Source organism: Antedon bifida, chromosome 3 (assembly GCF_963402885.1).
Source record: "Antedon bifida chromosome 3, ecAntBifi1.1, whole genome shotgun sequence".
NCBI lineage: Eukaryota > Metazoa > Echinodermata > Crinoidea > Comatulida > Antedonidae > Antedon > Antedon bifida.
Window position 1 is genome coordinate 10833091 of NC_136228.1, and position 129506 is coordinate 10962596.

General features: G+C 32.9%; 6 protein-coding genes, 1 non-coding gene and 1 pseudogene across 9 annotated transcripts; 2 read left to right on the top strand and 6 right to left on the bottom strand.

Moving 5' to 3' along the window:
- Positions 1-3174: 3174 nt before the first annotated feature.
- Positions 3175-4044, bottom strand: LOC144838136 (adenosine receptor A1-like). The gene has a single exon (XM_078693497.1). It carries the CDS (start codon positions 4042-4044, stop codon positions 3175-3177), a length of 870 nt encoding a protein of 289 aa, XP_078549623.1.
- A 7711-nt stretch (positions 4045-11755) lies between these two features.
- On the top strand, positions 11756-11830 carry Trnat-agu (transfer RNA threonine (anticodon AGU)). The gene has a single exon. It is a non-coding gene; the product is annotated as a tRNA-Thr (tRNA).
- A 6333-nt stretch (positions 11831-18163) lies between these two features.
- On the bottom strand, positions 18164-19096 carry LOC144838137 (adenosine receptor A3-like). The gene has a single exon (XM_078693498.1). The coding sequence runs from the start codon at positions 19094-19096 to the stop codon at positions 18164-18166; it is 933 nt and encodes a 310-aa protein (XP_078549624.1).
- Positions 19097-25737: 6641 nt separating this feature from the next.
- On the bottom strand, positions 25738-29159 carry LOC144838138 (F-box/LRR-repeat protein 6-like). Its single transcript, XM_078693499.1, has 4 exons — positions 29001-29159; positions 28465-28551; positions 27877-28031; positions 25738-27109 (listed from the first exon to the last, which is right to left on the bottom strand). The coding sequence occupies exons 1-4, from the start codon at positions 29157-29159 to the stop codon at positions 26947-26949; spliced, it is 564 nt and encodes a 187-aa protein (XP_078549625.1). The 3' UTR covers positions 25738-26946.
- Positions 29160-32119: 2960 nt separating this feature from the next.
- LOC144836763 (F-box/LRR-repeat protein 6-like) lies at positions 32120-48307 on the bottom strand. Of its 2 annotated transcripts, none has more exons than XM_078691610.1 (11): positions 48190-48307; positions 47673-47862; positions 47096-47368; positions 38898-39087; positions 38304-38435; positions 37485-37607; positions 36220-36378; positions 35811-35990; positions 35143-35229; positions 34537-34691; positions 32120-33759 (listed from the first exon to the last, which is right to left on the bottom strand). In XM_078691610.1, the coding sequence occupies exons 2-11, from the start codon at positions 47834-47836 to the stop codon at positions 33597-33599; spliced, it is 1626 nt and encodes a 541-aa protein (XP_078547736.1). In that variant the 5' UTR covers positions 47837-47862; positions 48190-48307; the 3' UTR covers positions 32120-33596. The 2 variants fall into 2 exon arrangements, with proteins under 2 accessions (XP_078547736.1, XP_078547735.1); XM_078691609.1 differs by having other exon boundaries at positions 32122-33759; positions 36214-36378.
- A 71-nt stretch (positions 48308-48378) lies between these two features.
- Positions 48379-94151, top strand: LOC144837467 (carboxyl-terminal PDZ ligand of neuronal nitric oxide synthase protein-like). 2 transcript variants are annotated; one of them, XM_078692598.1, is made up of 10 exons: positions 48379-48578; positions 49393-49589; positions 50801-50872; positions 81687-81779; positions 82637-82695; positions 84630-84738; positions 86567-86705; positions 89281-89390; positions 90262-90483; positions 90852-94151. In XM_078692598.1, the coding sequence occupies exons 2-10, from the start codon at positions 49485-49487 to the stop codon at positions 91845-91847; spliced, it is 1905 nt and encodes a 634-aa protein (XP_078548724.1). In that variant the 5' UTR covers positions 48379-48578; positions 49393-49484; the 3' UTR covers positions 91848-94151. The 2 variants fall into 2 exon arrangements, with proteins under 2 accessions (XP_078548724.1, XP_078548725.1); XM_078692599.1 differs by lacking the exons at positions 48379-48578; positions 49393-49589; positions 50801-50872 and adding an exon at positions 71450-71518.
- On the bottom strand, positions 63181-63298 carry LOC144838883 (5S ribosomal RNA; annotated as a pseudogene).
- Positions 94152-95421: 1270 nt separating the features above from the next.
- LOC144837025 (mitochondrial adenyl nucleotide antiporter SLC25A24-like) lies at positions 95422-114506 on the bottom strand. The gene is made up of 9 exons (XM_078692004.1): positions 114219-114506; positions 113536-113750; positions 111228-111339; positions 103496-103654; positions 103143-103295; positions 102784-102891; positions 102017-102184; positions 101494-101641; positions 95422-100063 (listed from the first exon to the last, which is right to left on the bottom strand). The coding sequence occupies exons 1-9, from the start codon at positions 114414-114416 to the stop codon at positions 99888-99890; spliced, it is 1437 nt and encodes a 478-aa protein (XP_078548130.1). The 5' UTR covers positions 114417-114506; the 3' UTR covers positions 95422-99887.
- Between the last annotated feature and the right edge of the window lie 15000 nt (positions 114507-129506).

The window sequence follows — 129506 nt, forward strand, 5'->3', positions numbered from 1 at the left end:
ACCATTTAACAATGATTGCATTGGCTATGGGATGTTTCAGCGTCAAATTATTGTTTAGATTCAGAACAAAACCTTTTTGGAGGAGGTGGGTGCGACGACCATGTATATCTATGTGGTTATAGCATGGTTCTTTTTGGTTTCTTCCAAAACTCACACTAGACCTAATTAGGTGGTTATGTATAATCTAATAACACAAAAGCAGGCGATTGCATGGTTACGTTTGTTGGGCAGTATACCTTTGCGTAACGAATTGTCACAGTCCGAGTCATACGTCACGTGTATAACAGGTGACGATGATGATTTGCGTAATATGTTCCATCAGGTGCAAGCTACGTTATAGAATTTAACGAGTAGGCCTACGCCTCGCATCTCGATAAAAAGAGATGTCGCTTCTCCGCCATTGTGACCATTGTAAGTACGATTATTCTTTTTACTTATACTAATACTATTAACAAACATTATATTGCTAGTATATTATATTATGCAGTGCTATGGTTGTGGTTGTACACCGAAGACTATTGCAATTTAAACCAGCATGTTGTAGAAGCCGGGCTGTATTCACCATTGCCTATATTCTGATGCGAAGGTGTTGGGACAGCCATATTAATTAGAAATATAAACATCCATTGATTAGAATATACATGCGTGTGCGGTGAATTTTGTATTCTTATCTCACCATCTCTGTTAACTTTTTTAGTGAAATATATAAACCATCAGATAACAGGCCTTCATAGCTCATTTAATAATTTGACATAAATCTCAGGTTTAAACGCCATGAATATTTTACTCCACATATAATTTCCATTTATTCAACAATATATATAATATTTATAATAATGCACTAACGTCAGAATTACGTAAATTAGTTTATTCACAATTTACAATTACAATTTCATTTTTTTTTACAATTTAACATCCAACAGTACACCAAAAAGAAGCGAGTGCTTGTCCGTTTGGTGACTATTATTTAAATGCATGTCATACATACATACAACATACAATAATAATGTCAATAAAAAAAGTGAAAAAAAAACATTGGTCGCTCACGACCGGTCAGCACCTCCGGTGTGGCACTCCCCTGTGGTGTTACGGGGAAAATTTCCCTCTACTTTCAAAGTGACCACCACAGGTGAGGTATACAATGACAAACAAGGCCAACAGCCATAAGTCGCGTGCTGAAACGCATAGTGATACCAGACCGACCGACATAGTGAACTATAGAGTCGCGTCCACGCGACTAAAAACAGGATGAACCCTGTTTGTCCCCCGGAAGCACTATGCCGATCGTGAGCGACTCAGTAGGCATACATTTTTTTAGTATGTACTCAAATATCATTGTAATTACATAAACAACATGTGCCGTATTCACTGAATTCGGAATTCACATCACATGGATTGCTTGCTAATTTGCATATAATTGCATTGTGTTCCTTAACATATTTATTTTCTGTTGTACTTAAATTTCGAACGAAAAGCCACTTAACACTATCATTTGAATTTCGTTTTATACACATTTTCATTTTTATATTTACGACAACCCATCTGCTCCATTTTTCCAAAATATCTAGGCCCATTCCTGATTACATATCTTCATTTCCATTGATAACAAAATGTAACTAAAATCCTCTATTACTAGGGTGAGTAATCGGCAAGCGTTTGACATCGTATCTGCTATCTCAGAATTAAGCATGATTTTTATTTAGTTTTACGTGCTGCCTCACACAAAGCTCTCTTTTTTTTGTTCTCTTTTTTTGGAATTTGCCCGTCTTAGTTTAATCAAATTATTGTTAATTTATTATTATGAACTTATAAGAGAAATAAATGTTACTTTAAATTAATTGATTGATTTAGATCTTGAAATAATAATTATTTGTGAACCTGTTGAGTGATTCGGCGAGGCTAATAATAATAATATATAATAGTAGTACAGTGATAGTGACACTTGCATTCATTCATACACTCGTATTATTCATTCAATACTTAACTACATTGTGGATCAGATTACAAAATATACAAATATTATTTTTATCGGAGACCATTTTCATATTATTACCATGATCCAGTCGAATAAGCACCATGATATATACTGAATAGATTAATTGTAGGCCTAAATTGTTTGTTTTTTAATATAAGAAAATATGAATCCCATGCATGGGCAATGAACTTAAGTATAGGTCTATATTCCCTAAAAAATGAAGCATTAAAACATTGTTTTTATTGACCGTGACTAAAAATTGGATCGGAAAAAATATGGTCTACTTAAAGCACATTGACTCAGACAACATGTTTTTGGTTAACCGTTGAAATATTTATTATTGACTAAGGCTATAAAATGGTATATTCAAAGTTTGATTTTATTCATTTTATTAGTGGTGGAGGAGTGGTGGTAATATATTTGTTGTCAATAACGCCAGTTTAAAACCTTCTATGCACCGAATAGAAGGACTTGTTTTTTTTTTTAACTCCACAAGCTTTGTACCAGTTACGATATTGCTGAAATGTTGCCAATAAGAAGAATACGTACAATTCAATTGAAGAAAAGAAAGAAAAGCTGCAGCACATACTTCTCATGTAGCATGACATACTTCTAAAACTACATTGTAAGAGAAGGTTACAGTCCGAGAAAGTATGTACTGCAGAAAACTAGTTTACAGGCCACACTAGTTTGTAATCATGGGTTTCTGCAGGTGGCATCCAGTAACGTAATCTTCTTCAAATTGTGGAAAACTGGAGTTTGCAAATAAATGTTTGGCAAAGTTTGCCAATTGTAGACTACGATTAAAAAACGACATTCTCAACATTACATTTAATTCGTGTTTTGGAATCACTTTGTGTACCACAAACCTTACTTTAATAGTGTTATTTGCATACATTTAGATAATTATTATGTGTATTGTGTTAAATCCATCATTGACAGAGGTTCAAAACAACATATGCATACTGTTTCTTTTACAACAAACTGGGAATCACACGTGGAAATAAGATTTGGACTTCGGCCACTTCATATCAGTGTGCCAATAAATATTACCAATATATATAATATACCAATGTAAGCCTACATTATTATCAATATAGTGGCTAATCCATAATGCCCCTGTTGTGAAGGGTTAACTTAAACTTGATTGAAATCAACTGGTGACAGCATTTAGATAAATTTAGTTGAATATTTTATTGTTACTTTATCTTCAAAATTGATAGAAAATGTTTCCTATAATCTTTATTACCAAAACCAAAGATGAACGGACTAACAGCCGAGGTACTGTATGCAAAAAAATGCGATATTATATACGCCATAACACTTTCAGAAGGATCTGTAACAGCAACGACGAGAATGAAGGGAATTCTAACTACAAAGATATATGCAACCACAAATAACAACAAAAGAGCAGTCTTCGCTTCTCGTTTTAGTTTGAACCCAGTATTCTGCGCACCCAAGTGAGATGCTGCCTCGGATGCCTGTATCTGCTTAGCATGTCGTTTCACAAGTATGAATACCCGGATGTACAGGAATATTATTGCTGGAAGGGGCATAACCCAATTTGCTAAAACCCATGCATAATAGCCGTTGATTAATACGGTTGCTAATCGGCAGTCGTTTTCAAGAGAGCCTGTGTTTCCAAATAGCGGCATCATAACCGGAAGAACACCAATCGTGACAGAGTATCCAGTAATTATGACAATGGCAATGTAGCATCTTCTCTCTGTTAAGATGGTAAAGCATTTCAATGGTCTACTGATGGTGATGTACCTCTCAATTGATAGTGCTAATGTAAAGTATACATGAGCTACAGATAATATCGAGATGATACACATGAAGGCTATGCATTCTGGATTATCGGATAGTTTTTTGAGGTCCACTAAACATTGTATGGGATATGCAGAAGCGATACCGAAATCAATAAAGGCTACACATGTCACTAACGTATTCGAAACAGTCTGTAATGTACGAACTTTGAAGAATAATGCTATGATTGAGATATTTCCGACGAAAGCGAATAAACACAATAAGACCGTAAACACCGTTGCAACAACTTCCATTGCCATCTTGATTTAAAAATCTATATAAAATAAAAACATATAAAATAATACTATTATTCAAAATTGTACATAATGAAGTTATATATACAATGTCCGACAGACACCCGATCAAAGATTTGAACTTGAAACCTCCGTCTTGAAGTCAAAACGAAATCATGTGTACGAAAACCGAGCTGGATCGAAGCTGAATTCTTCCCTGGGAAGTCCGATCTACTCAAGTCGGGAAAAATATTGTAAACAATCGGAAAGGAGTTATAAGCTACGAATTTTATTTTAAACATCGATAAGTCAACTTATACCGTAACTATTAACTATTTCTACTACTATTTTGTTAATTCAGTCAGATTGTATAACAACCTGTTGAAATGCAATATGTACTTTAAATGACTAGAAGTTACAAGCACTCGACCATAATGAACATAGTTAACATAATTTTAATAAATTAATTCGCAACGTACATGGATTTATCAAAGCCATTTGACGTCATCGATCATAACAAATTATGGAATTGTCATTATGTAAATGATGTAATGCAAGCGCACAGATCGATTTTATTAGCTTGGCCGATGAGGCCTAAAAATGTGTCAAATGACCTAAATACGTTGGCAAATATAATAAATGGCAAATTAGGTAAAACCAGTGCGTGTGGTTGTTCAAAGCTAATATACTCTTATTAAACACAATCAACATATTTTAGACTGCCCAATGACGTGTAGTTGGTAAAAACCAATCTAGATTTGTCCTCAATTAATGTTTAAACAAACTGCTACTGTGCTAAACTACTAATCACCGATCCTCAGTACGGAAGAAGTCAACGCAGGAGTAATATAATATCGCTAAAATTGGAATGTATGATAAAGGTATAAAAAAACCTTTTGGAATTAAAATAACAACAATGAAAACATTGATGTTTGTCTATTTAATAATATTGTTATTCAAACTCTGATTTCATATATCATCGTATTTGTTTAACTCAAGTACCCATCTCTAGTTGTAAATGTTGTTATTTGTAACAATATTTGTGTTTTTGCATTAATTTTCTGCATTACAACTCGTTGCACCGAATGGACTATAATTAAACCGAAATACAATAGTTAAAACAGAAATAGATGAATTGTTGATTTATACGAATTAAGAACTTGGCGTGACAGTGGATTTATCATTCTTTTGTAACCAATTTTCTTAGTGTATAGTCAAATAACAATATTATCTATAGCATTTATTGACTGCAGATAATCTGAAATTTACAAAGCATTTTGATACAATTTGTACTTTGTTTTATCACTATTGTGTTTTTTGTAAGGGGCGTTTATTTTATTATTATAGATGTTACGATTTTACGCCAAAAAATTAAATAAAGACAAATAAACGAAACATTATTAATATTTCTTATACCTCATACTAAATTAAAAGATATTGTCCCCCGCCTAACATTTTTTATTCATTTTTTTTTTAATATGCCATTACCATGTCACGTAGTAGTTATTCACTTTGACCAAAAATATATGCAGTACCAATACAGCCTTCAAAAATATATTTACACAGTACAGTTGTAATCCAGATAAACAGCAATAAAGAACAACAACTGGATCGAAAAAAAAGAAGATTTACCTAAATTTACTAGATTTACTTACTCTGTCAGACAATGGTTCTTGGTTAAAATTTAGTTGTTTCGTTTGTCTTTTTAAGTGAAATAATATTTTGAATAACTTTATTGATATTAAAACTGCAAAATAGCCTAAAAAAAAAAGCCTTAAAGTCTGATTTTATTAATCTTCATTTTTCATATTTTTGGGGGACATCTTTAACATGTATATTGTGTAATTTTTACCTAATAGGCCTAAAACAACATTGGGAATTGTAAAATGTTACACGTAGTTTGACAACATAATTATTGTCCCGGACAACGTTAGGGTTTGCTCCGGTCGGAGTGGTCCACGAGCTCAATTTCAAAAGTTTGACAGCTTGGATATACGCGACCATATAACTAGGAAATGTCGACGTCAGATTAAACTTGTTTTTCACTTGAAAGCAAGTACACCGCAACGACCAATCACAAGCGACAGTTCGGATAATCTATCGCGTCGTGATTGGTCAGTTTCAACTTGTTTACGCTCTCGCTGCGTCCAAGCGGGTTAAGCGTGATTCCCACTAGAGTCGCAACGAAAGCACGTACGGACAACGCAGACGAATTGACCAATGACAAGCCACTGTTCGAATAATCCATCGCATATGATTGGTAAAATCATTTACGTCCTTGCGTTGCGTCTCTGGTTGGAACCAAACTTTAGTACTGAAAAATGCAGTGTCGCGCTCCTGGTTTTGATATAGTTATTTTTAATTTTCCGTTTTATAGATTAATTAATATACAGTCATTGGTCGTTTTTTTAGTTTCTGATTTCAAGACACATTACAAACCACTAAATAACTGAGTGATGTTTAGAAAATGTTCATTAGATTACACAATTGGCCCAATGGATGTCATTATAAATTTGTCACAATAAGGCCAGAAATGTAAAGGCATAACCCATTTTTTATAATCAATATTAAGTGCTGTGCTGAATTTAATAGCTGCATGCTAACTTCCTTTGTTAATAATTGATTTTAACAAATGTTCTCTATCATTTTTGTTGTACTTGGAAGTATCAGTTCTTGCCCAGACTTATAATTTTTATATTGTAATAGTAAATTGTACCCCTTTAAATTATACTGGTCAAACACCCTGGTGTCCGGGGATGTGTGTCGTCCGCTAACAAGAAGTTCGGCCGCCGATAGTGCGTCTTGTGACCGGATTTTTTATTTTGTCGCGTTTTACTACCTCTTAGTGTTGACTATAGGAAAACTATTTGAGTATCCGATTAAACCGGATGAAATTGCTCAGGCCTACAATTTGCCTACAACAGATTAATGTACCGCTGCATGGTAATAAACAGAACATAAAGAATGAGGTAGACAGGCCTAATGCGTCATTAAACATTGTATGACATTTACGCAATAAATCATTTCATTTCATCAAATGTTGTAGTAGATCACCCAAAATCGTAATTAAAACTTGGTTTCCACTAGCGACGCAACGTAAGTACGTAACGCAAAGTTTTGTCATTAGTCAACTCGCTTGCGTTGCGCGTACGTCATTGCGTTACGTCTCTAGTGGGAACCACGCTTAAGAAAGCATTGGCCTACATTTAAAGATATATTGTCCCCTATTTTTTATTATTATTATTTTTTGTTGAATATGCCATTTTAATGTCACATAATAATTATTCACTTTGACCAAAAACTGATTTAACTGAAAAAAATTTAATTTAAAGTAAAATATGTTGCGTTAAAATTAACCGTTTCTTTTGTCTTTAAAAGTAAAATCATTATTTTTGTTTTTATTTTACAGAAGTGGATAACTTAATCTTCATTTTTTATGTTTTTGGGGGACAATACATCTTTAAGATTCATGCGATATAAATCAAATTGATATAAATATATTACAATCTCACACTCTTCCCTGGTTTGATCAATGAACAGTCTGTATCAATAACTTTTACCATTTAAGTTTTCCATCTAATTGGTTTGTTAAAAGAAAAGGACCCGTTATTTACCCGAGAAAGTAAGTTGGTTCCTACCCACACAAAAGTTAGCGATATCTGGGTAAGTAGCTAATATGAACGAAGTCAATAATTGAGAAAAAAAAGCTCATGTCACAGCAACTTACCAACAGTTTTCCAATGGTTAACAACGTCTTTGTATAGTGTCCTCGGTAGCATGAATGCTTCGCCACTATTTCACCGGAGTTTTATCACAAAAAAAAACGTCCGTGACTAGTCTAGCCTGACCATGGAGGAACGAAGATCGTCGGCGTAACCATAGTTACTAGATGCTTCATAAATCGGGAAGTATGATTGCTTCAGGTGTCGACGTGTGTAAATCAATAATCAATGTAGGAGAGCCAATTAGTGTGTGTATTTTACAGATGCATAAAAAATTGAAAGATTAATTAAATTAAAAAATGAAGCCGAGTATATTCCAGTAATTTTCTGAAATAAAAAAGACCGAGGTTTATCTACGGTGAACAAAATACTTTTGACGTAATCTGTAACCGCTTCAGTCGTTTTGATATTGAATAGGCCTAATTCGAAATCTGTTAGCTGGCAAATTCGCTTGACACCCTTTGAAACTTTATGGGTACCACTTTACATTAGCCTTATATATCACGTATCACTGGTACGGTAAACCACATTTTAAATACATATTTTAATTGTGAATCTTCTTCTTATTGAATCCACTATTGTGGTGGTGTTAGGATTAGTTCGCTGAGGTAGGGCGAAGTCATGGTATTTCTAGCTTGACTATATACTACATTAGCTTATCCAGGGCCGCGTGTATATGAATACGGACGCTCCTAACTTGACCCTCTATACAGCACCCGCCGCTATTTCTAGATGGTCTCCCATCCAGAACGCAACCGGGCCCAACGTTGCTTAACTTGTGGATTTAGCAGCTGTGATGTTTACATTTTTACGTGTTAATGTAGGCCTATACATCTTATCATGTGCCTACTTGTAGTAGGCGATCAACATGTTAGCACCATATTTACAACAAAATAAAGAAGAATAGACAGAATAAAATAATATAATAATAAAATAAATATAGAAGTGAATACCAAGTAAATACAATCTAAACTAGTAAACTTTCCTAAAATATATCCTTAGGCCTATATATAAATATAAGTGGAACTGGTCGTATCGCAGCCACAGATAAACCCTTTGATCTCAGGAGCTCATCAGTCCTGTTTTTAGATTGCCTTGGCCAGAGTAAGGCAAAACATCTTAACTTCGAGATAAATATCATTCTGTCATTTTTCTCCATATTTTCCATCGATCAGAAAATGGCATGCCAAACCATGTGCAACTGGAAAGTATAGCTTAGTTTGCGCGGCATAAATAAAAGTAGTTAGTATAAAATGAAATCTATATAATTATTTGATGTTCCTCAGTATTTCTTATTTTCAAAATCGAGAAGAGATGCTTGCGATATTGTTTATTACCAAAACCAAAGACAATTGGACTAACGACAGAGGTACTGTATGTTAAAAAATGCGTTATTATATACCACATAGCTTTTTCAGAAGGATCTGTAGTCGAAATCAAGACAATTAATGGGATCCACACTATAATGAAATACACAATCATAGAAAACAGCAAAAGAGCAGTCTTCGCTTCCTGTTTTAGTTTAAATCCCGAATTCTGTATAACTATTTGAGAAGCTATCTCGGATGCCTGTATACGCTTGACGTGACGTTTTACAATAATAAACACCCGGATGTACAGGATGATTATTACTGTAAGAGGAATAATCCAGTTTGCGAAAATCCAACTCACATACACTTTGGTGTACAAGGTCTCTAACCTGCAGTAGCTTTCAAGAGAACCCGTGTTTCCAAATGGCGTCAAAACCGGAAGAATACCAATCGTGAAAGAGTATCCAGTAATTATGACAATGGCAATGTAGCATCTTCTCTCTATTAAGATGGTAGTGTAAGTCAGTGGCCTACTGATTGTGATGTACCTCTCAACGGATAGTGACAACTTAAAGAAAGTATGGGCTATAGATAAGACTATTATAACAGAAAAGAACGCCATGCATTCTGGGTTGTTGTTCAGTACCTTGATGTCCACCAGACATTGTATTGGGTATAACATCGTACCAACGAGATCTGCAAAGGCTAAGCAAGTCACTAATGTATTGGAGACAGTCTGTAAACTACGAACTTTGAAGAACAACGCTATAACTGAGGTATTTCCGATTAAACCAAATACGAACAAGATAAAAGTACACACTGTTGCAACAACCACTTCCATCTTGATTATAATTAAGAGAATTTAAGAATGATTGGAGCTGAATAAAGTTGGAGAAACACCCTTTGGCGATAGTTGTTTTTGATAGCGCTTCTCTTCCTCAGTGCTCCCTTTTTATGTTTCACTGAAATGAATAAATAAATAAGTGTAAGATATTAACGTAAAGTAAGGTGGAGTGTTGTAACAACTGCCTCACCAAGAGAAAGAAAGAGCTAGTTACGAGGGCGATTATTCTGGTTACATTAAATATTTTCTTAAAAGTATTCTGTTCCGGTGAGCTCCTGCATTTAGAGGAGCTTTAAAATGCTGGAAAGAACGGAACGGTGAAAATGGTTCTTCTGCGTCAATTTGATATTTTTGGATATAGGCCTAAGGCACTACTTTTGTTTGTGCGCAAGCACCTAGAAAAAATATACATTAGACACAATATAAGACAACCTTTAAATTATCATTTGTAGAAATGAGAAACAACATAATATACTTGATACTGTCTCATTTACTGAGGGATTAACGAGAGTCTATGAGTCCAGCATAACAAGAAACGTTGTCCCGATCTAATTATGTGTGCCATTTTATTCAACAATATCACAATATAACATACTTTGTTTTTGAAATATACGGGCTCGCAGTGACACCACACTTTAACTAAACAACTTCTTACCATTAAGCAACTCCCAATCAGTCGAACAATAATTGCCAGATTTGACTTACGCTTATTCTTTGTCTAAACATTCCACCTCTATGTTGTGCAGCAGCCAGACTATCGAGAGAACAGCTTGCATGGTAGACTTACAGGTAAACTTGTAGGCCTTTATATGTGTTTCAAAGTATGTCTGATGAAGTTTTCTTCGGGTCTGTTCCTCGACCAATAGGGTGAATGAATTATTGTAGTGTGGATATATTAATTATAAAGCAAAAAGCAATGTCCTCCGTCATTACAGTACAACATTAATATTATTAACTGAAGTATTGACGCTGGAACTCATTAGAACTAATAAGGTGTCTATAATTATTATTAATAAAGCGATAACAATTAGATTTCCAAATTTAATATCGAGACCTTTAAGAGATCGCAAAAATCGTAGAAAAAAGCAGAGGAATTAAACATCCAATTAACGTAGTTCTAGGTCAGTTTAATAAAATAGAATTATGTTGTCCATTGCCAAGGCGCGTTGTGTACACTGTCATCGTGTTAAGAATTTTCCACTTGGCCTGTAATGGCATCGAAAGCCCATTTTCACCATCATCGCCACCAAATCCATTATAAGGCTTACATGATTATCACTCGGCTGAATATGAAAAGACTTTACCTGAAAATCCGAGAGAACTCTATATGGTGGGCTTGGTGCCAAAACTGTCTATGTCCAGTTTGAGCAAAAATGAGTTAGACCCTCTATTAGTTATGTTCTTGGATATACTTTCTCTGCCAGAAGTGACTAGGTCCACTCCCTTCAAAATAGGGGGCGTTAGACAAAGTAAATTAAGTCTATGTCCATATATATGATTTTGATTTATGCCAGAACTGTCTATGTTGGGAAATTTTTTTAAATTTTTGTGGGACATAGCCATATCTTTTACATTGGATTCCTGTATGCAGCGGTGGTGTCCATGCTGTCTCTTCCGTATTATCATTTTCAAGTTGTTTCTCACTTCTTTGGTCAATTTTTGTGATTTAAATATCATTTCTAAGAGGCTTAGAAGAGGTAAGTTTCAAAGGATCAATCAAAGTCAGAGTAGGGCAAACATCTGACCAATTACTCAACTCCCTGACGCAAACCTACTCCACTGTAGTTTAAATAATTACAATCCTGTTGGTGCAGTACCCGCTGCTTACTTGGGCTCGAATCTAACCACTAGCCATCAGCGCAAGCTCGGTGGTCTAGAGGTATGAACGCCAGGCTAGTGATCTGGAGGTCGTGGGTTCGAGTCCCACCCGAGAACTACTTCCATATTTTTTCGCAAGTATTCTAAAATGTACTTAGTATGAAGTATAAATTACGTCAGAGTAGGGAAAAACATCTGACCAATAATGAACGGAAAGTGACGTCAGCCGTGCAATAGTACTTTTTTTTCTTGAATGAGACGATTAATTAAATCCCACATTACCAATCAGAAGGTTGGAATCACAACAAGGTGTTGTGGGGATAATGCATTCGAGTCAATGCTGCCCCTGTGTTACTTTAATAAAATACATTGTTGATAAATGAACCAAAATAGTACTATGTCTGACTTTGATTATGTCCATTGTGTTTTTTTTTCTACCAGAACTAGTTATGTCCATTTTTGGCCCACCCAAGGGAAGAACGAGTATGAGGCCCAAACATCAACTTTGACTGAGTATTAGTAACATAATTCTTGAGTATTATTGTTTAGCCTAGATTTTTTGATTTGTAAGACATAATCAAACTTTGAAACCTCTTTTTCTCAACAGTCAGACAGTTCTGACTCTAAGCCCACGATATTATAATCTCTCTTAATTATTATATAATAACCCCAATAATCGAACCAGTTAATCAGCGCAAGTCACCGTTAGGCAAAGAGCTGGCAATTCATGCTTAGCGCCCCGCTAAAATGTCTTTATGCTATTCATGTGCTCACTCAAAATTGGCACCGTCTTTCTGATTTTTAGAGAAAGTCCTTGGCAAAAAAATAGCTTCAACCACCAGAATTGGTTAAACAAAGAAGCGTAACAGACAGAAATAAACAAATAAACGGTATCAAGGAAGATCGTCAAATAAAAAGGAAGCGTTTTATTTAAGGCCTATTTGTAACAAAGGCTATTATGTCTTACTGGGAAATATTGATTCAGCAATATATGTTATACCATTGTGTCCCACCTTCCATTGTTTGTATATCACAAGTACATACTGTACATTCCTTGTGTCCCATTATAATTATGTCTTAACTATTCTAATGTGTACTATTATCAATTTAAAAAAAAACCTTTTTTACTGGTAGATACAAATCAAATAGTTGTAGGCCAAAAGAATGCTAAAACACTGTTGTACCGTCACTACAGTAGCGGCATATATGGTTTTGAATACTCCAAACTTCCTGTAGAAATGCAATACTAATCAATGGTCACACTCTTGTGTAACATGAACACTCAGTTAATAATAATATTTACACCTATTTTTACACTTTAGACAAATATTAAATAATTATTCAAATACATATTAAATTTGTATAAACATTTTTCATTTATTCACATTTATTTGAAAACAGACCAAGAAAAGTAACAATCATACATTAACAATAAATTAAATGGTATCAATAATAGGAGCTGTTCAGGGGTTGGAAATAGAAGTAAAATAACTTTAAAGCTTTATAACAATCCCAAAACAGAAAAAAAAAGACAATTAAACAACTACATGACATATCAATTGCTAATGTTAGATACAGTATTTCTTATTTTCAAAATCGAGAAGAGATGTTTGCGATATTGTTTATTACCAAAACCAAAGACAATTGGACTAACGACAGAGGTACTGTATGTTAAAAAATGCGTTATTATATACCACATAGCTTTTTCAGAAGGATTTGTTGTCGAAATCAAGACAATTAATGGGATCCACACTATAATGAAATACACAATCATAGAAAACAGCAAAAGAGCAGTCTTCGCTTCCTGTTTTAGTTTAAATCCCGAATTCTGTATAACTATTTGAGAAGCTATCTCGGATGCCTGTATACGCTTGACGTGACGTTTTACAATAATATACACCCGGATGCACAGGGTGATTATTACTGGAAGAGGAATAATCCAGTTTGCGAAAATCCAACTAACATACACTTTAGTGTACAAGGTCTCTAACCTGCAATAGCTTTCAAGAGAACCCGTGTTTCCAAATGGCGTCAAAACCGGAAGAATACCAATCGTGAAAGAGTATCCAGTAATTATGACAATGGCAATGTAGCATCTTCTCTCTGTTAAGATGGTAGTGTAAGTCAGTGGCCTACTGATTGTGATGTACCTCTCAATGGATAGTGACAACTTCAAGAAGGTATGGGCTATAGATAAGACTAATATAACACATACGAACGTCATGCATTCTGGGCTGTTGGTCAGTATATCGAGGTCCACCAGACATTGTATTGGGTATAACATCGTAGCAACGAGATCTGCAAAGGCTAAGCAAGTCACTAATGTATTGGAGACAGTCTGTAAACTACGAACTTTGAAGAACAACGCTATAACTGAGGTATTTCCGATTAAACCAAATACGAACAAGATAAAAGTACACACTGTTGCAACAACCACTTCCATCTTGATTATAATTAAGAGAATTTAAGAATGAGTCGAGCTGAATAAAGTTGGAGAAACACCCTTTGGCGATGGTTGTTTTTGATAGCGCTTCTCTTCCTCAGTGCTCCCTTTTTATGTTTCACTGAAAGGAATAAATAAATAAATAAGTGTACTACATATTAACGTAAAGTAAGGTGAAGTGTTGTAACAACTGCCTCACCAAGAGAAAGAAAGAGCTAGTTACGAGGGCGATTATTTTAGTTACATTAAATATTTTCTTAAAAGTATTCTGTTCCGGTGAGCTCTCCTGCATTTAGAGGAGCTTTAAAATGCTGGAAAAAACGGAACGGTGAAAATGGTTCTTCTGCGTCAATTTGATATTTTTGGATATAAGGCACTACATTTGTTTGTGCGTAAGCACCTAGAAAAAATATACATTAGACACAATATAAGACAACCTTTAAATTATCATTTGTAGAAATGAGAAACAACATAATATACTTGATACTTTCTCATTTACTGAGGGATTAACGAGAGTCTATGAGTCCAGCAAAACAAGAAACGTTGTCCCGATCTAATTATGTGTGCCATTTTATTCAACAATATCACAATATAACATACTTTGTTTTTGAAATACGGGCTCGCAGTGGCACCACACTTTAACTAAACAACTTCTTACCATTAAGCAACTCCCAATCAGTCGAACAATAATTGCCAGATTTGACTTATTCTTTGTCTAAACATTCCACCTCTATGTTGTGCAGCAGCCAGACTATCGAGAGAACAGCTTGCATGATAGACTTACAGGTAAACTTGTAGGCCTTTATATGTGTTTCAAAGTATGTCTGATGAAGTTTTCTTCGGGTCTGTTCCTCGAACAATAGAGTGAATGATAATTATTGTAGTGTGGATATGATATTAATTATAAAGCACAAAGCAATGTCCTCCGTCATTACAGTACAACATTAATATTATTAACTGAAGTATTGACGCTGGAACTCATTAGAACTAATAAGGTGTCTATAATAATTATTAATAAAGCGATAACAATTAGATTTTCAAATTTAATATCGAGACCTTTAAGAGATCGCAAAAATCGTAGAAAAAAGCAGAGGAATTAAACATCCAATTAACGTGGTTCTAGGTCAGTTTAATAAAATAGAATTATGTTGTCCATTGCCATGGCGCGTTGTGTACTGTCATCGTGTTAAGAATTTTCCACTTGGCCTGTAATGGCATCGAAAGCCCATTTTCACCATCATCGCCACCAAATCCATTATAAGGCTTACATGATTATCACTCGGCTGAATATGAAAAGACTTTACCTGAAAATCCGAGAGAACTCTATATCGTGGGCTTGGTGCCAAAACTGTCTATGTCCAATTTGAGCAAAAATGAGTTAGACCCTCTATTAGTTATGTTCTTGGATATACTTTCTCTGCCAGAAGTGACTAGGTCCACTCCCTTCAAAATAGGGGGCGTTAGATAAAGTAAATTAAGTCTATGTCCATATATATGATTTTGATTTATGCCAGAACTGTCTATGTTGGGACATAGTCAGTTCTGGCATGATTTTTTATTTTTGTGGGACATAGACATATCTTTTACATTGGATTCCTGTATGCAGTGGTGGTGTCCATGCTATCTCTTCCGTATTATCATTTTCAAGTTGTTTCTCACTTCTTTGGTCAATTTTTGTTATTTAAATATCATTTCTAAGAGGCTTAGAAGAGGTAAGTTTCAAAGGATCAATCAAATTACGTCAGAGACGAGAATGAGACGATTAATTAAATCCCACATTACCAATCAGAAGGTTGGAATCACAACAAGGTGTTGTGGGGATAATGCATTCGAGTCAATGCTGCCCCTGTGTTACTTTAATAAAATACATTGTTGATAAATGCACCAAAATAGTACTATGTCTGACTTTGATTATGTCCATTGTTGATGATTTTGGCCCACCCAAGGGAAGAACGAGTATGAGGCCCAAACATCAATTTTGTATTAGTAACATAATTCTTGAGTATTATTGTTTAGCCTAGATATTTTGATTTGTAAGACATTTAATCAAACTTTGAAACCTCTTTTTCTCAACAGTCAGACAGTTTTGACTCTAAGCCCACGATATTATAATCTCTCTTAATTATTATATAATAACCCCAATAATCGAACCAGTTAATCAGCGCAAGTCATCGTTAGGCAAGCTGGAAATTCATGCTTAGCGCCCCGCTAAAATGTCTTTATGCTATTCATGTGCTCACTCAAAATTGGCACCGTCTTGCTGATTTTTAGAGAAAGTCCTTGGCAAAAAATAGCTTCAACCACCAGAATTGGTTAAACAAAGAAGCGTAACAGACAGAAATAAACAAATAAACGGTATCAAGGAAGATCGTAAAATAAAAAGGAAGCGTTTTATTTAAGGCCTATTTGGAACAAAGGCTATTATGTCTTACTGGGAAATATTGATTCAGCAATGTATATTATACCATTGTGTCCCACCTTCCATTGTTTGTATATCACAAGTACATACTGTACATTCCTTGTGTCCCATTATAATTATGTCTTAACTATTCTAATGTGTATTATTATCAATTTAAAAAAAAAACCTTTTTTACTGGTAGATACAAATCAAATAGTTGTAGGCCAAAAGATAATAAGGCCAATAATAGGAGCTGTTCAGGGGTTGGAAATAGAAGTAAAATAACTTTAAAGCTTTATACCAATCCCAAAACAGAAAAAAAAGACAATTAAACAACTACATGACATATCAATTGCTAATGTTAGATATATATATATATATATAATCATACAAAATTCATAAATTTTCAGACATTTTATTTAATAAATACAAATTTAACTACGGCACATTATGATTGTACTTGGAAATATATATATATATATATATCATATGCTAGTGTTAAATATATAAATAATAATCATAAAATATTCATAAATGTTTAAAATATTTCATTTAACAAATACAAAATTAATTACGGCACATTATGATTGTATTTGGAAATATATGTTTTTTAACAGATTTATTAAATATTTTAAAGTTTTTACAACATGTCCTTTCTTTTAGATACATATTTATAAATATGTATCTAAAATGTTGATTCTTTAATTTACGGTATAGATTCATACTTTTAGTTACGGTACGTGATCAGCATTAAAAAAAAATTAAAGTTATACTTCTCTGTACCATTCAAATATTTGTTTAAGGTATGACTGGAGTAGGTATAAAGTAGGAAAACCCACCAAAACAATTTAGCTCCCAGATGAAAAGTTTGTATTAGGCCAAAAAAAGAGGAGATATGTAGACCTCAATTGTCAACCTCTGAATAAATTTCGAGGGAAGGAGAGCGTTTTTTTGTAATTGTTATTACTTTGTTAAGCTGACACAACTTTATAAAAAATGAACAAATGAATCACTACAAACATTTTTATTTTTCATTATTTTTTGTACAGAGGCCGCGGCTCGAAAATAAGGCGAGTGAGGTGGTTTACCATTGTATATATTTGTTCAGCCTTATATTGTATTCGTCAAAAGTGCTGTTGCTAGTTCTGTATTTAACGATGCAGTTAGTTAGGCATATCGTCTTTGTGTTAACTTCTATTGTAAATGTAAAGTGAGGTAAATATAATACAAAGATTATAATAAATACAAAGTGGATTTACAAGATTTAAAATGTTACTGATGAAGTTGATCAAATTAACATAAATGTGATAATAATGAAAATAATATGATTTTACGGTGACGACATGAAAAATGATATTAATGTGAATAAAAGTGGTGTTTACTCCACAAAAGAGAAGAAAAAAAATGCATCTTCTTATCCTGATGTTTAGGCTTACTACCAACAGGAACATCGTAATTACCGTATTGTTAAATTTTCAATGCAGGTTACTCGATCAATGTTTTCCGTCTTTTCCATGAAACCACCAAGTGACATCAGAAAATGTCCCAATGGCAACTGCATAATATTTACCTTTATACTAAAACAATATGCAACTGAAACGAACTTGAAAATTAATTTGAACTGGAAGTTTTAGCTCGCGTGGTGTAAACAGAATCTATTTGATTTTCATCAATGTTTCTTATTTTCAAAATCGATAGTAAATGCCTGCGATATTGTTTAGTACCAAAACTAAATATAAGCGGACTGACGGCAGCTGAACTGTATGTTAAAAAATGCGTTATTATATACCCCATGACGCTTTCAGAAGGATCTGTAGTCGAAATCAAGATAATCAATGGGATCCACACTATAACGAAATACACAACCATAGAGAACAACAAAAGAGCAGTCTTTGCTTCCCGTCTTAGTTTAAATCCAGAATTCTGCGCACCTATTTGAGAAGTTACTTCAGATGCCTGTATTCGCTTGACGTGACGTTTTACAAGAATAAACACCCGGATGTACAGGGCGATTATTACTGGAAGAGGAATAATCCAATTCGCGAAAATCCATGGAGTATAGCCATTTATGAATACGGTTGCTAATCGGCAGTCGTTTTCAAGAGAACCTGTGTTTCCAAATAGCGGCATCATAACCGGAAGAACACCAATCGTGACAGAGTATCCAGTAATTATGACAATGGCAATGTAGCATCTTCTCTCTGTTAAGATGGTAGAGTAAGTCAGTGGCCTACTGATGGTGATGTACCTCTCAACGGATAGTGACAACTTAAAGAAAGTATGCGCTATAGATACAATTAGAATAACAGAAAAGAACGCCATGCATTCTGGGTTGTTGTTCAGTACCTTGATGTCCACCAGACATTGTATTGGATATAACACCATAGCAATGATATCAGTAACGGCAAAACACGTCACTAGCGTATTGGAGACAGTCTGTAAACTACGAACTTTAAAGAACAACGCTATAACTGAGGTATTTCCGATTAAACCAAATACGAACAAGATGACGGTACACAATGTTGCAACAACTTCCACTTCCATCTTTATTTCAAATCTAAACAAAATCAAATCGGGATTTAAAAGTTAGTTCAGGCTTATATGAATGGTAACTGCCTTTCAAAAATATGGTCCCATTATGTTGCAGCCATGGAAGTCAGTATTCATAATAGCCTGCACGAGACCAAATATTATTTGATCTGTTAATTAAAAGATATTTTCCATAAAGGATAATAAACCATTACTAACAATTAATAACTAACAATCAAATAAATAGTAGCAATGGTTTGTCGAACGTACAACAGGAAATTATACTTTTTCAGATCCAATATCATTATTCATTGTATGCATAAATGTGTATTAAAAGATGTTTTAAAGGACAACTTTACCGACAACCATATTTTGACAACATATTAGGGATGATGATTTCAGAACAATTGCGAGATTTACCATATCTCCGCTCGCGCTCACCGTACAGCCGTTGCCGTAAATTGCTGTGACGTGGGTGTCAAGCGCGAACATTTCTAGTAAACACAAAAATCATAAAAAAAATTAAATGTTGATTTTTTTATTGTTTCTTTTGCCTATCTGGATATTGGTGTGTTTCTTCAAAATAACAGACTAATCAAATTTAAGCCTAATGCAGGTCAAATTAGCAATTGAAATGACAGGTACCTATCTCTTGTTAACAACAGTGAAAACTCATGAGGTAGATTTTGCTAAGCAAACTTGACGTCACAGCAATTTACGGCGAGCGCGCGACGATATCGTAAATCTCGCAATTGTTCTGAAACCATGTAGGCCTACATCCCTAATACGTTGTTAAAATATGGTTCTTGGTAAAGTTGTCTTTTAATGTAATGTACTCTATAAGGAGTACCGTACAAGTTTTTTTTTAAATAAAAGAAAGTAAAATAACAAATATTGGGATCCTGGCCGGATTACCCCCAATTCATTTACTAGAGTCGTCCGTGGCCACATATCAATCTGGATCCGTTTTTTAGTTTTGACGTTAACAAACACATATTAACAGTGTCATAAATGAAAACATGGAGAAAGTGTGATTGATTTTCTTTTTTAAATTATACGAAATCAACATTTAGTAGAAAAACCCCACGCGCCTGTGGTAGTGTTGAATCGCTTCCTAACATATAACGACAGGCACATTTGGCATCAATATATAAAGCTTAAGATATATTGTCACCGAACAAGATGACAAATTACAAATAATTAAATCGTATAGAAAATAGAAAAAAAAATCCCGAAAAAATAATGTTTTAACTTATAAAATGACAACATAAACGGTTAAATTCAATTAAAACCCCATTGGCTTGCTTCAAATTACAGTTTTTCAGGTAAATCATTCTTTTTCCGATCTAATTTTTTGTCAAAGTGAATAACTATTATGCGACATTAAAAATATTCAACCAAAAAAATGGGACAATACATCTTTAATTGATATTAACTTTTTGTATACATGTTTTTGGGTAAAATTACAGTAGGGTCATTTTCAGCATTCCCAACATGTACCAGTTATGACACTTTTTTTCCGTCTAGTTTGCTTAATGATATCTTAAGATGACATGCAGTATAACATTGTAGACATTTCTATTGAAAAAAGGGTTAATTTTATGTGAAAAATCATACATTACCCTTGTGTCATAATGATACTTTTATTATCATAATAAATAAAAGTATTTTTAAAATTCGGTACAATTTGAATAGATTCTAGCCCAAACAAGATGTTATCATTAAGAATTCTGCAATCAGTTGAATAACAATAATAATATATTTTAAATATTTTGCAAACTTTTTTTCTTTAAAAAATGTTGGCAATTACCTGTTATTGTCTATGTCCTGTTCGCTGCAGTATGTAATTAAGAATAACATTAGTCGAGTGAGAATCATTTGCAATGTCGTAGTAAGTAATCGATACTTCGTAACCATTGGTTAATTGCCCTATCACACAGGTTGGCTTTTGTTCTAAAACATTGTCAGCAATGTACACCTCCCTCATGTGAACCAAGTTAATAGATTTTCTTTTTTAAATTATACGAAATCAAAATTTAGAACAAAAAAACCCACGCGCATGTGGTAGTGTTGAATTGCTTCCTAAGATATAACGACAGACACATTTGGCATCAATATTTAAAGCTTAAAGATGTATTGCCCCCAAGTACCAAGTTAATAGAGCTGTTTGAAAAGTGTTATATAGAATGTCGTATCACAATTATAGTAATAAAACACATTTTCTATGTCGCACCACCACATATTTGTATTCAAATATATATTAAATATGATTAAATATGATGAGTAAGGTAGGAATAAAAAATCCTTGAGTTGTTATATTGCTATAAAAGATGAATTTCAAAAGTACTTTAATCTGTGATGCCGATACCAAGAAATATCCTAATAAATATGAAAGTGATATCATGATACAAAGAACAAGATAAAAAAAGAAAAAAATCTAATCAGGAATGTCGGCTCTGGCTGACACTCTTTTACGGAATGTGATCGGTGACAACCAATATCCCATGATTTGGTGTCTGAATCACCCTCAAACTAGCTATACCCTAATAATTCTTCCCCCTCCCCACTCGTTGTCTTAGCTCTGTCTACACTAAACAAGTGTGATGTGCCCAAATAGGGGTAGTGAGATACCTAATTATGGTAGTGATATTACATAATCATGTCCATAAATGGTCACATCACATTTTTTTGTCACATAAAGTTTGATAGTGTACCAGACAATAGGTTTCTTGTTCTTTGCATTATGGTTTTTGCGATAATGTTTACACCTTATTTTTTGAAGGGACAATATACAGTATCTGTAATTCATCGTATACTTACATCCCGCCCCTGATATACTTCTAGTATGAACAATATTTTTTTAACGATATGGACATTTTTTAGTTTGGTTTCCGATAGTATAAACAATCGATCTAGACAGCACATAAGAACAACACCATTTTTTTGCTTTAGGCCTATACGTCGTGTAAAAGCTTGTTGTGATGTTATTATGTTCTCTAAATCCCAGAGATGTGTCCAGGCCAGTCTATTACCCCTTTCACACCAAAAGCAAAACTCCGGAGACACTCCAGAGTTGATGCCCCGGTGTTTTGGTGTGACATTTTGTGTTCTAATTGATGTAGGAACGTCACTACCTAATTATCGTTCTATCTATATGACATTGAGCTTCCACCGTATAGATTTTCCATTACAATTTGTTTTGTTTTTTTGGGCCTATTTAATTTTAGTGCGTCGGGCTCTTATCAGTTGATCTCAATCTGCTCCCTAACACGTTCCACTTTACTAGGAGGTAACTTTCAGACAGTTAACAAAGGTTTTTAATAAAAGAAAAGAAAACAATACAATAGGTACAAAAGAACAATGATAGAGTGCTAAGAACTTTTTATTAGGAGACTACTCCCCTTAAAATAACTATGGTACATTAACAATAAGTATTGTGTAGACAAAAAAGCCCAAAGGGCGGAGGCTGATACAGAAGGTAATAATAGAATATCATACTGAACTACGCCCGATAGGTAATCTGTTCCATAGGCATAGTGCGTACACTTAATCTGTTAAATATATTATATTTAAATTATTTCTATTTTTGTAGCAATCTTCAAATATTGCACAAACAAATAAAAGTAATAATAATTTTAGTAGAACCAATGGTATACCAACTCCCTGTGTATAAAATTCATTGAAAAATCACCAAAACAAATTTAAAGTGCAGTATAACAGTATGTAGATACTAACTATACATATATATATGTATATATATATGTATAGTACAATATGAATATATTATATATTACATAGAGACACTAATAATATAATATTAATTTGACATTAGAAAACAAAAATGGAAACCATATAGGTCAAATTCAACGTTTTGTGCTACAATCCTTTTCCTATTAGTAAAATGGACGAGTCCGCCAATACGGCAAAACCACGCTGGTGGTTTTCAAATAAACCAAGTGTTTTAAAACTACTTATATAAAAAATCCTGTTCCCTTATCTTAAATACATTTACATATTACAAATAAGGGATAATAACTCTTAACTTTCGTGAAAAAATAAAGCGTTTTGGATAAGTAGTTTTTCAGCAACTGTAATATTAGTTTTAACGTTACGTTCTGACTGCTCATGAAAGGTTGGACGACTTCGAAAATTTTCGCCTATCCTTTAACACTAGCCGGTCACTGACAAACCAAAACACTGCTTCAAAAAAGGGGCTGTGCCGACGAAGTATCTGAACCAATCACATTTTACTTTGGGTCATTAGAAAGCTTGATTGATTAGCTTTTGCATGGTGGAACAGCCAATTTCATTGGATAATTAGGTCAAACGTTATGAACGTTTTTGTAAAGATCTCAACAAATTGGCAAAACAAGCCTATTCTTTAACACAGGGCAATTTTAAAATCGTCTAACTTTAAAAATCAATGCCGACGACGTTTTAAGTTTTTTTAAATTAAAAATAACATGACATCGTAGGTACTTAATTAGGCATTACAATGTCGAAACAGCCAGCCGGTCAATTAATAACAAAGTTACATTGAAAAAACATAAAAAAAATAGCTGTTTTTCGGTGATTTCGTGCCGTTTAGCGGAAATCGCCCGGATTTTTGGGTACATAAAACAAATTGTAATGAAGGCCTATTCACTCATTTAAGGTTTTTTTTTAAAGGGAAGTAAAAGAACGAGTATTATGTAGTGGCGTTCCTACATCAATTACAACACAAATGATTCGTCCATGATTTCAATGAAAATAAATAATTAGCTGAACAAGTTTCACTCGAACTAATTAGGAATAATGAGGTCGTAATTATTATCAAGAGATATCGTCAATTAATTGTGTTTAATAAGGGCAGGTAAATTATCTCAATTATTACCTACAACTATTGTGTTTATATGTCATCATCATCGTCACCAGTGACAACAACATCACAGTCATAGATCGACGATATATGTTCCATCTCCAAGACAAGGGTTTAGATAGCGCATCTATATTCGAACATGACAATCCCTCCAGCTAAATAATTTACTGTGTATATAAATTGTATGTCCTAGTCAGGAAAGTTTAAGATCAGCTAAAATAATTGGTTTTAAACCTATTTTTAGATATAGTATAGTCTGTGTATTTCACACATTATACTCTACTTTGGTAGGTTGGAATATCGGTCTAATGCGTGATATACGGTGTGTATTTCACACATTGTGTCTCAATTCTGATTCAGCTTTTTTTGATCCGATAAATTACTGCTTAGGGGAACTCCTGTTTAGAGGACGACTCTTTCATGTGAAACGAAGAGAAATATTTCTTTAACACTGTGCCTAACCCCTATTAAAGGGATACTTTTGGTTTGGCCCAAAAGTTCGTTATGTTCTCCTTTAATAGGGGTTCTAATGAAATTGTATTTTTGTGCCTCATTTCAGATTATAAACATTTTGTATTGTTTGTGCTGAAATTAGGGGTGAACATTGGGTCGTCAGCCTGTGAAATTGGGAATCAACTCATGATGTGAATCGTATCTATTTCTATTGATAAAGCTCTGTCTACACTTTGAACTAGTTTGACAAAAAACATGTGATGTTCCCAAATATGGTAGTGATATGACGTCATCGTGCACATCACATTTTTTTGTAACATAAAGATTGATAATGTAGACAGAGCTTTCGCTCTATAGACTCAACGAATAGATGTGTTATATAAGTCAAATGCTCTCCAGGTGGAATACCATCCTGAGATGAGAGTGCGTTGTCTTATAGTATTTAGTCAGTAGAGTTTATTCTTTATACGTAATGTTACTTTCCATGGACCAGCGATGCCAAAATAAAGGTTGAATGAATATATAATAATCCCGTCTATATGCCATACATACACTAATGGAGACATTACAGGTGCCTCGCCCTAACAATTTGTCATATAAAATTGATGTTCATACTTGATTGATCAACTCATTTGCGCCATGCGTTCCAACTAGAGACGTAACACAAGTACGTAAGCTCAACGCAAGTTTACATAAAGCGTGGTTCCCATAAATAGTCCATGGGATTTAGCTAAAAAAAACTAGAGACGCAACACAAGGACGTAACACAACGTAAGTGATTTGACCAATCACAAGCGATGGATTATTCGAACTCTCGCTTGTCATTGGTCAACACGCTTGCGTTGCGGTTACGTCCTAGTGGAAACCACGCTTTAAGGCCAATTTACACAGACGGGTGGTGACGGTAACAAAAATATAGAATCTATGTTATTTCTACCGCTCAGAACCTACATGGTTTTCCGCTTACAGTTACCGCTCGACTGTGTAAATTGACCTTTACCGGTGTATTTATAATCTGATTGACGGCATTATAATTAGCTTATTACGTCATATAAAATGGCACATTCACATTGCAAAAGAGGGCTTATACTACCAGTATACTTTCTTTCTTTTATTTATTTACCCAAAAATAAGTTATAAACATTGTAAACATAATACATAACCAATACTGGCCCAAATGATAACAAAATGTTTGTTCTAGAAATGCAATACCTATGGTAAAATTCACATAATTGTCATGCAAGTCTTCAAATACAGTGACGATGATTTGGTCATAAATAATGATAATAATAAACCAGGATTGAGATTAGATTCTGCAATCACTTCATATTATGGTAAACAAAAAGTAAAATTAATTACAACAGAATAGTAATAAAATGAAACAAAATATACAAAATACAAATATACATATTGTGAAATAGTGTTTTCAGAAAGGTCTTGTCCCTAAAACATTAAGAAGATTAATAAAATCACACTTTGAATAATATGCCATTTTGCATTGTTAATAAGCCATTCAATTCTGTAGGAAAACAAGGCCATATACATGGCTGCAGTCACACATGCGCAAATTTGAGTTAGTGTTTACCGACCGACATAGTGAGCTGTAGAGTCGCGTTAGCACACGACTAAAAAACTAATTCACTTATAAGAAGACAAAATAAATATTTATATTAAAATCAAAAACTCAATTTGACTACTTTTTACTTTAGTTATTTTTTTCTAGGTACATAATTAATATTTTCGATCCAATTTTTGGTCAAAGTGAATAACTAATATTTGTTCCCATAGTAAAGGGAATAGCTAGGCTACACATACATTGTAACACTAGTTCAAAACATTTATTTCCTTCAATTGAAATGTAATTACAAAATACAAAGAAAAGGTTTAAAAATGGAATACCAAGAACATAATTTAAAATTAATTAATTCATTATAAATTAATACAAATTGGTTGAGAAAAAAAGAGGAAAAAAACATTCCATAAAATTTAATGAATACATTTCAATGCCAACTCTACCGACGCCATTGGCATTTATTCTCTCACCCCCAATCAATTCCATATGCAGTATAAAACAGGGATATATATCACCCTGCATATATCACCACTATATTACCCATATTGCATTGTAAAATAGATATAAATAAAAGTAATACACAGTGTTTAAGGCCGTCTGAACATAACTATATAGTCACATAAATTGGTCGTGTGATAACATGCCTCGGATGCCTCTATAATATCCTTGTGAGCTATGCTAAGCGGAATCATTGTAACTTTGTTACACAGTGCCCTGTTTAGCACGGTTTTGCCTTTAGTTTAATTTGTTACTTCACCTTAGCTTTGTTATAATTATTATATAGTGTATAAAATTGCATATACTTAAAATGTGTAAAGGTCTGTCTACACTATCAAACTTTATGTGACAAATGATGTGCCCATATATGGACATATCACTACCATATTTGGGCATATCACGACCATATTTGGGCACATCACACTTTTTTGGTCAAACTAGTTTGATAGTGTAGACAGAGCTTAAGACTTCACAGATATTGCATCATGAACCAATCTCAGGCTCATCTTCTTCGATGACACTATCAATATTCTCTTTTAGGCTGGCAAGGCGCTCTCCTTCATATTCTTGCTTCATTCCTCGAGGCAAGCCACGGCACGAGGTCAAGTCAAGGCTTGAAAGACGTGGACAGCCTTCTAGCAATGATCTAAGAAAAAAGTATTAATGACTTCAGAATTATTCAAATAATTCAAAATTCCAGGACTCTCCATGACTTTCTTGCCAAAATTCCATGGCTTTCTAAAGCTCTGACTACACTATCAAACTAGTTATATGATGTGCCCAAATATGGTAGTGATATGCTTAAATATGGTAGTATTATGACATCATCATGGTCAAATATGGGCACATCACATTTTTTTGTCACATAAAGTTTGATAGTGTAGACAGAGCTTAATCTATGGGCTTAGTTATACGTAGCAGGTTAAAATGTCATAGTAAAGTGAAAAAAATGTATGAATACTTTCCGTAACATTTTAATGAAAGGCCTGGCCTACAAAGAATGGTGATTTTCCAGGTTTTCAAATAACCCACATCAATAGTGGTGTAACGGCTATGAGCTAAACCCAGTAAGCTTATGGGGCCTCTGAGCAGTGCCCAGACGAAAAAAAGGCATTAAAATATGTCGAAAAGGCTAAAAACACCCAATGCCTCCAGCATTGGAGGGCCACTTAGGGTTCCTAAACCACCCCACTGCACATGCACCTCATTATATGTAAAACTGTTCATAAGCATAGACAAAGAAAAATTGTTGTTCCCAGTGTGCCGACAATTAATAGTTAGGCATTGTCACCATACTTGCAGTAGAATGTTATTACACAATCCAACTTTTATATTACTATGTGCTGTATCATTATATCCACATAGCATCATTATGCCTAAATAATTTTTAACAAGAATACTGATATAGCTTACTTGACTCTGTGTGCCGTTATGGATGTGCCACTTAGGTTTAGGATGCGAAGGCTTGATTGTTGAGGTGTACTTGATAATTTTTTCATGGCTATATCAAGTGACATGCCAGGAAACACATTCCATGATAAATCCAACTCTATCAAGCTGTGCATCCACTAGTAAAACAGACAAAGTTAATAATAATAGGTATCACGTGTGATACACATGTGACACTGTATTACAAAATCTGCCTATGATACTGGACGAATTATATACAGTGATGAGAATCATAGTACACTATGTCATGTATAACAGCTAGGGACTTTACTTATTAATTAGCCTTATATAGCACAATCATTATACTGTATACTAATACTTCATTGCAATTAATGATAAAAATTTAAGAAAAATATAGGTTAAAAGGCAAGTTTTTTTAGCGGCCTTTTCTATCCAGTTGCTTACATGTCCTGTGTATCTAATCGATGGCTTGTCATAAAGCTTAATAAAAAAAACCGGGGTACATTGTAATACTAAGCCATTAAAATCTACTTATCACAATTTTACATTGCAAAAAATTCCAGTACTTTTTAAAAATTATACTTATGTTACCTTTTGTACAATGACTGCAATCCCTTCATACTTGGAAACCGAACATTGTGAGATAAACAGTTCTTCCAAAGCATCCAACAATAATTTCTAGGAGAAAAAAAAGTACCATATTTGAATAAATAGTGAGATGTAAATCACAATTGACAGTTTGGATCATCCATTGTGTCGCACTTGATCACTTCCATTGCGCTTTTTCTTTGTTTCTTTTCTTTTTATCTATAACTGTTCCTAAAATCTGAGCACTGCTTATTTAGCAGGATACTGTTTAAATTATAAGCCTTCCATGATCTGGAAACATACTATATTCCTGTTTGTCTTAAGATATATTTTGAACAATGGGCTATATTTTGAACCAGGCCCTTCATCACAAGCAATATTTGTACACGAGCCGAATGGCCAAGCAGTTAAGACAGGGGCGCTGCAAATCATAACTATACAACCGGCACAGGTTCAAGTCACCAATTATGGTGGTATAGGACAAGAACTTAAAACTGGAGGTCCAGTGTACACATCTGGCTTGATGAGTAGCTGGTTACCCCAGTGTAATTCAGCCCCTGTCGTTGTGGACAGACGAACGACCACCGTTTGGTGGCTGTATTCAACATGAATGGACCTTTAGGGGAGAAGAAAGTTATTGTATGTGCTGTCCACACCTGTCGCAATTCAGCCCAGTTAGGCTGCAAATCACCCCACATTTACATTTATTAACCCACATTCACACTATCTACCTGAAGAACATCCGCTGTAATGTGTGTGTTAAAGGGAGGTAAAAGAACGATTATTATGTAGTGGCGTTCCTACATCAATTACAACACAAATGATTCGTCCATGATTTCAATGAAAAGAAATAATTAGCTGAACAAGTTTCACTCGAACTAATTAGGAATAATGAGGTCGTAATTATTATCAAGAGATATCGTCAATTAATTGTGTTTAATAAGGGCAGGTAAATTATCTCAATTATTACCTACAACTAGGCCTATTGTGTTTATATGTCATCATCATCGTCACCAGTGACAACAACATCACAGTCATAGATCGACGATATATGTTCCATCTCCAAGACAAGGGTTTAGATAGCGCATCTATATTTGAACATGACAGTCCCGCCAGCTAAATAATTTAAAAAATGAAATAAATAGATTCAACACAAGGAAGTTTACCAGTAAGCGACAGAATATCGCTTTTGATTGGTCAAATCCCTACGTTGCGTCAGACTCTATTGAGAACCAAGCATTAGGGCGCGAATTTTAAACGTGATTTGTAACCGTCTTGGTAAACTTATTGAATGTATAACCGTGGTGGTACGTGAGTTTCGGCGAATACTGTGTATATACATTGTATGTGAATGTTGTACAATAATCGATTCAGAGACATGCAATAGGCCTAGTCAGGAAAGTTTAAGATTAGCTAAAATAATTGGTTTTAAACCTATTTTTAGATATAGTATAGTCTGTGTATTTCACACATTATACTCTACTTTGGGACAGGTTGGAATATCGGCCTAATGCGTGATATACGGTGTGTATTTCACACATTGTGTCTCAATTCTGATTCAGCTTTTTTTGATCCGATAAATTACTGCTTAGGGGAACTCCTGTTTAGAGGACGACTCTTTCATGTGAAACGAAGAGAAATATTTGTTTAACACTGTGCCTAACCCCTATTAAAGGGATACTTTTGGTTTGGCCCAAAAGTTCGTTATGTTCTCCTTTAATAGGGGTTCTAATGAAATTGTATTTTTGTGCCTCATTTCAGATTATAAAACATTTTGTATTGTTTGTGCTGAAATTAGAGGTGAACATTGGGTCGTCAGCCTGTGAAATTGGGAATCAACTCATGATGTGAATCGTATCTATTTCTATTGATAAACAAACTAGTTTGACAAAAAAAATGTGTGATGTGCCCAAATATGGTAGTGATATGACGTCATCGTGCACATCACATTTTTTTGTAACATAAAGATTGATAATGTAGACAAAGCTTTCGCTCTATAGACTCAACGAATAGATGTGTTATATAAGTCAAATGCTCTCCAGGTGGAATACCATCCTGAGATGAGAGTGCGTTGTCTTATAGTATTTAGTCAGTAGAGTTTATTCTTTATACGTAATGTTACTTTCCATGGACCAGCGATTCCAGGTTGAATGAATATCTAATAATCCCGTCTATATGCCATACATACACTAATGGAGACATTACAGGTGCCTCGCCCTAACAATTTGTCATATAAAATTGATGTTCATACTTGATTGATCAACTCATTTGCGCCATGCGTTCCAACTAGAGACGTAACACAAGGACGTAAGCTCAACGCAAGTTTACATAAAGCGTGGTTCCCATAAATAGTCCATGGGATTTAGCTAAAAAAAACTAGAGACGCAACACAAGGACTAGACTTGCCCCAAGTCTGTATTTATTGTCTTTTTTTTTTTATTTATTTGTTTTTATTTCGACCGCGATTTTTGTCTGAAAATACAGACTTGTGAAACACGTATAGAAATCGATTTGCAGACCGCAAACATCCGATAAGAATGACGTAGGTTATCATACCGTATTTGGCTATATGGGGCGGGCAGTATGTAAATATGGATTTCGAATCAACCAATGATCATTTTGTTTCAAAATGAAAAAGATCGAGTAGGCTACGTACGTACAGTGCTGAATGTACGATCGAGACTGAACAACTGTTGAAATATAAAATCGTGTTGCCAAGTTGTTTTGTTTATTAATCGTAGGGCTACTCAACTCGTACGTATGACCTGCCAAATAAAACGCCAATAAGGTACATACCACTACCGACCGGCACACAACAGGGCTACACCACCACACAGAACAGGACAGGGTCTGGGTGGGAATTAAATCAAATTTTCTCCGCATAATAAATGATCCATTCAAAGTTTGATTTGGCGGAGAAGCTAGCCTATCATATCAAGACGAGTTTTCATGTTCTTGGGAAAAATCTCATCAAATGTTTACCAGACTACTAGGCATATAAAATCATTTCTAGCCTTCAGAAACTTTCATCAATGTACCCAACCAAGTACACATTGTCTAAACGTAACATAGTGCATGCGCATCGTCTTAGATGTTGAGTCTTTGAAAGTCTGAAATATGAATATTAAAACGACGTACGAGTGAGTAGCCAATGGCATGCGGCTGAAACTAGTCAACTGGATAATTTATGCACCAAGAATTCTTGGTGTCAAACCACGTGACTTATGCGTGTTTCCCCAGACGGAGTATCCAAACTCAAGTAATACACGTATGAAACGCCATATGTGCAAAAATATTTATATTTTTACAAAACTCCGTCTGGAGCCCAGACTACACAAGGACGTAACACAACGTAAGTGATTTGACCAATCACAAGCGATGGATTATTCGAACTCTCGCTTGTCATTGGTCAACACGCTTGCGTTGCGGTTACGTCCTAGTGGAAACCACGCTTTAAGGCCAATTTACACAGACGGGTGGTGACGGTAACAAAAATATAGAATCTATGTTATTTCTACCGCTCAGAACCTACACGGTTTTCCGCTTACAGTTACCGCTCGACTGTGTAAATTGACCTTTACCGGTGTATTTATAATCTGATTGAATTATAATTAGCTTATTACGTCATATAAAATGGCACATTCACATTGAAAAAGAGGGCTTATACTACCAGTATACTTTCTTTTATTTATTTACCCAAAAATAAGTTATAAACATTGTAAACATAATACATAACCAATACTGGCCCAAATGATAACAAAATGTTTGTTCTAGAAATGCAATACCTATGGTAAAATTCACATAATTGTCATGCAAGTCTTCAAATACAGTGACGATGATTTTAATATTGATTTGGTCATAATAAATGATAATAATAAACCAGGATTGAGATTAGATTCTGCAATCACTTCATATTATGGTAAACAAAAAGTAAAATTATTTACAACAGAATAGTAATAAAATGAAACAGTATATACAAAATACAAATATACATATTGTGATACATATTGTGAAATAGTGTTTTCAGAAAGGTCTTGTCCCCTAAAACATTAAGAATATTAATAAAATCACACTTTGAATAATATGCTATTTAGCATTTTTAATAAAGTCATTCACTTCTGTAGGAAAACAAGGCCATATACATGGCTGCAGTCACGTGCGCAAATTTGAGTTAGTGTTTACCGACCGACATAGTGAGCTGTAGAGTCGCGTTAGCACACGACTAAAAAACTAATTTCACTTACAAGAAGACAAAATAAATATTTATATTAAAATCAAAAACTCGATTTGACTACTTTTTACTTTAGTTATTTTTTTCTAGGTACATAATTAATATTTTCGATCCAATTTTTGGTCACAGTGAATAACTAATATTTGTTCCCATAGTAAAGGGAATAGCTAGGCTACACATACATTGTAACACTAGTTCAAAACATGTATTTCCTTCAATTAACATGTAACTACAAAATATAAAGAAAAGGTTTAAAAATGGAATACCAAGAACATAAGTTAAAATTAATTCATTATAAACTAATACAAATTGGTTGAGAAAAAAAGAGGAAAAAAAATGCCATAAAATTTAACGAATACATTTCAATGCCAACTCTACCGCCGCCATTGGCATTTATTCTCTCTCCCCAAATCAATTCCATATGCAGTATAAAACAGGGATATATATCACCCTGCATATATCACCACTATATTACCTATATTGCATTGTAAAATAGATATACAAAAGTAATACACAGTGTTTAAGGCCGTCTGAACATAACTATATAGTCACATAAATTGGTCGTGTGATAACATGCCTCGGATGCCTCTATAATCTCCTTGTGAGCTATGCTAAGCAGAACCATTGTAACTTTGTTCCACAGTGCCCGGTTTTGCCTTTAGTTTAATTTGTTACTTCACCTTAGCTTTGTTATAATTATTATATAGTGTATAAAATTGCATATACTTAAAATGTGTAAAGGTCTGTCTACACTATCAAACTTTATGTGACAAATGATGTGCCCATATATGGACATATCACTACCATATTTGGGCATATCACGACCATATTTGGGCACATCACACTTTTTTGGTCAAACTAGTTTGATAGTGTAGACAGAGCTTAAGACTTCACAGATATTGCATCATGAACCAATCTCAGGCTCATCTTCTTCGATGACACTATCAATATTCTCTTTTAGGCTGGCAAGGCGCTCTCCTTCATATTCTTGCTTCATTCCTCGAGGCAAGCCACGGCACGAGGTCAAGTCAAGGCTTGAAAGACGTGGACAGCCTTCTAGCAATGATCTAAGAAAAAAGTATTAATGACTTCAGAATTATTCAAATAAATACAATTCCAGGACTCTCCATGACTTTCTTGCCAAAATTCCATGGCTTTCTAAAGCTCTGACTACACTATCAAACTAGTTATATTATGTGCCCAAATATGGTAGTGATATGCTTAAATATGGTAGTATTATGACATCATCATGGCCAAATATGGGCACATCACATTTTTTTGTCACATAAAGTTTGATAGTGTAGACAGAGCTTAATCTATGGGCTTAGTTATACGTAGCATGTTAAAATGTCATAGTAAAGTGAACAATTTCCATAACATTTTAATGAAAGGCCTGGCCTACAAAGAATGGTGATTTTCCAGGTTTTCAAATAACCCACATCAATAGTGGTGTAACGGCTATGAGCTAAACCCAGTAAGCTTATGGGGCCTCTGAGCAGTGCCAAGAAAAACAGGCATTAAAATATGTCGAAAAGGCTAAAAACACTCAATGCCTCCAGCATTGGAGGGCCACTTAGGGTTCCTAAACCACAGGCCTCAGGTTACGCCACTGCACATGCACCTCATTATATGTAAAACTGTTCATAAGCATAGACAAAGAAAAACCTAATAACAGTATTGTTGTTTCCAGTGTGCCGACAATTAATAGTTAGGCATTGTCACCATACTTGCAGTAGAATGTTATTACACAATCCAACTTTTATATTGCTATGTGCTGTATCATTATATCCACATAGCATCATTATGCTACAATAATTTTTAACAAGAATACTGATATAGCTTACTTGACTCTGTGTGCCGTTATGGATGTGCCACTTAGGTTTAGGATGCGAAGGCTTGATTGTTGAGGTGTACTTGATAATTTTTTCATGGCTATATCAAGTGACATGCCAGGAAACACATTCCATGATAAATCCAACTCTATCAAGCTGTGCATCCACTAGTAAAACAGACAAAGTTAATAATAATAGGTATCACGTGTGATACACATGTGACACTGTATTACAGAATCTGCCTATGATACTGGACGAATTATATACAGTATACAGTAATGAGAATCATAGTACACTATGTCATGTATAACAGCTATGGACTACTCTAGCCTTTACTTATTAATTAGCCTTATATAGCACAATCATTACACTTTATACTAATACTTCATTGCGCTTAATGATAAAAATGTCAGAAAAATATAGGTTAAAAGGCGAGTTTTTTTAGAGGACTTTTCTATCCAGTTGCTTACATGTCCTGTGTATTTAATCGATAGCTTGTCATAAAACTGAATAAAAAAAAAACCGGGTACATTGTAATACTAAGCCATTAAAATCTACTTATCGCAATTTTACATTGCAAAAAATTCCAGTACTTTTTAAAAATTATACTTATGTTACCTTTTGTACAATGACTGCAATCCCTTCATACTTTGAAACCGAACATTGTGAGATAAACAGTTCTTCCAAAGCATCCAACAATAATTTCTAGGAGAAAAAAAAGTACCATATTTGAATAAATAGTGAGATGTAAATCACAATTCTTTTCTTTTTATCTATAACTGTTCCTAAAATCTGAGCACTGCTTATTTAGCAGGATACTGTTTAAATTATAAGCCTTCCATGATCTAGAAAACATACTATATTCCTGTTTGTTTTAAGATATATTTTGAACAATGGGCTATATTTTGAACCAGGCCCTTCATCACAAGCAATATTTGTACATGAGCCGAATGGCCAAGCAGTTAAGACAGGGGCGCTGCAAATCATAACTATACAACCGGCACAGGTTCAAGCCACCAATTCTGGTGGTATAGGACAAGAACTTAAAACTGGAGGTCCAGTGTACACATCTGGCTTGATGAGTAGCTGGTTACCCCAGTGTAATTCAGCCCCTGTCGTTGTGGACAGACGAACGACCACCGTTTGGTGGCTGTACTCAACATGAATGGACCTTTAGGGGAGAAGAAAGTTATTGTATGTGCTGTCCACACCTGTCGCAATTCAGCCCAGTTAGGCTGCAAATCACCCCACATTTACATTTATTAACCCACATTCACACTATCTACCTGAAGGACATCCGCTGTAATGTGTGTGCATCCACGTAGATCAAGGTGTTTTAACTTGCTTGAGGTCTTTAGCAAACGAAGTAGAAATTCATCAGTAATTCCTAGACTGATGCTTAGAGTAGTGGTTATGTTCACTGCTACACTTACTTCTTTCAGTTTAGGAAAACCTAAAGATTCTTCCTAAAAACAGAAAGAAAAGTTGTTACTTTTTCCAGATGTGAAAAGGGTATTACATGCGTCCATAGTGAAAACTATTCTAAAGGTCTGTCTACACTATCAAACTTTATGTGACAAAAAAATGTGATGCACCCATATATGGACATGATGATGTCATATCACTACCATATTTGGGCATATCACATTTTTTTGTCAAACTAATTTGATAGTGTAGATAAGGCTTTACCTTAACTCTTTTTGAGACTTGGTTAGCTCGGACTTTAGACCCTGTGAGACGTAGAATCTCTAGATCAGGACAACCATCTTGAAACTCCTCAATTGGAATCATAAGAAAATCAGAAGAAAACTTGCAATTGGATAAATCTAGTAACCGTAGACTATTACAGCAAGTCTGTAGAAAAATGAAAACAATTATGTATGTATTTCCTTTGAAAATGCAGGTATTTTTTAGTCATTCATTTGTTAATGAGACATTTGAGAAATCATAGTCTGAATGCTAATTATCAGCAATAAGGTGCTTAGTATCCTCTATTTGTTATCCACCTGTAAATATTTTACCTCACATAATATCTAACAGTGAGATAGGTAGGTCGGTAGGTACTGTAGGTAGGTAGATAGGTCGGTAGATAGGTAGGTCGGTAGATAGGTAGGTCGGTAGATAGGTAGGTCGGTAGATAGGTAGATCGGTAGATAGGTAGATCGGTAGATAGGTAGATCGGTAGATAGGTAGGTCGGTAGGTAGATAGGTAGGTAGGCAGGTACTGTAGGTAGGCAGGTACTGTAGATAGGTAGGTAGATAAGTAGGTAGGTAGATAGGTAGATAGGTAGATCGGTAGGTCGGTAGATAGGTAGGTAGGCAGGTACTGTAGGTAGGCAGGTACTGTAGATAGGTAGGTAGATAAGTAGGTAGGTAGATAGGTAGATAGGTAGGTAGGTAGGTAGGTAGGTAGATAGATAGGTTGGTAGGTATGAGGTATGTATGTAGGTAAGTACATAGGTTGTATGTTGGTAGGTAAATAGGTAGGTAGATATGTAAATAGGTATGTAGGTAGGTCGGTAGGTAGCTAGGCCAGTAGGTAGCTAGGTCGATAGGTTAGGTAGGTAGGTAGGTAGATAGATATGTAGGTAGTATGTAGGTCAGTAGGTAGATAGATAGGTAGGTTGGTAGCTAGCTAGGGATGTCCCAAAGGAGAGTCCTACTGTATGTTGTGTTGTTAAAGATAATTCTATTGATCTCTTTTTTGACCGTTATAATTGTTTTTGTAATAAAATTAGTAAAATTGTATAATTTTGTATTGTTTAGGTTTTAAGATTTATATATATATATATATATGATATTGTTTATTCCATTCTGTAAGGGGCGGGTTTCCCGCTGTTGAATGAGTTTGAATAAAATAAAATAAAATGTGAGCTACACTGTAATGCACATCAACACTTGATGGCTGCAGAAAGGATGCTCCTTTCCAGTGTACAATTTGCCCAGATAATTTATCTCACCATTAGTGACTTAAAAACTGACTGGAAGCCTCTTAATTGCGATGTTGTGATAGTGAACTCCTCCAGGCGACTGCCAATTGTCTCCACCATGTACTTCAACAAAACAGGCGTTAAAATTGAACACTGCAGAAATCATAAAATGATATTTATCGTTATAAAATGAGAAAACAATATATATGTAAAGAAATGCAAGGTATTGAGATTGCACAAATGGTTGGAACAACATTGTGAATTTAATATGCATTTTTAAAGATCAAAATATAAAATGATATTTATCGTTCTAAAATGAGAAAACTATATAAATATGTAAAAAAATGCAAGGTATTGAGATTGCAGACATGGTTGAAACAACATTGTGAATTTAATATGCGTTTTTAAAGATCAAAATAATATAAAGTCTATACTATTCAAAAGAATAAATTGGTAGAATCTAAAGCTTACACTATCAAACTAGTTTGACAAAAAAAGTGTGATATGCTTAAATATGGTAGCGATATTCCCAAATATGGTAGTGATATGACATCATCATGTCCATATATGGACACATCACATTTTTTTGACACATGAAGTTTGATAATATAGACAGAGCTTAAGATAACAGTTTCTGAAAACTATATGGGTATGTTGGTTTTAGTTAGCAATCTGTTTCTTAAAACTGTCAATTATGATTTGTCTTTTTTATTTTAATTATATCCAACAGCTAGATTTTAGGACGCCTAAATGTCCTGTTGTTTGGATAAAAAGTGGTATTTTGACCATGAGAAAAATGTACAGATCCAGGACCTGAATCTATGACCAAATCTATTGACCACAACGTACAGTTAACTTTGATAAATTTACAGCTTTCAGATGTTGACATTTAGTTGACAATAGTTTAAATGATGCTGGTGTCAACTTGATACAGCCTGTTAGGTTGATGGACTCCAGAAGTTCACATTTCTCAACTATCAACTGTAAAAACAAAAAAAAAACATTATTTAAAACATTTTTGTATAGGTTGCATTCTATAAGCTTCGTCACCACCCCCTGACTCAATCAGGTTTGTCACTATTATTGTGCCACATTCTGAACTGCATTACTACTTTTTATGTCACAAATTTAAATACTTTTAAAAAATTATTGGTGTGATTTATTATTTATTTTGTACTCTTAGCATAAATGTAATTAAGGTTTCTGTTCATATATTTTTGTTCTCTAATTTGTTATTTTTAAAATTTGTTTTTTTTTAAATTTGTAATGTATTACTGTTAGTTGATCACGGCCTTGTAGATTGTAGAAGAACACCTTTATGGTGACACAAGCTTTTCCGTGTTAAAATAAAGTATTTATTATTATTATTATACATGAATATTCTAAATATATCATTTTGATGGAAATATTAATTTAAATTATCAAAAGTTAATAGACAGTTACCTTTATTTCTTTATCTGTCAGTTTGGCACACATAGATAAATTTAATACTTTTAGACGAGACAGACGGTTTTCCAGTAATATATTTAAGGTATGTGCTATAGATTTGACCCAACCAAAAGAGAGGTCAATACGTTGCCATAGAGATGGTTTAGATGCAGCCTCTCGCCACAGATGGCAAACACGAGATACTCTGAAGTAAAAACAAATGTCTCAAGTTAGGGAATCACATAATGTATTTACAGTAAGGGAGCGTGCCCAAATGTTTTTACTCCGTTTAACTTGTTGTAATAATAATAATAATAATAATAATATTTATTCGGTCATCAATGTAAAAATAACCAGGAATGAGAATAGGCTAAAGCCCAAACAGATTCTGCACTCACTCCATACTGTAACGCAACTAGTTTAACGATTTACCGTTATATGCAAGCTAATTTAAATGGTGTTGGGCGTGTTCAGTGAGGCATATCAAGCCCTCCGTTTACTAGCTACTATGCTGTTGTGATCACTCCATTGTTTAACGCGTAATTAACGGGAGACCGGACATGCCGTTCAGTGTTGCGTAACGATGATTCCAACGCGTTATTAACAGTCCTTGTTATGGTATGTTGCATGAAATCCTATGATGACTCAAAATAACGGGTTATTAGCAGTCCGGTCATTGTTGTTACAACGCGTTGTTAACACGATTGTTAATTCGTGTTAATAGCTTTTTGGGCTCGTATGTTATGTTATAATTATATTTATTAAAATAATCATTATCAGTATTATACTGTATCCTAGGCCTACCGTAAAATAAAAATATATATAGGCCTAGGCCTACACGGTAAAATAAAAATATATAGGTCTAAGCATACTATTTACGATCCGATTCATGGTATTTTTTAGCCTGGTACGTCGGGCGACGCGTGTCTAAATTTCTAATAGCCGACTTTCACCTGAAAAAAAATACGCATTTTTGATCCCTGGATGTAACATGATATCGACGCGAATACCGCACTACAGAGAGCTAGGCCATGAACGATTCGTTAAAAGTACACCGCCAGACAATCGCGTAGCTATTGTTTAGATTACACTATAAACAATTAATAACAAAGAAAGCCTAGAAAGATAAGCTCCTCATCTCGTTAAAATTGTTAAATAATTTTGCTTTGACTGAGCCATTTTGTGACGGTTTCAACTCTTATCCATAACATTTCATTAATTAAACAATCAAATATAGATTTGCACTTTAGACAATATTTTTTAAAATGAAAATTTATTGTATCAGTTCAGACTGTGAAGAACATGGAATTCGAAAGGTACACTTTATTTAACGCCAGGAATTCTTCTCACGGAAAAAAATGTGCTGATTGCAATCTGCATAAGCAACCAAAGATCCTGTATCTTTCTGGGATTCTGCCTTTTCCCCAGATGTATTGTTATTTGTATATGACATAAAACCTCAGTACTGTGGAATGATGCTACTCTATATAGGCCTACTGTCATTCAATACTATCGTTCGTTAGCTCGGCGTTTAACGGACACAAACACTCAGTAACCTGTGGAATAATGCTATACTCTGTATGCTGTCATTCAATACTATCGTCCGTTAGATCGGCGTTTAACGGACACAAAAACTCAGTAGATTGTGGAATGATTCTACTCTATTGTAATTCAATACTATCGTTCGTTAGCTCGGCGTTTAACGGACACAAACACTCAGTAACCTGTGGAATGATGCTATACTCTATCTGTCATTTAATACTATCGTCCGTTAGATCGGCGTTTAACGGACACAAAAACTCAGTAGATTGTGGAATGATGCTACTCTACTGTAATTCAATACTATCGTCCGTTAGATCGGCGTTTAACGGACACAAAAACTCAGTAGATTGTGGAATGATGCTACTCTACTGTAATTCAATACTATCGTCTGTTAGATCGGCGTTTAACGGACACAAAAACTCAGTAGATTGTGGAATGATGCTACTCTACTGTAATTCAATACTATCGTCCGTTAGATCGGCGTTTAACAGACACAAAAACTCAGTAACCTGTGGAATGATGCTATACTCTATATGCTGTCATTCAATACTATCGTCCGTTAGCTCGGCGTTTAACGGACACAAAAACTCAGTAAATTGTGGAATGATGCTACTCTATTGTAATTCAACACTATCGTCCGTTAGCTCGGCGTTTAACGGACACAAAAACTCAGTAGATTGTGGAATGATGCTACTCTACTGTAATTCAATACTATCGTCCGTTAGATCGGCGTTTAACGGACACAAAAACTCAGTAACCTGTGGAATGATGCTATACTCTATATGCTGTCATTCAATACTATCGTCCGTTAGCTCGGCGTTTAACGGACACAAAAAGTCAGTAAATTATGGAATGATGCTACTCTATTGTAATTCAATACTATCGTCCGTTAGCTCGGCGTTTAACGGACACAAAAACTCAATACAGTATACCATGGAGCTATAAAATTGTATAGCTCCATGAGTATACTGTGGAATGATGCTATACTCTATATGCTGTCGGCGTTTAACGGACACAAAAACTCAGTAAACTGTAGAATGATACTACACTCTATATAATAGGCCTACTGTCATTTAATAATATCGTCCGTAAACTCGGCATTTAACGGACTCAAAAACTCAGTAAAACTGTGGAATATGATGCTATATAATACTGTCATTCAATACTATTGTCCGTTAGCTCGGCGTTTAACGAACTCAAAAACCCAGTATACTGTGGAATGATGGTATACTCTATATGCTGTCATTCAATACTATCGTCCGTAAACTCAGCGTTTAACGGACACAGAAACTCAGTAAATTGTGGAATGATAATACACTCTGTCATTTAATACTATCGTCCGTTAGCTCGGCATTTAACGGACACAAAAACTCAGTAACCTGTGGAATGATGCTATACTCTATATTATGCTGTCATTCAATACTATCGTCCGTTAGCTCGGCGTTTAACGGACACAAAAACTCAGTAAACTCCGGGAATGATGGGTATTCGAATGATGCATACTCTATATACTGTCATCTATCGCCCGTTAACTCGGCGTTTAACGGAACAACGCACTGAATAGTAAATTCGCGCTTGGTTGAGAGCAAGTAGGGGAATTCCTTTTTTTGCGACGCCTCCCTACTGCAAGAAGGCAATTGCACATTGTTTTTATATATTTATTTTATATATATACTGTATAAGTGTTTTGCCTATTACACCATTTAGGCCTAAATAGAAATAGTACAGGAAAACTATGAATTATGGTTGAAAAAATTGCAACAGAATTTATTTCACCACAATGCATTTCTATAAGGTCCCTATATGAACATATTAAAAGTCTAGAAAAATCCAGGTAGGGGAAATAGGTTTTTTTAAACAAAATGGCCGCCAATGTCGAAAATGCCTAAAAAAGGACAAAAAAAACATAAATAGTAGATCTAATTACCACTTTATAGCGGTTTTTACAATGATTTTTATATTTCTTTACAGTTTCGAAGATCTGAACTACAATATACACATTATTTTAAGTGTTGTTAATTAGAAAATGGCCGCAAAACAAATGTTTAAGTATCTAGATATATCCCTATTGTTATAATATATAAAACGCAGTCCTTCCTATGCTTAATGCATAGTATTACGGTGTCTAATAATAAGTCAGTTCATTTACATTTGTACTGTTATAACAATATATTACAACATTGGTGGTGCCAGTGGGGAGGGGTATGGGATGGGAGATCATATGGGAAGGGTGAGGGAGTCTGTCCGCCCCCCCCCCCCTCCCCTCTCCGCAATTGGCTATATTCGGGAGTATATGTAGACAATATGATGATATTTCCTAATATAAAAAACAATACCCCATTGAGTGCTGTTTCAAGGATTTTCATTTTTAAAAGTGACTAAAACTATACCCTTTACTGGTATAATATTGTCGGAACTTCTTGGTGCGCTCCCATTGATGGCCCAGCCAATAAGACATCATTTTGAATAACCTACACCACCGCACCCCTTCCCCCGCCCCCATCGGACATCATTTTGAATTTATTTCGTTGAATGTACGCCCCGCCACATGCATATTATACATAATATTGTGTTTTAACACATCTCTATTTGTAATAGAATTCACTGAATGACATGATGGTGTTGTATTTGTTCATATCTAGAGGGTGTATTTATTTGATTATACATGTTACCACATTACACCCACAAAAATAAACGCCTCTCCGAATAAACTCCTCACGACGATTACACGCCCCCACTACCCTCCTTAAAAATCAACCACCAAGGGCATTTATTCAAATAAATGCGGTAATTTCACTTTCATCTTGTCAGTATCTCATCCTCCATCTATTGGTGGGGAATTGAGCATGTGCTGATGCCGTGGCATTCTTAAAAAATAGTGGAGCAGCAGTCCAAACCATATTTTTTGCAACTGCAATTCATTTTACTACAACCTTATTTACAGGTACATCTAATCAACTTTAATAGTTTCTCTGGTGCTGGTAGTAAATTTGTCATCAATACTTTCCATCCCTAGTCTGTGGGTTGAAGAGTATTTCCTATCCACTGCTATACCTGGTAATAAAGACTCACGATTATATATGTTACCACATTACACCCACAAAAATAAACGCCTCTCCGAATAAACTCCTCACGACGATTACACGCCCCCACTACCCTCCTTAAAAATCAACCACCAAGGGCATTTATTCAAATAAATGCGGTAATTTCACTTTCATCTTGTCAGTATCTCATCCTCCATCTATTGGTGGGGAATTGAGCATGTGCTGATGCCGTGGCATTCTTAAAAAATAGTGGAGCAGCAGTCCAAACCATATTTTTTGCAACTGCAATTCATTTTACTACAACCTTATTTACAGGTACATCTAATCAACTTTAATAGTTTCTCTGGTGCTGGTAGTAAATTTGTACACTTTGTACAATTTGTACTTTCCATCCCTAGTCTGTGGGTTGAAGAGTATTTCCTATCCACTGCTATACCTGGTAATAAAGACTCACGAAATGAAATTTTGCAGCAAGGGAATAGATTTGCTTTTTGCAACTTTCTCAAAGAAAAGTAGGCTGTCTAAAGTCTCCATTGACTTCCCTCCATATATAGCTACCAATGCCAAATTCCTGATGCAATGTTTTCTTTTTTTTTGGAAACTGTTTGGTTTACAGAATTTGACATACAACTCCAACTGTGATGTGATTATTTTTAAGACCAACACCTTTTCCTAAACCAAATTTACTTACGGCCCTGAATTATAGCCATTAAATACAAGAGTTTACTTTGCCTTCACATAATGTAACAAACATACATGGTACATAATAAATGTCTTGAAATGTTGCTGTTTCGGGCCAAGAGGTTTGATGTAGCAGTGCTCCCCCATTGGGGGCAGTGAGATGAAGGTTTCTGAGTAGTCTAGCAGTGTGTATGGAGTCAATGGAGTAACAGAGGGCTGCAGAAAAGTACAAGGTTCTTTTTCAACAAATGATGCATTGTGTATGACTGTCTCACATAGCCATCAATGATGAAATAGTATATGTGAGGGAATGTGCACTGCTTCTCTATTGATGAATATGGTTGATTTTGACCCATGTGTAATAATATGTTCTTTCCTCTTAAATTAATATTCTGTCACGGTTGCTTCATTCATTGATTTAATACCGTATGTTCTCGATGGGGGAGCACTGTGAATGCATGTAAAGTCTTTCCTTGGTGTGAAGCTCTGTAAAAATTAATTTGCTTTTTATACATGGAATTCAGGGATGTGATGCTACATCCCATCTATTTGGTTAAAAAAAAGGTGTTATTCTTAAAAAGTCATAACACCTGGGCAGTAGTATGCTTACAAACTCTGTAAAACCAAACGTCTCCAAAAAAAAGAAACCATCGCATCAGAGGAATTGGCATTGGTAGCGCTATGGAGGAATACGTTCTGGGAGAAAGTAGCAAAAAGCAAAACAGCACTTGAAATAAAGTCTATTCCCCCCAACAACGAATGCTGCAAAGTGTTATTCCCTGCATGTATATTACCATGGTACAGCAGTGGATAGAAAATACTCTTCAACCCACAGACTGGGGGATGGAAAGTTACAAATGGCGTGATGTGTCCATTGATGACAAATTTACCACCAGTTACCACTGTTTGTGATGAATACCACGGCATCAGCACATGCTTAATTCCTACCTATAGACGGAGGATGATAACTGGACAATGAAAATGAATGGATTAATAGATTGTAAGATTGTATAATTCTATTGTTGTGACAGTACAAATGTAAATGAACTGTTTTATTAGACACCGTAGTCCTGCATTATAATGCATAGGACTACGTTGTCTATTATTATAACCATGGTGATATCTTGATACTTAAATGTGTGTTTTTGCTGCTAAATAGCACTTAAATTAATATGTATATTGCAGTTTAAATGTTTGACACTAAAGAAATATAAAAAGCATTATAAAGACTGCTATCAAGTGGTAATTAGATATACAATATATGTTTTTTGTTCATTTTTAGACATTTTTCACCATTGGCGGCCATTTTGTTTAAAAAACATATTTCCCCTACCTGGATTTTTCTAGACTTTTAATATGTTCATATAGGGACCTTATACAAATGCATTGTGGTTAAAAAAATTCTGTTGCAATTTTTTCAACCTTTTACTGATTCTGAGCATATCTTTCCTGTACTAAAACAATAATTGTTAATGTACACAGTTTTTTTTTGTATTTTGTAATAAACATGACACCCTTGCAGCAGTATCACAGAGGCTGCCAAAAACACCGTTGTGCGTGTGTACATCGCATCGCGGTGATAAAAAACCATGTGCTTGCTAATAACGTGACGTCATATCGCCCAAAGTTTCATCCTCTGTTTTTGGACACATTCGAGGTCAGCGATAGTTAAAGTAATGATTTATTTACGTAATACAATAATTGTTAATGTACACAGTTTTTTTAGTATTTTGTAATAAACATGACACCCTTGCAGCAGCATCACGGAGGCTGGCCAAAAACACTGTGGTGCGTGTTGTACATCGCTTCGCGGTGATAAAAAAACCATGTGCTTGCTAATAACGTGACGTCATATCGCCCAAAGTTTCCTCCTCTGTTTTTGGACACACTACTGCTACTCCTCGCGCGGCAGCTACAGTCAGTAAATGTTTTAGCTCTAGATAGACGGCGACCGGTTTCTATATTGTTTGGTCCATACCATCTCCATAAAGGCTATACATGCTGATACTATCGATACGACAGTCGGGGTTTTATCTGTGTTTACAATTTCGCCATTTTTTTTTCCGGTCAAGTGTACAGGGTAAAAAATAAAAAAGGAATTAACGTCAAGCATGCTAAACAAAAAATTAGTATATTATAGGAATGTTCTATAAGTTGAAAATGTTCAACAAAAATTGTGGAATTGTAGATGCTGATAATTTAATGTTGGGTAAGGTTGTTTTAACAGCATTTTTTTGCCGTCGAAATGACGGTTTACCACATCATCTGCAGTTTCAAGGCCCTTTCTACAGCAATTGCCGTCGATCTTCATATTATTATTAGATATTATTGTATTGAACTCTGTAATGTGGTGTGATATTGTCAGTACAAGGGTCCGTTAAATGAGCGTTTAACGAATATAAAAACGATCTGTTAGGTCGGCGTTTAACGGACGAAAACAACGGACGTTGTTCTTCCGTTGTACGCGTTAGATAGTAAATTCAATTTCATTGTACAGTATTAACCATGATACGCTCTGCTGAGTACAGACCGCCCAACTCATTAACGTTTTGCATATTATTAACGCATTTAAAAGTCTATTAACGGAGTAAAAACATTTGGGCACGCTCCCTAATAAACCTAGAAGATATACACAGAGGTCCCATCTTGAAAAACTAAATTATCGCGAGATATTCTAAAATATAGAAAATTGCACCTTTAAGGCCAATTTACACAGACGAGCGGTAACAGTAAGCGGGAAAATAGCGTAGCTTGTCCCACATAGAATCTGTATCTAACCTGAGTGGAAATCGCCTATTGTGTGTAAATAGTCGTAATTACGGAATATTAGTTCTATATTTTTATTACCGTCACCGCCTGTGTAAATTGGTCTTTGTCAAGAAACCCCACCAATCTTGGGATATCTGATAACTATTTCATTAATTAAAGAATGTGTTTAAAACATACCTACAAAGAAATGGTACAGCTCCTTTCTCTTGTACAACAACCTCAAATACACGGACAAGAATCTCGATTGGAAGAAGCTGACCCCAAATTTGATGTCCATTCTCTGTGGCTGGCTGAAATGCTTTCGAAGATGATGCAGGCGGAGACGAATCGCTTACCATGTTTCTTCTCAGCTTCATTATCTTTTCCTTCTGTTTGCTTTTTCTTGTTCGCTTTTTTCCCTGCTTACTGTCACCTTTGAACTTGGATGTTATTTGTTTAGAGACACTTTTGCTTTAGAAAATGTAAATTATGCAGATAGAGATTAAAGTACAATCCAATACCATATTATAAAACATACAATAGAAGTTCTATGAACACCTTCTCAATGAGTCCCCTTAATAGTGCTATTAGTGTTATCAAATAATTGTCTCTCTTTTCTAGAACTTAATAGGGATGCTCCAAAGAAAGGATGTTTTACTTTATAAAGTTACACATAATTGAAAAAGGACATATTCTATTATTTTTCGGGGACAAAAAAACTATTTAATTTTGATTTTTTTTACTTGAACTTCAACCTATGCCGCGTCAATTATACCTTTTTAACACACTTTGCTCATCTCTTTCTTCATCTGACGGTTCATAATCTGAGTCTTCTTCATCTGACGCACATTCATTACCTTTTCGCGGTACAAATGAAAACAGAATTTCCTTCCCTGGTGTCTTACGATACCCCAAGATACCTTTTTCACCCTTGGGCATTATTATTTGTTTGCACTTTTGCTGATCTGGGAAAAAAAAATAATGGTCATATAGCCTAGTGTGGCCGTCGTGTGGCCTATCTATCTCCAACCAACCACCGCCACAGGCTAGTAGTAGTACTAGTAGTAGGCTTAGGCTAGGCTTATCTAGGAGGTGGTAGTAGTAGTAGTCCTAGGCCTAGTAGTATAACATGAGTAGCCCTCTCTCAGTCTCTCTACTACAGGCCTGGGTAGTTAGAGCCTAGCCTCTAGTCTAGGCCTACTACTAGGCCTAGTAGCCTATTGTCATCTCCAGTTATTAGCCTAGCCTACCTACTAATAGTTTATTAGTGAAAATTGTACATAAATATTTACCTGAAAACGTCGTTTGCTATATATAATTATAATAAATTTGAAAACTTAACATAAAGATCAGGATTTTAATTTAGCCTGACACTGTCTAAGTTTTGTGTCAGTTTCAAAACACTACCCCACCAGCAAGAAAAAATGGGACAAACAATAATATTGAGGGCGCTATAATATAAACTTTGAAAACTGCTGCTGCATGAATGGATCACGATTTTTTACACTGTGACCATTTATCGGTTAGATCTTGGTGTAAGACGGTACTAAATATTGTAGTTGGTCTGTTGTTTGTCGCTTAATTCTCACCTGATATTGTGATAACTGAAACTATTTGGGGGTTTTTAATCTTCACAACTATATGCGTTCTTAACCCTTGGAGAGTTAGCTTTTAATAAAAGGTAAGTTGATACTTAAATGACAGATTGTTTACCACCACCACCACACAGGATACTTGATCACTTTTGACATATCAGAGACCAGGCTAGCCCAGCACTGCTCAGTCAGTGCAGACTCCAGCAAGGAGGTGCTAGTGTACTCTTCATCAGAGAAGCCTTTACCTGCTATAGTATGTATGCTTACTACTATTATTAGGCCTATACTTTTTTTGTAGATGGCAGGTATGTTAATTCTTATTCATTATTTACCGATTTCTTAAATGTTTTTTCGACCAACGACATGAATTTTAGTCGCAATATAGATATAAAAATAACTCTGTGATTACACTAAGTTCTGGCACCAGAATGCAACTGCCCAGAGCTTGCTCAGACGTTGCATTTGCTATGCGCTGAGATGATCTGGCCTCTGTACCCCGGGGGGAGACATGAGGCACTTGGGTCTTGAGCTACCTGTTTTAATGAAAAATACTATGAACTTGAACTACCAAGACGACAGGAAAAAGACCATGCCAGAGAGGGTGCAATATACCAGGCCCACGAAAATATACCCCGTAAATGCAGCACCTTCCCCGTATGAAAATATGTAAGAGTGACTACAACCCCCGCGTTAAAAAAAAAAGTGACAAAATCACTAGATCCCTAAAATCCTAACCGCTTGGTAAAATCAACTTCTGGTATGCTTTTACTCATCAATGGCTGACAAGTTGAGTTGCCATCCAAAAGAAAGCCTATCAACAAATGTATTATAATAAATTAAGTGTCCACAATTTTGTTTTCTATTACATGTAGTACACATTAACTTTGAATTGTTTTGCAGGTTTTTTTGAAGAATGGAATTATCTTTATTAGACTGACTTTAGACTAGATTAAACAAACTATTTTGAGATTGGAAAGTAGAAGAACATAAACATGCCTAAAAGGAATAAATACAATTTGGTGGAAGACACGTACGATTCCAGAATTCCGTTGCATAATGACGAAGCGTTTCAACATGGTATCCATTTCCAAGCGAAGGTAATATTAAAAATGAACACTAAGCATTTTAAATTTTATAATACATCATAAATAACATACAAGAAGGAGGAATTATGTATCCCATGAGTCATAAACAATTTCTTATATTCCATTTTTGTGCTGTACATATTATGTATACAAAATGCTGTATTCTTGAGAAACCTGTTTAAAACTACATTTCCATTAAAATTAATTGGGGTATGACAAGACAAGGTAGGTTGTCCAGGTTCGTAGGCAGGGGGAGTTTTTATGCTTTGGACGAACCTTCCTCATATTAGAGAGAAACATAGATTTTATATAACTAATTGTTCTGATTACATTTAGAAGGTCAATATTTGTCATGATCTGTCATTACATTAATTTATTTTCCTCAACAAATATGCTGCATTGGCGCTTTGCTTCCGGGCCCCATTGCTGCTTTGCCTAATCCTAGGCCCTGGACCATGTTTGTCAGATCCTGCCTACAACCCTGTTGTCCCTTCCCTGGTTTGAGGACCTGTTGTCCCTTCCCTGGTTTGAGGAAAATGTTATGTATCTTGTGCCGGTCTACCAATGTTTTTCAATTCTTGTCCTACAGTATTTGAATCTACACTACTGACACTGTAATCAATTTGAAACTAAAAATTATGTTTAGGAAAGAATAAAATATTGTAATGCCGGTAATAAATAATTTGAATAATGTATAATTTTAAATATATAAAGATTTTTAAGGAAAAATTGTACCTGATTGTGATTGAGCATTACGTAAATATTTACCTTGTTTGTCCTAATGAGAATACCTTACGTAGCCTTTTATCTGATTTTTATAAGCATTTTATTGACTTGTTGCTTTGTGTAGACTTAATATTGAATTTAAAAAGGTCTAAGTTGAAGTCTTTCTTTGTGGTTAACTGAGCATATAGGTAGTAAAAACAGCTTATTCAACAGCATTGGGACAGAATGCCTCAATGCCCTGGTTCACTCTCTAATTTAATCTATGCATTTATACGTACTTATGTATTGTTAGATTAATATTGTATAATTCATACAATTATTCATACAATAATGTACCTGTACATCTACTGTATTATTAACCTTTTATAGATTCAAATGTTTTGTTGAATATTTCTGGGCCTTGGACATTTTTCTGGAATTTGTTATGATATATTAAAAAAAAAAAAATAGAATTATATATTAATCAGATTTAATCCGATTTCAATTTTCTTTTTCAGTATATTGGAACACTTGATGTGCCACGCCCAAACAGTAGAGTCGAGATTGTATCGGCCATGAGGAGAATAAGAGTACGTTTTTTAATATTTTTGTTTTTTTAGATATAGTGATACAGTGTTCATTTTTACAGTATAGTATAGACCCCAGGATTAAGGGAAACATTTGGGACTAAATATATTTGATTCACTTGAAAGTGTCCCTTAATATGGCAGGTGTTCCAAGGGAAGAGTTCTACTGTGGTTTGTATGGTTATTTAGCGTATACACACACAAACCATTTATATTGTGCCTTATAAAAAAATGTCACAAAATATGCTTTCTTAATACGCTGTGGACTTTTCAAATATCTCCTGTATTAAGCGTCGCATCATTTTGATGCTTTCAACTATGGCGCTATTTAGAGTTATTTTTTTATTTATACGCAACTCAATTACTATCCTACAAATTGGATGTTTGCGCTGTGTTGTATTCATACGGTGTTATACCATGGTTACCAACTCCGACCTAGACCATAATGTTTGACCATTTGTTTTACACTCAAAAGATTTACTGTATCAGCCCGCATTTTAACTTTAAAGATGTATTGTCCCCCTGAAAAAATAATTCTTAACTAAATTTTTGTTGAATATGCCATTTTAATGTAACAAAATAATTATCCACTTTGACCAAAAATTGGATCGAAAAAGTGTATTTACCTGAAAAAAATGTACTTTAAAGCAAAAAATGGTTAAAGCCCCCTTCCCTACGTTTTTTAGATCTAATTTAAGATCACAAACTATATTTAATGTAAAAATAATACTATATGGTCCTATCGCGATAACTTTTTTCGTCTTTAAACGGTTAAAAATGTGAAAAATAAGACGATTCTGATAATTATAGCGGCCCGCTATAAATCCCAAAATGCATTGCGCGCGGATTGATATTTTTGTTTTTCACCTGTAATTCGCCCACTTTTCGATCGATCGTGAGACCAAAACAAATGGGAGACTCCTAACTTTTCAGCGAAAATACCGGGTTTTCCCCAATTTGTATCAACGGAGTCTGGCAAAAATAGAAAGACAATTAATGCAGCAACTATACAACGTCAGGCTAGGTATATAGCTGGCGTACGATGTTCGTACGTTACCGATGTTTACCAGCTAGACCTACAAAACTAAGCCTAGCTAGGCTAGGCCTAAGACTGTCCATGAGAGGTTGATCGCCGCAAGCTTTGTGCATTGTTTCTCACTTTTTATCATAATTTACCATAAAACGTACATTTAAGACAAGGAATGACATGGTTTAATGTTTTTAAAGTGATATATATGTATTATTTTCCAAAAATTGCAGGGAAGGGGTCTTTAAATTGGCTGCCAGCCAAGGAGTTTTTGGTTGAATTTAACCATTTATTTTGTCATTTTATAAGTGAAAACATTTATTTTTTTTGTTTTTTTTTTCTACGGAAGTGATTAACTTTATTAAAACTACAAAATAACATATTCAAAGTCTGATTTAATTAATCTTCATTTTTCATGTTTTTGGGGGACAATACATCTTTAACTAATTTACATTGCAAACTGGTCATAGCAAGCTATTCACTTTTCATCACTTAAAGAAAACTCCATACCTCTACAGTGCAGCACCCCAACCTATACTGCAATACAGAATATTTAGTTATTGATTGTTTTTCAAATTAAAGGTTCTCGATCAATTTAACTTGTGAAATTCAAGCGCATCATGTTATCTCATTACTTTAGGCAAGGGAGAAAATAATTGTGATTTATTATTTTATTTTTTCTGATATTGAATTATTTTTTTGGTGTTGTTAAAAGCTTGTCGCATTGAAGCATCCTAGCATTCACAAGATGCTATCGATGAAAGGATTCAATGAAGGTGCCTTTAAGTATAAGTATTTAAATATTATTTATATATATAAATGTTGCTAAAAGACTGCACTGCTGTATGTTGCCTGTTAATTAATTAATTATGGACATAGTATTCAATTGCAACAATCTACTCACTGGAGCATTCTGCAGAGAATGGAGAGTGTTCAGTGAAATTCCACGATTCATAGTTTCTGCAACAAAATATATATAATTAATAGTTACCGACGATGTAAAAGTAGGAAGGATACTAAATAAAGAATTATGATTATAATCTCATAAAATGGTCCTATGTTGTGAAATGCTAAATTATTTTGATTGGTATTCAAACAATTTCTCTATAATCTTTATATCCCTGGGAATGCAATTCCTTGTTGGTTTTTTTTTTAACATAAATTATAGGCTGATCACACTCAGTACAGTAAGCTACACTCATTTACACCACATGTCTAGACCACAATATATAATTAACAGCATATTATTGGATGCCAAACCAATGTGTTCCACTCTCTCTAGTAATTATAGTTTGATAATTACATGAAGGCAATAGTAACATCTTATTGACTGATGTAGATTCTCGAAATTCTTAGACAGTGGACCCTCTATAAAGGAGACAATTTTGTGACCCAAAAAGTGTCCCCATGTTCCTTGAATAGAGGTTGGCCATAGTGTTAAAACATGACATGACAGGACAGGATTCAAGGGTGGATTCTAATGTATTAAGTAGGACCCCCATTAAGGGTACACCTTCCTAACAAAGTGTCCCCTTCATAGTGGTGTCCACTGAATAAGGTTTGCCACAGTGTTACAACATATAAATTATTTCTGAATAGGGTGTAAGTCCCAAATAAGAGGTTAGAACTGTATTCAAAAGCATTGTGGGCTTATTTTAATTTTATAATGACCTTTACAGAGTTCAGAGTTGTAATTCTTTACTCCTTATAATTAAATGTCTGATTGTAATTTTGTACGAGTAAAACAAATCACTTTTCTTCTGAACAGACAATTTATAGAGTAGATTAATTCCAATCTTTTATAGAAGAATTTATTTTTAGAATCATATTTCTTGATTACTGTATGTAATTATATAAATATGATTTATTAAAATGGTATCATACAGTAGCCCTTGTCATAATTGCTACTCCATCTTGAATCTGGCAACTAATTAAAAGTGATCAGTCCAATGATGTATTTTCATTCAAAGATTAAACTAATAGACAGTAAATTGTTATCTCTGTGGGAGCACAAATCTAAAAGTTTTTATCTGCCACTGTATTTTGTAGGGGTATTGCTAAACTGTGCATATACCATAAAAAAAAGTTGGTTGGTGTACATAGACATACTGTACAATACAATAGGATTGTACTGTACTTAATATAGTTATTGCATTGTCTATGTAAAAATATTAAGCTTGATAAAAGGCCTTATGCAAGATGACTGAGTGATGAGTGAACATAATGTATTATTATACTACATGATAATTTGAATATAAAGGACAAATTTTGTCAATATTTCAGTGTCCTTCATATAAATTAATGGTACTTTTCTATACATAATTGTTTATACATTTGTTTTAGAAATTTGCAAATGTACAGGTACCTTTACTGCAGTATGCATGCTTATGGATTTAGTACTGCACAACAAACCACTTATAATATAATAATAATAATACCTTTATACCTATGTGGGCTAGACAATGAGCCTGTTAAAAATAGTAAAAGTAGCAACAGTTTCCTCAATAATAACTGCCTAAGTAATGTCACTAATCTTTGTCTGGTTCAGACCTATGGAGTTGTAGGCTCCATACAATAAAGCACCAATATGTCTGAACTATTGGCCCTAATACTGTATCTATCTGTATTAGGCCTATTTAAAATCAAACTACCTTTGGATTATTTGGTAGAACAATTATAGTAAATCAAGCCTTGCTATATTAAAGTTGATTAAAGCATTAACCATTGCATACCAGATTCTTAACAACTTGTGCATAACCTTTAATAATACATAAAAGAAACTAAAAATCTTTGTTCCATTTATTGCACATTCAGCCACACACACTTAGGCCTCAATGCCACAGTAATTGTTGTTGTTAGCTTCTCTGTAATCCAGAGTTTAAAGGCTTAGAATACAGGATCCCTAGTAATTTCTATGGTGAAACTTGTAATAATGAAGACCAGACTCATTGCCTTCAAACTGTCATTTCAGGTTTTGCAAGATGATTTGTATTTTGATGTTTCAATTGTGCTTAATTATAAGAAGGCTTTATTCTACAGTAAAAAAGATTTACTTCATTAATTAATTATTTAAACATTTCTTGGAAGTATACATTTAAGATTTAAGGAAAAAATAGGACCTACTTGCAGAATTCATTCAAAATCCTGCCCATTTTTATTTTATTTCCAAACCCAACCAACAGCAAAAGAAATTCGCCAATAACAGGAAGGTAAAGATGCAAAGAAATCCAACGATTATTTTGTTTTTGCACGGCTGGCGTTCCATAGATCATATTATTTGAGGCAGTAGCAAGCTATATGTGCCAAAATTACTGTTTACACAAACATATTATTTTAATTCAATATAAGCATATACTTGATGTAAACATGGAATGATTTTGATTAAAAATTATCTGTATTAAAGCAGTTATCTTTTAAATAAGAATAACACCAATATGTTATCCCTTCTTTGAGCATTCATTATTTCACCTTTGAAAAACCTCTCAGTCTTACAGATAACAAGTGCATTCATTTTCTCCTTAATCACACTCCACCTGCACAGAATGTGAAGTGAGTGTTTTTTTATAAGCTACTTGTAGAAATAAATGTCTGAATAATCATCTGCTAAGTACCCCAAACATATTTATTATTGGTACTTTGCTATTCCAACCTTCAAACAACATTGCAAGGCAGGAGGATTATGTTTTAAAGATTCATAAAGTGTGCGAAACAACAATAAATTCAAGCTGACAATTTGACAAACTTTACTGAAATTTGAAATGTTACGTCTATTCCGTGCCTAGCTTACCTGGATAAACCAACAAAACCCTGTGCTCTCCAGAGGGAGTTCCTTGAGAACCTCTCTGCAATAATGAACTATTCTGCCAACCACACTCCCTCACGTTGAATACAGATTTGCTTCAAAGAATCTTATAATTTGAAATAAGTGGGATTCTCAAATAACACCTTAACCAATTGAGCAAAAGAATGCTATTTAATCGCTGTGATTAGCATATGATAGCTACACTGTACAATGGAACAAAAGAAATTAGAAAAGTTTTCATTCTAAAATTATGATTGATAACCATTTATTTATTCAAGTTTTTTGTAAATTTATTGAAGACGCCATATTCCAAGTTGGATGTGATACAGTATATTCAGTATCCAACATACAACTGTAAAACATTGCCACTCTAAGCGCAGTAGTACCTGACTGTAAGGCATCAGTAGCTATAGAACACAGTTTTCCAAGGGTCATTGGCCAATATTTATGACTTGATATTTGATTGCTGATCCGTTACAGTCTATTGCACCTGATATGTATTTTGATTTGTCTACGAGTTGTAGATCTCGTAGTTTTAATTATTCTTACCTTTCAAAGGCCAGGCTTGACATGCCGTATCAAGCATAACAAAATAGCCATCCCTGGCTTAGCAGGCATAACACACTTTTCATCATTAACTAACAACAAAAACCTGAATTGGATCAACTGACTTTTCGTCTTTGTGGTGTTTTAAAAAACATTTTATTTTCAAAGAATTTTCTTCTTAGGTTGGTTAATTTATAGAGCGCTTTACAGTCCACAAGTGGCTACAGTAGATACATTTTTGGATGGTATTAATGTAGGAGTAGATTAGGATGGGTGGTAGGTACAATGGGCCCTAAAATACAATTTAGGTTTAGGCTCATTCGCGCCCACATCGGCCCAGGGAGGTATATTTTTATACCTCTCTGATCAGCCATCCCAAACTGCCAATCTGTGATTTCATTCAATGTATACAATACTACATACTCACATTAATATCATTATAGTTCCCTATATAATATTTCTATGGTGTTAGTAGATGAATTTGAGGACTGGCACTGTAAACATTGTGTAAATTGTTAATGAGTCACAGAAAGCTTTACAGTAAACATCTTTGATTTAACAGTTGCCGTACATGGTAAACATTTTAATGAGATAGTGCCATGCATGGTAAACATTGAATCTTTAATTTGATAGAGAACCGCTGTAAACATTGAATCTATTCAATCATTCGTAGCCTAATGAGCTTCTGTTGAAATAGTGCCACTCAAGTGTGTCATCAATTTTATCTGATTGGATAATACTCCTTTAGATTAGATAACATTGTGAAAAAGCACCTGCTTCTTCAGTGATTGTTATTTCTGGTTTATCTTGTCAGTTTCGCCTGTCCACACACGCACACCTTTTCTATGTTCTGTATCATTTCTACTTTTATGCACAAGACGCATAATGTGTTTTGCTACCAGGGAAGAGTTAAATTACAAATTTCATTCTTCCATGGTTGCTACTTTCTATATTGCAAGCCTATATTCTATCTATGTACAATTTAATAATGTATGTATAAATATTATAGCCTATCTTGGAAAAATTTCATTTAGCTTCGATTTTGTATAGATGACAAATTTTGTTTTTGTAAACGTCCGAGTAAGTACTCCGTTAATTGGTAGCTTTTACAAAAACGAAATTTGTCATCTATTATAGCCTATGTTCACAAATGACCACAAAGTGTTATATTGCAATATTTTACCATGAAAGTCGGCTTCATATTCAGGATCTAGAAACCAGAATTATGGATTGATTTTAATACCTTAATTAGACCTGGAATGATTACTAGGTGATTAGCTATTAAAGAAACATTGGTGAAATCAGTGACAGTATTCCCAATCCGTTTAACTATAATTGTGCCTGCCATTCTGATGCACTCCAATGTGAACCCATCCTATGTTTTAAGCTGTGTTTATACAAAACCCTAAATTTGAACACATCCTTAGCCTTTTTCGCAATTAAAATATCATTATAAACGGAAACTCTTCGATGTTATACAACACACTTCTCATAAGCATGTTGAATATGTGTGTAATAGCGTGTTGTATAAACGCGCCCTTAGATTGGCAAGAAGAAATGTATAGCACTATCAGTATGTAACATAAAAAAATAAATCTCTCAATACATGATAAATGGAATAGTGGCTGAATCATGTTACATGGAAATCTAAAAAAATGTGTAATTGTATACCTACTGTACACATTAACTTCCTAATCGCAAATAGCGCTGTTTAGACAATCACTAGTAACGATAATGGCATATTTAGCTTACAACGTAACCATAGGGGGAATACAAAACTGTTATAAATATTTGCATAAAATCGTAAGTGCTTAATTCAATGCAGAATGGATTTGGTTGTCAAATATGTTAGCTTGTCTTTTTAATGCAAATATGTTGTATATTCTGACTGTTGTTGCTTATATAATCTGAATTCTAAAGAAAATACGGCTCACAGCATCAGACTCAATCGGTACCGATGAAATTCCACTTTTTCACAAGGCAAAAAAATCATAATATGTGCGAACTGAAGTGAGCGCTGTTTGGTGGTAGCATTGACACGAAGGTCAAGCTGCAAGACACGGGTTAATCTCTCGCATTCAATTCATAGAACCTCTATACATCAGTGAAGTGTCTTGCCTTAAGGAAACAGGTAATAGAAACGAGCGTGCATTGACTTGAACTTAGTATCATGACTTTGCATTCCCATTCCAGGAAACTACGAAGGATAACTGCAGTGGTGTAATGAAGAGGCTTGGGACCCCTTTTTTAGGAACCTTAAGTGGCCTTCCAACGCTGGAAGCCTCAGAGTTTTAAGCCATTTTTTGACATATTTTAATGTCAGTTTTTTTCCCTTGAGTTCCGGGGCCTCTGGGTTTAGCCAGTGAGCGGTCATAGCCGTTACGCCACTGGATAACTGTTTTTGACTTGGTAGAATGTAGCATATTGAGTACTGTACATGTAAAGTATTTGCTAGATATGTTAGCAGTTTAAATATTATATTTCTCCGATGGATTTTGCGGCAACTGACCATAAAAATGCATAGTTGTTTAGTTGGTGTTTTACATCCATCATCATTATGTACTTGTAAAAAATAACGGGATAGAGTAACGACGTAAATTATTGTTAACAAATATTCATTGCTGTACAATCCCTGTGGACCAATTTCAATACTATCAGATTATTTCATCTTCATTTATATTTTGAAGGAAATGTCGCTGTTTATACTGTGATACACACATCAATTTAAAAAACTGTGTTAAACATTTTATTCACGTAGGTAATGCGTAAAAATTGTAAGATTAGAAAATCTGTGAAGGTCTACCAAATTACAGATTAAAAAAATCTGCTTTTGGTATATTCAAATGTGATTGGATATCAACTCTTTTTACTCTCAACATTGCACATAAAATCGCATTACTAGTTCCAGAATGTTTAAATTTATATTGCTCTAGGACCGATAATTGTGAAGATTAATTAATATTTTACTGTTCATTATATCTCTCTATAAATTCTCTTTGACCACTAGGATTTCAGTAAATAGCTACATACAGAAGTTTCGATGAAAAATTCAACAGTAAAATACTAGATATTTTAATCAAATAAACTAAAAGAAATGATTTTTAAAAAAACTTTAGATTGGATCAAAGCAAGCTTTCAGTTCTAGCACATCTGCATCTGATGTCTAATTAAATTCTATATTGTGTTTTTTTTTGCCTTTTTAATACATTAAATCATGTATGAAAAGATGTACCCATGACAACCAATATTATTTTAGCATTATCAGATAGCATTTAATCCCACAGAAATGTATTAAATTCATTGTACAGTACTGGTTGCCATAGTACAGAGAGAACAAAACCTGGATACAACAATTATTTAACACATAATTTAATCTTGATACCATAAAATACTTTAGTAAACAAACATATATATTTTGGTGATAAGATAATTGTTCTTGGTTTTTGGTTTTTAAACCTACTGTATATTTGTATAGAAATGAATAATATATTGTTAGTACTTTACTGCCATTCAAATTCTGTTTCTAATGTAATTTGGCAAAACAATATATTAAAATAATTAAATTAAAATAAATATTTTATGAAAATCAAGTTCCGGTCTTTTATCCCTTTCACTTGTTTAAACCAAACATTCAACTCTATTCATTGCTATCCTCTCTATTCCTGTAGCTACAAATTTACCTATTTATAATTACTTGTACCAAATTATTCTACAAATTCAAAAACTTTTCATAGTTATTTTTTTCTCTCTGGATGATTAAACAATCCATTTCATTGGGTAATCATGTAGAAAATTAAGGAATTTCTTTTATCCTGTATTTGTAAACACCTAATTTTTTTGTGAAATATCATCTGTTATAAGTTCTTTTAGATTTAAATCAAATATTGATTTATTTATTTTTAAAGAGTGTGGAAAAAATAATAATAAAAGCAAAAAAGTGCTATAATAAATATTATTTTATTTAATGAAAATTATGCTTCTTCAGTAACCATGGTAATGTTTATTATTAGGTGTTTTTTTCTCAATAACAAGTTTTTATGATTGCCACTTTCTAACTCTGCACTTGAAATAGAATGCAATTAATTATAAAAATATTAGTTATAATATTTTTATTAGGTTTTAGGATAACTACATACTTTAGATATTAAATATTTCTTTGAATGTCGGAACCATTTGTGCCAATGTATGTACTGCGCCTATGAGTATGAGCAGCTTTATTGGATGTATGATGCATTATAAATGCTTTTATTATTTTTTATTATTAATAACCAATGAAAGGAAAACAAAAAAATATGTGGGTTCTGAAAACTCCTTTTATTATTTTGCTTTCTATTTATCAATGTACAGTAGAAGATTTTGAATGTATACACATTTAATTAATGAATAAGAAGAAAAATATAGAGATATACTATATACAGTATTGAAGTCGGTGGCATTTTATGTAACGCAGCCGCCATAATGTGCATGTTATTTACCGAGGCAATCAAGCATAGCTGCGGTGAAATATTAATGGCCTGGCAAATGCTCCTCCCAAGCCGATACTTTTTATTTACCTGTTAACAAATGTTAGATTGAGGCCTCGTTGAGGCAAACAGCAAATCTGGATACTGATCGCAAAGCCGTCAACGCAGCTAACACAATATGATGTTTATGTGTAACCGATGTTCTCTCATTGAACTGTAGAAATCAATTACATAGGAAAATGAACTCCTCGGTTTGTTGTTTATACATCAAAATGAAATAAAACATATTTTTAGATTGAAAATGACTGCAAATTCAACCAAATATCAAATTAAAAATTGACTCAGATTATTTGAACTAGAATCTAATCCATCATAAAACAAAAATTGTTTGAAACTTTCTTTAAAAAAATTATAATTAATACATCATCGTTATTAATGCCACAAAATCTAGATGATTAAGGTACAAGAAAATATTGATCCAAAAAAAACTGCTACAGTACATGGTAAACAACACACAAGTTGCAAACATGCATAATAACAATGGAATGACAATGTTATAACAATGTTCATAATTAAAGGGTTGCTCCTCTAGTTGATTAATTTAATGAATACAAAACATTCATTATTTGTTTTATGAAACACCTCCTAACGTAAATTAGTAATTAATCAACAATACAAAACCTGCTGCTTCTTCCATTTTGAATCAGATGTCTAATTTTTGCCACAAAATAGAGCAAGTATCAGGTATGGCATTTTATTCATTGGCGTGTCATGTAGCACAAAAGTGTCTACACTTTTTGTAAGAACATGTCTGAATAATGTTCAATAACTGACATCAAATGATGCTTACATCAACTAACCAAATGGCTATTAATTATGGAAATTTAAAAAAAACCAATGGGTACATTTACACTTGTAAAAAACTAAGGTACATTTCACACTTGTAAAAAACTAAGCTATATTCACACTTGTAAACAACTAAGGTACATTCAAACTTGTAAAAAACTAATGAACATTTCACACTTGTAAAAAACTAAGGTACATTCGTACTTGTAAAAAACTAAGCTATTTTCACACTTGTAAAAAACTAAGGTACATTCATACTTGTAAAAAACTAAGGTACATTCACACTTGTAAAAAACAAAGGTACATTCACATTTTTAAAAAACAAAGATACATTCACACTTGTAAAAAACTAAGGTATATTCACACTTCATAGAATTAGACAGCGCCTACTTTTTTGTTAATGGATCAAGTGTGAATGTAGCTTTGTATTATTTCAACAATTTTCTGGCTGACAAAATTGTCTGATATCTTAATTTTCTTATAATGGATTAATTAGAAACCAAGATTAGAATAGTCTGTAAGGGATGCAAGCTGATATGTTGTGATACTCCGAACAAATCAAACATGAACATTTAAACAACAACTTACTGTCTGGCCACAGACATAGTTTTCTCTGGTTGGTTTCATATAATTCTGCTTTGGTTATTTACCTGCCTCATCAACACCTTCAGTTGAACTATCATTTGCTCAGTCAACCACGACATTGTCCACAGTCATCTTTGTACGCCATCGATTACTCACACTCCAATGTTAGTACATTCTTAAACTGTACTCAAGTGACTTTCTCCCTTTCACTTGACTTGAGATCAACATCAGGTACTTCAAAATAATATTTATTTACAATCAAGCAATTTTTATTAAACAACAAGGGTATTGAACTTTAAAACCATATCAGAATGATTATATATTTAATTTACAATTTTGATATCTTGTGAAATGAAATTTTCAACTAAATAATAATCATATAGATATTAATAATAAAGTGAATTATAATATCCCTATGATAAAATTCATTTTCTGGTGACAAAAATACCACTTTTAATTATGACTTTAATTCATATATAATTTAATGAATAGAATATTCTATCTAATCTGACAGATTACATAGATACTGTCAAGATCAGCATGATGCGTTTTCAATATCGTAATTGCCAATCAAGTTATCCACTGGAAAATGGATTATTTTGATCCATCCAGGTTAAAATATGAGTTCAATAACAAGGATTTGATGACAAATTTGATGATTCATTCAATTTTTATTTACTGAATGATAATATTTAATAATAATGATAATAATAATAATGTTTTTGTTTTATTTTATTTTATTCAATCGAAACCAACAGCGATAATTACCGCCATTAACAGGTTTGATACAAACAAAGCCAGGACTGTTTAAAGCACCTTGATTGGTCCTAATCGAAACCTACAGCGATAATTACCGCCACTAACAGGTTTGATACAAACAAAGCCAGGACTGTTTAAAGCACCTTGATTGGTCCTAACATTGATCAAGGGCTTCTCTCGTCCAGTGCCAACCTTGACTAGAGGTCTGAGGCAGATACTAGATGCAGGGGCTGCCATAAGAGTCAGCAGTGCTGATTTCAAATGCCTAATGGGACCCTAGCTCCGTATACAGCACCCGCTATTCCCAGATGGTCTCCCATCCAAGCTCTAACCAGGCCCAACGTCGCTTAACTTCGGTGATCTGACAAGAACCGGTGTTTCAACGTGGTAAAGCCGTATAATAATAGTTCATTCTTATATAGCGCATATAAGCAAGCTCTCAATGTACTTCACATTACCCCGGTCATTTTTTGGATCAAACATGTATGGAAACATAACTCCCATAAATATTGCAGCTAGTAATCAGCACAAAGTTGTGTCTTGATGTCCGGTACCCATTTTATGGAGAGAGGCAAATTTCATGATCAAACTCATCTTTGAAATGATGTCACATTTCTTTTGTGTGTGTAGTACATTCTGTAATCATTGTACATAAGGTCATGTGACATTGGGTCAGTGATGATTGTATAGGCAGTTCAGATTAACTTGTTTACCACACCCTGCTGTATGACTCATTGATGTTTAAAGGAAAATCCCAATTGTACTCCATAAAGAATTATTGTGCCCCAGGCTTAATCATTGTGAATGGGAAATAATATATTATGCATGCATATTATTTTAAATCTTGTTGTGAACTTACATTACATTTCATTACAAAATGAAAGTACTGCACCTGTTTCATTAATACCTATAGCAAAATGTGAAGACTATTAAAAAAATAAAATCCCATTCTTTGGGGTGTAGTATAAACTTTGTCCCTTCAGGTAAAATTTAATTTACTTTCCTCTTATGATTTGTACATAATCAGAAATGCTATTCAGTCAAATGTGAAATATATTGACTATTTTATTAGCATTTTTCTGAAATATATATTTGACTAGTCGAGTCCAGTACGGTACTGTAAAGAATGTATTTGATAATAATAATGATAAGATTTATACAGCGCACATATCCACTAAAGTGCTCAAGGCGCTTGTGAAAACCATGAAAACATATTAACCTTAAACCTAAATACTATTGATAAATTTGACAAAAACCGAATAAATCAATTAATATTAGTTATCGGTTTGTAAATTATATTTATTGTGCCTACATTTATGTAAAGACAAGATACTTTGCGAGTTAAATTTATGGCTTGTACTGTTTAGTTAAATAAGGGATTTGTTATCGTGTATAGGTTTAAGTAAGCCATTGTCAGTTTATTGTACAGTAAGTGGCAGTAGTCACTACTGGTGAGGTGGAGCACCACCAACTGATTGGCATCTACGGGCACGCTATTACACGCACATTCAACACGCCTACGAGAAGTGTGTTGTATAAACATCGAAGAGATTCCGTGTAATGAGATTTTAATTGCAAAAAAGGCTACTTGGCTGAATCCTAAAATTTTGTGGATTCCTGGTTGCTGTTGGTGTGTTGGAAGTGTCCTCAGGGTATTGTTTTGACCTCTCGTTAAATAATTAAATATATGTTCTGTGAAAATTTTGACTAAATCTAGTAGATAATTGTGCTTTTTTTGCATATTTTGATTTAGCACTTAACATTAACGCTAATTAAATGTTGGCATAATTTGGCAAAATGTAGCATAGTTTAATCCTAATTCTAAAACTTTTTTTTTTCTAATTTCAAAAGCAGATTTAAAAAATCAATAACTGAATAAACTAAATTTACTAAACTAAAAACGAAATCATCCTTTATTAAAATCCTTAATAAACTCATATTAATTCATAATGTATGCAAGTATATATACAACTTAGGATTATGAACTACGGTATAACACAGTATTACGATTTAATTTATAACTGCAAGGTTTTTGTAGGGTTGACATCGGCCTGTGCAACACGCTAAATATTAAAGACGTGTTCAAATTTAGGGTGTTGTATAAACACAGCCTAATACTGCTAGAGGTGGTGTCAGTTTTGTGTGATTACTAATCAAGAAGCTTTAAAAAATGCAAACTACAGTACACTACATCATCCAAAAATCTAAGCATATCTTTAAATGTAAAAGTCACTGCTATATCACTGTATAGACTTAGTCTTGTCCCTAGGGCTTAAATCAGTTTGCTGCTTCTTAGTAACTAAAAGCATAGCTTAGGCAACACAATTAGATTTGAGTGTATACGCATTTAAAGACTTTTTTTAACGAATTCTACCTTTACTAAATTATTGATGTAGATGCAATGATTTGTTAAGTTGAGTATCAAAATGGTTGCAATGATACCCAGATTTAGTTTATGAAGAACTGAAGGAAAACTACGTACAAATAGGGTACTTTATTAATATTAAAGTTTTGGGGATAATTCGTTCAGTAATCATTCCTTAAACAAATTGTTAACGCCTAGATTTAGAGCGACAGAGGCCAATTTGCAGGGTACGACCGGTTTTTTTTACTGTGTAGATAAAAGCACAGGATTTAATTAAGAATTCTATAAAAATATACTACATACACATTGAGACGACACTGTTTGTGGATATGCGCTAATGTATATAAATATATTATTTTTGTTGATCATACTTTCCAATAATTATCGATCTATAAATGTCCCCATGTTTCATCATTTTAATTTTTTTATTATGCTACAAACATTACATCTGTGTAAAAGAATTTTTATCAGGTAGAGTTTGGTTTTTGTAAATAGCTGTCTAATAGCTATATTTGAGAATATTCCTGTTCTTCAAGTTTTATGATATAAATGTGTTATGATTTTTCCCCCCTAACATTGTCTTGGTTCAACGATGTTGGACAAAATTACTCATAAACGTCCAGAGCTTGTATAGTTTTTTGCAACTTAAATGTTAACTCTAATATGTTTAAAAGGTTTATGCCATTTCTGAAATTACCTGTTGGCGCATGATAAGTAGAACGATCAAAATTACTAGATAGATGTATCATATTATCATTTTTGTGAAATCTATACTGTATATATGAATATACGGTATGTATTTCTAGATTTTAATATTTAATATTCACATTTCTGCTCTTAAAAATCTGTATAAGCAAATGTGAAAATCAATGAGTTCCCTGTATGTTCATTGTTATACTGTACCTACCAATTGTTTATCATGATAGTTTCATATTTCAGGCATCTTTACATTCTCATGCATAACATAAAAAAAAAAATCTTGCTAAAATAACAAAAAATTACACATTTATATTGGCTCATAATATTTGGTACAATATTTGAAAAAGAAAATATATTGTGCTGCAGCTTTAAATATATCGATGATTCCCATACCACATATACTTAATAAGTTTTCTGAAAAGAAAAACTGAAATTATCAATATTGTTATTTGGTGCTGACTGAGTGGAAATTTAGAACGCCAGTAAAATAGAAGTTCACTTCTATGCACTTTAAATTCCAGAACTTGACATTTTCTCTCATCTTCCTTTACTTTATCTTCAATTGTTTATCTTTATGGATCAGTGTTTATTTATATTATTTGAATACCAAACTGGCTGAAAGGGGGTAACCTACTGCCTTTCACCCGTTATCAACATGCTGGTATGCAAAGGTTAAACTATGACAGGTAAACCAATCCAACCAACCACCTGTTCCTTCCAAAGAAAACATTCTTTGACATTATCTATAGTCGAAAATAGGCCATTCAAATTGGTTCTTTACCCTGACTTCGTTTAATATGGTGATGGCACAAACATAATATTTCATACATATATCTTATCAAATTTGTCTTTTATAAACTTATAACAATTGTAATTTTAAATCCCATTTTCATTTGGTTTGGTTGTTCCGCCTCCCACCCCCCCCCCCCCCCCCCCTTTGTTGTTGTTGTTCTTAAACATATATTTTTACTAAACAGTGCAATCTGCTTTTTTATGACAAAAGAATGTGTATCAATTTACCAAATATGCCATTTACAATAAGAATACGAAATGCTTAGAGATGTATTGTCCCCCTGAAAAATAATTTGTACCATTTGTTTTGTTGAATATGCCATTTTAGTGTCACATAATAGTTATCCACTTTGACCAAAAATTGGATTTAAAAACAATTTATTTACCTGAATAAAACCGTAATTTAAAGAAAAAATGGTCAAATTGGCTGCCAGCCAATGGATTTTTTTTTTAATTTAACCATTTATTATGTTATTTTATAAGTAAAAACATTGTTTTTTTCCAATTTTTTTTCTACGGAAGTGATTAACGTTTATTAAAACTACAAAATAACCTATTCAAAGTCTGATGTAAATAATTTTCATTTTTCATGTTTTTGGGGGACAATATATCTTTAATAAATTTAGTTATTTTGAAGATTGGATTAATACCTCTCTGAAAACAGTAACTAGGAGACAGACACAATATACATGAAAACACTTTAGCATATTAAAGAAATTAAAAGTGTGTAGACAATTGGCGTATACAGTGGAACATACCATTATTCTATTGTGTTCGGCCTATATTCAATGATCAGATTATTTGTGGTACTAAAAAAAAATAATGAAATTTATAAGCAGTGTTGTAGACACTGTATAGAAATGTCAAAATATTAGTGCATACTAATCAACATTTTAAATCAATTAGTATTCTATTCCTCTAATTGGCAATTATACTCACAGGTCACAATTGGCAAACTTATTTTGTGAATTTTTTGATTAGTTTTACTCTGGTAGTCTTCATTTTGTTGGTGGCAGCTGTTAGGGAATCTTAATATTAAGAGATGAAAGTAATCTCATGTTTTTTCTATCTTGTTAATGGTGGTCTCTACTTAAAGTCTATTTCTACTAGACTTACTTTGATCACCATCCACATTTATAAATATTTAATGATTTATTAAGAAAATATATGTATTATTTGTAGAAAATCAATAAACAACAACAAAGTTGTCGTGTTTGTTGTCCACACCTGTGCGCAATTCAAATACAATGAGAAAAAGTAAATTCTCTATTTACTTTCACATTTAAAAGGAAAGCTACTGCCAAACTTAGATTAGTAATTAGTTTCATTGCTATAACAATTAGACCACTAGATTTGTGTATTGTTTATTGCATACAACCTACAGTAACTATGGCCTTCACAACTGCAATATGATTTATTCGTATATTTAAAATCATTCGTTCGATTGGAAAAATATTGATGTAATAACCAAGTATGACATTGGGACGACATATATTAATCTTTCTATGAATTTTAAACTACAAAGGTTGAGTGAGATATTTTTACACTCTCATACCGGATAGTCTATCGATACGCTTATTACGGACAATAATAGATGAAATCCTGTCTCAGGTGGATTCCACTTGCCCTGGGGAGATGACTAACTTGTTTTTGAAGTGATATCATTTGGCTATTAGAAACAAATCTGACGATCATTAAGCGATGCTTGCCCGAAGATATACCAACATCAATACCTTGCTTCTGTAGGTCCTAGGCTAAAGGTATTTTTGTGTTGGTTAAAGGTCACCTTAAGGTCGTTGAAAGCATCATTGGTTGTGTCCTTTGTGTTGATAACGTTAATATTAGAAGGCAATTTAAAATGATCGTCTTCCTGGCGACCATTCGAAATAGATGTTTCCTGTAATCTGTGTTGATAGTATTTCCACACTGACAGGTTCAATATAGCTTTATGATATGTTAATGATCTTATTGCATTGTTCAACACAATGGAAAAAAGACAATATGGTTTATTTATTGAAGATATAAACAAAAAATTGTATCATTAAAAAAATGTTGAACTTTATAGTTGAACTGAATTATATAATGAAATTTCCAAATGTTAATAAAGGTTTTTTTTTTTATTGTTGGTTTATCTACTTTTGTCATTCTCTGGTGTTTTTTTTAAACATGCAAGTATGTGGTGTCATAAGTTATTGATATTAAACATATTAGTCATCAGTATGTGTGAACAGGTAAATGTTCAAATTACTATTAATTTGTTATTTTTATTCATAAGTATACATAATGCTGTGTTATTGACATATTTTATCAGTCATACCAGTAAAGCGTTTTTCCCACTAGCGATACAACATTACGCAGCGACGTATTGACACAAAGTCCTGTATTGCATAAGTGGGAACTGACGATGAAACAAACATCGCAGGTTTGATTTCATGCAGGTGGGGCAAACATAATTATTGGAAGGACATTTTCTTATGTTGCATTACGTTGCGCCGCTAGTGGAACCAAGCTTAATCTAGCCTAATTTTACAATGATATGGCCTGCATATACCATTTTACAGTATTTTAGGCCATAATAGTATTTGTAGGAAGAATCTGGTGATACACCTTTTTAAATCAGGTTACTACATGCTATGTGTCTAGGTCAATAGCTCTCTAGAGGACAGGTTGTGGTTACCTGGTAACCTGATACTATTAAAGAACATGGAAATCACTGAACCCCAACATGTATCTCTTCTGTTCTGGATCACTGAATGAACCTGTAAGAATGTGAGGATTAAACATAGAGAAAATTTAAACTAGAATAGCTGCAAAAGAGAGGGACTTACTATCAAATATGGCCGCATCAATGTGCCAATTAGGTACAACATCAGCTTAAATTCATGCCCCTACTTGATCATGCATCACTGCTATGTCTGTGATGCCTGGCTATTGAGAAACTAGAATAGCTGCAAAAGAGAGGAACTTACTATCAAATATGGCCACATCAATGTGCCAATTAGGTACAACATCAGCTTAAAGTCATGCCCCTACTTGATCATGCATCACTGCTATGTCTGTGATGCCTGGCTATTGAGAATACCAACATGAAAGTATTCTATAAAAGATTCTTGTTTCTAAAAATTAAAGATTTTATAAGAAATTTGCCAACAATATTTATAAAAACTGTGACATAAAGATTGTCTTTATTTTAATGAACTCATTTTAGGATTTGTTGATAACTTTTAATAATGTTGGCTATTTTGATAAGATTCTCCTTCTTGACTACTGCCTCATTTCATTAGATGACACTAATAATTAAATGATTTATGAAATCATCAACTGAATACGGCTGTCTTTTTCACAAGCAGTCAGACAATTTTCTTTTTTCTCCACAAGATCAAAATAAGGTCATCTCCACTAAGTGATTTCTAGAGTAAAAATTCATTCTGCACACGAAAAACGCAATTTCGGGCATGTCTAATTGATTCCGACAATATGTAAATTGTACCGTAAAGCAAAGCATGAATTACGCTACCACTCCGGTGAGATGTCTCGTGAATTGCTAACTATATCATGAAATTACTACAGGCTAGTTATTGTGTTGGCGTTAAATTTAAATAAAGCTTACTATTAAAATGTTAACAGCCAATACTCCATAGAGACTTTAAATTTATGATCATCCTCATTACTGATATAATGATTTATGTATTGTATGTGTGAGATACATGATGGAAGATAAAGAACTTTTAGAAATTAGACTTTATTTCAACTAGGGAGACATTTTGAGGAGCCCTCTTTTCTTCATTTTATTATTGTATTTACCATTAAGGTTTACATTATACTACCTTGTTAAGAAGATATTGAAGTCTATTTTGTGCCTAGCTTACCTGGATAAACCGAAATAGGCCTTTACCCCTCCTTTTCTTTTTTACAAATTCTGAATTCACATGTGAAGGAAGTTCATTGTCTTAGCAAATGTATACATTTAGTTGAATACAAGATCAGCTTAAATAGCTTATGCTGGGCCTTTCACTGTTGACACACCAGCTGAAATATAAATCAACAAAGCTTAACAGAGATTTCATGATCAAGTTTGATGATCTTATCAGTAAAATGCTAAATTTCAGCTTGTATTATTTTTTGTGACTAACTGATAATTAATTACATCGTAAAATGTTTGCCATAAACCACTATTTAGGAAGCAATTAATATAGGCAGTCTGTTTATGCAGATGGTCATTCAATCCAGGCAAGAAACCCACAACTTCTGCTACTGATCATAAAATGCCATTAATATTATTGACTTTATGTAGTACTGTATAGCCTACTGTAGATGACCTATGGTCAATCAAAAACAATGTGATAATTGACCCCTGTATTGTTGTTCTTTATTGCTATTTATCTGGATTACAACTCTACTGTGTAAATATATTTTTGAAGGCTGTATTAGTACTGCATATATATTTACAATTTAAAATCTGATAATATATTGTAATAATAAAGTAATAACTGCCACTTGGTCAAATTGCTTGCGTTGCTACATAGTGGGAACCATGTCTGGGGTTCATACTTTCAGAAAGACAATAACAGCATATTCATTGGGTGAAAATCAGACAGATCAATTTGTCTTTTCATGTGTTGTTGTGTTCCTTTACAAGCACCACCAGCGGATCATTTTTGGCCTAAACTATACAGTTCCAGTATATGTATGACACGCCACGTGTGCCAACATGTTTTCCTTATCATTGAGCAAGATCGCTGTCTTATTAGCTCTGCCATATTGGGTACATCACATTTTTTTGTAGTGAAGACAGTGACTAGTTTGATAGTGAAGACAGTGCTTAATTTATGATGATGCTCTTTAAATACACATTCTCATCAACAGAAATACTGTCATCATCATCATTTTCACTTTTAGTCACAACAAATACCTTGTATATTATTTAAAGGTTTTTAACAGCTAACATATAAATAATTCAGCAACTGTTTTTAGGTCAAATATTTTAGCAAAAACGTAACTGTTTTTGTTGAACTTGTTTCATTTTCTGCATATTTCAAGACTGAGCTCAAAAGTGAATCACTCAACACATCACTGACCAGCAATAAGGAAATTGTAAACAATTCCAATTCAACATTTTATCCACATTCTTTAAGAATGAACTAAATATCAAATTTTGTTCCTACAGTTTATAGTCATTTTATTTTTATAAAACTTCTCATTTATAAAGGGAGGAAAACTAAGCCAATTGCAGTGTTGGTGAAAGTTTAAAAGTTCAATAATCCTGACAAATATTTGGTATTGTTTTGAATGGTAAATACTTTATGTTGAAAATGTTGAATGTTTTTTTACTTCATTTTTTTTATATATGAAACTAAGAAAATGAGTACCAAGGTGCCTACAAACATTCCTAGGTTATAAATGAGAAAGAAATATTAATCTTTAAATTTTAATGAAATTATGAGCACAGCAGCAATGATCAGCAACTATGAAACTGTATTGATGAGAAATGTTTTGTTTGTATATAAATCCAATTTTCATAGGATGGTTCATTTCTCTAGGCCTACTTACCACTTCTCTAACTTGAAAAAGTGCATTCAAGAAGATAACAAGTTTGTTCAAAACTTCATGAAATTTCTTCAACATTTTACTCATTAAGGCCTAATCAACGAACTTAATTGATCTAATTTTGATTCAATTTTATCATTCTAATAACAATCAACTTCAGCCTTGAACTGTTACTAAACAGAAACGGAAATAGACTGTACATTAATAATTGTAATCTTTATACCCCTTGAAACAGTAATATCAGCTGTGCTATAGGTCATCAACATTAAGTAATAATTCCACAGAAATCATACTTTCTTTTAACATCCATTAAAAAAATTAATAAAGAAGTTTAACCATGCATAGTAAAATAAATGTTGCACTTTAAATGGAGACATGCCAATACAATGAATTCTGAAAAAGCACTTTTATTTATTCTAATAAACTGAATGATTTGCAGTAGTTTACTTTGCTAACCAATGGTTTAAACAATTATAATTAATCAATTGATTGATCATTACAGTGAAATAATTTAACATTGCTTTAATTTGTAATTTCATTAGTAATTAGAGTATAGATAATTGATAAAGACATGGTTAGTAATTTCATTATACTGTCCTCTCATTAGTCTAACTAAAAGCAGATGAGTGGCTGATTTTTAAACATGGATGTGCAGCTACGTAACAATAAATATAAGGGAAAAAAATCACTATTCAATGTTCAATGTTTCTTTTTTATATTAATAATTAAAACTCTTGTTGTATTGTTTTTCAGTAACAGAAAATATATAAATTTATGTATTAAAATGTATGCAAACAATCTACTTAACATTTAGCACGAAAAACTCTCACCTAAATAGATACCGCTACACTATGTTTTCTCATAAATCCTAATTCAATTTGCCCTCAAAAATTGACTTGATCGTCCGCATAATTGCTGACGTTAACAAAAATTGCTGATTGAATTTTGTATTTATGTTATGCGTCTTGAATGATATCTATGTAATTTTATTTTGTAAACCAGTTTTACCAATATTATTAAGATGTTCTTATTTTCTGGTTAATTGAACTTCAATATTAACTTGTTATTTATTAATCATTTTATCTATTTATTTAGACTATAAATGTTATAGCCTTTAAAATATAATAGAAAATAGATGTTGTTATGAGCCAAGAATGTTAATGTTCATAGTAAATATTCAGGATACCAGAATGGTGGAAGTATGTTGCCACTTTTATACTCTTTCCTCAACTCTTTCTATAACAACCTACTAATATCAACCTATTTGTTGTTTGTTCATGAACTTGCTTGTCCAATCTTAGATCATTAAATCAACCTGTTGCAACATTTAAAGTGAAAATACTTGTTTTTCAATACATTTTTCTCATGTCAAGTATTCAGATATTTATTTCCTTGTGTTATCCATAATATGAGATGTGTGGGGTTGGGGTGGGAGGAAGAGACTTTCAATTATACTGTATTTTTTTTACAAGTGAACATGTTTTCCCCAGAAAATGCCCCGTTGAGAATGATACAATTGAATATATTAATTATTACTTAAAAATGAAATAAGAAGCAAATAACTGAATTGAAAAAATTTAAATGCTGTGTGTACGTGGCTGGTACTCTATTGAGATACAAAAATGCAAAATCAAAAAGAATGTTCTGAATTGCTGAGCTTTTGGGTAGTACTAACCCTTCCTCAGTGCAAATTAAAATAAATTAAAGTGATATCTATTACATTAAAATAATATCTTTAAATTTACTTATTAAATTTATCTATTATATATTAAAAAATAAATATTGGGATATCAAGCAATTTATACCATCTCTGTAGATTTTTTTTTTTTTGACAATTTGTTATTAATATCATAATGCAAGTTGGCCATAAATTGAAATATCAATTCCAATTATAGATGATTATTACAATGATATTATTTCCAAGAATTCTCTGGTATTCAATCTATATCCTTTAAATGAGGTATATTGTCTGCCAGTGATCCTACAAGTGTTTTAGGGTTGTCCCCTGAATAGGAGTGTCACAAGGGAGTAGTTCTACTCTATTTATAATTCCATATTGTTTTTTTTTTATTTATATATTTTTCCTGTATTGTTTCATTACCAAAGCAAACAATGTTTTTCAACTAAGTTTTAATATGATTTTTAATAATTTATATTACTATAAATTCAAAGTGTCATGGGAGGAAGTATTTTAGTCGTTGTAAATATCTCTATGGTTGTACTCGTCTTCTTAGTCTGTTAAAACAATACAGTGCATTGAGCCGAAGGAAATGAAATGCACTCTGGGATACTTAGCAACTGAGTGGTTGAGAAAACGTTTTATGAGGTAAACTCCTCAAGGAATAATATGCTATGATGTAAAACTTAATGCTTCTATTTCATTTGTAATGATTTAGTAGGACGATGGGAATATAAAATGTATTCTTGTTATATTATCTCAATGCATGTATGCTTCACAAATTCCATCAGTTGAGAGCCAAAATTCATCTGTAGGACTATTTTACAGGACATTTACTAGCTAATTTGATTATGCTGGAGAATATACAATGAAATGGAGGATGTAAAATGTAATTAGTATCTAATGAATGGAGGGCCTTGTATTTAAGAAAATATGATTACAGTGTATCTAATGAACAACATCATCTTTAAAGATTACATGCAATGCTTTGATCTTTGTGACATTCATGGATGTAACTTAAGAAACGGTCGAGTCGGATGGCCGAGCGGCAGGGGTGCCATTTACCTTACCTAAAGAGCCAACAATATCGGCCAGATTTCGAGGCCGACTCGCCCCTAGTTCTGGTGGTGGAACAAGTCTTCTTGGATAAGAACTATAATAAGAACCCAGTCCATTATTTTGGATGAGTAGGGTGTTACCCCGGTGAACTAGTTCACAAAATAGCAACAAATGGGAGGATTATTTACTATTGGTAATCCTTGGCCACATGTGCCTAAAGACATTTTAAAAATTTCTTTAAGAAACTGAACATGTTAGTGTTGGTCTTCATGGTCCCTGGATCCCAGTAAATTATTTCGGTTGTAGGGATGTCTCCTGAATGGGAGGTTTATATTGTTTTACTGTAATTAGATGTACAGTTTTTGCAGTGAGTTAAAGAATGATGCCCTATTACCGAACGAACCAAATTTTGTAGTGCAGTGATTGCCGTAAGATATCATCTTATTGTAATATGAATTCTCAATTTAATGTTTGTTTCCATCCAATTAAGTGTTATTCCCAGCTTGACTACTGTGTATTATTTCTTATAATAAAGCTTCTCAGAGGACGTAAATGGAATGTTATTTCTGTCAATATTCTCGTCATCTCCGCAATCAGAAGCTATTGATTTGAAATGAAATGTTATGAAAGAAATTAAATGTAGATTATTAGGAACCATAACCTTAACGTTATTTAGGGCTAGTTCACACTGGCAGACTGCAATCCAGTCTCCAGGCTTTGGAACGCCTGATCTGACTTATGAAAAGCTCACTGTTTAGTATTCAACGCATATCCAGGCCTGGTGTTTTTTTTGCAATGGATTCGGGAGTCTAGCATTTTCTACATGATTTCATAAGCCAAAAATGACAAATTTGTAAGAAGAAAAGTAGAGTGAATGTGAGTTTATATGATTCAGTTTGTTATCAGATAATCAGCTTATTGTCAGATTGTTATCCATTTGTAATCAAAGTTTTTCCTAGAGCAGGATCGATATCATACATTAATTATTGCAATTACAATAAAGTATATTTCTTCAGATTTTATACAGAAAATAATGAATAATTGAAAGTAAACAGTAAATGTAAATCCTACATACTTTATAAGTCTGTTGTAGGCCAGATCACTGTATGCGTAAAATTACTACTTGTTGAAACATTAAATGCCTGTAACAGTTAACAATCAACTTCTTGTAAGAAGTCATGCTGGGCCTGACGATATCACACTGTCAATATGTTTATATTGTGATGTGTTTATCATTACAATCATTGTTCATATGTCACTAAGTAGGGTATTATAGACATTTTTCGATAAGTTGTGTAGAAAATGATTTTTAAAAATTATCATATTTAAAATCTGTTTACCCCCATACAACTTATACCTGCCCAACTTTCAACTTGCCTATTTTTTTTTTTTCAATAAATTTCCATTTTCCTTTCGATTACTTAGTGAAATTCTACATCTGACATGATTTTGTTGGTGGTGGGCTTTGCGAGCCCTGTTCAATACTGTATATGGATTAATGATATAGATAGTTTTCTAATTTTTCTTTCTTCTGTGAAGTTGACGCAAAGCTGAAGATTTTGCAGCTAAAAGGCTTACTAGAAGAGCTACAGTACTTTAAGTAGTGGCTGTGTGAATTAGTACACTGTGGTAACCCCCTACTTGCCTCGAAAGATGTAGTAGGTTCTTTAAGGTCCACACAAGCATTTTGTGTACACTGGACCTACAGTTTATACTTACTTAGTCTTCTACCACCAGAACCATGGAGCGAGTGAGGCTCCGAACCCTTGCCAATATTTTGGCTACGTATGTTACGGTTCCACTGTCTGAACGGCTCGGGCACTCACTCACGTTTCATGGACTTTGTGGTCATCAACATTTTATAGCTGGTTTGAAAGAGGTAGTGTTAGGTAATATTCTAGATTTGGTCTTACTGGAAAATTATTTGCATTATGTTTGCCTATCTCTAAAATAAGCATAAAATAGACATTACGATTTGCGTTGATATTTAAAGACACCTGTTGGTAAAACATTGATGGTCATGCCCTTACAATCCATTGTGATCTTTCAACTTCAATTTACAGTTCAATTTGAATTCAAATGTACTTATTGAAGGCTTGCTCACTCATGTACAAATCGAAATCGATGCTCCTTTTAGCAACCACTTGAGCATAATGATCGCCATTATAGCTTTTGTACTCATTATCTATAGAAAATAAACAATGCCCTGTTTTTCTTTGTATACATATCCAATCGTTTATGATTATTTTTATTATTATAGTATGAACCATATGTATGAATTGATCTAATTCATGGCTCTATGGTACATACAAATTCATTTGAAATTTGTTAAATAAAATACCTTTTTAGGTGATCATTTAGAATAAAATGATCACCTATTGTTATTGTATAAAATCTTTATTATTATTTTTTTTTTTTTTTGGTTTTCCGCAACGAAGTTGCAGGAAAACCTCTTGTGATTGTACGAAATCATCATCTTTTTTGTCATCTTCTTTCTTTCTGTATGATTTTTGTGTAACGCTTTTCTCTAAAACTTGCAAACATAACATTTTTTTAACTATGTTGACATTTTGACATTTATGTAACGTCGTCAAGCGAAGCTTTTCATGATGCTTACAATTGCGCAACGTGACGTACAAGCGATTTAACGATTTTCTCGTATTTAACATAGCTCGACAACCAAATAACATTTCAACTTGAAACTTTGCAAAAGTTTAATTTATATTATGCGCTAACTTTCTGTGGAAAAAAAATTGCGTGTTTTACACAAAGTTACGCGCGCACGCGCATTTAAAATTTCAAAATGCGCAAAATTAATTTATAATCAATTTTCTACGCGTTTCATGTCGTTTTAAGCATGTCAAAAATTCCCACGCGTGCGCACATTTTTACGTGTGCGGTGCGCACGTAGCATTGAAAACGTATTTTTTTCGCGTGATTTATGTTTTTCCAGCCTTTTCTAGTAACTTTACCAAATTTTAAACAATTTCGACTTAAAGATACGTCATACGAGCACGTCGAATTGGACAATTTGCGCACGTTTTTTATGAAAAGGTTAAAAAATTCGTTTAAAATATGCCTTTTTTTAAACAGTCGTAATTTCTAAACTAGACGGTCAACTTTTTGTGGATGGCATATTCTGGAAGTAGATGAGTTGTAGATATCGTATCAGGTATTATTATGGCTAACCGGACATTGTGACGTCATCGTATGGCCACGCGAATATAAAATTTAGGATTTTTGTATCTTTCGTCATAGCTTACCACATTGAATAGAGCGCATCTCCACTTATCCGTTTTCCATTTACACCCCGATTTTGATATTGTCTAGGTCAATCAACTGTCTTTCGCATGAATTATAAATATTTTAATTTTTTTGACGTCATCATTCCTAAAAATTTAAATTACGTGTGGCATTAATTTCATCTTTACAGTAAATTTTAATCTGTTATAGCTCGTAAGAATAAAATTTGATAATCACGATTAAAACGTTTTCTGGAAGCTATTGGATTTTAGATACGAAATCATGTGAAAATTTTGCCAATCGGATGTTGTGACGTCATCATATGGCCAGTTAAATGAAAAAAGTCGTATTTTCATCTTTTGCGTCATAATTCATTGCATTTAAAAGAGCGCGCATCAATATTTCACGTATTCAAATTTCTTTTGCACGTTAATATGTTGTTGCTGAGATAATATCCTTCCGAAATTGCTATCTTTGTATTTCATTTTGATGCCGTCGCCATGTTAAAAATTGCAATAACTAGCGGGTCCCGTAATTTCACCTATTCTACACTGTATGTGATATGGATACAGATTATACTGTGTATACTATATATGAATCAAAATAATAGAATTCAGCAATAAAAACATATCATATTCTTCAGTTCAGGTCATAATGCCAACGTGGACACTTCCTTTTGTCCTCAACCTATCCCCTTAATGTTCGGTACGGTAAGGTACGTCGTTACACGTTCATGTTGCACCACTTGCGCGGCGGAAAACCAAACTCGTCAAAGTGACGAGTTACATGTCTAGTCTTTTTATTGTTTCTGTACACTATTTTGTGTAACAATTATCTCAAAAAGTTTAATGTCAATGATTACAAAAATTTCAGAATATCTTTCAAATAATATAACTTAATCCTAATAAGCTTTCCAGCGTGATCACTCATCCGTGACGACATTTATACGCCATTTTGCGAAATCACATTATCAATCATATCTCCATAATTCATTATCACATAATAATGAAATTCACTACACGTAAACTTCAGATCAAGGGTAAAAATATTAGCAAATAAAAACGCACGCGCACGTAGGTTCATGCGCGTGATATCGCGCGTTAAAAATTTAAAACGCTCAAAATTAAGTTTTGATCAATTTAGAGCATGAATTAGGCCATTTGCGTGTTTCAAAAAATTACTGCGCAAAAATGCGTTTTTGCGCGCGCGATACTTAAAAAGCGTAAAAAACATGAATTTTTTTTACAAATCTCATTCTACTCACCATCCTTAGTACATTCACCAAATTTGAGTCAGTTCCGACTTAAAATAACGCTATACGAGCACGTTAAAAATGACAAAATGCGCACATTAATTTTACAAAAGTTCTGAAAATGGTGAAAAATAGGTCTTTTTTAAAATGAAAATAATTCTTCAGAATGCAAGATGACCCCCGATTTTTTTAACTTATTCTGGAAGCCATTGAGTTGTAGATATGAATTCATGTACACATTTTACGTACAAAATGTTTTGACGTCATCAAATGGCCACTTGAATTTAAAAATTAGGATTTGTTATCTTTTTGTGTAGATTATCACATTCAACAGAGCGCATCTTGGTTATGTGTGCTCGAATTTCGCACAACTTTCAGTATGTGCTTGCTTAATTAATTATCTTTATCATGAGTTGACACTATCTTCATTTTAATGACGTCATCACGCGTAAAAACTTGAATAACGTAGGCCGTGTAATTTCACCTTCGCAGTAAATTTGAATATCTTACAGTTCTTCAGAATTGAAGGTTACCTTGATGATTATAATTTATTATGAAAGCTGATGAAATGTAGATATTAATTCATATAAAAATTAAGCCTATCGGATGTTGTGACGTTAACATATGGCCAGTTGAAGTGAAAAAGTAGTTTTTTCATATTTTTCGTCAAAGTTATACACAATTCAAAGAGCGCGCACAGCGCTTCTACGTGCCAAATTTTTTTCCAAATCTTATATTTTTTTGCTCAATTAATTATCTTTCGAAATTGTCATCTTAAAGTTTAGTTTGATAACGTCATCATGCCAAATAATTAGAACATGTGTGTCCCGTAATTTCACCTATGCTACACTGTATATAGATATACAGTATATACTGTACATATTGTATATGGCATATAGGCACAACTCAGCACTATAAGCATATAATAGGATGGCATACATCAACATTTTCCGATCGTATGTTAACGTACGTGCATGTTTAAAAAAAATTAATTTCAGTAAAATGATAAAAATGATCACCTATAATTCGTCAAAGTGACGAATTAAATTCTAGTTTATTTTGTTTTGGTAAGTTTTTTATTACTAAATTACTTTCACTATTGAGAGGTGTGAAGTATAGTGGTTGTTGTGACCATGTTATGACCCTTTCTTTCGTGTTCTGCTGTGCTACGGAAAAAATATTTTGTTTAGCCTAAAAATTAATGAGTTGATGATCCCTTCCTCATCCAAGTTTAGGAGCCGCATGTTATTTATCTTTCTGTTTGCTATTCATTCAATTTCATTCAAAATTAATATTGGAACAATTATTACTGGTATTTATTACAAAAAAAGTTATCTTTAAATTAAGATAGCTCAAAGGGTGATACATACTTTTATCTATGCTCACAATGTGCTATGTAGAATTAATTTACTTCCAAGGTACCATACCACAGCTATTTACTCACACAGATAATGTACATAGGCTTCAACACTTCAAAAGCAACTGAGCTTGTGATACATACTTAATTAATGAATGGGCATTCATCGAAATACACAATTTTACCTGTCACATCAGAAGGAAGCCGACCGAACAAATTAATATCTACACAGGTATATGCAATATAGTGCATACCTTCACACATTCACTGTTTAGTATGAGTACACACTTGGTATATGCAGGTGTTATAAAGATCACCTTTGTCATGTTGTTTAAATAATCTCTCAGTTGAATAGTTCATACAAGGCTCTTTCAATGATAATTTCAAGTCGATTAATATAGCGTAAATAAATAAATATTACACATGAAATGGTGTGTCTTTATAGTTAAATACAAATAATATGTTAGTGTTTGCCTCACAATTGATTATGACGTATATTAATATTAGGTGGAGTTAAAGATACAGGCCAAACAAACCTCCCAAACCAAAAATGTTGAAAATGTACAAATATGACATAACACAAATTTCAAACATTTTATTTGTTATATGGAAAACTGATTTTATTTGTTATATACTGTATTGAGGAATTGAGTGCATGCATGTGTTCAAATTTTCACCCCTTTTTTTTTGTACCTTGTTTTTTTTTATGGATCAATTTTTATTATTAAAAAAAATGTTTTTCAAGAAGCTACAGTGTTTCACTAAACTTATTTTGTTTTTTTTTTGTTTTTTTGCAGTATGAATTCAAAGCGAAAGCAATAAAGAAGAAAAAGGTGAACATTTGTATTTCTGTGGACGGCATAAAGGTTTCACTACGAAAGAAGAAAAAGGTATTATATTGCTGCTATTAGAAATAATAAGTATAATTATTACATGTTTGAATTCACGTCATCTGTCGGTTAATATAGTGATAGTATTATATATAAATCCAAAGGAAAAATTACTGAAAATAATGACAATGCTGGATCTCAATGGAGATGATAAATAAAATAAGCAAAAAACTAAATCCTAACGATAAATTAAAAGAGCCAGAAAAATTAGCAGAGCTGTTGGGCATTCACTAGTCCTTCATCAGTGCAAGTGATATAATATCAAAGGGGGATATGTCTTAATTCAATTTAGTTCATTGGCTACAATCATAGAATTATAATTCCTCCATGATATTACAATGTGAGGTCACATGTAGGTCTACTGTGTTGTGAGGCCTTTATGTTTAGCTTTGCTGGTGAACTCGCAGACCTCTGTGTATCTCACAATGACAATGGATGGGGCGTGTTGTGGTATTTACTGGCATTTTATCAGGATAAAAACAAAATTTAAAGCAAAAAAAGAGATTTACAAATATTATATATTATATTATATATGACTTTATTGTCGGTATCTTTCTAATTAAGTACAGTGCAACCCTATTAACTGCTGTCCTGCTGTTTTGACGGACACCTCCATTGATGGCTAATTTATTAACAATGTTAATTTGATAACTCTATACCCTGACCATGCCTTGACTGATCCATGGATCAATTTATAGGTCCATGCTTGATCTTGACATTTTAGAACTAATTTCCTCCATGGATAAAATAATTCCAATGATTCCCAATGATTCCAATCATTCTCAATTATTGAATTTCTTTGAGATATTGTACAGTATAAATGACATTACAATGCGATATTTTTGTTTGTTTTTCAGAAGAAACAATGGACTTGGGACGAATGTAAATTGATGATCATGCATCACCCTGTATATAGGTAAAAAATAAAATCTGTTGTGTAAATGAAAATGTCTAAAACAAAGTACAATATCATCAGAATTTTCAACAACATCAATTTTCTGAGCGTGGATGGACAGAATTATTTGTCAACAACTTATTTCTTTGGCTTTATACTGGGAAAACCCAGAAGCAGGACTTTTCAGGCCAGGTGTCATTGATTTGACCATAATTATCATGTTTTTTACTGGGGGTTTCCCATAAATTACTTTGAAAATGACTAACTTGTTTGTTAAAAAATGTCACTTTGCATTATTGGATGATACTGAGCGTGGATGGACAGAATGATTTGTCAAGAACTTCTTTATATCTTTGGCTTGTAACTGGGAAAACCCAGAAGCAGGACTTTTCAGGCCATGTGTCATTGATTTCACCATAATTATCATGTTTTTTACTGGGAGTTTCCCATAAATTACTTTGAAAATGACTAACTTGTTTGTTAAAAAAATGTCACTTTGCATTATTGGCAGATACTGAAATGTAAATGCTTTGATTAGTTTTACTACTTGTCCCAGCTGCTTTTTGATTGGTCACCTATCACCATCACATTCCAAGGCTAAACTTTCTAATTTCTGACAACATAGAAAAACAAACATTTTAATACATCACCTATTGAAGGTCCAAATGGGTGTACTGTATAAATTAATTTCACTATTCGTTTAAGTGTTATTTGCTATTGCATTCAATAAATTAAATTCTGAGCACTTATCAGTGGTAGGATTTGGTTTCATGTTATTTTGCTATCTCTAATTAGCATTACAAAACTGTCATAGACTAGGTGAAAGCTGGACAACAATAAATAATATAAATTAATAAACATTAGCTGGATAGAAATATAAATTTATGACTGGCTAAGACTATGAACCTGTTCACGCTGATATATGTAGATATTGATTGCATGTCTGAACAATAAATGTTTTAGCAAGGAGTCTTTTTTAACAACCCTAAACCATATAGTTCCATCATAAGATGCTGATTTATTTTGGTGTTCGATCCAATCAGAATGTTTCTTAAAAACTTCAATTGTATTGTAATGATAAGTGTTTTTCTGTGTCCATTTTTTTCCCCAATAGTTCATAATTTGTCCTTGCTATCAGCTTTGTACGCTTATACACCTTTAAGTTCTGAGTTGAGCCTACAGTAGTATATCTAGGCCTATGCACTATTTCCTAGGTGTCAACAGATACAGCTAAGTTACCAATACAGTGCTGTTCTAGTCTTCTGTTATCAGAATTTGTTTTCAGTTTAACTCACTGCTGTGAGACACTGTGGAAGTCAACATCTTCTATCATATAAAATACCATATCCATTGTTCATTTTAGCATCGTTTAGACAAGATAGTAATTAGCGTACATTAATTTATCAATCAATCTGCCATCACAGCGTCACTGATTGAATGAAGTGGTGGTTGAAATATATTAAGTATGCATCTAATGACGCCATGATAAGCTTATTGTCGCTAGCGTACTATGCTAATTAAAACTGGGTGTAGAACTAGTTATAATTGAATTTAATTGTAATTTTGTACAGTTTGTTTCTGTGCTATGGTTTAGAATTGAGGAAGCAACTTTACTAAAGTCCTCCTTTATATAGAAGTTAATGTTTATATCATGCGATATATTTTACTATGCATGAAAGACAGTAGTGTAGTTCAGAAAATTGAGGCATCTTCTCAAAATCATTTAGCTACGGTATGTTAAATGTAGATTTTAAAAATGATACATCATAAGAAATAATAATAAGTGATGTTATTGTAAAAATAAATTAAAAAGTACTATTGAAAACTACTATTGCACGCCATGTGACCCACAATCGTTCAATCAAATGACAGCTAGGGGTTACAATTTATAATAAAAGTCATGTTCTCTTGCCTTATTTACTCTAATAAATATTTAAATATTTCTTGTTTTACAGAGTTTTCTACGTTTCCCATGATTCCCAGGAACTGCGTATTTTCAGCTACATTGCCAGAGATAGTCAGACTAACGTTTTTAAATGCAACGTGTTCAAGTCAACTAAAAAGGTACAGTAGTAAATTACGGCATAGTCACGATGGTGCTTGAAAACATTTATTGCATACATAAGTAATGTATTCTTCATGTTTTTGTGTTTTATTGTTTTATATGATTGATTCAAATGGCATTACCAATTCAACTGATGGAAAATAGGATATCAGCTTGACAGCTTAAACTCATTATTAAGTTATTATTACATGAATCATGCAATATTACCGTTTGTTGAACTCTAAAAAGAACCATGATTAATGTTGATAAATGTCAATCGCTACATTTCTCACTTTTTTTCTCAAAACAGAGATGTTTTTATTAAACATTCTATCATAGAATTAATCGCCTAATAGTGTCAATAAATTGGAGATCAAAGAGGTAGCGATAAAAATCCACACAAATCATTTGCCTTGAATGTATTTGGAAATCTTTGGGCTTAAATGTTAATTGGGGATTTTATACCAACATAGATCAGAGTTCTCAACAGTTTTCTAGTGCGGGCTTGATTCTATTGATAATCTTGCGGACCATATATTTTGTAGAACATATCATTACAGGTAGTTTGTCCATACTCGGGGAGGTCCATGAAAAAATCCCCAAAAGATTATGTAATTTTTAACAATAAAATGCAGCAACTTCATATGAAATTCACTGGCGAACCAGATTTGGTATGCATGCTGTCTGTTGAGAACCCCAGTTGAATAACGATATGATACTATTCCCCTAAATAGTTTTGCTTTAAAAATGCTTCTGATGGTAGTTATACCTGTACCCCAGTCTGTGCTTGTACCAACATCATATTAAATGACAGGTTTCACTTTATACTAAAAGACATAATATCGTATGTCCCACAAACTTGTGCTTATTCACAACCATTGATTGTGCATTATAATAACTTATTGATTTCCTTTATGAATCTACAAACTTAAGTAATCCAATCTCTACAAACACTTGGCTATGATGCTTGACGAAAGCTTCATTGACTGGTTGGAAGATCCACATTAGTCTAAGACTTTTACAGGCATCGCAGAATCAAGATTTTTCTTGTTGCCCTGAGGATAATAACCTGTGTCTGATTTGGTTTTCCCTCTCAATTTCCTTTGGTGAAATAATAAAAAAATTGGATCGAGGCTGAACTACTGTATACTGTTGTATTTCACCAAGCATTGTACTCTTTTTTGGACTTTATTTAGGAAAAAAATCACTGGTTACCCTCAACAACAAAATCTTGATTCTGCGAGGCCTGACATATGTATTACGATATTTGATCCAATAATCCACTAATTTAGAGAAAAATTATTCTTGAATGCTTTTATGAAAATGATTTTTTTAAATCCACCATTTTGTTCAGCTTATTTATGTATTTTTTAATTAATTTTATCTAGTACTATAAATTCAATTAAAGCCTAAATTATGATGGGATTGATTTTAGGGACTATATCCAAGTGTGGGACTATATCTGAGCTTGGGACTATATCTGAGAGTGGGACTATATCTGAGAGTGGGACTATATCTGAGAATAGGAATATATCCGAGCGTGGGACTATATCTGAGTGTTAGACTATAACAGAGTATGGGACTATATCCAAGAGTTAGAATATATCCAAGAGTTAGAATATATATGAGCATAGAAATATCTCAGAGCGTGGGACTATATCCAAGAGTGGGAAGATTTCCGAGGATTAGATTATTTTTAATTTTAGATATATACTCTCTCCAGTAATATGTTTGTTTTTTCTTTAGAAAGATTTGAAAGGAAGTTAAAAAATTCTTTTAACATATTTAATTGGATTAGCATTTAATGCTACCTTATTTAACTTTGTACATTCTTGTATCCATTGTTAGAGCCAAGCTATGCGAATAGTTCGAACAATTGGCCAAGCTTTTGAAGTATGTCACAAATTGAGTCTACATCAAACAACGTCCGCAGGTGATTCTCAGCTAGAAAATGAGTGTAACGACAGTGACGACTCAAGAACCAGAGGTAATTTTGTCTTCTAAATAGGCATATTTACATTTTATCGTCTTGAAAAGTATGTCAAAAAGATTCTTTTTCAGATACTAGAGTTTGTTGACCTTTTAAACTACATTGATTTTATTGCAGTAATTTTAAGTTTTTGTATCAAAAGTTGTTATCATACTGAAAAAATGTCATGTAAATTATTATTAATATCATTTTAATTAAATGTTTACGCTTTGAAATTCTGTTTCCAAATATGTAGAAAACAATAGTAGGATGATTTGGACTAGCATATTAAGGTGATAGTTTCATTTAAACCATGTATTAGATTTTCCCTCTCAATTGTCCGAATTCTTCCATCATTTTGGCAGACCGACCTCTGTATGCACAGATCATCAATTTAGCAAGCATCGTGTAGAACACACAAGATTTGTCAGTAAAAAGTCTGATTTTATTTAGAGAACTCTGCAGTGCGAGTGCATTATGTTATTTGTGCGGTTGACATAGAATGCTAAATATTAAGTTAATGTACATATACAGGAGTGAACACCACAGATGAGGCAGTTCAGTTCAGTTAAACATATCCAATGAATTTAAAGACAAAAACCTTGAGTACTTTGACCAAAACGCCCTATCTTTTTCCAAACTGTTCTCTCTATTTATAATTTACAACACATTTATACCTATGTGCATCTTCTGCACCCATTCTATTTATACATCTTGTCTGAACGCTGGCAAAGTTTATGATTAAGACTCTACATTTTCAAATGATAATGCTGCACGTAGTAATGTGCTATAAAAATGAAAGTTGATATATTAACAAGATCTTTAGAATGAAAACTTGTCAACGTAAGAAAAGATATTATTGATTTCCGTCACTTTCTTCACTGCTACTAATGAACTAATGCAGTGGTAAATTCAGCTATTCTTCATACATAGGAATGTCACTTAGGACGTTGTCTTCATTGCTAATCCGCAGATCAATTTATCAAATTAAACAACACAATTCAAGTAGTTTTATTTAAATGTACTACTGTATCCGCTTAATACATAAACCTACTTTTAAATGGATAAACTCTGAATATAATACAGTGACGATATCTCTTTACATTTCAAAAACCTTAATACTCTACATGAAAATTATGCATAGGAACTCACTTAATGTGACACTAATGTTTTATTTAAAATGAACAACTGTAATAAATGCTTTTCAAAAGAAAACATAAAGAGACCATGTCAAATTTATTTTACTGCAGGAACTATTTCTTTTACCTGTTTACTCATTTACTTTGCAAGCTGTTTAATGTAGTGACTGCTTTATTAACTTTAAAACAAACTAGTTACTGCAGTAATTGCAGTAGAATAGTTTTGACATCATTCCACCACAAAATAAGTCCCATTGTTGAATAATAAACGTCGATTGGGTTTTTTCCGTGTTTTATTTTAGAATTTATAAAGTTGATTTTTTTTGTTTATAATTTGAAAGATTCTAAATACTCGTATTTAATATCCTGAATTCATTCAAAGATCACATGTTAAACATAATAAATAAACAGTATACAACAAACAAAATTGTACATGACAGAAAGAATTAAGAACACCAATATTTAATATATATTCAACATACATGTCTCTTTCTATATTAAAAACTGTAATTAGAATATCTTGATAAATGAGAGATGAGTAGATGTAAAGGAAATGGAGGAGACAGGCAGACAACGTGACAAGTTAATTGAAACTAAGTTTAAAACATCTGCAATATTTTATTGAAAAAGTAAAACAGATGAAGATGAATATATTAAAAATAAATATTGATTAGAAGTAGTCATTTTGAAAATAAACTTCCTTAAGGTTTTTAATGCAGACAACTTCTCAATTTAAAGATGTATTGTCCCCCTCAAAAAATAATTTTTAAACATTGTTTTGAATTTTGTTGAATATACCATTTTAAAGTCACATAGGTATCCACTTTGACCACAAATTGGATTTAAAAAAAATGTATTTACCTAAAAAACTTTAATTTAAAGCAAAAAATAGTCAAATTGGCTGCCAGCCAATGGGTTACTGGTTGAATTTAACCATTTATTTTGTCATTCCATAAGTGAAAACGTTCAATTTTCCCCGTTTTGTTTCTACGGAAGTGATTAATTTGATTAAAACTACAAAATAATATATTCAAAGTCTGATTTGATTATTCTTTATTTTTCCTGTTTTTGGGGGACAATACATCTTTAACAGAAGTTCAGGTTAAAATCAATAGTATAAAATAGTATTACAATGTATATTTGGGAAAATCAAAAGTAGAACACCTAAAGCTCTGTCCACACTATCAAAAGTATGTGATGTGTCCATATATGAACATGATGATGTCATATTACTACCATAATTGGGTATATCACTACTATATTTGGGCATACCACACTTTTTGTCAAACTAGTTTGATAGTGACCAAATCCAATTTACGGGTTACACTCTAAAGGAGATCCAATTTGATTGGTCCCGTTAATAGGGGTTCTAATGTATTTATGAATTTGTTTGGCAAAGTTTTTAAAGTCAAAATTTCTGAAATAAAAATGTCTGTTTACTTCTCTTTCTACAGGACTAGGTAAAGAAAGTGAGACAGATTCACCATTGGAGTCAATATCAAGACAGGCTACACTACGCATATCAGATATAGATCCTAGCAAACGGCAAGATGATAGCTATCAGGTATAAATAGCCATAAGTGGTGGACAATATGTTGGTTGCCAGAAATGCTATTAAAGGGACACCTTTGAGACAGGTCTAACAAGTGTCTCCTTAATATAATAGGGATGTGTCCTGAATAGGGGTCTACCAAGGAAGATGGATACTTTATGAAATTATTAAATATTGATCAGACAAAGGCAAAAGGTTTTTTTGGAATGAAATGAGTTTTTTTTTTGACATTTAATATCACTTAAAAATCACGGCACCTTTTAATTGAACAGCCCAGGTTTCCTATTCTATTTCCGTTACATTTTTGGAATGCTTTTCTTTTTATATCATGCTTATTTTCTTCCTTGTTTATGAGTCACTTTTTTATTTTCTTTGTTTATATTGTCTGCTTCCTGTACAGTAATAAATCTTTTATGCATGTGTAAACAAGGCTTTAATAACATTAACTTTTTAAGTATGTCTTTTAACAAGCACTTGTATACTTTAAAACATGCTAAACTACTTAAATCATCAGTATGTTAAATAACTGTTTATTAGTTTTAATTTCAATTATGATTAGTTAACAATCAAATCAAATTATTCTCCTATAATCAAATTTTCAAAATTGCATTGTATCAATTATTTTGTTTGAATTATTATTATTGTCATTGTGAGGCAAGTTTTACTTCTAATTTTGATCCCTAAGATGGTCTTATATTAATTGTTGATTATTGTTTATTGTAATATTGTTTGTTATATATTGTGACCATCTGAAATAAATGTTATTAAAACTGAAAAAAAAAAAAACTCTATTCCCCACCCCCACCTATCTATCCCTTTCCTGTCAAAAATGTATTATAACATGCTAACCAATATTCTAATGAATTGAAATCTATCTTTCTAGGCGGAACTATCCATTTCAACCTTAACATCCCACAATGCCCCCTACATGATCGACACCGACCCAGATTCTAAAACCGGGACGTTGTTGAGCTGGTATCACCAGAAACAGTTATTGCAGCAGCAAGTGCAACATCAACAGACCCAGACGCAAGTTGCCGTGGCCCAAGTGTCTCTGATAAAAGATCAACTGAATGCCGAATCTTCTGCCAGAATAGAAGCACAGGTGAGTGACAGTTGTTGACTGTATATCATGAATAGATGCCATGTTACTATTATACACATAAGTGATCTGATGTTTTGCCCTATACTCTGACGTCAATTGTACTTTTACATTGATAAAACAAATAATTATCATTTGGTACACAAACCTATGGCCTGGTATTCAAACCTATATACCACTGAGTTTGTGCTGATGGCTAGGGTTTGGATTTGAGCCCATGGAAGCAGCGGGTACTTCTCCAATACTGTGGAGTGCCTTGCATTCGGGAGTAAATTCCATAAAGTAATATATTGCCCATTATTTATCAATTGTTTATTTATTTAATGTTAATTTTTGTAATGTAAAATAAACATTTTGTTTTTCTTCAATAGGCAAGACTACATCAAGTAATGCTACAAAACAGAGATCTGTTGCAAAATCAACAAGAGCTGGTGAACCATATTCAGGAACTCGAAGCTCAAGTATACGGCACTCCATCACATAGCACAGGCAACCCATTCTTAAATGATATACCAATGCTAACAGATCCCACAACACCACGGCCTGCAGGCCCTGGACCAGAGTTGAATGCTAATGGTGTGACATCCACACAAATCTTGCAGGATAGATCTAAAGAACTCTTTGAGAATACTCTGGTTAGTAGTCACAATGCTACTGACAGTATAAACAGCTACAAACAACATCATTTGGAAAGTTTGAGGAACAGCAGTGGCAGTGATAGCAACAACGAGTACCCAGTATATCACAGTGACTCTTGTCAAAATGAACCGATATCGGACAGTCTTAAAATGCTTAATATATCAGTGGAACAGTTAGACTCTAGAAAACATAGTAGACATAGAAACTATGGACTTCCACAGAGTGGTTCAACATCATCGGGAGTTAGCATGTCGCCAGGTTCTACACCGACTGGCACAGTTAGATCGGTGAATTCCGTCATTCACGATTGTTACGAGAAGCAAGAATTTGATGAAAAAAATAAGCAGTCGCAGAAATCGTCACGCCACATTTACAACGGATACGGTTCTATCAGTACACCGGTAGAATCTACATTGATAACAACAATTTTACCGGAATCTCCGAGTAAGAGTGATTCATTAACATCGGGCACTACAACTGAAACTGATATGAATTCGCGTAATAATGACCCAGTGTCGCCAGCATTTACATTTGACTCAAATGATTTCAATATCAAAATGGCGAGTCCAGAATCGAGTTTAAGCGCCAGTCCGCAAAAGAAGTTGGATCTGTCTGACACGCTCCATATTAGTTTCTCCGATGATGAAAATACGGAAAACTCTGAGGATTCCGGAGTACCTCCCCTTCCATCATCCGCTTTTGAAGAGTTTGAAACGGTTAATAGTTAACTCTGTTAAAGGTTTTTGTATATACTACACACACTGTTAGGTCGGTCTTGTGACATAGAGTAGTGGGTATTATACAGCTTGTTTCTCTGTTTTGACACATCTATTTAAATACTTTGTCACATTATATGTTCTCATTATTTACAGATACAGTAGAATCCCTATTAAGGGGACACTTTTTGGGTCCCAATGCGTGTCCCTGAATAAGAGTTGGCCGTAGTGTTAGAACATGTTTCCCCTTGTTTGTTTCGCTGGAAAGTATGTGTCCCCTGAATATTGGTGTCCCAAAGGAGGGGTTCTACTGTATATGAAACAAAGTATTATTATTTTATTAGATTTAGGCAAAATGTTAACGTTAACTAAACAACTGAGCACATACCATTTCTAATATATAAATAAAAGAGATTGGCTTTCAGATTGTATATACTTTTATAATTCTGTTTTAATCATATCATTTATATTTTCGCTATCAATTTTCTTTATAAGTTATAGCATGTAATACATTTTGTAATATTTAACTATTGGACACTCTGTACAAAGCTAAAGGTCCAGTAAAAGTATGCTATCATTAACAATTTTATTTTATTTATGTCAGATATTATTTTCTCATGGAGTAAGAGTTGATAGATACAACTCAAAGATAATTGTACATTCCACATTGGAAAATGCTCATGCTTAGGGATAATACCAGAATCCCAGGTTCTTCCATCGTACAATAGTTACCTCTCCAATTTTCCATGGGGATTGTTTATTCCGCAATGCTTCAAAATTGTACAATGAATTATACAATATGCACATGATCACAATCTAATCAGCGTTTTGATAGCTGCTGTAACTAATGCATGGTATTAGAGAAAGCCAACACAACAATGGTTGGTTTGGGCATTCTATGCTTTTGTAGTGTTTTTGCTACATAATGCCATCAAGCGACTGTTGAACATTGTAAATGTAAACATTGTTCTTCTAGGAAAAGAACATAATTAATATATAGATTCAACTGCATTACAGCTACCATTGACTGATAAAATCATTTTTTTTTGCAAATTTGTAACTGAAATAAATAATGTAGAAACAATGAGAAATGAAGTTATTATAATAAATAACCTTCAGTTATTTGGTTATTTCTATATCAAACAAATATTAATATATAATTTATTACACATTAATAATAATATTAATAAATATTAAAAGTTAACTTAAAATTTGTGAATATTATGCTATATGTAATATTTTTATGGGAAAACTACAACTCAAGCGTTTCCAAGTAGTTAATACTAATTTGAAAAGTGAATAAAAGACAATATATGAATGGACATAGATAGTGGACCTATTAATGAATTAAAGGTAATATTTCACTTTTCTGATTGGTTAGTAGCCTGCACATAGATGTATCTATTTTTGTAAGTAATACAATGATTGGTGGATTGTACAAATTTGAATTGTAACGTATGTGTAAAGAAAAGGTTGTAGTTATAGTTGAAAAGTTTATTAATATTTTGGAATAGGAGGGTCATGTTGTAAGGATAAGAATGGTCGCTGTTAGTACTGTTACAAAATTTATTCCATTCCACAAATTTTAAAATATTGGATTGTCCACAGGGTTGTTTATTATGATTGATATGGGATAGCATCATTGATACAATACTGCAAATGTTTGAGAATATCACCTACACAGTTTATTTAGGTTTCACTGCAGTGCTTACCAATTTGTCACAATGGACAAAATAATTATTGTAGCTATGATAAGCCTAGACATAAACTTAATTTGTATTCATAATTGTAGGCAGCCTAGCACAAGATTTTCTTTGAGATTAATTTTTCCCTATAAATTGATATAAATGAAAATTAGGATTCTATATGTCAGTGGGCACTACCCCACAAAGGGTTGTAATATTGTATAAACCTTGATCATCAAATAAGGTGCTTTAAATTAAAAAATATAAGCTGCCATAGATCCGTAGATATCAATGATCTTCTTTCCCATAGAAAATTTGCCTTCTTTGGGAAAACCCAGACAAGCGACTTTTGTAAGGCCATGGATACACAATGTGACAAAGAGGAGATTTCTTATCTTATCTTGATAAAATCAAAGAAGTTCTATTTAAATAGAAAGTGATTTGTGATATTGGTTGATTATTAAAATGATCTGAAGGTGGATATTGTTTGGACATTGCATGGTGGAAATTGTTAATTATTATATAATTATAATAGCAAGAGTGATTGAGAAAGATGCTCTATTTTTGTTTTTTATCAATGTTCTACACAGATCATACCAAACAGTAAAGAATAAATTGACAAGTCTTGTATTAGAATTCATCAGTGTGATTATTGTTGTTAACGGAAAGTTACATAACATTTAAGTACTAAACTGACATGATTTTGAATGTAACACATACAGTCTTGCAAAGATGCATTTATAGCAAATAGGGTTAAGACCATAATGATCTGATAGTCAACCAGTAAAGACAATTATAGCCTTAAAACAAGAACCACTACAAGGACAGCTATGACTTAAAAGAGAAACTAAAATATTGATATAGTCGGGGAATGTAAGTTAACTTGGAATGTAAGTTAACTTGGAAAAGAGCAACAGTTAGACATCGATAGTAGCATGCACAACATAGAGAAGTACATTGGTAAGATCTTGCCAAACATGTAGTATATGTCTGTACAATAGATCCAAATGTAATAGAGAACATGGCAGAAGCAGCAACAGTAGCACAACATAGAGAAGCATTGGCAAGATCTTGCCAAACATGTAGTATATGTCTGTACAATAGATCCAAATGTAATAGAGAACCTGACAGAGGCAGCAATAGTAGCACAACACAGAGAAGCATTAGCAAGATCTTGTCAAAGCTGTAGTATAGGTCTGTACAATAGATCCAAATGTAATAGAGTACATGGCAGAGGCAGCAATAGTAGCACAACACAGAGAAGCATTGGCAAGATCTTGCCAAAGCTGTAGTATAGGTCTGTACAATAGATCCAATGTAGTAGAGAACCTGGAGAAGATAGGCAGATGCAGCAATAGTAGCACAACACAGAAAAGCATTGGTAAGATCTTGTCAAAACTGTAGTATAGGTCTGTACAATAGATCCAAATGTAATAGAGAACCTGGAGAAGATAGGCAGAGGCAGCAATAGTAGCACAATACAGAGAAGCATTGGTAAGATCTTGTCAAAGCTGTAGTATAGGTCTGTAAATAGATCCAAATGTAATAGAGAACATGGCAGAGGCAGCAATAGTAGCACAACACAGAGAAGCATTGGTAAGATCTTGTCAAAGCTGTAGTATAGGTCTGTACAACAGATCCAAATGTAATAGAGGAACATAGGCAGAGGCAGCAATAGTATCTCAAAACACAGAGAATCAGATAATTATCGGATAAATGCGATAGTTTTAACCTATGACCTGATGGACAAATTGTTGCATTCTGATTGGGCAATTGGTTGCTTAGTAATGTCTGATAATAAAATTATCCAATTATTTTGTTAGCTGCGGAAACACGGCCATTGTTTTTTGTGGATTTTAGTTGAACTTCAAAATGAAAAACAAAATGTACAATAATGATTATACCTCAGATGTTTTAATAATGGCAACAACTCTAACATTTTGAGGTATATAAACATTGTATTCGATGATAAACATCATAAAAAAAACTTACCTAAACTTATTTTTAATTATATTTATTTGCATCCTTTGCCAGCAAAAAGCAGAAAATTCTGTTGAGCTTAACTGAATTTGTTCCAATTAGTAATAATTGTTATGGGAAAAGAGGTAATTAGAAATCAATAAAAAAAAAATGAATTGTAAGCTCTAAATTACAAATTAGAAAGAAATTCTTATAAAATGTAGAATTATCTATTATTATCTATATTACCATAAAAGTCTTGTGGACTTGACACCAAAGTACCACCAAAATAACAAGCACAGCGAAATGTACAATACAATTTTGAAAGGTATATATCACATTTATATGTCTATATTTAATTATACAACATTCGCCCACATGTAAAACTGTGAAATATATCTGTAGTAATATATATAATTACCGGAAATATAAGTATACAGTGTTATAAACAGTGATTATGATAATATGTGCATTTTTAGTAGTGTCTAGCAAATAGATACAATAAGTGTATTTTTAATTTTTAAATAAGATTCATGCTTTTCCACATTAAAAATAACATGGTGAAATGCACATGAAATGCCTTAAAAGCATTGGTGAAAACATAATAAATAATCATTTTCAGTTTTGTACAAGGTGTTGTTATAATTTACTTTAAATAACACAAATATAAACATTCAATCAAAATTAATATGGAGGTATTTGTTTAGATAGACTTGACATTTGCAGTTTAAATAATAGGAAGCGAAAAAAAAAAAATAAAAAAACATACAGTAATCTATGATTTTTAGTGTCAAATATATATTATAGTGAATATTATTTAAATGCTTTACTGCTTTTAGCATGGATTAACCAGCACGTCAGATGGGTCATAGGGAGATTTTTTTTTTTTTTTTGCGATGACCAACAACCAAACTACGTCTAGTTTTGTATGCATGCTGGAAAGTTTAAACGTGCTTCCTTACGCCCAAATCTCGACACAGTTTTGGTAGTGTCTAGGTCAAGGCAACAACCGTTCCTCGTAAACAAAAGGCTCCCTACAGTACTAACCAAAACACTTGTGTTTTTTCAGAAAGATCATATTAATTTGTCATGCTATGTAAGAGAATACTAATATAAAACCTCATCCCTAGATGTTATTACTGATGGCGTATTGATAATATTCCATATTTTGAGGCACTATTCGAACTAAAAACAATTTCAAAGTATATATTACAAATGATTATAAAAATAAATGTTAACAAATTATACACAAAATAATCAGTTTTCAATTGCAATCGTTTGTTTAAGCTTGGTTTACACTTGGATACAACACATTGGCGTACGAAAGTGAGTTAGCCAATCAGTCTGGATGATCCATCATGATTGGCTAAATTACTTAAGCTTAGTTTTAACTAGAGTTGCAATGCAAGGATGTAGACGCAAGTAAGCGAGTTGACCTATGACAAGCCACAGTTTGAATAATCCATCACTTGTGATTGGTAAAATGAATTATGTTGCGTTACGTCCTTATGTTGCGTCTCTAGTGGGAAACAAGCTTTACATTGCCCTTACGCTCTTGCATTGTTTCGTAATGAGAACCAAGCTTTCCACATTCTTATAATCTAATACATTTATGCCATAAAATAAAAATATTTCTTACAACTTAACTAAAAGTAATATAAAAACTGCCTGGAATTAGAATTACCCTTTAAATGTACCACTTGTTAGCAACCATGAAACATGGGTACTCTTACCGCTTAAAGAAAAAATAGATTCACCAGATCAGATTTTTAAAATGGAATGAAATTAAAGGTACAAATTTCAGTATCACATTCGACATCCCCTTTTTTTCTTCATCTCATCTAAAAATGTCCTCCAGGCCATACAGTACAGTAAAACTCAACATTGTTTTGCACTATACATGTTATTATACAGTAGTATTAAATACTGCAATTAAATTGTGAATATCTTAATGTTAAGGACCAGTGTACAGTATACTATAATAGCAAGCATTTGTTTTAGTACTTTAGACAAAAGAGATGGTAATCTTATACAATAGATTAATCTATGTATGAATACTGTATAAGCCCAGTATGCACCGTTTATTAACGTATAAATGTATCATTTTAACATTTGTCTATTGTCTATGACATCTACACAAAAGCTTGCTATCAAATTAAAATTATATTGTAGACCATAGAATTGTAGTAATATTATGTAACATTATTAAACCAGGGTGGCCCAATCACTTAAGAAAGAACAGTCTCTCTTGGGATACTGTCTACAAAGTAAAGATAAAGATTTTTTTTACCGCGTCAAATATGTAGAAAAGGTTAAATAAAATATGCTAAATTGTATGATACGTAAGTACAAATAGCTAAAACATAAAATGCATACATTTCAGTTCCTAAAAGATAAATATAATTATAATCATATAATTTCTATAAAAGCTTATCATTGTTCTGTAATAAATTTCTCTACAAATAAAACGTGGAACGCCAAACTTTTCAAACAATTTGGTTATCAGACATACACCCAAATCAGGAAAAATGAAAAATCCAGATTACATAACATATTTTTACAGTTTTGGAATGTGAAGGGTTTAAAATAAAAAGCTGATACGGTGCAAATAAAGGAAAGAAAGACGAAAACTGGAATCCATAGAGTTTTGAATAAATTTAAGTAACTTGCAACCAAACCTGAACTCAGGTGTACATTGGAATTCTCGGTTCCTAGAAAAATGTAACCACCTTCTGACAATATCTAATCTTGGACAGGGCGAAGGCTGGCAATGATTACCTATATACATGGATTAAAAACTTCCCACATAACTAGGATTCACGTAAGAAATTTGGATGGATATGAAATGCCCTGTCATTGGCAGTCATTTATCGAGTCTCTGAACTTTAATTTTCCTACACATAGCTTGTGAAAGCGTAATAGCACGTTAGATATATAACTATAACAATTTCTAAATTATCGTTACATTGCATGTATGAATCGGTCCAACAATCCGTGTAAAGTCTTAGGAAAAATAGACCCTTTTGTAATCAATATCAATCAAACACTGAACAGCAATGAACACTTTTAAATTCAAAACAACATTGAAAGTGCATAAAATACTTAAATCACCTAATGATATAGTATAATCTATTAATAGAAAAAGCTTCTCTTTTTTTTTCAAAGGCACAGAACATTAAAATACACATTGGTCTAAGGGCTAGTGAAGTTACCAGCATAATAAATATAACAGTAATAATATTTAAAACTTTTTTGTGCTTTTTACATTAGTAAGCTCTTGTTTCGGGAGGGTAGATGGTAATTTATTGGACCATAATGAGTGGAATATGAATTCCAATCATGTTCCACAACCGCTAAATTTGTGCCTCCTTCATCTACCAACCTGAAATGAACGTTCGCTATTATCCAACTTTGACAACAATAATTAACATATGCAAATGTTACCACCATCAGCCAATGAACCAGCTTCTTAACAATGGGAATGTTTTAATCACCAGGCTACCAGTATGTTATACTTAAACACAATATAATAGAACCACTAAAATTAGTAAATTAGTGTCCCCTTATTAGAGGCATCCCTTTAACATGAGTTGGCCCTAGAACAGCTATTCCCCTCATCCATTTCACACCAAGTGTCCTTTTAATAGAAGGGATTCTACTGTACTTATTTCACATAAAGCCCCAAAATGATTTACTAAATACTGTAATTACCAGAAGAAGTAAAATACAATTTACTGGATATAACCATGTATAATTCCATGTTCGAGTATAATCCCATCCCCTAATTTAGGTTAAAGTTGGATGCAAGACCTATGATAAATACATTGTTAATGCAATCCAATTATAATCCCCCCCCCCCCTAACTTTCTCAACATGTCATAGCCAAGCTCCCTGGGATCATACTTGATCATGGTTATCAGTTAATTATAAGTTTATTTAATACTGAATAGATAATTATTATATCGCCAAGTTACATAAAGTTATATATATAATGTTTAGATATTTTTATTTCGTTTGTCTACAGGTGATTTCTTATGCATTGCTTTAAAAAAAAGCTTATAAATATATAAATAACTATAAAAGTTATTCTTTTTGATACATAACTTTGTCAGATGTTTGATTAATACCCCACTGTTGTTAATTATTTAATGTTTTGTTATATTGTTAAATTAGTATGCGATAATATTTAATGTATGTAAAGGTTGTTTTCAAATGGAGCAATATGCAAATTAGGTCAAAGTTTACCCGTTCAAACAGGACCAAATACCTCACACACAAATTAATTTGTTCAGTATGAACATAAACCTTCCTAGCCTCCAGATGTTTTCCTCTGGTTCATCTCATTATCACTGTCGATGTCCTTCTTTATAATAGAGCAACCGTCATCCACTCTTAAATCGTCAAAACCTTAGTTATGACCTATACCAAGCAATATCTTGGTGTTCTCGTACACGACATAGCCTATGCTGACCGCGGGAATTACTTTCATGAAGTTTGGCGTTAGTCCTCGATATAACCCGCGTACACCCTCTTGCGTGTAGATTGTTTTGAAGAGAGACACCATAGATGAGTGGCTACCACTAGCTGTGGGTGTAAAATATAAAATTATTGTCAATAAAATCAATACACAAACTTAATGTTGTTTATTTTTATTTATTTCTTTTATTTCATACGCATCCAACAGTGATGGATAATTACAGGATGGATATACTATTTTATAATTTATCGCGCTTAGGTTTCATTTGAGAGAGTGGAGTTAAAACCCCGGCACTACGTCAGGATTGAACTCTGGACCTTGGGATTAGAAGTCAAGCACGTTAACCACCAAGCTACAGCTCCACTAATAATTGAAATGAAAAAAAAAACAACCAAAAGGTAAAATAAAATTAGGATAAAAATACAATCTTTTGTTTTATTGGGAGAGGGTCTGGAAATACAATACACTACTTGCAAAATAACCAGTACACCACCAATCAGCTAGGCTGCAGAACATGGCAAGTATAAAGATTTAAAAGCTGGTGGTGATACAGACTGAATATGACAATACAACCGTTTTCAAGGCCTAGCTCTTTCGACTATGATCTGATTCGATTATATTCATAAATCTGTTGAACTACTTTAAATTTAATTATCCCTTACCACAAAATTAAAATTTTCATATAATCAATCATCGCAGTTTGTGGAAAAGTAATTCTGTGCATTTAATAGAATCTTGAAACCATAGCAACCAGTTAAGTTATTATAATGGTTACATTAAAAATTTAGAACGTTAATTTCCTAGCCATACTCAGAAATGCTGTAGATCTCTTATTTCTGTACCATATAAATAAAATACAAATAAAATACAGGGATACTTTTTTATTATGAATATTTTGCCCAAAATGTAGAAACTACAACTAATTTCACTAAAAGAGGCTAGGAAATTAACGTTCTAAATGGCTCATATTTTATAGTTTAGTTATTTTATTTTCAACCTGTTATTGGTGTTTTACACTGTTGGTTTGAAATAAAGAATAAAGAAACAAAGAATACAAGGAATAGTTGTGTTTTTCATTGTTTTAAGTATTATTTATCATTAATCCAAAGGATTATTGACAATGGCTGGATCTCAATGGCGATACAAATAAATAAGAAAAACCTTAAATCACAACTATAAAGTAAAACAAAAGAAAGTGCCAAGCAAAAACACTATTCCTTTGTCAGGGCTGTTATTTATTACTGTTAAACCTGAAACTTTCGCGACATGAAACTTTCGCGAATTAGTTACATCAGCCATTTTCGCGACATAAAACTTGTGTGAATTTGAAAATAAAGTAAATACTGTAACAATATGCATGCACAACCTTTGTGTTATAAAGACGCTAATACATAAGTTATTGTATACAGTAGTAGGCCTACAGTACGTTCTGAAACTTATTTGCGGCAAGAAACTTTGCGAAAGTTTAATGTGCGCGAAAGTTTCTGGTTTTATAGTACTGTTATATTTCATCAGTAAATTTGATCAAATACTGTACCTTGTGCTTGCAATCGTGTTCTGACCAACGCCAATGGGTAACTGGCCAACTGACCACATGTACTGGACAACGTACCACAACCTAATAACACCCAAACACTAGGTGCTATATGGTGATCATGTCGCCTAATCCATGACATCTTCACTGTCTGAAAACAAAACATACCATATTTTATTATCAAATGATCAAATAAATGTTGAAAAAATTGTAGTGGTTGAGATGCAATATTTCATTTTTTTGTAATGGAAATACACTCTCATTATTATTACCAGAGTATACTCGTCTAGGGTGCAGTTGAGGTAAGTTGCTCTTTTTCATCTACTTTTTCGGAATAGAAAAGAACTTTTGAATGGTAACCAACACTAGTTATCAATCAGTTCCATATGTCGAGATAAGCGCTCACTGTTTTGTTTCAATTTTGTTTTAAGCAATCCAAAAAGTTGACATAAGCGCAATCGCCAAACTATTTTCTTTCAGTTGAGTAGAGCTTTCAGCTCCAGGTCGACATAAACCTAAGCCTTACCTCATATATTGCAAGATCGATACCAGCATATGGTATAATTCCTAAAATGTTTGGTACATAACCACGGTAGAAGCTGAAAAATCCTTCGTTCCTTAAGACTTGTCGAGCACAGTCTAAGATTCCCTTATATTGCCCAGTCTTCCTTATTGCTAGTCTAGTTTTTAATACCTGTATTGCACAAAGATAATAAATTAAATATCAACAATTTGATCAACAGATTGTTAGTGTCATTTTGCAAGGCCAAAAAAGCTTTCAAACATTCAAATCTTTGTTAAAATAAACACGATTTCACTTCAATAGGAGTAGCCACTGAATAAGGGTTGGTCTTGGTGTTAAAACTTATATTTCCACCCTGTTCATAGCAAAGTATCCTTCCAATAGGGGTGTCTCTAGAATAAAAGTGTCTCAAAGGTCAGGTTCTAAAAGGGGATTCCTAATGCTTGGTTCCCACTAGCTACGCAATACAAGAAAATGCTCTTCCAATAATTGTGCTTGCACCCGCCTGTGTGAAATCAAACCTGTGATGTTTACAGGACTGCGTCGTTGGTTCCCACTTGTAATTACGCAATACAGCACTTTGCGTCAATACGTCGCTGCGTTGCTACCCTTTAACATGGTGATTCCCATTGCATGGATATTAAACGTTAGTAGGCCTACATAGCTTGTGTCATTTTAATCAGTGAGTTAATCAACTCCCTGTTTTAATACAGGGCCTATATCATGTATTTTGTTTTGATCATGTTCCCTAAAGTACTTGTATACTGTACCTCCATTGGATAAATAATAGTTTGTGCAGTTGCCCCAGCTAAAGAACCAGCAACGAAACGTTGATGTATTTGGATATCTGTACCTTCTGTGTGTAGCATTTGTTTATACTGAAAGAAGTACAAGTAATATAGATTATAAGTTATAAAACAAACATTATTGCGAGATTATAAAATAAATTATCATTTATTTATTAATTCCACAACATATATACCATGCCACAACACTACAACATTTTGTTTGTTTTATTTTGTACTTCCTCTTGACTGTGGCATTTATCTATAAACAAAAATTAATCAAAATCTATAGTTCTATTTATAGCTGAGCAAATTATGTTGGATAATATTTAATGTAAACATACTCTTTCATATGCATAAAATTTCAATGCCGTCTCTGGTGCAATTTTAAGAACATTTATTCCATTTCCTCGCCAGAAAGACAGCATACCGCCTTCTCTGTACATGTGTTTAAACCCTGATATAAGACTTATGTTTTGTTTTTTGGATCCTATAACCTATATAAGAAAAAAATTTAAAAAATATATATATAAATATTTGTCACTTTAAAAATTAAGATTAAGATCATTATTATTAACTATTAATTAAATTTACATTAATTAATATCAAGGTTAAAGTCCCAGTCAGATAAATGATATTTAAGCATCCACTCAGGAAAGAATGTCTACATCACCTGTACAAACAGTATACTACTAACCTGTAATATAACCTTTAACCTATCAAGTGGCGCAGTAAACGTTCGTGACACAGCACCCGCGACACCACCTGCGACAAGTTGCCGCCACCACATACCGGTCTTGATCTCCTCCTCTGTGAATTCATCTGGAATCATTACATCTTCACCTATATCCAAGAACTGTAAAGAACAATTGAATGTAATGGTACCAAAGGTAAAAATAGAACATTTGCAATTCAATTATTTGTTCCATTGCACAAATACAAACATCCATTATTTGGATAAACACACCTATTTTTTATAAAAGGCTAAGCCAAGGCCTAAACCATTAAAAAAGGTAGCATTCCAATTTTCAAGTGTGTTTTAATTGCACATTATTAAAGAATATAACAGGGTCTATAAAACCTTTTCTTCATTAGCAATTTTGCGAAAATTAATTGACCTGGTACTGTACAGTAATAACGATTGTTTATAGCATTTTTTATTTGTTATTATATTAATAAACATTTTATGGCTGTGATATACATAGGTTTTCGTCAGCAATACATTAGTTAATATTCATAATTTCAAAGCAAAAAATAAAGGATTTATATATGTCTGCTGTTTTGTCTGCAAGAGAAATAAATGTAGGTGAATAACTTGACTACTACTATACTATACTACTGTATTGATGATGTCAATATTAAAACTTAAAAGTATGTACATTTATAATAACAATGAACATTGCTGAATCACCAACAAATTAAAGTACAGTATCACTATCATCATAATATCTGTATTAGCAAATGTACAGGAATATAGACATACGTACTTGACCAAGATCTAAAATCCTTAAAATTAACCTAATAATATTAAACAGAAATGTTAATACAATACCATCACAAGAAGTGTGGATGTATTACAGTGTATGTATACAAAGTTGTGTATATGAAAATATTACTTACTATAATCAAAAAATGTTTGTCTAACAAGACGAATCAGAACTAGTACTGTTATCCTTGCAGTTGTACAGTATAATGACAACCAGTAATAATAACATGAGTTTACAGTTTAACTGGTGATGATTCAAGTGAATCAAATCTGTTTGAGGGGCCTTGATTTACAAAGTCATCGACAAGGTTAAATTGAACTTTGGTCCACACATTTGATTCTCAAAAAAAGCAGTATAACTTGATTGTTAATTAACAATCAAGATTAGTGTATTGACTGACAGTGGTGGAACCTCTACTGTACTAAAGGGCACCTTCACAAACCAACGACCTGAGCCCTGAAGAGGGTCGTCCTCTGAATAGGTGTTAATACAGTAGCAGTAACAATAATATATTATTAGTTATCCGCTTGGTAGAGCGGATAACTCCTTGTTATTGTATGGGATCAATATTTTTGGTTATCCGCAACTTAGTTGCGGATAACCCTTGTTATTGTCACGTTTTTATCTTCTTTGTTATTCTTCTTTCTTTCCCAGAATTTTGTGTCACGCATATCTGTCATTCTTGTAAACATGACATTTCATAACTTGGTCAACATATGGAAATTTACGTGAAATTGTGCACCTCCATATTTTTAATGACGTTAGAGTCGCGCAGCGTAAGTTACGAGCGATTTTATGAATTTCAATGATTGATCATAGATTATAAACCAAAAGTTATTTTGTTTTGACACTTAGTGAAAATTTAAGTCATATCAAGGGCAAACTTTCTATGGATTAAAAATGACATGTTTCACAAGAAGTTACGCGCACGCGCATTTAAAATTTTAAAATGCGCAAAATTAATTTCTAATCAACTTTCTACGCTGATCATGACAATTGAAACATGTCAAAAATTCCCACGCGCGCGAAAAAAATTACGCGTAAGGTGCGCACGGAGCATGAAAATCATGTGTTTTTTTCTTGAATTATGATTTTACAGCCTTTCTTAGTCATTTTAAAAAAGATTTACATCATTTCAAATTAAAATGACGTCATACGAACACGTTGATTTAGACAATTTGCGCGCGTTTTAGTTGCAAAAGTGACAACATATTGTCAAAAATAAGCCTATTTTTAATCTATTATAGCTCCTCAGGATCATCCACGACCCCCAATTTTTTTAATTTAATATGTAAGCAGATATGTTGTAGATATGAATTCATGCAGAACCTTTACCACTCGGATGTTATGACGTCATCGTATGGCCACACGAATGTAAAATATAGGATTTTTTACTCTTTCGTTATTGCTTATCATATTAAATAGAGCGCATCTCACTTTTACGTGCCCAAAATTCTTCAAATTTGATTTAATGTAATTATTTAGATAATTATCTTCTAAAATTGTTATCTTTATATGTCAATTTGATGACGTCATCGTGTTAATAATTGGATTTAAAAGATGGGTCTCATAATTTTGTCTATGCTACACTGTATATAACATATACAGTTTATTCTGTAAAATACTGTAATATGATGTATGCTACATAATAGGTACAATTCAGCACTGTAAACATATTTATTTCATGTCATAGGATGGCATAATAATTGTTGAGGTTCATATGGTTAAGTATGTGCATGTTGCGTTTGTGCGGATAACCCGAACTCGTCAAAGTGACGAGTTCAAATCTAGTTTTTCTGTATTATTCTTGGATCCTTCCTTCCTTTTTGTGAGTCGCGTTTCTCTAAAATGTGTAAACATAACATTTCATAACTTTGACAACATATGGGCATTTACGTGAAGTTGTGCACCTCCTATTTTTGAATGACGTCATAGTTGCGCAACGTGACTTACGCGCAATTTTATGAATTTCAATGATTGATTATAGATTAAAAACCAAAAGTCATTTAGTATTGACACTTTGACAAAATTTAAGTCATATCAGGGGCAAACTTTCTACGGATTAAAAATGGCATGTTTCACAAGAAGTTACGCGCGCACGCGCATTTAAAATTTCAAAATGCGCAAAATTAATTTCTAATCAACTTTTTATGCGTTTCTTGTCATTTTGAGCATGTCAAAAATTCCCACGGGCACGCAATTTTTTACGCACGCGGTGCGCACGTAGCGTTAAAAACATATTTTTTTCTCTTGAATTATATTTTTCAAGTCTTTCCTAGTAATTTTGAAAACAATTTAGACCTTTTCCAGTTTAAATAACGCCATACGAACACGTTGAATTAGACAATTCGTGCGCGTTTTTTATGAAAAAGCTTAAAAAATCGTCAAAATTATGTCTTTTTTTAAACAGTCATAGTTTCTAAAGTAAACCGTGAACCGTTTATTTTTATTACAAAATCTAGAAGTTGATGAGTTGTAGATATCGGATCATGCATCGATAAGGCTAAAAAAACATTGTGACGTCATCGTATGGCCACACGAATGTAAAATATAGGATTTTTGTCTCTTTCGTTATTGCTCATCACATTCAATGGAGCGCATCACGCTTATCTGTATTCCTTTTTCTCCTAAATTTATATATTGTGTAGGTCAATCAACTTTCTTTAGCATGAGATAAAAATATTTTAATTTTTATGACGTCATCATGCCTAAAAATTTTAATTACGTGGGTCATTAATTTCATCTTTACAGTAAATTTTAATCTGTAATAGCTCGTAAGAATAAAATGTGATAATCACGATTAAAACGTTTTCTGGAAGCTATTGGATTGTAGATACGAATTCATGTAAACATTTTGCCAATCGGATGTTGTGACGTCATCATATGGCCAGTTGAATAAAAAAAGTCGTATTTTCATATTTTGCGTAATAGTTCATCACATTTAAAAGGGTGCGCATCTATATTTTACGTATTCAAATTTCTTCTACACGTTAATATGTTGTTCCTGAGATAATTTCTTCCAGAAATTGCTATTTAAGTGTTTCATTTTGATACCGTCGCCATGTTAAAAATTGGAATAAATGGCGGGTCCCGTAATTTCACCTATTCTACACTGTATGTAATATGTATACAGATTATACTCTTTGCATGTATATACTATATGACACAAATTGACAGAATTCAGCACTAACAGCATATCATATTCTTCAGTTCTTGTCATAATGCCATAATCTTTATCTGTGTGCAATATTCCAACGTATGACGTGCACGTGGCGTTTGTCGTTGTGCGGATAACTAACTCGTCAAAGTGACGAGTTTCATGTCTAGTATTATTTTGATTTTACTACAGTAAAAAGGTAACTTTAAATTACATTGTTATTTACATACACCATTCAACTCAATACATTATTAAGATGCACTTATGTCGACACAGAACTCAACTGAATGGAACTAGTTGCGCGAGTGAGATTAAAATGTTGAATTTTGAGCAACTGAAAGGAACTGAATTGAACCAGTGAGCGAGAGCTTATATTGACAATGGCACTGATTGTCATGGTTACCTTATGGTGCGCACGACGCGATTTTTAGTACAGAAACTACAGTAGTATGCGCAAGCACTACATGGAAATATCAAACTACCTGTCACAGTTACCCTCACTGCTTGTGTGATGCAATTTATAGTTTTCAATTGTGCCGAGTTCGGAAAAAAATACAGGACATTTTTTGTGCCCCTGTCAGTCACATTCAGTTGCTTACGTCGACACAGTTGCATAGAGTTGAATTCCGTGTCAACATACTGTAAGCGCACCTTCATTGGCACTGGCATTTTTAACTGTTACAGTACATGTATGACATTAACAAAACCACTGTTACTAGTAAACACATTAACATCAACCTTAGGACATAATGGTAATTATGCATTCATATATCCAACATTTCCAACTAGCTTTGAATTTTACATTTGCCAGACAGTTGGTGAATTTAAAATGTCAATAATACATTACTGTATTGGGTTTTTAAAAAAATTAGTTTACCAATTTTATATTCAGAACTTTCATTTTTTAAAATAACACTTCATCTATTGTTGAAGTAGTATAAATAGGACATACACAAGAGAATGTTGGTATTTTGGTGGAAATTTGGGGCCTTTTTCATAGGTACAGTCGATCTTCTCATTTACACAAACCTTCTAACTGTATCTAATGTGATTGTACTGTTCATCTGGTATAATAAATGTATAAATCTCTTTTTTATCAAACCAACGGTAAAATACGCATATGCCTACTACTGTCGAATTATTGAAACAGTGCTCATATTCGGAACATGATCTCATAGTCGCGTCGAGTATAGCTCATTGGCGAAAGTTCCGTATTTTTATGCCTACTATTGGTTTGATAAAAAAGAAATTATTCACTCGTTATCTAATGGTCCTCAATGACGTCATTGCTACATTTTGTCTAATTTTTGTTTATTTCCTAGATTTTTGCTAAAATATTGTAATCACCAGCAAAAAAGCATTACTCAAAATACTTGCAAAAAAAAACTATTTCTCTACTCATTTCAGCTTTACTACTAGGTAATAATAATAGAAATTGGTAACTGTTGTAAACCTACATTCACTAATGGACAAGATATTGATTACTAACGCATAGACATGAAACTCAAAGTGTATATGTTTGAATATTATCATACCCAGTCTGACAGAATCTTCTCAACTGTTCATATTTCAATTAAATTAAAGATAACATACGTCATCAAAGAAATCCATTTCTTCTATTAACAATAATGTACATGGATGTGTTAATCCAACCTGTCAACTACTAAATCAAGTCTATCATTTTTAATTATCAATATTTATTTCTACTATTCAAATTTCATACAGAAGGTAACAATTGTTTTCTGAAATCTTTTTTAATTGTAAAGTAAACTGCAAATTGTTTCGTCAATTTTAATATATTCCTACAGACAATTTGTGCTGACTACAAAGGCTTCTCTTCTACTACACAAACTAAATGTGGTGACAGTACTGTAGTCTAGAAGTGTCAACCTGAATAAACCTATACTGTATGCCTTTTTTATCTCAGAGGTGAGAACATAACTCAAAAGGATGACCGACTTTAAGACAGTGAGTAGTAAAGTACCGACTACCTTCCGTGAGTCACGCACTCACGACAATGGGCCCACGCATACCTTACTAACTACAAATAAAATGTCTGGCTTTCCAAATTAAAATAGTTGGAATTCATTCAGACCTGAAGAAAATTCTAAATTAGGAGAGTTTGCTATTTTAGGGCGATTGGATCTAATAATAATATTAATAATTCATTCCTAACGTATAAGCAAGCTCTCAATCCACTGCACATTATTTTCCTGGTCATTTTTTCTTTCAAACACGTATGGAAACATACTTCCATAATAATGCAGCTAGTAATCAGCGCCAAGCTGTGTCTTGATCTCACCCGGTACCCATTTATACAATGTCAGTAAAGTGTTGCCCAAGGATAAAAGCAATGCAGCGGGAGTTGGATTCGAACCATGATCTCACTATCAGTAATCCAACGTCCAACAACCTGCGCCACACAAGGTTAAAAACAGAAACTTTTTTTGTAATACATAAACGGTTGGCCTAACAAAGAGATTCATCATTTTAAAAAAACTACTGTACATCTACAAGGAAAAGATTGCATATACTATATGGAAACTCTAGCTCCAATACCTAGCAATACAGTAGAAGATGAATCTTGAAAAAGGCTATAATTTTACAAACCTGTTCATGTAGAGTTAGTGCACACATTTTCAAAAACCCAATATGGAAGATATTAATTAAACATTACAGTGTTGATACCATCACATACAGTACACTTTAAAACATAAACAATGCATACTTGACCTATGCATAATAATTATAATTGATTCATAATTATTAATAATAAATGCAGAGCTGCTCTACTGGATAGGATGGTAATAAGTGTAAATCCTATAATGTATGGTTTATTCAAATACAACTTGGCTTAGTGTAAACACAAAACAATGAGGATACTTTCAACTCTTCCCCCTAGAATATAATCTCACTAGGTTTTTTGATATGGACGAGAAATCAAGAACAAGAGGACATATTTTTAAAATTAAAAAACAATGTTGCAGAACTAGGACCAGACAAACCACGTTTTCATTCAGAGCCATAAATAATTGGAATTCTCTACCTGGGCATGCTGTTGAAGCCAATACAATAAACCGATTTAAATCAGCATTGGAAAAATATTGGACAAACCACCCAATGAAGTAGGACCCTTACATCAGATGCACTGGAGAAGTAATGAGGGGCAAACAAGCAATGCTTCCAGCCTCTAAACCCAAGTAAACCCAAGTAAGAAAGCCTAAGTTACTAAACTGCTGGCAAAAAAAAACATTCATTGAGTACTACCAGTACCAAATAAACTTTCCACAACACAAGTACATTATAAGTTGGGAAAACATGCTTATTGGACATGGTATCAGAATACTGTACATTTTTCATATACAACCTATGTACCATACCAAAATTCCATTCCTTTATCATAATGAAGATAAGTAATAAATAAGTAACTTTTAAGATTCACTTGTACAAAAATTACAAATCATATTCTATAAGTGCTGCTACCTTGATAAACTGCGAGGGCATGTGGCGCAGTTAGTTGGACGTTGGACTACTGTTCATGAGATCAAGGTTCGAATCCAACTCTCGCTGCATTGCTTATATCCTTAGGCAAGATACTTTACTTACGTTTGCCTCTTTCCACCCAGGTGTATAAATGGGTTAGATCAAGACACAACTTTGTGCTGATTACTAGCTGCATTATGGGAGTATGTTTCCATACGTGTTTGATCCAAAAAATTGTCAACATGACATTCTCAAAAGAATTAACAACTACCTCCCAGCATCACATCTTCATGTAGACTTACCGTTGCATGTTTCCAATAAAGGATAATTTCATGAAGATCCGCACTGGGATGAAAAAGCAAATAATTCCGCCATTCATTCCAATCTACTTTTAAAGTACCATCCTTGTCCATACTATAATAAAGTAAAATTGTTAAAAACATTATTGTTAACCAATACAAACAACGAATGTATAATATACATGGATTAATAGAATTGCATAATTTAAATTTATGTTAAAGAAATTAGAATAAATTGCAAAAAATCTCGAGATATCCCAAGTTTTGTTTGACAACTAAAGAGAGGTCAACAAAGTATCATGCTTCCTCCTGCCATACTGTATGCTAAAAAAAATATAGGTCTGCACGATCGACCTTCTGATACTATATTTAGAATGAAGTTTAACTTTTTGTTTACAATCTTTTGTCGGCATCGTTTCTGGACATTCGCTATATTATTTTATAAGTTGGCCTATACTAGTTGAAGTTCACCGTGGTGCATATACTGTATTGCCTCTTGTTACAACCGTTAATGTAGAACAACCCACCGCTTATGTAGTAAAACCTCTAGCTTATGTAGAAACACCAACAGCTTATGTAGTAAATAAAAATCAACACCAGCTAATGTAGAAACAGTCAACAGCTTATGTAGTAACGAAAATTGCCTCCCAGCTAATGTAGTTACTGTCGCCAGCTAATGTAGAAAAATGTTATATATTACAAAAATGTCTCATTCATGTGCAAATGCATCGATCTTTACTTAGCTATCAGTCTTTCCACCTCTCGTAAACAACCAACTTTCTAAACCGACCATACATCGTAAGCAACCATCTCTGTTAAGGGACCGCTTCTCAATATCGACCACCTCTCGTAAGGATCACCTCCTCTCATAAGGGACCACTTCTCATAATCGACCACCTCTCGTAAACGACCACCTCTTTTAAGAGACCACGACCACTTTCTCTCTATTAAAGGACCGCTTCTCATAATCGTCAGTGACGACTCTTTTAAAGGACCACCTCTCTGAACGACCCCACCTCTCTTAAGTGACGAACTCTTTTAAAGGACCACCACCTCTATTAAGGGACTGCTTTTTATAATCGACCATCTCCCATCACAATGACCTCTCGAAAGTGACCACCTCTATTGTACGACTACTGTCTCTGTTAAGGGACCGCTTCTCATCATTGAAGATTTAAAAGAAATAAAGAGGTCGTGGTCCCTTAAAAGAGATGGTCACTTACGAGAGGTGTGGTCGTTAAAAGAGGTGGTCGCTTACGAGAGGTGGTCGATTATGAAAAGCGGTTCCTTATGAGAGGAGGTGATCACTTACGAGAGGTGGTCGATTATTTATAAGAAGTGGTCCCTTAATAGAAACGGTGGACGTTCAATAGAGGTGGTCACCAAAGGTCGCTGTGTCGGGAGATAGTCAATTATGAGAAGCGGTCCTTTAATAGAGAGAAAGCAGTCGTGGTCCCTTAAAAGAGGTGGTCAGTTACGAGAGGTGTGGTCGCTTACGAAAGGTGGTCGATTATGAGAAGCGGTCCCTTATGAGAGGAGGTGATCCCTTACGAGAGGTGGTCGATTATGAGAAGCGGTCCCTTAACAGAGATGGTAGCTTATTACGATGTGTGGTCGTTTTAGAAAGTTGGTTGCTTACGAGATAGCTAAGTAAAGATCGATGCTTGCACATGAATTAGACATTTGTAAAATATATAACATTTTCTACATTAGCTGGTGATAGTAACTACATTAGCTGGGAGGCAATTTTCGTTACTACATAAGCTGTTGACTGTTTCTACATTAGCTGGTGTTGATTTTTATTTACTACATAAGCTGTTGGTGTTTCTACATAAGTGGTGGATTGTTCTACATTAACGGTTGTTTCGACATTAGCTGGCGTTTTCTACATTAGCGGTTGTAACACCTCTACTCGTGGGAAATTTCTATTCAATTTACCGTCGAGTAGGTAAAAACCACGCACGAAGAAAAGGAGTACGATTAAAAAAATAATATTTATTTATATACTTCTGAGTAATGAATACAACTTGGTCCTTCACCAGTCAAAATGTACTCATTCATTTTCACAAAGAACATTATAGGGTTGGGGGAATTTCTGGAGGGGGGTTGCCGACCACCACTTATGACATGCTGGTGAGAACAGTGTTAAAAGAGTTATTCAAGGAACACCCATATTAAGAACACTTGCCTGTGAAGTTTTTATTTCAAATTGAAAAGATACCTAATGTATTAACTATTATCAAGTTATGTTACTTTTAACTTGCACTGTATAGTATACAGTATATTGAGCCCCTTTTATTTACAGTATTACCTTTTAAGTAATCTGTCAGCATCTTGCTTAGTTATTTTAACGCCTAAATGTCTCATACTAGTGTAGATCTCTTCTGAGTCGATGTGGCCATCCTGATTACGATCCAGGCTTCTGAATGCTAACCTAAGATTCTTCTCATGTTCAGCCACATATTGCACAAATTCTGGAAAATCCAATTCTCCATCTTGATTCACATCACTTTTGGTCATAAATTTCTAGATAGAATGATAATTTCATAAATAAACTCGCAATCACAAATCTGAATTGAATAATTAAGTTGTGTTAAATCAGTTTTATTGTATTTTTTGTCTAGCTAGGGCCTAGGAGACCTATATTTCAATAATAATAAGCCTAGGCCTAGGCCTACATGATTTTCAGCTAATAATTACAATCAAATTATTATTTCTGTGTGCCAAAATATAATATTCTACATTTGAAGGCCTATACTAAAGGGCCTCCTAGCTAGCCGGCCCTAGATAGCTAGTCTGGCCTACTACCTACTAGTAGTAGTAGGCCTAGGCTAGTTAGATAGAGGGCGGTGAACAGACGATCGGGGCCAGACGGCTTTATTATTCATAATAGTATTAATAATAGAGGCTATAGGAAGGAAGGTAGGCTTAGTCTAGGCAGTTTGATATCCAACTTATGCTACAATTAATAATTTAGACAGTCCGTAAATTTACCTCCGCGTGACCAGGCATCTGATGTATACCCATCCGATGTAAGCCGGTGGTCAAGTCATCAACGTCGATTCGCCCATCCCCGTCCGTATCCAGTTGAGAGAAGAGCTTAGAATATCTCTCCTCTTCTTCTGGACGCATTACATGGTGTGTAATTTCAGAGTAATCATGAAGTTTGGGATCATTCTTGTTAGATCCCATTTCTTCTTTTTCCGACAAATATCTGACAAATAATAACTATAAAACCCCAAGTTTATTACACAGTTTCGTCCCAATTTTCATGTTTCCTATCCTAGCCTAGACTAAGCAACTGCGCACAATCATTGACATGACCTCAAAAGAACACATTATTTTTAGGCTCTGAAATGAGGGCGCAATTCAAAAAAGTTTTTAAAAAGTGTTTATTTCTTTTTCTTCTTTGTTGTCTACCCGGCCCGCCGCTCACATTTTCACCATAGTCTGACTATTATTAAACATTAACCAAAAAAACAGAAAACTATTTTTTGTTTTTAGTAAAGGGAATATATCACAATACCGATTTATTTTTATTCTTTTGAAATGTAGAACTTATGTCCTCAGCACGTTCAGGATGTTGCGGCTCCGATCCATACATCTTCTAGCAAACTAAAAGTCTATTGTATTTAAATGTGCACAATGATTTAGTTTTAGTAGACATATTAATTATTCATAAATCACCTCATACGGTATCTTTAGGAAATCCTGAATTCACCTCTGTACGAGTCTGTGTGAGACCATACAGTTAAGTAAAAGTATTTGCATAAGTTGAACTATATGGCATACCTTTGTTACGTAACACAACAAATGTAGAAAGGTGGAATTGTGGGAACGTTTGTTTCTTAATTCTAAGTTAACGAACGGAGTTTATCGATGTTCCTACAGTAATTCGATTCGACAAGTGCATAATATCAATCTTATGGAACAGTAAGTACATTTGAATTGCATATAGACTTATTCACTGATTATTAATTACCTATCCAATTCTTAATCGAGAGATATAAGATGAGAGAACGAAACAAAACGCTAAATATTCGGCAAAGGAATCATCTGATAGGCGTGACACATGAATCTTGTCGAGGCTTCTAAAGTTAACTGCCGATAAATTGTGTGTTTAACCTTGCCTAATACCTATTCCTATAGGCCTACAGTACTAACTAGACTCTTAACTTATTCCTAGTATCATTATGTAGGCCTATTACATATTTCATACCTATTCCAGCCGATTCTCGATACTGTATCTAGTTCCGAAGTATCATAGGAATAATTGGTAATACAACATCACATGTGTTTCACATTAACTGCCGATTCAAGTTACTGCCGATGAATTGTGTTTAACCTTGCCTAATACCTATTCCTATAGGCCTACTAACTAGACTCTTAACTTATTCCTAGTATCCTATGTACTATTACATATTTCATACCTATTCCAGCCGATTCTCGGTACTGTATCTATTTCCGACGAAGTAGGCCTATCATAGGAATAATTGGTAATAAAACTTCACATGTGTTTCACTAGTGTTTCAATAGGCTAACCTAACCCATAACATAACCTTACATGATACAGGCACTACATGTGATGCTGTATTAACAAATATTTCTATGATACTTCGGAAATAGATAGTATGTGGAGATACAGCACTGGCAATTGAGGTACGACACTGTCAGAAATTGATAATCTTATGAGGTGTGACGTCACAATATTGTAACGACAAAGTCATCATATTCTATACAACAGAAATTTCAGGCTATGAAATTGCAATTTAAAACCAGTAGGCCTACTGTACTACAATATAATAGTAAAATAAGAAGTGAGACCTCTTTACAGTAAAGTAATTAGATTACGGAATTACAAGCGACTGTGTTACTGTCAACCAACCAAATAAATAAGAGGCCCTGTTACAACCGTTAATGTAGAAAACGCCAGCTAATGTCAAAACAACCGTTAATGTAGAACAACGCACCGCTTATGTAGTAAAACCTCCAGCTTATGTAGAAACACCAACAGCTTATGTAGTAGATAAAAATCAACACCAGCTAATGTAGAAACAGTCAACAGCTTATGTAGTAACGAAAATTGCCTCCCAGCTTATGTAGTTACTATCGCCAGCTAATGTAGAAAATGTTATATATTTTACAAAAATGTCTATAATTCATGTGCAAGCATCGATCTTTACTTAGCTATCAGTCTTTCCACCTCTCGTAAGCGACCACCTCTCTTAACGACCACACCTCTCGTAAATGACCACCTCTTTTAAGGGACCACGACCTCTTTCTCTCTATTAAAGGACCGCTTCTCATAATCGACTATCTCCCGTCACAGCGACCTCTGGTAAGTGACCACCTCTATTGAACGTTTCTATTATTAAGGGACCACTGCTTATAATAGACCACCTATCGTAAGCGACCACCTCTCTTAACGACCACACCTCTGGTAAGTGACCACCTCTATTGAACGACCACCGTCTCTTTTAAGGGACCATTTATCATAATCGACCACCTCTCGGAAGTGGTCAATGATAAGAAGCGGTCCCTTAACAGAGACAGTGGTCGTCGCAATAGAGGTGGTCACTTTCGAGAGGTCATTGTGATGGAAGATGGTCGATTATGAGAAGCAGTCCCTTAATAGAGGTGGTGGTCCTTTAAAAGAGGTCGTCACTTACGAGAGGTGGGGTCGTTAAGAGAGGTGGTCCTTTAAAAGAGTCGTACGATTATGAGAAGCGTTTCTTTAATAGAGAGAAAGAGGTCGTGGTCCCTTAAAAGAGGTGGTCATTTACGAGAGGTGTGGTCCTTAAGAGAGGTGGTCGCTTACGAGAGGTGGTCGATTATGAGAAGTGGTCCCTTATGAGAGGAGGTGATCCCTTACGAGAGGTGGTCGATTATGAGAAGCGGTCCCTTAACAGAGATGGTTGCTTACGATGTGTGGTCGTTTTAGAAAGTCGGTTGCTTACGAGAGGTGGAAAGACTGATAGCTAAGTAAAGATCGATGCATTTGCACATAAATGAGACATTTTTGTAAAATATATAACATTTTTCTACATTAGCTGGCGATAGTAACTACATAAGCTGGGAGGCAATTTTCGTTACTAAATAAGCTGTTGACTGTTTCTACATTAGCTGGTGTTGATTTTTATTTACTACATAAGCTGTTGGTGTTTCTACATAAGCTGGAGCTTTTACTACATATCATCTTCATCTGTGCGAGTACGGTTTGCATGCTCTGAAGATGACATTTAATCAATGAGACATGTGTAATAACCTCAACCATACGAATAACATTTTCGTAAATAGACCGTAAAGGGTTAGATAAAAACAGTTATATAAACAAGAACTGTTCACAGAGTTGCAACCAGGAATAAAAGAGAAAAAAGAATCACGCATCGTGATCCCGGTTGTCCCAGCGCGCAGTCGTGTGCACACATTTGGGCGTGAATGTGAGATGCTTTTAAAAATGTATATACTGTAGATATATATATAACCTCCAGTTTCCAAAAAGTCACAATTTGTCCCCACGGCCTAAAATTGTTCCGGTATTTGAATCCTTGAAGAGATTGCATTCAAATTTCAATGGAGTCATTAATTGTAGCTATACATTTCAGTGGTTTAAATTTGGAAAGATCCGTCTTCTAGTTTTATTTTATTTTTATTTTATTTTATTCAATCAAAACCAATAGCGATAAATACCGCCACTAACAGGTTTGAAACATAAAACAATACAACATCAAAAACGGTTAACAATAAAATACAGATATAAATATATATATAAATCCAAAGGCAAATTACTGAAAAAACGACAATGCTGTGGGTGGCTGGATCTGAATAGAGATACAAAAAAAAAGCGAAAAGCTAAATCAAAACGATAGGCCTAAAGTAAAACAGCCAGAAAAATTAGCATATATAAAATTACATATTATATATATATATGTATACATAAACATAGATCAGCATGCCATAAACAATTTCAATTTAAAATGTATATTGATCAAACAGGTTATGCAGGCTGTTCAAGTGAACACGTAATCTTTAACATATACACACATTCAAACAAAATAAAAGATTCACAAATCCACTTATAATGTATATAAAATACAATTAAACTTCAATTGATGAAATTCAACACATTGTGATCAGATATTCCAAAATAGTTAATGATTAAGAAGAGGGTGTTTTTAGCTTAAATTTAATTCACGTTTTATGACATTGGTATTTCCATATTGTTAACATACAATAATTTGGTTAATCTTAAAGTGTCTTGTATACTAAATAAGTAAAGCATTAAATAAATTGGATTGAGAAACAACCAAATAATTAATTGATACTTGTATGATGCGTATTTAACCGTTAGGCCTATAAATATCGTTTGTACAGATGTAAAACAACTCGACAGGTTAACTCGAGCAAATAAAAGACATTGACTAATTATTTATCAGGTGTATTATTATAAACCAATGAAATCATAAATCTAAACGAACAGATGTTTGACAACTTTATCTTAACGTGAAATGAAATTTGAATGGATTACAATTAAAATGAAAACATTATTATCATATAATATTTTTAAATGCTAAAAGATTACATGAACAGGAGAGATGAAAATTTCATAAGCAAAAACAAGACCAAATGTAGTGTTTGCGCAATAAATAATTAAATCACATTGTATTAAGTGAAATATGTACAACTGCCGGTTGACGCACTTTGCACCTAAACATATAGACAATTGTGTAAAGATAAGGATTGACTGAGGAGTTGATGGGGATGATGAATGTCACTGCCCAAACATATATTTCATCAGGAATCGTCATCCAACCCAACTCAGAACCAATTGCCATTACTATAATCGGGCCCCAGCAACAGAAATCAGTAAACACTATCAAGAGTAGTTTTCTCGCCATTTTTAACTGTTCTTTTCTCCTCTGTCTTTTATTGACAGTGGCCCCCGATCTCTTAACGGACAAGAAGATTACGAGGTAGCTCACTGCAATTACAATGAACCCAATGCCGTTAAATACAATAAACATGGTTATAGCATACTCCCAGCCTTGCCAATGACTTTTTGTCAGAGGTAGTGCAATGCACACACTCTCTTTGCCATAGTAATTATCCCCAAAATATGAAATATTTGCTGTTACTGGAAGAAAACTCAGCACAATCCAGAACAGCCATGCGAAGCCGATAATGATTCTACATTTTGTACGATTGAGGCGTTTGGCACTAAATGGATTAATAATGTTAATAGCTCGATCAATACTTAGCAGCATCAGTGTAAACACTGAGCATTGCCCAGAGAGAGTAGAAATAGCCCCGGCAAAACTGCATAGGAAACTGCTCTTCCAATCTCTTGCAACTTTCGCGTACCGTCCACGATAGTGTATATCTGCACTCGCAATGATGATCAGATAAACTGACATCAGCAAGTCAGACACGGCAAGATTAGTAATGAGTGTGGTTTGGACCTTATTAACATTGTTATCTGAATCATTATCCTTTTTAAACTTTCGTGATATGATGACAATCGAATTTCCAATGACTGACGACACCCCAATAATCATCATCAATACACGGAGAACTTCGCTTTTTAGTAAGTCTTGACATGATGCAAAGGCATCAACGGGTTTGCAGACATCAATGACACCAACAAGGCAACAGAGACGAGAGAAATTGGAGTACCTATGAAAGAAAAGTATAAACGCATACCAAATGAACATCAATAGTTATTCCTTCGATCCCAAAAATAATGAGTAAAAGTTAAAAATATTCAAGGATTTTGAAGGTACATTAATTTTATTTGATACTTTAGGATAGATTATGAATACTAAAACACTATCTGTGTAATATTTAACATAATTACAGAGAATATAAACATGCCATGGATTGTAACATAGCCGAATTAACTAATAAATTGAACATAATAAAAAACATTTATTCGTTCCTCTGAACGACAGGTATTATAGTTCTGTGCGGTACCCAACTAAGCATTGGGTACATTTGAAAATCGCCAGCTTTTTATACGCTGAAATTAATGTGTATTCGAGAACCCTCTGTGGGCATGACCTAGATGGTACGCGAGCGAAGCGATCGTACCATTTAGTACTTACAATTCTTTTAAATTTGTCAGTTCTTCAAAAGTTCTATCTCTGTAATTCTGTAAGTTGTTCCCGTTTAACCGTCTAAATAATAACATATTAGAAATGATTTTAGCATGGCTAATACATTTTGAAAAGTGTTTTCTTTCTTTTTTTTGGCGTAAACACCACTTTTATTCACAATAATATCATGTTTCGTCATCACCATAAAATCTTATTAATTTCATCACATTTTTGTTAATTTGATCAACTTCATCAGTAACATTTTAAATCTTGTAAATTCACTTTTAATTCCATATTACCTCCTTTTTTCATTAATTTTCTTATATTTTTCTATACTACACTTACAAATAGAGGTTTAATAAGTTACCACAATGACGATATGCCTAAATAACTGCATCGTTAACCTTTTTGTTTCCAAACATCGTTATAACATAATGTATATAATATCCTTATTCATGATCATTATAATATATATCATTTTAAAATATTTTACATAGAAATAACAATTTTTCTTTTGTGAGTTTTTTGTCATTTCAGAACTAATGAAAATATTAAAGTTTTAAAATCAAGGTTTATGTATGTTTTTCTTGAAGAGAATACATGAACTACGTATATTTTAACTTATAAATCCTCTTATATCTTTATGTTTAAATGTCGTTTGTATATTTTAGTATAGTTTTTAAACGGGCCTCTTCCAGTCAGCTGTACTGTTGTAAAACAAATTTGAATAAATAAATATGTATTGACTTAATTTTTGATTTTTATTTATTTGTACATAACACCATTCAAAGTCAAGACCCCTGATGAAAACCAAATACACTTTATTTTTTCCATTTTTCCTTTTCGAAGTGTTCCATTCAAATTCAGTGGTTGAATACATCCTGTGTGTTCGAAGTTCCTATATATGTTTTTTTTTTTACTTTCCGGTACTGTAAGCCTATAGCATGGATATGCCTACATATAACTATTCAAATTCAATGAGATTCTTTACATTTTGACATTGAATCCTACAGCAAGTGTGTTATAAACTTACAAAATTGAAATTGATGAAGCAAAAGAAGAAAATGCATCTGGTTCTATGGTAGTTATAGCGTCCTGTAAATACCTGTTACAAGATAACCAATATGTAATTATATATCTGGTTTTTCTAGTAGGCCTACATTAAGTCAGTACAGATATTTAGTATCGCACATTGCATAATATCATGGATTAATGAATATATTCATATTCTATTAAAAAATGGTAAAATTGAACTGAACAATGATTGATTGCAATCATATAGTTCAGTTGAACAAGACAATAATGTAAAATGTACAGAAATGAATGAAAAGTGCATTACTTTGTGTCTTATATTGATGGGATTTTTTTTCGGAATTGAACCGGATGATAAGAGTTTACGATAATTATAACAAATAATTACCGTTATTAATTTATAATCAAATAATGAAATATAGCAAAAGTGATCGTTTTAATCATCACTCTATGCTTTTTAATAACACTATAGTTAATTGAAAATTACTTCCCATAAATAACATAGCCAATGTACAATTGTATTTATTTCAATGTTATATATTTCACTTTGTCAGCGTACGTCTATCAGTGGTTTCATTATGAGACAGGGAAAACTTTTTTAAAAATATTTTCAACGATAAAACTGATTTTGTGCAGATTAAAATATATTATCCCAGCAAACACAGAACGTCTGATCTCTGATCTTTAATTTATTCATCAACGATCTGTTTTCATGCTTGCCGTCCTATGCTCTTTTCGCCGATGATACCATTATTTTTGGGAATATACATATTGAAAATGATGACCTAAACACGCTCTCCAGATGGTGTAGGCCTACCTTAACCAAAATGGAATTAAATTCAAATAAAACCTGTATTCTACATATCACTAGATCAAAAAGGATGTAACGTCCGATATAATATCTCAATAATTCTCCAATTCAATATGTTCCTAATCATTCTCATCGTGCTCTGACTTGGGAAGACCATGTTCCTAATGTTACTGCAAGGGCTAATAGGATGCTTTGTTATATTGCAAGTCTTGCTGGAGGTACCTCGTCCGCAGCTATATTTTTATTAACCGAGCACTTATTATTCCCATACTTGAATATGGAATCCTTGCATGGCTTCTCAAACTGTTAAGTTGATTGATAAGATTGAATCTGTTCAACGTAGAGCCACTAGGCTAGCATTGAAACAGACGGGGTGATATGGATTATGATCTTAGATTAGGACAACTGAATTGGCCTCTGCTATCCAGCTGTTAAATGCTTATGGGGTACATAGACTGTGAAAGTATCCGTAAAAATGTTTGCGTCAACACACTTCGTCTAGAAACCTTAAGTTTCAGACACTTGTATGCACGGACTAAATGCCTGCATCGATCAGTAATTCATATTTCCCCGCGATTGTTAATGGATAGTTTCCCAACATTTTTGTTTAAACTTAAAATGAATTTCTACTCGGGGTAAAGTGTTATTACTTTCTGCTTGTTTTTGTATTTTTATGAAAATGATTTTTTGCGTGGATATATTCTGATATATTTATTTAAATGCTATATTTTATCTTTATGTGCTACTTGGTAAGACGATTTCACAGGCTCTTGTCATAGGGATTTAGTTCCCCTTTGCCTGCCACTTAGAATAAGAATAAGAACGTCCATAAAACTGTTTTGTTTGGTTTTAAGTCAAGTCAAGTATTATCTATTGTCATTTGTAAACATATAAAAAACATTCACATTGAGGCTAACAGCAGCAACAGAATTTTTTTTTAAAGATCTGATTCTTGGGTCTTCTAAACACACGTCAAGGGCCATATTTTGAGATGTCTTAACAGAATTTTTTGAATGTCGTTTTAATATGAACGTTTTGGTTTGGTTTTTAAAGGTCTGATTCTTTTTATTGTTATTTAAAATGTTTTACAAACGTTAATAACGCGTTTTAAAGATCACATTTTGAGATGAATTATTTCATTATTTATTTTTTAATAAAATTAAACAAAGAAATTAAATATGAGAAAAATACTTACAGCAATTTCAGTGCTGTCAATCTATCAAATACATTAGCTGGCAATGTACTTATTTGGTTACCCCACAAATACCTTCAAAGTAAAAACAATGTACAGTAACAATTACAATATTCAAGATGTTCGATATATCAACTTTTATTTTTCCTATACATTTTTAATTATTTTTATAATAATAGTCTTTTAGTCAATGTAAAGGGCATTATCTACATAGTAAATGCTGATGATGAGTATACTTTAGTTAGGCAAAAATAAACTGTTAAAATAAAAAAAGTGTTATTCTCATGAAAACAATTATAAATATTTCTGAATGTAGTTATTAATATAATAATTATATCCCTTTATTATTTAATTATTTATTTTGCAAATTAAGCAAAATACTTACAGTCGGTCCAATGCTGTCAATCTATTAAATATATTGGCTGGCAATGTACTTATTTGGTTCCTGCTCAAACTCCTTTAAAGTAAAAACAATGTACAGTACAAATTAAAATATTTAAGCATTTTGATCTCAACCTTTTATTTTTCACATACATTTTGAATTATTTTTATAGTCTTTTAGTCAATGATAGGGACATTATTTATAGTAAATGCAGATGAGTATACTTTAATTAGGCAAAATATGTCAAAATATGAAAATGTTATTCTCATTAACATAATTCCTATCTTAATGTATTTAATAATATAATACATCAATCTTGTAACGGCAGTATGCGTAACTGAGCTACTGATTACGTAAACGATTGTGTTATGTTATACACTAGGCATAGGTCTACTTATTGAGAAGTCATACAATAAATTATCTTGATTGTGGCATGAATACAAGCAATCCGTGTTCTTTCTTGCGTGCAGTAGGCCTACTATCTCAACTCAAAGGCAGTTATAAATCTCTTTAAATAATGACAAATTAAAACTAAAATGAATAATTTACTTATAATGGTTAAATATTTTACCTCAAACTGATTATATTTAAATAAAATTTTATAAAACTAACTCCAAAGAGAGGCAAGCCATGATTCAAAGTTTCGACCTATTCCTGATCCTTTATTTCTGATAAAGATCGAAACGTTGAATCATGGATTGCCTCTTGTAATTTTGAGTCAGTTGTATACAATGATATTTTACCTCGATAAGTGATTTTTTATTACTCTATTGATTACATTATGAAATGATACAATGCATAATATTCATTGTTATTAGGCAAAATTAAACAATATCAAAATGAGAAAGTGAAATTCTTAGACACAATTTCATAATATTCATTGTCATGATTTATTTCATAATTAATTTTTTTAAACAAATTAAACAAAATATGCTGTGCTTCAATTATGAAGTGATTCAATGATTAATATTCATTGTTATTGTTTTATTATTTTTAAACAAATTAAACAAGGTAATTAATATGAGCAAAATACTTACAGCCATTTCAGTGCTGTCAATCTATCAAATACATTAGCTGTCAATGTACTTATTTGGTTTCTGTATAAATTCCTTCAAAGTAAAAACAATGTACAGATAATTTATTGTATAACTTTTAAACAATATTTAAGCTGTTTGATAGGTCAACTTTTATTTTTCATACACATTTTGAATTATAATATAGTTTATATAATACATGTATTGATCACATTTTAAAATACATTGCATAATATTCATTATTATAAATGATTGTATTATTCTTTTTAAAGCAAATTAAACAAAGAAATGAATATGATCAAAATACTTACAGGACTGTCAGTGCTGTCAATCTATCAAATACATTGGCTGGCAATGTACTTATTTTATTTTCGCCTAAAAGCCTTCAAAGTAAAACAATGTGCAGTAAAAATTTTAAAAAAATACATTGGCTGTCAATGTACTTATTTGGTTTCTGTATAAATTCCTTCAAAGTAAAAACAATGTACAGATAATTTATTGTATAACTTTTAAACAATATTTAAGCTGTTTGATATGTCAACTTTTATTTTTCATACACATTTTGAATTATAATATAGTTTATATAATACATGTATTGATCACATTTTAAAATACATTGCGTAATATTCATTATTATAAATGATTGTATTATTCTTTTTAAAGCAAATTAAACAAAGAAATTAATATAAGCAAAATACTTACAGCCATTTCAGTGCTGTCAATCTATCAAATACATTGGCTGTCAATGTACTTATTTGGTTTCTGTATAAATTCCTTCAAAGTAAAAACAATGTACAGAAAATGTATTGTATAACTTTTAAACAATATTTAAGCTGTTTGATATGTCAACTTTTATTTTTCATATACATTTTGAATTATTTGTATAATCTTTCAGCAGTCAATGTAAGGGACATTATTTACATAGTAAATGCTGATGAGTATACTTTAATTATAGGCAAAAATAAAATATGTTAAAATATGAATTTATTATTCTCATTAACATAATTTCTTTTACAAATTCTAAATGTTTGTTATCATCTTAATGTATTTAATAATACATCAATCTCTTTAAACAATGACCGATTGAAACTAAAATGAATAATTTACTGATAATGGTTGAATTTTAATTAATTCGATAAGTGATTTTTTAAATATACTCTATACATTGTGAAATGATACAAGATTATTATGAATTAAGTTATTATTAATATTTTTTAAACAAATTAAAAAAAGGAGTTAATATGATCATAATACTTACAGTTCTCTCAGTGCTGTCAATCTATCAAATATATTTGCTGGTAATGTTCTTATTTGGTTATCCCTCAAAGACCTTCAAAGTAAAAACAATGTACAGTAACATTACAATAATTATTCAAGCTGCTTGATATGTCAACTTTTATTTTTCATATACATTTTGAATTATTGTTATAGTCTTTCAGTCAATGATAGGGCCATTATCTACAATAAATGCTATTGAGTATACTTTAATTAGGCAAAAATAAACTATGTTAAAATAGGATGTATAATAAAAACTCATGAACACAATTTCTATTAAAATATTTTTATCATCCTAATGAATTGAATAATTAAATCACTTCCACTAATGTACAGATAATTTATTGTATAACTTTTAAACAATATTTAAGCTGTTTGATATGTCAACTTTTATTTTTCATATACATTTTGAATTATTTGTATAATCTTTCAGCAGTCAATGTAAGGGACATTATCTACATAGTAAATGCTGATGAGTATACTTTAATTATAGGCAAAAATAAAATATGTTAAAATATGAATTTATTATTCTCATTAACATAATTTCTTTTACAAATTCTAAATGTTTGTTATCATCTTAATGTATTTAATAATACATCAATCTCTTTAAACAATGACCGATTGAAACTAAAATGAATAATTTACTGATAATGGTTGAATTTTAATTACCTCGATAAGTGATTTTTTAAATATACTCTATATATTGTGAAATGATACAAGATTATTATGAATTAAGTTATTATTAATATTTTTTAAACAAATTAAAAAAAGAAGTTAATATGATCATAATACTTACAGTTCTCTCAGTGCTGTCAATCTATCAAATATATTTGCTGGTAATGTTCTTATTTGGTTATCGCTCAAATACCTTCAAAGTAAAAACAATGTACAGTAACATTACAATAATTATTCAAGCTGCTTGATATGTCAACTTTTATTTTTCATATACATTTTGAATTATTGTTATAGTCTTTCAGTCAATGATAGGGCCATTATCTACAATAAATGCTATTGAGTATACTTTAATTAGGCAAAAATAAACTATGTTAAAATAGGATGTATAATAAAAACTCATGAACACAATTTCTATTAAAATATTTTTATCATCCTAATGAATTGAATAATTAAATCACTTCCACTAATGTACAGATAATTTATTGTATAACTTTTAAACAATATTTAAGCTGTTTGATATGTCAACTTTTATTTTTCATATACATTTTGAATTATTTGTATAATCTTTCAGCAGTCAATGTAAGGGACATTATCTACATAGTAAATGCTGATGAGTATACTTTAATTATAGGCAAAAATAAAATATGTTAAAATATGAATTTATTATTCTCATTAACATAATTTCTTTTACAAATTCTAAATGTTTGTTATCATCTTAATGTATTTAATAATACATCAATCTCTTTAAACAATGACCGATTGAAACTAAAATGAATAATTTACTGATAATGGTTGAATTTTAATTACCTCGATAAGTGATTTTTTAAATATACTCTATATATTGTGAAATGATACAAGATTATTATGAATTAAGTTATTATTAATATTTTTTAAACAAATTAAAAAAAGAAGTTAATATGATCATAATACTTACAGTTCTCTCAGTGCTGTCAATCTATCAAATATATTTGCTGGTAATGTTCTTATTTGGTTATCCCTCAAAGACCTTCAAAGTAAAAACAATGTACAGTAACATTACAATAATTATTCAAGCTGCTTGATATGTCAACTTTTATTTTTCATATACATTTTGAATTATTGTTATAGTCTTTCAGTCAATGATAGGGCCATTATCTACAATAAATGCTATTGAGTATACTTTAATTAGGCAAAAATAAACTATGTTAAAATAGGATGTATAAAAAAAACTCATGAACACAATTTCTATTACAATATTTTTTATCATCCTAATGTATTGAATAATTAAATCACTTCCACTAATGTCCAATTATAAATTGTTAATATCTTATATTAGTAAATTTATGAGCCCTTGGGCGATAAACTTAAAACCTTCAAATATAGTATTAATTAATAATTACAAAAAATGTAAACGTCATAGTGATGTATCGTTACTATTTCAATCGACTATGACAGTGATAGTTTTAACAAAGTATTAAATGGCAAATATTTTACTGTATTTAGTGGTATAATTATTATTTATAGGTCTATAAAAGATGAAAAAAATATTTCGTTACTGAGTGGATAAAGAATATATTCAAAAATTGTTCCTCTTTGTACCCATCCTCTTCCCCATCTGTCAACCCTAATGTTAAATAAAAAACACAAATTGGGTTTATTTATAATCTAAAATTTGGACTCATTTTTTGTGACAAGTTTCTCTTTCGGAAGTAATTCCCAGGGTGCTGATTTTAGTTGACTACATAAATCATTGTGTTTATTTATTCGTTTCTGTAAACGGCATGCGATGCGTACATTTGAAATCGCCAGTTTTTTTACGCTGAAATTACTGTGTATTCGAGAACCATCTGTGGACACGACCTAAATGGGACGTAACATCTAGTGTTCACAATGGACCTTATATATGGAATAACTTACCACTCAATCTAAAAGCAATACCCATCACAAATTCATAAAAAAAAATACAAATAGTTATTTCAAACTATTTAGAACATTAGTATACACTTGCCTTAAGAATGTTTGTTTTTGTCTTTATTGTGCCCTTTTTGTTTAATTTTATTTGTAAAGTAGACGAAAGAAAGAAGTGTTTGTTTTTTTGTCTATTTCTCTCGCTTCAATTAAGTAATCATAGGCTATATATTTATTTATCGGGAGGACCAAACTTAAAGCCTTGGATGAATGCGTCCCCTTCACACATTTATATTTTTTTAATGTATGTTCTGAATATTTATATAACTTGAAACTTGTAGGCCTACCGCGGCGTGCATAGAGGAAAACGTTTCGTGTTTGCTTTTTATATATATAGATAGATGTATTGTATTTTTTTTTATAAATTATTTTATAACTAATAATTTAATAATTAAAAATTTAAATAATGAGCAAACCATTATTAATTATAATATTTGGATATTTTATAAGTGTATATACATGTGTTTATTGAATAAATAATATTCATTGTTATAAATTATTGTATTATTTTTTTTAAAGCAAATTAAACATAGAAATGAATATGATCAAAATACTTACAGGTATGTCAATGCTGTCAATTTATCAAATATATTGGCTGGCAATGTACTTATTTGGTTATGGCCCAAACTCCTTCAAATTAAAAACAATAACTGTACAGTAACATTACAACATTCAAGCTGTTTATTTTCCATATACATTTTTAATTATTTTTATAGTCAAGGTAATTGACATTATCTACATATTAAATGCTGATGAGTGTACTTTAATTAGGCTATACACTATGTTAAAATAAGAAAGTATCATTAACATAATTTCTTTTGCCAATTATAAATATGTGTTGT

Coding starts and splice junctions, on each gene's coding strand:
- LOC144838138 (XM_078693499.1), bottom strand. CDS start 29,159: ATGTGGGGTGATTTGCAGCCTAACTGGGCTGAATTGCGACAGGTGTGG. Junction 28,552..29,000: donor AGGGGCTGAATTACACTGGG/GTAACCAGCTAC, acceptor TTTTTCTCCTAG/AAATTATTGTTGGATGCTTT. Junction 27,110..27,876: donor ATAACGGCACACAGAGTCAA/GTAAGCTATATC, acceptor CTTTTTTCTTAG/ATCATTGCTAGAAGGCTGTC.
- LOC144838136 (XM_078693497.1), bottom strand. CDS start 4,044: ATGGCAATGGAAGTTGTTGCAACGGTGTTTACGGTCTTATTGTGTTTA.
- LOC144837467 (XM_078692598.1), top strand. CDS start 49,485: ATGCCTAAAAGGAATAAATACAATTTGGTGGAAGACACGTACGATTCC. Junction 89,391..90,261: donor GGCAAGATGATAGCTATCAG/GTATAAATAGCC, acceptor CTATCTTTCTAG/GCGGAACTATCCATTTCAAC. Junction 90,484..90,851: donor CTGCCAGAATAGAAGCACAG/GTGAGTGACAGT, acceptor TTTCTTCAATAG/GCAAGACTACATCAAGTAAT.
- LOC144838137 (XM_078693498.1), bottom strand. CDS start 19,096: ATGGAAGTGGAAGTTGTTGCAACATTGTGTACCGTCATCTTGTTCGTA.
- LOC144836763 (XM_078691609.1), bottom strand. CDS start 47,836: ATGCCCAAGGGTGAAAAAGGTATCTTGGGGTATCGTAAGACACCAGGG. Junction 38,436..38,897: donor TGACAGATAAAGAAATAAAG/GTAACTGTCTAT, acceptor TTGTTTTTACAG/TTGATAGTTGAGAAATGTGA. Junction 34,692..35,142: donor TTGCAGTCATTGTACAAAAG/GTAACATAAGTA, acceptor CTGTTTTACTAG/TGGATGCACAGCTTGATAGA.
- LOC144837025 (XM_078692004.1), bottom strand. CDS start 114,416: ATGGGATCTAACAAGAATGATCCCAAACTTCATGATTACTCTGAAATT. Junction 113,751..114,218: donor AGATGCCTGGTCACGCGGAG/GTAAATTTACGG, acceptor CATTCTATCTAG/AAATTTATGACCAAAAGTGA. Junction 111,340..113,535: donor GCTGACAGATTACTTAAAAG/GTAATACTGTAA, acceptor ACTTTATTATAG/TATGGACAAGGATGGTACTT.